Raw genomic sequence first — 140984 nt, 5'->3', positions numbered from 1 at the left:
GGTGTGCAATAGTTCAAGCTGGCCCGCTGAATGCATGGAGGTTGGTGTTTCTTGCTATAGAGGTTGAGGGAGGCAGGTTGATGATGGTGGTTATTGTGGTTCGGCACGACTGGGCTTGAGGTTTACGGTTGGATTGTGTGAGTGGTGGCAGAAGTGCAACGGCTAATAACGCTGAGATATGGCTTTTGGCTAGAGGTGTTGTGGAACTTCACCATTTACGACAGTGAAGTCGTGGTGGCTGCTTGTTTTTGGCTGGCTAGAACAGGGCTTGCCGTGTGGGGAGGGTTGATGCTTGGAGGAAGAAGCTCACGGTGTGGAGGAGAAACTGAGATGGTTGGTTGCAGACAAAGGAACAAGAGAGAGAGAGCAAACCGTTGAGAGAAATGAGGCGCACGGAGAGAGGGAAAATAGGGGAACGTGCAAAACTGACTGAGGGGAATGGGGAAGAGAGGCATCGGCCCAAGGAAAGTTTGGGTGGGGGTGACTGAACTAAGGGCTAAACGGTGCGTTTAGCACCTTTTCCCCCACCCCTCCTTGGGCCTAATAGCTTAAACAGGAGTTGGCTTCTACGGGGTTGGCCTCATGGGCTGGGTGCTACAATTTAAATGCTAAAATATGGGTTGTTCTGCATAATGAATTGATTGGGATTCAGGCGGATGTGGACATTGGGGTTTATTATGTGATTTCCAGTTAGCTTATGCTGTTTGACTGAAACGTTGTTAGGTTTTCATCTATCAACTAATTGCAACATAAATGAATTTGGACTTGGATATACTTATGTCAATTTCATTTTGATTTGATTTGTCGAATACAATGTGATAAAGGAGGATTGTTCTTTTCCTTCAGTTCTTAATTCACTCTGGCCTGTTTAACCATACTTATTCTGATCTCACCCGAGATATGTTAAAACTTTGATTTTTAAATGTTGAGGTTGAGTTGGCTTGATGGACCTTTTTTTTAGCGTATACATAAAGCAGCATCAGTTGGAGTTAGTTCATTCCTTTGTTTTTCTGTTGATGTGTATGGCATGCTATCGTTGGTTTAAAATTCAGCATCTAAAGTGGCCCTAGAGTTTACCACGACTTGTTTTTATTTTCCTGTTTGACATACGTGGTGATTCTAAAATATATGTATTAACCGGCTCAAGTGGTAAGGCCTTGGGCTTGGAGGTGTGCTCCCCTTAGGTCTAAGGTTCAAATCCCCTTGAGTGTAAACAATCTCTTGGGGCTATCGGATTATGGGATTTTTTCCTTGAATTACCCTAGGTACATTTGCAAGAAATTCTTGCTGAGGGCCTGTGCACCTCCGGGATTAGTTGGGATGCTGTTCCTAGACGCCCGGTTCTGATAAAAAATATATATATATATATGTATTTAGTACTGAGACTTCTTTCCTTACACATATGTACTGCAAACATATGACCTTTTATGCTGGGTGGTTTTAAAAGTTCCAATATTTGTAATTATTTCTTTATAATCACACTCTAATCCCTACTAGCATTGTTGTTTTAGTATGAGGAATGTATTAAAGATTGTGACAAGGCCATTGAAAGGGGAAGAGAGCTTAGATCAGACTTTAAGATGATAGCAAAAGCTTTAACTAGGAAGGGAACTGCCCTGATGAAAATGGCTAAATGCTCAAAGGACTATGAACCTGCTATTGAGGCTTTCCAGAAAGCTCTTACAGAGCATCGCAATCCAGACACATTGAAGAAACTAAATGATGCTGAAAAAGCGAAGAAAGAACTTGAGCAACAAGAGTACTTTGATCCCAAATTAGCTGATGAGGAACGTGAGAAAGGTATTCCCTTCTTTTTTGGGGGGAGGTGTTCCCATCTGGATTACTTAACCTTAACTAATGTTTAATTTGCTTAATGCATGATCAGATGATGCTGTGATTTCTTTCGTGAAGACTTGTCAATTCATTTCACTTCTATACTTTGTGCCTTGTATAATACTCATTGGACTGTAGTTGCAACCATGGACTTGCGCTGAATGGGCAGCACTCCATTTTTAAAATTATATTCTTTTTCTTTATTACATGGGTTCCATGTGCCATGCAGGCAATGAGTTCTTCAACCAGCAGAAGTATCCTGACGCAATTAAGCATTACACAGAATCCTTGAGAAGGAACCCCAAAGATGCAAGGGTAAAAAAGCTTTTTAACCATCTTCAGTTGCTAATACAAAGTCTATTTTAAATGTTCTGTCCCAGAGCGAATGCCATGGATCACCAGGTGAAATACTTGCTACCTTGCAGGCATATAGTAATAGAGCTGCATGCTACACGAAACTTGGGGCTTTGCCTGAGGGGTTGAAGGATGCTGAGAAGTGCATTGAGCTTGATCCAACCTTTTCCAAGGGTTATACTAGAAAAGGTGCGGTTCAGTTCTTCATGAAAGAATACGACAAAGCTTTAGAGACTTATCAAGAGGGGCTGAAACATGATCCTAACAACCACGAATTGCTTGATGGTGTGAGGAGGTATATTACGTAAATACATCTATATAATTTGGTTCTAAATTCCAATGTTTGTGTCTCCGTCTACACATGCATAATTGTATAGAGCCTTGATTAACAGCCCCTTCCAAATCTCTTTGCAGATGCGTAGGACAAATTAACAAGGCTAGTCGGGGGGATTTTACCCCTGATGAATTGAAAGAGAGACAGGTATGACTTATGAAACTTTTGTTAAAATTGATTCATGGACCATGGAGCCATGCTGGGATGTGGTCTTAAATATGATCCCGTCTTGCAGGCCAAGGGAATGCAGGATCCCGAGATTCAGAACATCCTCCAAGACCCCGTTATGAGACAGGCATGCTGATTTTGAATGTTCTCTCTGTTGGAGTGAAATTTTAATTTTTTAACTGATACCGATGCAATATAGACTGACTAAAAAAATTCCTGTGATAATGATGCAGGTGTTGACAGATTTTCAAGAAAATCCCAAGGCTGCTCAGGAACATGCAAAGAACCCGATGGTGATGAGCAAGATCCAGAAGTTGGTTAGTGCAGGAATTGTCCAGATGAAATGAATCTGAGATGGATGATATCACATGGAGAAATATCTTACGTATTATTCAACACGTACCTGTGTGAACTGAGTACATTATTTCATGAAAAATTGTCTTGAATCTGAAAAATTTTGAGATATTTTTCGCTTTAAATTTTGGTGGAGGTATTTAATTAGTCTCTCTCTCTCTCTCTCTCTCTGGCCTGTATTCGTTCACGGCTGGCGGTGGCTACGCTGCTGATTTTATTCTTAGATCAACTTGGACAACGCCTATTTTTTTGGGGAAATACTCTAATCACAAAGGTATTAAACAAAAGCAATTTCATAAACTGACGTGATTTAATGTGATTAATCTGATTATAAAGTTATTTTTATTATAAAGTAGATATAACAGATCAGATAAAGTCACGTCAGTTAATTTGTGAGATTGTTTTTGTATAATTTATTTGTAGATGTAGCAGTATTTTTTTATTTATTTATATTAACAAGGTTTCTATTTAAAAAAAAAAAAAACTTGACCAGGTATACATAATCCTTCATGACACGCTTGGAACATTGCAAAATAGTGAAGGCAGATTGTTCAGGAGGTATAGGTTTTTTATTGTTCGTGGAGTCTTATGTTTCAGCGGCTAATAATTATTGCTCCTGATCAAGAGAAATGCTTAATGCAACCGGCTTGGGGAACCGGTGCGTACCCGTGTCCTACGTGGTGGTTTAATGGGAACGTATCATTTCATTCGAAATAATGCTGTGATTTGTTTCAGTTTGGTCTCCCGGTAGTTTTTCCCTCCCTCCTTCCCCTTCTCCTTCTTCTTCTCCTTCTTATCTCCACGTACCCTTCCTTCTTTGATCTTCTTCATATCCATCTTCTCTGAAACTGATCTCCATCTCCGTCAGATTCATCTCCTCCGATCTTCTCAATCTCCTCTGATCTTCTGGATCACTGCGTCTCTTCTAACTCATTGTTTTTGTTTTTTAGAAACCTTGGACATGGGAAGCACAGTTCAAGTCTAGTATATATCCAGAGTATTGTTTTTCACAGCATTGTTTTTGTTTATCCAGAGCAACCCACTTTCATTGTATTTAGGCCAGATAAGAGATTCAAGATAAGTCACCTGCACCCTTCTACTGAGTATTCCTGCAAGGTTTCTTTATTTAGCAGCATGGGGGTATTGGGTGTTTTGGAAGCTAATTGGGAGACACCTGCATCAGATAGAAGCTGTTTTACAGCTTTAAAACATGGAAAGGCAGAACATACAATTATAGCGCAAGATCATCTTCAAGTGGAGTCAACCAAGTTTGGTAACATTAAATTAGCACCTCCTGCAAAGCTTCAACCGTTGGTCGACATCAACAAGAGCAAAAGTGAAATGTTTTGCTCACCGTCTCTTTTCATTGAAACTATTTCTTTTTCCACTTCTTAAGTGTAGTGGAATGCGAGCTGTTCTAGATATTTGTTGTAAAAAGCACCTAGAGGAAATTGATTATGAGCATTCCGTGCAAGTGGTCAAATGGCTAGAGCATGAAGGGCACCTGGATGAATTTTTAGAGTAAAATTTCTCACTTGGTTCAGCCTCAAAGCCACAGAGCAAGAGATAAGGGTGGTTAATGTCTTTATGGCCGTGGACAGCTTATGGATACCTTCATGGACAAGATATGTTTTGAACAAAAACCAGTTAATTCTAGGCATGGCTTTTGCTTTAGCATGTGGCATTAATGCTGAATGGTTATTTTGTTTTACATGAATATTTTAGAGAGTAACCAAAGACATGTAGGCTTTTGTTGGCAAAACAGAAAAATATATTTGACTACTTCAAGCCAAAAAAATGTGAAGCTCCTTGATTTTTATCTAAAAAAAAAAAGAGCCATTCACAGGGTCTCTCTCTCACACACACATTTTCAGATTTTAACAAGTCAGTCTAACAATGTCCTTCAAACTTGTTCCTTCTTTTTTTTTTTTTCACTAAGAAAGAAACTCAGCTCATTGAAAGCATCCCAGGCGTGCTTTTACTCCATCCATCCTCCTTCGCATTCCCCTTCAACGTGGATGGATACGCCACCCCAGAAGCATGGCAGTTCCAAGGCACTCCTCTTGCATCCCCAATTGATTTCTATGATCACCAAACAACCAGCCTTTGAAAATAACAACTTCCATGAGTAGCCTTGAAGCCCTTCTCTCCAAGCTTCCCTCAGTTGTGCTGCCAATCACGGCGCCACAGTCACACGAGTTTATATCATCATCTTAGAAGACATTAGAATTTATTGAAATGGAAAAAGTAGCGGAGGAGATTGATGAAGAGATATATAGGCCTGAACTTGAAGTGGGTGAGAGCAGCAGTTCCATGGCAGCCAATCGTCGTCAAAAGCATTTCCATCAAAACCAAGATTAGAAAGTGAAAACTGGTGCCGGACCCAACAATAATAATGGATTTTAGGACTCACTATCGGTACAACAACTTGGTTTTTATTAGATTGTATGAGAATTGAGTGCTTGATGCATGTCTAACATTGGGGGTTCCTGATCTACTAGGTTAAGCTTTAGCTTTACGCCAGTTTGAATATTCCCAGTTCCTCCGTACCAAACCCAGATGCGGATGCAATTTTCCCTCTCCTTTTGAAATCTGAAATCTGATTTTCCCTCCCTCCTTCTCGTTTATCTATTCTGTGATATTTTTTTTTTAAATATATCGGCTAACCACGTCAGCCGATTCCCCAATGGTTGCGTGCGACGGTTGCATGTAGCATTGTAACCAAATGCGTGCAGAATTCAAGACGTTTCATGGTATAAGAAAAACAACCCAAATGCGTGCAGAATTCAAGACGTTTCATGGTATAAGAAAAAAAATAAAAAGCAAAGTTACTTTCTTCATCGAGAATTACCCCTTTACCCTTGGGTGAGATGTTGTTCTTTGTTCGCCATGACGGAACATGACAGAAACATACTTTCAACTCATCAGCTGCGCAGAGACAGAAACATCATCGACAAACCGCTGCTTTAGCAGAGAGCAATATAAATTAGTATTGTTGTTGCTCACATTGCCAACTCTAATCCTCATGTTTTCCATTTAATTGTGAAGCGCAATTGTGTCGTCAGGTATGGAATCAAATTTGCGAAGATGTTTTCATCACAGCCTTTGTTTTCTTTGTCAGCTTTGGGTAACTTTCAGTCACATTGATTTATGAAATGGTACAGAAGAATCATAGGTTTACGGGAAAGGGAATGATGAAGCGAACATTCAAATTTTAATATGCCAAAAATATATTGCTCCCCTGTTCTTGAAGAGGAGAACAATTTAAGCAGCAACCTGTTGCTCCTTAGCAGCTAGCTGATCCTGGATGTATTGAGGAACGACATCAAACTTGGCTAATTGCATGGTGTAGGATGCACGGCCTTTTGTCATCCCTCGGAGTGTACTAACATATTGGAACATCTCTGCCAAAGGGACCAACGCATCAACCACCTGCAATAATCACCCAGAAATCACAGGTAAAAAGGATGTTCTTAGCCTAAAAGAAGGGAACAGAAGCAAATAAAGAAGATGGCTTATGATCAAGAGCCGATCAGCTTTCCGTTTCTTGTTTTGAGATATTCCTTTCGGGCAAAAAAGTCCAGACCACCACGGGAAAGGCCCATGGTGAGCAACCATTAACATCAACAATTCCCTTCCGTCAAATATATTTTTTATTCATTTTCCTTCTTCCATTTTTTTCTTTCCAGAGGGTGGGGTGAGGTGGAAGGGATTCTGGCTTTCAAAAGTTGGGACATTCGCTAAAGACCCAAGGTAGAAGTGTACAAGGATACACTGTTACAATCAAGAGTTGCAATGGCAATCATTCATCAAAGATGGTAATCATTATGATATGAATGACGGCATGCAACTACGACATACAGACAGAGTTTATTGAATAAGTGCCCCATTTGATATTTAGAAGATTTCTGGGAGGAGCTACAAGAATATCTGAATAGCCTGGAGTATACAGTGAATCACATCTTTCGTGAAGGTAATGACGTGGCTGACTTTCTAGCTAAGTGTGGGGCGGAAGGGTTGAACTCTGATTGGGATGACATTCACATGCTGCCTAGCCGGGTGAGGGGTCTTCTCCGCATGGACAAGCTGGGTATGCCCTACCTGAGGATATCATAAGCTTCGTGCCAGGTTTGTTGTTAGTTATTTATTTGTCTCTCGTTGTTCTCAAGTTATTTGCGTCTCTGTTTGTCTTGTGTACTGGGTTTTTTTGCAGGTGCCCCTCTTTTGGCTAGCTCGGATGTAGGTTATGTATCTTATTTAAGGCCGTGTAATCTATATGGTTATACTGATTTTGATGCCTGGGTTCTTTTTCTAGATTTAGCGCTTATGTAAATCCCAGGTGTCGTACTTGTAACCACGGTTTCCCTCCGCCACAAGTGAGGACAATCAATAAAATTGGGGTCCCGTCCTCTTTTAAAAAAAAAAAAAAAAGGAAGACAGAGTTTATTGAAAAATAAGAAATAGATTAGATGCAGTTGTAAGAGATCTTCCAAGATGCAAGTCCAAAGATTTAAGCCAGACGTGAGAGGTCATCAGGCATACCTTGAGACCACCAGGTTTGTCACCAAAGCTGTTGATCTGACCTCTCCTCGAGTTTAGATCACCAATCACATCTCCTAAATGTTCTTCAGGTGTAACAACTTCAACTTTCATTATAGGTTCAAGCATCTTTGGGCCAGCCTTCCTCATCCCTTCACGAAAAGCTCCTCTGGCTGCAAGCTGGAATGCCAGTACACTTGAATCGACATCATGGTAAGAACCATCTACTAGAGCAGCACGTACATCAACGACAGGGAAGCCTGCAAGCACACCATTACTCATACACTCCTCCAAACCTTTCATCACTCCTGGAATGTACTCTCTAGGCACTGCCCCTCCCTTGATTTCACTCTTGAATTCATATCCGCTACCTGGTTCCATGGGTTCAAACCGTACAGTAATATCAGCAAACTGACCTTGTCCACCAGACTGTTTCTTGTGAACATACTTCACTTCTGAGACTCTAGAAATGCTTTCTCGGTAGTTTACTTGGGGCGCACCAACATTAGCTTCTACCTATATGCAACAAGCAACCAAGTTATGGCAAATCAAATTATAAAAAATAAAAAACCCAAGAATTTAGTTCTTTGTAGATTCACCAACAATAATTAATGACTCAACATAAAAGCTGAGAAAAGAAATTACTAGTTCTATCAAGTAGCTTGGTAATATATAGGTGTTTGATCATGTGCATGATGGTTTGAGTATTATTGTCCCACAGAGACATGACGTCTTAGGAGGTGTACAACACCAAATTATGAACCTGAGTAAGGAAACATATGAAATTGAAAACCAAACACGTGACATGGGTTCTCAGATATAAACCTTAAACTCCCTCTTGAGCCGATCAACAATAATCTCAAGGTGCAACTCCCCCATCCCTTCAATTACTGTTTGGTTGATCTCTTCATCTCGTGAGAAGTGGAAAGAAGGGTCTTCTTGAGCAAGTTTGACCAACCCCACTCCCATCTTATCAACATCAGCTTTAGTCTTGGGTTCAATTGCAACCTTAATCACAGGATCGGGGAAGTCCATCCGTTCAAGCACAATAGGATTCTCAGGATCACACAGTGTTTCTCCTGTAACGGTATCTTTTAGACCACCAAGAGCAACAATGTCACCTGTTAAAGCTACCTTAACGTCTTCTCTACTATTTGCATGCATTTCTAGAAGCCTACCAATCCTCTCTTTTTTCCCTTTGTTTGCATTCAATACATAGGATCCTGCAGAAAGTTTCCCTGCATACACTCTCACAAATGTAAGAGATCCCACAAATGGATCACTCATGATCTTGAAAGCAAGTCCGGAGAATGGTTCATCATCACTTGCAGCCCTTTCAAGCGTCAATTCCGGGTTTTCTGGGTCAGTCCCTTTCATTGCCGGCACATCAATTGGAGAAGGCAAATAATCCACAACAGCATCAAGCAGTGGTTGAACTCCCTTATTTTTAAAAGCTGAGCCGCATAATACTGGGACAAAACTGCTTGAGATGGTTCCCTTCCTAATTAATTTCTTAATAGTTTCCTCGTCAGGTTCAACTCCTTCTAGGTAGCTCTCCATAGCTTGATCATCTAACTCAACTATGGTTTCTATCATCTGTGACCGATACTCTTGTGCCAGTTCCTGAAGATCTGCTGGTATCTCCTCATACACAAACTTAGCACCCAATTCTTCACCTGACCAAATTATAGCTTTCATCTTCACAAGATCAATGACTCCTTTAAAATTATCTTCTGAACCAATTGGTATTTGAATCACTAGTGGTTTAGCACCCAAATTTGTCACAATCATGTCTCTTGTGCGGAAAAAGTTTGCCCCAAGACGGTCCATCTTATTGACAAAGCAAATTCGGGGTACCCCATATTTATCAGCTTGCCTCCACACGGTTTCAGATTGTGGTTCTACACCAGCAACACTATCAAACAAGCATATAGCACCATCCAATACCCTGAGAGCCCGCTCCACTTCAAGAGTGAAGTCGACATGGCCAGGAGTATCAATAATGTTAATCCGGTGTTTGTTCCAGAATGTGGTAGTTGCAGCAGATGTTATAGTAATCCCTCTTTCTTGTTCTTGCTCCATCCAGTCCATTGTAGCCGTTCCTTCATGTACCTCACCTATTTTATAGTTTCTTCCTGTATAGTAAAGAATCCTTTCGGTTGTAGTGGTTTTTCCTGCATCTATGTGAGCCATAATTCCAATATTGCGATAATCATTCAACGGCACTGCACGCTTTGACTCTGCTAAAAAGACAAAAGAAATCCATCTCTGCTATGTTAGCTCATACACAGAAACTTGCGCAAACTATATTGGCTTTTGCGTGGAAGTCCATAAACTAATCAATGACATAGGCAAGAATTAATATTACTTGACCTCACAAGCACTTTTAGACTTTATTTCCAATACATAGTAAAAGGAACTTCTATGTTTTTTTCTTGATGCTCAAAATATGTGGCTCCTGGTGCAGAATATCAACATCCCAAATAGTAATAACCAAGCTTCCTGTTGACAATTTTTCACTCTATTCGAACTTCAAAAAGATGTTTTTTTATGATTGGTAAACCCCTCCAATACTTATAGGCACACTTACAGGTTGAGTATGGCATGATTATTTTGTAAAACAATATACATGAATGTTCACAATAAACTTTTTAAAGGGTCAGCCTCGTAATTTTTAATGTCACAAAAACACCACCATATGGTCCATACCCATAGAGTTCAAATTTCTATTGAAGACAACAACAATAAGGATGGGTTTCACTAACAAAACCATTTACGATGCTTTGATCCTCAAAAGTTTTATGAATTATAATCCTGCCACATAAACCACAATACTTAAAAGGGAACCACACACAAAGTTCACAACTAATTTCCCACATTTCTCAATAGTCCAAAATTGAAGCTTTTGGCAAGAATACACCAGAGAACACTCAAGATAGATACATTGCTACAAGCTACTTATGCTTAGCAGCTCTGGGAACAAAATCTATTGGGGAAAATACATTTTGCACCCTCAAAATTTTTCAATTCGCACCACAAGGGTACAAATTGATTTTTTTTTTTTTTTTTTTTTTACTTTTCAAAAACAATTTTCGATTTGTACCCCAAGTACCACTTTTTGACAATTTGCACCTCAATCACGATTTGAGTATCAAGATTCTGCCCCTTATCTGATTTTTGGTCAGGTTTTATCGATTGATAGTGAAAATGACCAAAAAAGTGGAAGTTTGGGTGCAAAATGCACTTGCTGAGAAAACCTACTGTTTTTGTATCTTGCAATTTGAAGGAGCCAAATGGTACTATTCAACACCATGTAGGGGCTAACTCACTTTAGAAAGCACATCATTTGACATATATTCAATTTTGTTTGTTTAAATTATAAATACTGTCTACACAGTAATGGATTCATTTCATCTCCACATAACATCCTAACACCTTCAATTGAGGACCTTGAAGGAGAAAGCAAAAATACTCAATCACCACTTTGCCAAATAAAATTGAAATTGACAGTAAACACTCAGTGAACTTGAAAGCAACTCCATGCCATCTTGAACTGAACTCACACTTGAAAATTCAAATCACATAAAAGAAAGAAAGACGTTTGCACACCAAAGAGAGGACTGCGTAGTACAAAAATGAAACTTATTTGATTCTGAAATGAAAAATAAACCGGATTCATTTTAAGCGGAAGCAAATGAAACCGAAAATAATTTGAACTGTGAATAATTCAAGAATATATTGCCCATCAATTTCAAAAAATATCCTAAATAATTTAACAAGCAGAATAAAAGGGCACACGAAAATCATGTTAAAAAATTGAACTTTAACCACTATACTAGCAATAGAAATTAAGAGTAAGAGGGACAGAGAGAGACCGTCAGCGGCCATGGCGAAGACAGAGAAATCTCTTCTGCTCCGCAAAGTGGAGGGCTTCGAAGATGTGGATATGAAGCGCACGGCGTTAATGAGCTGGGAAGAAGAAGATGATGAAGTGAAAGAAGAAGAGAGTGGTCGTCGAGGACGCAGACCAAGAAAGCGAGCCGGAGAGAGAGGGATTGCAGCCCTTCTCTGAGACCCATTTATACTGAAACTACACACTGAAGAAGCAGACAGTCGCACTGCTTCTGTCGCCATTTTCGTCTGCTTGAGTGAGAGTAGATGTGCGTTATGTTTTTTTAATCTTAGGCTCAGTGTTTGAATGGAGATAAAGCAAAGCTCGAGAGGCCAGGGGTGGTTTGCGAAGTTCGGCTCGGGCTTGCCTTTCGTTTTCGGTCGTTCTGAACCGAACGATTACTTGTTGTTTCTCATTTTCATTTTTCCTTGCATTTAATATTTTATTTTCATTTCTATTTTTGGCCTACTATTTGATCGTGAAATTACCAACTACCCTATCTAGCATATGGGAATGGCTACATGATGCAAATGCATTAAAAGGAAAATAATATTATTATTTTTAATCATCTTTTCATTATTACTTAATGTCTTTCATCATCACTTAATTTAATATTAAATGATTGATAGATACCTAAAAAATAATAAATATTCCTCTAATAATTTAATGTAACTTTGTAGAATGATGATATTAGAAAAATGATTTATATCCCTCGTATTAAAAATTTCATTTTTTTTCTCCTTTATTAAATAACTTAAAAAACAAAATATACTTTTCATCAAAAATAAAATAAAATACTGATTTTAGGTTTTTTAAAGTTATAAAAATCTTAAATGATACACCACCAATTATGTGTCCTAATAAATGGTTTGAGAGCTTTGTTTTTAGAGAGTTTTAAGGTTTGACTTACCACAGACTTTATATAGAGTATCTAGATTTTAAAATTTGAATCTTACAAATCAAATTATATTACGTGGGTGGATAGTGTGCGGTATAAAAGCATTTAAATAAAATTATTCTCATAAAATTTATCCTTATGATATAATTAGTTTTTAATACTTTTCAAAATATTTTTCCAATAATGAAAATTTTTATGACAGCATTAATCCACATTAATAAATAACCAAATTTTGCATAAGATGGAGGACATAGAAAACTTGGCATTCATGCCATCCATGCATGCTTGCTTGTCACTCAACATTGAAAAATTGAAAATGATATAAAAGGGGGATGGATATGTAATTTTGAAAGTTTTTATGGTCAGATGTGTAAAAGAAGACCTAGGTTTTTATTTTTATAGATAGGAAGAAAAACATCGGCTCGAAAGATGCCACATAACTCAAAATTTCATACCTATCCATTTTCCAAACCTGAGGCTTCAAACTGTTTGTTTAAACTTTAACCATAAAAGGCAAAAAATAAAACAAACAAACAAGCCAAGCAACACCCACACTTTTGCAGCAGACAAGAGCCCCATAGGTCCCACTATTCTGGTCTGTTGTGGGCTCAGGCCCAGATATTGGGCTTTTTATTCTGGGAGTTCCCCTCAAACTTCATAGCCCAATACATTAAAAGGAGGGCATCTCCTCCTAGCCCATCATCGGCCTCCAAAGTTGTTTGAAGTCTGGCCTATTAACAACTCAGATATGGGCCAGGATTAACACATATTGCACAAAGGTGTTGCAATTTATTTTGCTGGGATTCTTATTATTTAGAATAATTATTTATTTTATAATAAAACATATTTCCATCAAACATTAGTATCTATGTCACATACTTCATTGTTTGCTTGATAATATTTAAAATTTGTTACTTATTTTATGAATGGTATTGGCTCTCTCAGTCATGATATTAAATAGTAGAAATCACCAACTCAAATATAATTTATATTTAAAAATTTAATTATTAATTTTTTTTTTTTACTTTAATTCAAAATTACTGGCAACACAGTTTAGGTGTAATTTAGTTGTAATATAGAGGTAAGTATATTATTTTCCACAGCAGAAACGTCAACTAAATGAAGAAATTTTCGACGTAACATGACATGACAAACATCGTATGATCGAATCCATTGCAGAGGTAAAGTCGTAGATGAACCGTGCACGTAAACTTAATGCGGCGTGAATACCACTTGCAAATTGTCCGACTAGCTTCTATCTGCCCCTCCTTTTGGGGGACAATAGAAGTTAAAAGTGATTTGAGGTGATATCTTGACGTGAATCCGGAGGATTGGAGGAGGTGAAAGGCCAAAACGCAGCACATCATGTGCGTCAAAAGTTGGCAACATCACCTTCCATAACCAAACTATCCCAGCTATAAAACAAAACTAATTCACTCCGCAATCAAACCGGACTCGAAGGTCAGATAAATCTTGATCTGGCTCTGGATTTTCAGCTCAGAATACTGGACAAAACCGATCAATGAATTATATATTTCAGTACTGTTTTCAGTCCCCTGTTTGGTTTCCATATTATTAAGTAGCTCTTTTGAGTATTGGGTTCTACCGCATGTTTTGATATCCCACAAAAGAAAGACCTTTCGGTGAATTATTATATTCGGATCCTCTTCGAATAAATAAGAAGAAAAGTTAAGAGGTTTCTCTGATCTCTAACCTTATGGAGTTAGGGGTGGGTCCACTACTCTACTCTACCTGCTTCAAATCCCATAGCTTTCTTGGAAATTGAGCTTCAATTGGCCTCAGATTTCTTTATGGGACAGGGATGAGGGAGTATCTTTTCCTGCTCTAATCTTCAGCTTTCGGGCAGGCCTCGTGTCCCCTCCCCACCATCTCACTCTGGGTGACTACTGACTAGATTTCCATTTTGGTCATCCATTCTTTTTTAAATTTTTAATATTTTTTTAAAATTTTTTTATAAGTTTATTCTTTTTAAATTTTTTTAAATTTTTTATTCATTATTTATATAATAAATATTTAATAAAAGAAAAAAATAATAAAAATTAAAAATAATGTGGAGTGTGGAAGTTGTATAAATAGTAGGAGGTTAAGTAAATTTTTTGTTTTTTTAATCAATAATGCTGCGTACAACCGACGTGCGCAATCTTTGTGAAATCGGCTGATAAAATTGGGTCCATCATTTTTCCATTTCTATTTCCTTCCTTCTTTCTCTCATCTTTCATTTTCCCATTTCTTCAAATAGCTCTCTTTTCTTTTATACTCAATTAGAAGTATTCTATTACTCAAAAAAATTTAACAGATCAAAACAAAAAATAATGACAATAAACAAAAAATGATAATTTATAAATGATTTTTAAGATTTATACTTGCGTCGTTAAGATTTAAATATTATATAGAACTAAAAATGAAAATCAATAGATTCTTTAAACTTAAAAATCGAGAATCATATCATGCTTCAGCCAAGCCTTTGCTCTTGTGGAATAGGCAGACGAAATGCAGCAACACTACCTCTCAAACAGATCTTCAACCTCAACCTCAGACGAAACCTATTTCGGAACCCATTTATAAATGAAAGAAACACTGTCTGAAAGAACTACCGCCATTAGCTTCTTCCCACTACTTGGCCTTGTGGGGCTTTTACTTTATTGGATCAATTTGTTTTGCCCCAAGGCTACAGAACTCATTCAGAAGTTCCTGCAAGGATTGGCTTCTCGGGAAGTGGCATTCATGGAAACTGGAGTAGAGTTAACAAAAAAATAAAAAGAAAAAGAATGAAGAGGTTGAAAGTGGATGGTCAAATGAAACGGTGAGTTTCTTATCCACACTGGCGCCGATTTCCCAAGGATTCTCCCAACCGATTGCATATATCATTTTTCTTTTTTAATCTCTATAGAAAATCTCATGGCACCCACCCGGAGTTTCATATATTTTATCACGCTAATTTACCAAGTCAATTTTCCTTGAAGATTCGCCTTTAAGCTCAGTTATGTGGTTGATACGATTGAGATCTAAAGCCCAGCTTGAAAAAAAGCATGAAATTTACTGTAACTCCAGGAACAAGAATCTAGAAATACTAAGTCCAAAATTCTTTTAACAAAGCTACCAAAACACAATATAAAAAGGCGAGCGTGCGCTTGCACTTTGGAGACGTTTGGATTCGAAGATGACTTAAGATAATTTGAGATGAGCTGAGATGAGCTGAGATGGATTATGAATAGTAATGAGATGAGTTGTAAATAGTAGTGAGATTTATGAGTTAAAATTGCTGAATAGTAGTAAGATGAGTTGAGATGAGCTGAGATGAGCTGAGATGAGATGAACTGAGATCACTTACGAATCCAAACGAGTCCTTTGTCTAATGGTAAAGTGTTCAGAGATAAGACTTCTAAAACACCGTGAAAGGGTTTAGAAGATAAGCCTTTTACATAAAATATTCATCTATTTCTGTGTCCATGATGTGCAAAATCAACAATATGGGATTTGGTCGTCTTGCCAGTAGGGAAAGTCCAAAGTCGTCAAAAGGTGATAATAATAAGCATGAATGCTATATACAGTAGTAAATATATAAATGTTGTATAATTATTTTAAAAGAATATATATATAATTTATATAAAAAAAAATTTTAATATTTTAATAATTTTTTTTTTAAAATAACTATACAAAATTTATACGCATTACTATAATAATAATAACACAACAATCACACTGAGAATGACACTGGGCTTTAGAGTTTAGCTGTTTTTTTTTTTTTTTTTCCAGATTAAAGCACGCAGTTTAAGCCAGGGCTGTCCTCCTGTCGGACCTACCCTGTCTCCTCATGCCACACCATTTAAACTACAAAAAAATCTATATAATTTCTTATTATTCATACAATTTTCATCCATCACTTTTTTTTGTTTTATCAAATATTTAATATACGAATAATAAATAAAAAAATTAAATTAATTAAAAAAGAATAAACTTAAAATATTTTAAATATTTTTAAAAAAATATAATGCGTAAAAGATAGAAAGTTGTAAAGCATTGCTATGTATATGTAGTAGGTTCTGGTTATCTAGATAATTGTAATGCCTTTTCAAAGAGAGACTCTTGAAAAATTGCAAGAAATCTGTAGCTATTGTGCTCCTACCATGGTGATTGAGCCAAAAACTTATCCTCCTGCCTCCAACAAAAGTAATTAAAGGAGATCAGTTCTAGAGAACAAGAGTAATGAGTCATAGTTGAATTACTTATTCTCTTCCTCTCGTAGTGACTGATGTTTAAAATCTGAAGTTTGATCATAGATTCAATCAATCTTATATCTGCAAGAACCTTAACCTGAATTCAAGTGCCGTATCTGTTTAAAATCTAAAGCTTGACCTATATCTTCTTCCTAATTCCTCCTTTTCGCTAAAAGAAAGATTGCATGGTTTTTCAGGACTTTGAGTGCCATCTAGAGTTCATGCCTTTTATAATTTTTTATTACAAACAAAGCTTTTGATATTTTACAAGATAAACATAAGCTTGACTCAAACCCTTCGTGTCAAATTTACAGATCAAGCAGAAAACCAAGACCCCCAAGATAGCATCTAAAGCTTACTTTAGATACATCATGTTTACATACGCGTGTTAACGGACCAAAATTCCCAAGACAAAATCCAAGGCTTTTATGACAACATTTAAGGCTTTTCTACGGTTGTAGCAGCTTGGTGTCTTGAAGCAAAACGATTTACCAGTGCGAGTGCGTTACTAGTAACCTGCGCTACATGGGTGACCCTTCTCTGTATAGCAGTCTTGACACTTCCATCCATGACACGGCCAGAAAACCCATCAAGACAAGTGTTCTCGTCGGTGAGGGCAGCACTAACCCAGGTCTGGACGTTGCTCATGTGCCACACGAAGTCCTGACCCACGGCTCGACCCATATGGCCAAGCTCCTGAACCGACTGGCTAAGACGGTCGACGCCATCACCCATGTTCTCTATGCAGTCTTTCACAGCCTCATACTCTCTGGACTTGATCCCCCTAACCTTAGTCATCTTGCCCACAAACGCTGCAGCCGACCGCACCCTGGTTAAGCTCACCGACAAGGCGGTTTGAGCTAATCGTCGCTCATTTTTTCTGATTGCACTTGCATAACCTGAAAGGCATTGAACGCAAAGTGCAGGATAGCGAGTTGCCCTGCAGGAGGCCTTGATGAAATTTGTAGGGCTGGAATGTCTGGCAACGGCCGCGGATTCCGCCGTGCCAGCCACGTAAAGAACGAAGGAGAGAACCAGTACAGAGAGGCCAAGTCTTACCATTTCTCAGCAGAATATAGAGGTGGGCAGGACTATTATTTTTCTCAGCAATGAATCGAATGGATCCTGGGAAAGTGGGAAGTTATATATTGAAGGATAGAGATGTTAAGTAATATATATTATTTATTATATTTCAAAACTAGTATGATAAGAAAATAGTTGAAAAGATTTTTTCAGATTAACATGATCTCTATCCTTTCCTTTGGCTAAGAGGTGTCACGTGCCTTTCCTTTGGCCACCCTTTTTGGCTGCCTACTTGTGATGCTTCCTCTTTTTCTTTTTCACGTACGTCTCATTTGCCAAGTGGAGACTGTGGAGTCGTGACTCGTGGAGTACTCTTTGTGCCTGGTAAATAGGTGCCTATAGATTTGTAAGCTTTGATGTGCGTCCCATGTACCTTGCTACCACGGATTTGGATTTTGTTTGGCACAAAAGCATGAAACTTCCGGTCTCTCTAAATCAGTTATTATTCACATCATATATTTAATATTTTTAATTTTATATAAGATGTGAAGATATTTTTTATAATGTATAGGAATATTTTTATGTAAGGTGTAGGGCGCTAAATAATGAAAAAAAAAATTCTAATGGATTGCTGCCAACTTATCATAACAAGAAGGAAATGAGTACCAACTAGTCTCTTCCAGGCCGACGTCTTGTCAACCCAATATCTCTCGCGGATCAGCTCTCCATACGTGGTCAAAAGATGGAACTTATCTCGGAAAGAATTGGCTTCGTTTGGTTACCAAACTCCTCTCAACTCATCTCAATTCATTATTACAATTTTTTTAAATTTCAACACAAAATATAATAAACAATTCAACTTTTTTAAATTTTAAAATAATAATAATATTAAAAAATAATATTTTAATAATATTTTATCATCTCAACTCAACTCAATTCAACTCACTTCAACATCCAAACACAACCTGAAAAAAATATGTTCGAGATATTATCCTGCTTTGAATTTTATAGGAAACTATATCAGAATAACATGCAAAGCACGTTTGTAGTTTGGTAAAATAATTATTTTTAAAAAATAATATATATTTCATAAAAAAGTTTATTTCAATCAATAAATTAAGGTATATAAAAAAAAATATGAAATCTAGCAAATATTTAAGGGTAATGATAGTTAAGTAGAGTATAATAATTACATGCTTGCATAGATTAGAGTATAACATAGTCCAACACATATTTATAACATTGATAGTTTTAACAAAGTTGCCTGCGATAAGTTTAATACAAACCCAACAAAAACATTAGTTCAAAATATAACATAGTCCAACACATATTTATAACACCGATAGTTTTAGCAACAAACTCGACAAAAAAATCAGTTCAAAATATGAGTCGTTTGATGTTTTTACTATTATCCATTATTTTGTGTCATCTTGTACTGCATCAATAGAAATGACATTGAAATTCTTGTGCTGTTGTTGGTTGAGTCGATTGGGATCTACTAAAAGTTCAATCATCCACTCTTTCTATGAAACTTGTGCTACAAGATTTTCTATATATGGCAAATGTTCCTGCAAAATAAATTTTTAAATTGACATGCATGTTATAAATAAAAACAAAATTGGCATAACAGACAAGTATATAAAAATCAATTTAAATGATTTTTGTTATAATTTGCTTTTAATAGTTTTTTTTAATATAAGCCTCAATGTACTTATAGATAATGTAGTAAATATGTCAAAAATAATAAGACGGACTCTTTTACTCACAACAATAAATGTAATAGAAAATAAGAAAACATATATCACCAATATGATTCATAAGCTCAACTGCTGAACAACCGAATGCTTCCTCTACAACTTCACCAAACATAACAGCAGATAATCTTCTTGTACCATCGTCGAGTTGAACATATGTACTGAGGATGGCCTGAGAATTCTGTCTGTAAGTATATTTTATTTTGAATAATAATATCATTTCATAATATATTTCATAATATATATTATAAAATAATAATATTTTTATAAAATAATGTTAATTTTATAAGATATTTTATAAAAAAAAATTACACAATTTCTTATTATTTACACGATGTCTATATATTATAATTTTTTTAATTTTTATTATTTCTTTCTTTTATCAAATATTTAATATATGAATAATAAATAAAAAAAAATTAAATTAGTTTGAAAAAAATTAAAGAAAATTTAAAAAGAATATTAAAAAATTTAAAAATTTAAAAAAATGTAGTGTGGAGATTGAGAAAATTGTGTAGCATTGCTCTTTACAAAAATATCCCTTATTTTAAAACATTATTGTATAAAGTGTTAAAGTGTTTGTGTGTTTATCATTTTTATTTTATTTTATTTTGTATGTTATTTTTTTGTATTTTTTAAATTATTTTAAATATTTTAAAAATAATTACAAACTCATTAAAAAATAATTTTTTAAATAATAATAAAGGTAATATTATAAAGTGGTCCATGCTATTAAAAGTAATATTGTAAAACATTAAAGATGATAGCGCCTTTATCTTACAAAATATTAAAATTTTCATGATGATGGTAAAGCATATCTAGGTCAGGTAAAATGGCGCCTTAATGGAATAAAAAAAACTATTTTGTACTTTTGAGGTATTTACTATATTATCTATAAGTATATTGAGGTTTATATTAAAAGTAAAACTATAAAAAATAATTATAATAAAAATTATTTTAATTGATTTTTATATATTTGTATAGTATAGAAATAGTGTAAATAATAAGAGATTGTGTAATTTTTTTTATAAAATATCTTATAAAATTAACATTATTTTATAAAAATATTATTATTTTATAATATATATTATGAAATATATTATGAAATGATATTATTATTTTATTTTTTTATAAAATATCTTATAAAATTAACATTATTTTATAAAAATATTATTATTTTATAATATATATTATGAAATATATTATGAAATGATATTATTATTTAAAATAAAATGTACTTACAGTCAGAATTCTCAGGCCGTCCTCAATACCTCCTCCCAGCGATGTCCCATCTCCCATCACATCACTATAGACCAAATCGAACCAAATCAAGGAAATGAGATTTTGCTGGATCAATAATAATAAAAAACATAAATGGAAAAATATGAAAGTTCAAATATTTCCGACTTCTTTATTTTTCCGAGTACTCAATAACGTTTGGTTATTAAATTTATCTAAATTTATTTCAATTAATTATTATAATTTTTTTAAATTTTTATATAAAATATAATAAATAATTTAATTTTTTTAAATTTTTAAATAATAATAATATTAAAAATTAATATTTTAACAATATTTTATCATCTCAATTAACTAAACTCAACTCAGTTTAATATCTAAACATATTTTAAATGTTATAAAATACAATTGTGTTTAAAATATAAAAAAAAAATTGTACAAATGTGAGCTTTAATAGATCTTTTATATCATCTTTATTTTAGATTTTATTACAATAATTTCGCTACATGTAAAAAATATTATTCATGATCATAAACGTTTAAAATTTATGACCTTTTCTTTTTATAAAAAAATTATTTTAAATTAATTTATCTCTCTTTAATAGGTGATATTTTATATTTTTTTCAGATTTATATTTTCATTTTAAGCACATCTCTCTCTCATTTCCACGCTTTCCTACGTGTTGGTTGGCTATATATATAAAAGCACCTGCAAGATTCATACCAATAAAAAATAAAAAAGAAAAAAACTCCATGACTCCAATCATTTTGTATATCTTTATCGACGTGCAATAATTCTATTGTATATATTTTGAAAATATTTTTATTATATAATATTTTTTTAAAATTAATTTATATTTTGATATAGTTTACAAATTTAGATTAATTTAAAATAAGACGATATTATATAAAGAAGTATTGTAAATATTAAAAAATATGAAAATATTATTAATAATTAGATAATATATTTGAAATGAATAAAAAAATATTAAATAATATAATATTTAAATAATATTAAAAAATAAACTAATATATAATATATTATAAAAATTAATACGTAAAATAAAAGAAATAAAGTTTAGAATGAAGAATCATTGGAGTGCTCTTAGAAACTCTTTAACATGTATGTAACTATACTGTACGGGTAAAATGCAATTTGTATTGAAAAATAATAGAGTTACTACTCTCTTACTACTTATTTATTATTTTTTTTATATTTAATTTTTTTTATAATTTTTTATTTTACTTAATAGTTAAGGAAGTGATAATTAGTAAATTTATATATTTTTTTAATTTTTTCTTAATAATTAAAGATGTTAAAAAAAATATTTAAAATAAAATAATAAAAAAATAAAAACATTACAAATAATAGATGGGTAGTAAGCCTATCACTACCCATTTGTATTACCCAGAGAAATTATGAGTTGACCAACGGACTACAGACTGACACAATGAAATGATGATTTTTCATTACCCAGATAGACTGATGAACCGACGAACTGAGACATGCATTGATTTTTTTTATTTTTTTTTCTTGAGTAACGCTAAACCCACGTGGTTTCCGATTGGGATCCCAAGTAAGTGTTTTTTTCTTTTTAAAACAGTGATCAGTTGCCTTTCATTTTGGAGTACTTTCTCTCATCTTCAATGAGCTTCAACGGCTGGATTGTAGCTGTTAATTTCTAAGGCTTTTAATTTCTAGGGCTTTCCTCTCCAAATAATTAATAAAATGCAGGGAGCTAGCAATAGTTAAATGTTATACGCGCTTTAATTATCTATTTATTATTCTTTCACCTGTTGAGTGTCCAACACCGAAAGCAAGAATAAATTAATATGCATGCGCGTTATTCGTGTCCCTATCTAGACTGAAAAAAAAAAAAAAAAAGAAATAATGCTCTCCCCTTCCGTCCTATGTCCAGCGAAGAAGAAAAACAAACTCTCTCATGTCAAAAGCCAAATAAGCTAGGAGTTTTTATTCCTTCCAGGTTTTTCTTCTTTGTTTACGGAAATTGTCTAAAAAGTTTTGAATGGAGTCATGCATGAATGGCTTCTCCACCAAAGAAAATTTATTTTTCCTCTTCCCACTTGCGTGTCGTCTTGCCTTCCATCAAATGAAATCCCATGCGAATGCATTTCCTTTTTTTTTTTTTTTCTGCCCAGCGTGAGACATGGCTTTCTACCACCAGCCTTTTCTACCAGCAGTTTCGTCTGTAGTCCGTTTGGCTGTAGTCCCGTCTCTGTCGCCGTTTAAATAAACCAATAATTTGAAACGGGTGGAATGAGCAGCAGAAAGAATAGCTTGCAGGCAATATGAATGGCCATAGTAAGCAGCATAATGCAAGCAGGTTCTTCGATGTAGAGAATCAAACATCAGTATCTAGTAAGTTTCACACAAAACCCATGATCAATACCGATTTATTTTGATGCTCAAGTCAGAAGTTTTACCGTGAAAGTTCTCATAACTAAAATAAAAAGCAACATACATTCGCTCATGCTCGAAGACGCTTATGCACGCAATAAATCTTCCCATGCATTGCTGCCAACACCAAGGGGATCCATACTCACAGCTCACCCGAACGAAGACTGAGCAAGAAAAAACTCAAACCAAACACTACGACACATTTTTTTCGAGGCCTCACATTCAACAAATTTGAATAGATGAGAAAAACCTAAAACCGATAACCCTGCCTTCCAAACCTCTTATTGAGTGGCCAAAACATCTCCTCACTTTGAAAGAGTCACACCAACGAACGTGAGATCCATGGTGGATCTGAGTGTTGACCTGCAGTGGGTTCGAATCCTCCGCTTCTAATCCACGGTGGAGTGATTGAGAAGAGAAATGGCAGATCTGGGGTGACTCGCCGTGGTGCAGAGCTTGCCGACGGCTCTGTTGCTGACTGCGTGGTCCATACAGTTGTTGCAGAGAGGGAGATAGGGCTCGGGGTGAGCTGCAGCGCAAAGGAGAAAGGAGGGAGAAGAGAAGGAAGAAAGAAGAAAAAAAATAACTTGGTGTTTTAATCCTCAGTAGCGAAAACAAAAAACGGAAAGAAAAAATACAAACCTGAAGAGAGAAGATGCAGAGACGAATACGAAGAGGAATAAAATCTTGGATATCTACCACTGCATGCAAAGCAAAAAAGAAAAAAGAAATCAATCTATTTTGTTAAGAAATCTGGAGACCAAAACCCAACTGTAGTTCCTCATTTTGAGAGCCTCAGCCTCAATCATAGCTCTGATGTCTATGAAACTGAAGACGCCCATGAAACTGAAGACGCAATCGATCAACACAAATCGAACACTACAAACCTGAAGATGAAAACATGCACATTAGGCAAGCAAAAACCATCAACTTCAACGAAATGGAAGGAAAAAAAAAAACTCAACACTGAAAAACAAATTTGAAGAACCAAAAGAAGAGAGAAATGCACAGAAGAGAGAAGACGAAGAGAGAAAAGAGAGAGGGTCTGAATTGAGAGAGAGAACTCGGGAGGGACAGAGCTGACAATGAGAAAGGATTTGAGGGAGCTGACACAAATAAATAAAATTATTCAGATAAATATACGACTAAAGTTGCCGACACCTGACACACTGAATTAAAAGACTAAAAACACTTCGTATTAACGGACACAAAAGAAGAGAATAGAAGGTTAGAAAAGAAACACCACGCTAAATACGGACTATACATACGGAGTGTGAAAATTTACTGTTCATTCCTGTAGCAGCTCGATAGCCACTTATATAATAGAGAATAGATATCAGTGACGAATTCGGACGTTGTCTGTTGCTCAAAAAAGGGATTCGAACGCACTGTTCCTTAACTGTTAAACTGGTGGAAAACCGTTATATTGAACGCATTCCCACGTCTAAACACGTACAAGCTCATTGACTACTGAACTGATGGAAATTCGTAATATTCAACGTGGCACTTTAAATGAGCCAATTACTGGTAGTGCGTTATCCTCTTGCAGGCAAGTCATATTTGGAGTTTTACGATTTTCCGCAATGATTTTCGCTCTTTTGCCAATATTGTTTTGAGAAAGAATAATGCTAAAGTTACCGTTAAATTCTTTCGAGAGTGTCTATCGATTTGCTTTTGTAATGAACCCAATTAAATGAAGAAGAAGTAGTTTGAAGTTGCTCAAAAGAAGCTGGACGACATCGTGGAGGCCAGGGACTTGAAGAACCAAGACGCACCGTATGGGCTGGGTGTTTTTATTCGTCTTTAGATGAGTGCTATGCACCGTTTCACTTGTTTTTATTAAGGGTCTGTAAAATGCGGCGTTTGGATTTATTTCAAACGGTGCGTTCGTATATCATCTTCTCATTGTTTGTCATTTAATTTTCTGCACACTAGAGGTCAAGTTAGTTTAGCTGAATTCTGTTAGAGCAACGTCTTAAGGCATGGAAAGCAAGGAATGGAAAATCATCAAAGAATATTGTAAGTAAATTCTGTAAGGAGGCTGGGACTTGGGAGCCCTCGAAGTTACTCCCGTAGCAATCCATTATTCTAGCAATTAATCCAAACATCTGGAGTGCACAAGTTCTATTGCATCAGAAGATATCATCTCATCCCATTATGTTCCTCATCACAACAGCAACTCAATTGAATTTACACTAAATTCATAATCTCCATTCCACCATTTCAGTATTACAGTAGAGTTAACAAGGGAGTTATAACAGCTTTTTTTTTTCTTTTTTTTTTTTAACTTAAATAGTTTAAAAATATTTTTTAATGAGTATGTGAATTTTTTTTAAATGTTTAAAATGATAAATACTTGAAAAAAAATAGATTAAAAAAAAAAAAAAGTGAATTTTGCCTTATCGGTGGGAACTGTCGGTGGCCCTAACGGTTCCCTTTGAGAAAAGATCTGCATTGGCATTGCCCGTACTTGATCATATATCAATAATCAAACCAACTATTGTACAAATTCCTCTAATGTTTACAAAATTACAACTTTACAACTCCTTTATCATAATTTGGTGAATTATGTGGCAGCGTACTTAAAACACTAAAGGGATACTTGATGATTACCACGTGGGTCCTACACTGTCACGTATCTGAGAACAGCCCCGCGAAGCTTTTCCATGAATTCTGCTGCTTGTTTCTGCATGTTGGACATCAACATTGATCATAATCTCTGAGTTAGTTCACAATGAATGCAGTTAACGAACAATTTAGCTTAGTTTTGGGGAAAAAAAATGGCATGCAAATTTCTTGTTCAAAACATAAGAACACTAGAGGAAGTGTGAATCAAGTCAACATTGAAAGTGTTGAAAATCGGGACAATATATAAAGCAACCCAGTGGAGTTGGAATTAATGGACAGGTACGATAAATCAGGAGTGAGAAGACTACTCCCGCAACTGGACAGATGTTTTATTGTTCAAAGGAAACTGCTATTTGTAAATTCTGTACAACAGGTAACTATCTCAGGCAATGTTTTCTATTTATAGTTTGGTCGTACCAGGCCATATGATATGATGCCTTGCGTGTTCATTAACGGCCAGTGTGACGAGAACAAATAATTGAGCGCCATTATAATTTATTTCAATCAAACAGTTCAATGAGAGATAGTGGTCTCATACATCATCTCCCCTTTTGGCTTGCGGCTGTAACTTCACAAGAGACTTTACTACAAATTTCTTAATTGCATGAACTTGGTGCAGCTTATTGGCATAGAAAAGTAAGGTGTATACTTGTAATGGATCCTGGGATCTCCTCCCCATTCTATACATTTCAAAACAACTCAACAAAAAATTCTACTTAAACTAGACTGCGAGTTCCCTAATGGCTATTACCTGGTTACCCTTGTGTGCATTTGCTATATTTTCATCAAGAAGGGTCAGTAAGGATCTATTGAGTTCATTCCGCTCAACCATCTCCAATAACTGCACAGTAAAAGTTAACCCATTTGAGCAATATATGATAAAAAAAAATTGTAACAAACCAAGAGGCTTGATGAGCAAAAAGAGTCGCACATACAGTTGCTTTTACATCCTTTGATGTCAAGATTTTGGTTAGACTTTCTTTTGCTGCTATGAGCTCAGCTTGCATTTTATCATAGGCTTCTGTAACACAAGATGCAACCAAAGGATTGTGGGTTTGTAGTAAAAGGCAAGCATGCATACCCTCAGCACCACAGTTTGGGGGTGTAACATACCTGTTCCTTCCAGCAGGGCTTTCTGCAGCGCTTCTAGCTCAATCAATCTATCTTCCATATCCTAGATCATAATTAGCATTTGAGCGTTTTTACTCTAGCCAATCATCTGTGCAGAATATAACTGAAATATAGTTTGAAAATGGGGACCTGAGATTTTGAAACAGCAAACCGAAGCTGACCCAACTCAAATTGTAGGTGTGAAAAAAACTCCTGGTTCAATCTGACAAAATTACATGTTATAGCAGGCATTTATTGATGGCAAGGTAGAGATTTGGGCACAAGAAGAAAAATATTTAAATTCAAAGAGTAATTGGAAATACAGTAAGTGTTGATATAACCATTCATAACTTTCTGATCATTGTAGATTTTCTATTGACACCATGTCCCTTCAATGCCCAGTAAAGTACTAAAACCACATGAGACTTTTAGAAATAGAACATACTAAGGGAGCTATGATTTTTCCGCCATCGTTTTTATTTTTTATTTTTTTATTTTTGCTTAAAGAAATTCCAAATTTATAATATAGAAGAATAACGCCAGCACACCCTTTTACACCCTTAATAAGATTCTTCGAGTAATGGTCATGTGGGTATTTTTTAAATATGACAGGAAAGGATAAATTTTTGCAGCAAAGAACATAAGAGAATTTTTAGCATTAATTAATTCTAAAAAAATCAGAAATTAAAGAATCCACTTGTAGATTCTTTGACCGTACAGAATGCACAACAACTTGCACAAAAAAGGGCCCAAGAGGTCTAGAACAGTCAACTTTGCTGCTAGTTTAGAACCCCGTCCTAATATGATCTATGAATGAAGTATAAAACAAAGTATGCAAAATGAATACAATTGGAGGAATCAAAGTTGTTGGGCTTGTTTGTGTGGAACCTGGCTTTGTTTGTGTGCAGCCCGGTTTGATGATCCGACCCGACAATGTCTCGTTGTGGCTTTTTTGATGGATTTTCAATGAGGCTTGAGCCATGGAGCGTGGGGGACCGTCCAAGTTGAAGCGAAAATGGACAAGTCTCGTGGGGGTCTGGGGGCTAATTAGAAACGATCAAACCCAACCCGCTAACTAGAGTTTACCTGATAATTAGGATTATATATATATTATTTCTGTAAGGCCGTTGTGCTGCCGTACTGTATATTCAACTATCATCTGAAATAAAATCCTCTGCTACTCCGTGGGCGTAGACACGTTGCTGAATTGCGTAATCTTGTATCGTGTTTGCTTGATTCCGTTTTTGCTTTACTCCTTTTCTCTTATCATTTCTAACAAAAGTACCTCATACTAACATTATTATATATATGTATATGCATGCATGTATATGATGTTACTTATAATAGCATCAGTGTACTGCGCATGTAACACCACTGATATAGCAGACTTGCATTATCCATAAAAGAAAAGGTAGACTTCAAAAATTAAACCTTAACCTCAAAAACATGTCTGCGACATTGGTGTTACAAGTAACATTACTGTATATACATACATACATATATATAAAGGTAGATGCTTGGGTTCCGCTCCTAAACACACAGAAATGCACCTCCGCATTGGAGCAATCAAAACCACAAATAACTGGTATGCACGTGGACATTTAACATGTAACAATGTAAAAACACTAACCGGCGCCTCAACCTCGCGATCTCAAACTCAATTTCCTGAGCTTCAGTGTCCAGAAAGTACTCGATCAGCTCCTCTGGAGTTGCGGGAGCGACCCTAGACTACGACAAACAACAGAAAGAACCATATAAAAATCAGAATACAGAATAAAACGAAAGAAAACCTTCAAGACCCACTCCATTAAATAACCTGCCGAAGAGCTTGGCGACGCTGCTTTTCTTCGCGGACTTGTTGTTCGAAGGCCTCCCGGGCTTCAGCGTCTCTCTCGAGCCGCTTCTTGAACTCGCGCCTCGCTAGGTGGCCGGTCTGGGGCGGGCCCAATAAGCCTTCTGGGTCCTTCATTTGCCCAAAAATTAAGCTTAAATTCAATAAGCTATGAGAAATTAATAGATTAATGGTGTGGGAGAAAGAGTGAGAGGTACCCATCCAACGCTGCAGCAGATTCTGGGCCTGAAAGATTTAGAAGGTATTAGAGTTGCACGGGCTGTTATGGCGGTGGTGGCTATGCCGATGCTGAGAGCGGCCATTGATGGCCTTCTGAGAGATGGGAGTGCTAAACCTCTTGTTTTTGGCGCTGTTATAGGGAATTGTAACTTTGCGTTATCCGTTAGAAATTGGGTTGGATGATGCAGAAGGTGAAGATGGGGTTATTTTGGTTTTAAATGGTCGTTTTCTCGTGGCGGCAATCAGAGCCGTCCGAATTTATAGAATCTTAAAACGGATTGGAATAACAATAATAAAAGCATCAAGAAACAAGAGTCCATCCACGTCGAGGATCATTTTCATTTAGCTCCGTTTAGATTTAAAAAGTATTTTATCTCATTTTAATTTATTATTATAATTTTTTTAAATTTTTTTAAATTTTTATATAAAATATTATAAATAATTTAATTTTTTTAAATGTCAATTTAATTTTTTCAAATTCTAAAACAATAATAATATTAATAAATAATATTTTTTTCAACTTTAATATTTCATATAAAATCATCTCATCTTATCACCGAATTCAAACCAGCCCTTAATTTAAAAAGTGATGTGTTACTGAACAATTTCTACTACTAATGAATAAAAAAAAAACCTAGCGCCTCCTTCCCCCCACCCTAGCGCTCCCTTATCCATTCACCCACTTTATCTATCAATATTTATTTTACTTAGTTTTATTTTGCTTTCTTCAAAATTGAAAAAGATAGATCTACAATTTCCGACAATTACCTAGAGACACACATGGCACAAGAAGATTCACATGTCAAAAATCATTTGGAGGAAAAGTGGTGGTTTTACAAAAATCATCATGCGTGGTTCTCACGTGCTGCCCACATCCGTGCGTGGTCCTCACACATCACCATTTTGGCAACTATTCTCAACACACGCACCAGATCACCGAACTCGCCATCATCAGACCTTTCAGATCTGATGTTTGTGGATGAAAAGAGACAAGTGTGTTGCCTTCACGAGCGTCACAAATTTTGAAGTCTACCGGAATTAGTCCAAACTGTAATCCGTCATTTTTCATATCTATCTTACTACTTTCCTTTTTAGCACAAGCAGATTCACAAGTCGAAAATCATTCAGAGGAAAGTGGTGATTTTGCGAAAATCATTATGCGTGGTTCTTACGCGCCGCCCACATCTGTGCGTGGTTCTCACACGTCACCTATTTTAGCAATTCTTCTCGACATACACGCCAGATCATCGGACTCACCACCACCAGATCTTTCAGATATGACATTTGTTGATGAAATAGACAAGTATATTACCTTCATGGACCGTCACAATTTTTGAAGTCTACTGGAATTTATCCGAATTGTAATTTGTCATTTGCATATATATATATATATATATATATATATTCCTGCTTTCATTTTTTGTTTATTTGTTGTTCATTTAAAAAAAAAAAAAAGAGTTTATCTGTAGAGGTTGAGTCATTTCTTTCTATGAAGGGTGAGGTTGAATCTTGTTTAAACAGAGTGTTGTCTCTTTGGCGTTTGTCTGTAGAGAATATCAACAACAGTAAAGACCATATCAATCACAAAAGAAAATAGTATACTGGTAGAGCTCTAAATGCATTCTTTTGGTTTATAATGTCATGTTTGATATGGGGACATCCCATAATGTATTTGGTCATGGATGTAAGTTTTTCTGATGAATAAATGATGATAATTTTCCTTAAAAAAATGACCAGAAAAAAAGTGGGAAAGAGATAATGGTTCAATAAGATAGATATGTGATGCTAGTTAGATTCCAACTTTTCTCCCTCTGAAGAAACCCTTGGCGTCCCCCCCTCCTAAAAAATTAAGGGCCCCATATTTGATTTTCATCGGAAGGGGAGGATGTATTGGCTTCCTCCACCTTGTTCACCTTCCCTCCTTGCTTCATTCATCCATTTTGTCTATCAAGATTTCTTTTGCTTAGTTTTATTTTACATTTTCCAAGGCTGAAAAAGACAAAGTAGCTTTCTTGCAACCCCAAAAAACATGCACGACACAAGAAGATTTATAGGTCGAAAATCATTTAGAGGAAAATGGTAGTTTTGCGAAAATCACGTGTGGTTCTCACACACCCCTTCCGATTGCTCTTCTTGACACACACGCTAGATCACCTAACTCGCTACTACTAGACCTTCCATCTTTGTGGTTGAAAATAGACAAATGTATTATCTTCACAGGCCGTCATAGATTTCAAAATCTACTGGAGTTGGTCCAAACTGTAATTCGTCTTTTTTTGCATCTATCTTGCTATTTTCATTTTTTGTTTCCTTATTGTAGAGGTTGAGTCATCTCTTTCTATAAATAGCGAGGTTGAATATCTGTCTAGGCAAAAAATGTTGTCTCTTAGACGTTTATCTATAAAGAGTATCAGGAATAATGATTCATGAAGATCAGATTAGTCACAAAAAGAAATAGTGTACTGATGGATCTCAAAATGTAATATTTTGATTTATGATATCATATTTGATATGGAGACATCGCAATGGATAAAAATAAATATATGTAGATCATGAATAATGAAGACTTCTGAGAGTGGCTTAATTCGAAAAAAAATAATATTATCATCCGTTTCCGAAGTTCCACCTCACTTAACAACATGTTAGCCATATTTATATAAATCCCCAAAAATATTGAAGTTCTCATTTTATTTTGTATAAAATTTGATACAATTTTGTTATAATCTTATGTTGAATGAAGGGTAATTGTATAAAATTTAAACTGATTTTAATGTTGTAACATAATTACATTTGTTAATTATAAAATGAATTGTAAAATAGTTTTGGAAGAGTTATAGTTGGTTTATTTTTTATTTTATTACAACGGTATGTTATTATCTATCCATCTTTAAATTTCATCATTAAACTCACCCATTCAACTAGGCCACATGGTCAACACCCCAATACTTTCATTTTGATTTATGAGATTACGAGGGGAATGTAAGAGCACTAGCAATGACTTTTATATTATACAAAAAATATAAATTATTTGAAGAATTATTCTAAAAAGGAATTCTATATGATTATGTAAAATGAATTTTAAAATATAATTAGCTACAGTAACCCGCTACATATAGCAGATACTGTTCATCTTGTAAAATTTTGTATTTCAAAAAATCTACTCAACCTCCTACTATTCATACAACCTCCACACTCCACATTATTTTTAATTTTTATTATTTTTTTCTTTTATTAAATATTTATTATATAAATAATGAATAAATAATTTAAAATAATTTAAAAAGAATAAACTCAAAAAAAAATTTAAAAAAAATATTAAAAATTTAAAAAATTTAAAAAAAGTGTAGAGTGTGGAGTGTGGTGGAGGTTGTGTAGCAAAGCTCAAACACATATATTTCACTTTCTTCTAAAAAATATCTTGGAAATATTTTTAAACAAATTTTTTCATATTTTGATTTTATTTTTAATTTTTATTTGGCTTATATATATATTTTTTTACGTGTATAAGACTGAATTATTTTACATTGTATATAAAAACAAATTGCAATATAAAAGAATATATGGATATTGTAAATTTATTAGTAGAAATAAAATATTTTAAAAGAATAAAAAAAGAATATTTAAATAGTATAGATAAAAAATAGATAAGCTGATAGATGATATATTATAAAAGTCAGAATATAAAATAAAAAAAATAAATTTTAATAATGTATTTTAAAAAAAATGATAAATAATTCATTAGAAGTGATCTAATAATTTTATGAGATGTCCAAAGCTCCATTTTGTAATATATTCATTCGGTATAAATGAGAGTTTTTAATAAAATCAAAATACTTTCCTCTTTTAAAATAAAGGAGAAAATATAATAGATCTCACCGCTGGAGGAAGTGACAAAATAATAGATATTGTGCGGCTCTTTCTTCTAGTTCTACTACTTTTAGTACATGATTGAGATTGTGTTGAAAAATATAATTTATAATTTATAATTTAAGTAATAAATTATATTATTAAAAATTTATTTATTGTCTAATAATTACATATTTAAAATACTTTTAAACACATTATGTTTATTTAAAAACAAATTAAAAAAATATTTTTTGAAGTAGAAATGACGATTATTTGAATTTTTAAAGATTATAACCATATCTTTTAAAATTTAAAAGTTGTAATTATCTAAAAATTATATAAATATTTTTATCTATTGATAATTTTTTTTAAAATTTGAATTATGTTTTGTATTATCCAAAAAAGGTACATTTAAAAAAAATATAAAAAAATATGTAACATTCAAACATCTTAATTTTTCTATTAAAAAACTTTTAAAGTCATTTAAGAACTCTTTAAAACTTTTACCGAAGCTAGAACTTATGTATGTATTGGAGGAACAATCTTTGTAGAGAGTAAAAAATAAAATAAAATAATCGAACGTTTAATTTTGATGGGATAAATTCATGGGATTAAATATTATTTTTTTGTTTTTTTTATCATAATAAATATTTGTGAAATAACTCTGCAAGAACAAAACAAATATATTATTAGTAAAAGTTGAAGATAACTATAAGTCTATAACATATAATATAACTCGGTAATTTAAATATCCATGCACTACATATTTGTAATGATACCAAAATAATTATTACGTCATCTTGAGTAATCTAACTTTTAATTCGATTTATTGTTAGTGTGATCAATTTTAAAGTGATTTAAAATATCACTTAATAAAAATTATTTAACAGGGGTCATTAAAAATGATAATGATAATATCAAAAGAAAAAGAAAAAGAGTTCCCAATAGAAGCTACCAGATCTGGAAGAGGCTGGCTAGTGGCTAGTCCAAGTGAGGCAAGTCCCAGACTCCCAGTCTCAAGTCTTTGCCACTTCCCGCTAACGTTAGAAACGAAAGACCGAAAGAAGAAAAAAGCTCAGAACCAAAAAGGCCTTCGGAATCAAATCGAAGTGAACCAGAGAGAATGGACGAGTCGAAGCTGAACCAATTGAAGCAATTCGTCGAGCAGTGCAAGTCCGATCCCTCCATTCTCAGCGACCCTTCTTTCTCTTTCTTCCGCGACTACCTCATAAGGTAATTGCATAAATTAATTCATTCCTCATTTTCCATTTCTGCTGATTAAAGCAAAACAAACCAGAGATGACCTTTTCATTTCCTTTTTCTCTGCTTGTTTGTATCCAAACAGCCTCGGTGCCCAGCTCCCTCCTTCCGCGTACAAGCACGGCGACTCCAAATCCGTACTCTCTCGCCGCTCTTTGTAATTTTTAGGGTTTATCACATATTTTTTTTAGAACTATTTGCAACTATATGTATGTAAATATTTGTGATCGGGAGTGCAGAAGAGCTTTGTAGTGGAGGAGAGCGACGAGGACGTGGCGGACACGGATGTCGGGAAAGGGAATGCGGACGATGAAGAAGAGGAGGACGAGATAGTCGAGTCCGATATCGAGCTCGAGGGCGAGACGGTGGAGCCTGATAATGATCCTCCGCAGAAGGTCTTTTTTTTTTCCTCTTAGAATCTAAATTACATTTTAATTCCACCATGCTATTTTTTTTTTTTTTTGGGGGGGGGGGGGTTTCTGTATAACAACGATATATGGATGATATTATATGCTTGCAGATGGGAGATCCATCTGTCGAGGTCACCGAGGAGAGCCGTGATGCCGCGCAAACTGCTAAGGCCAAAGCCATGGAAGCCATTTCTGAAGGTATAGATAAGTATATATAGAACTTATGAATATTAAATGTGTATAACCGACAAGTATGTTGCGAGGCATTTTGCATTTTGTGAATGGTGTAGTTTTGTGGAAATGTAGGTAACGTGGAGGAAGCGATCGAGAATCTCACGGAGGCTATTTTGCTCAATCCAACATCAGCCATCATGTACGCGACCAGAGGTACGATTTGGGTTGGGTGGGTGTGCGTAGCGGAATATTATTCTCACTATGTTATATGTTTGGGTTTAAATTTCTGAGTTAATTTTTGGCTTATTAAACTGTTAATTTGGATTTCATGTTATGCTTTTTTACAGCTAGCGTCTATGTCAAGATGAAGAAACCAAATGCAGCTATCCGTGATGCCAATGCTGCTTTGGAGGTTGGTATTGTTTCCTTGTATGCCACGAAGCATGTTATTTTACTTCTCCATATGGTTCACACACAAGCAACAATATGCATGCTTACAAATACGTAGCATTATAGATTAAAAAGCACTGATCCTAACTTCATCAAACAACATACTTTAGAAGAAAAAAAAAAAAAAACTTGATCAAACATACATATACACAAGCATGCACATTGTATTCTTATTTTGATACAACATGACCCAAACAAATGCTTGGTGAAGCCAAGCATTGGGTCTATGGTGTTTTTGTTTGGAAGCATGTTTTATTCATTTGAGTTCATATGCTTGGTGAAGCCACATATTCAAATGTGAGTTTTAGAGCTAGTTGCAATGTGGGATGTGATATTCTGAGAAGGTGAGTTTTACTTTTCTGCAGATTAATCCAGATTCTGCTAAAGGTTACAAGACTCGTGGCATGGCGCAAGCAATGCTTGGTCAATGGGAAGATGCTGCAAAGGATCTTCATCTGGCATCAAAGTTAGACTATGATGAGGAAATCAATGCTGTTTTGAAGAAGGTTTCCTCTCTCTCTCTCTCTCTCTCTCTCTCTCTCTCTCATGCACACATGCACAGAGTTAAATGAGTATTTATATGGTTGGCTGGCTTTAGGTTTAGAATGTGTTTTACCATTATGTTGATACCATTGTGTGGTTCTTGTGCTGTGTAGTTGTATCATATAGTGTTAATGAGGTACTCTCAGAGTTTCAATGTAAGTTGTAAGAATTAGGACTACATGTGTGGAGCAAAAATTTATATATTGGCAATAATTTAATTATATATTTTGAGATGCTCATCACTATTTGTCAATGCATATAAATTGGCATATTGTTGCGTAAGTCTTGAATTGTTTACTCTCTCTCTCTCTCTCTCTCCCTCGGATTTTCCAGGTGGGACCAAATGTGCACAGGATTGAGGAACATCGTCGGAAGTATGAAAGGTTGCACAAGGAAAGAGAGGAAAGAAAGATTGAGCGTGAAAGACGTCGTCGCCGTGCTGAAGCTCAGGTAAGCTGTTTTGGGTGGCTCCTACCAAAATTATCCACTATCTTTTTGCTACAAGACTAAGAATTTGCTTGCACATTCTGTTCAAGGCTGCATACGAGAAGGCTAAGAAGCAAGAGCAGTCATCTTCCAGTAAGAAACATGAAGGGATGCCAGGCTTTCCAGGGGGGATGCCGGGAGGCTTTCCGGGGGGGATGCCGGGAGGCTTTCCAGGGGGGATGCCGGGAGGCTTCCCAGGAGGGATGCCGGGAGGTTTCCCTGGTAGCATGCCAGGAGGGGTGCCTGGAAATGTTGATTTTAGCAAAATATTGAATGTGAGTTTGATGGTACTTTGTATTTTTTTTTTTTTGTGAATGTTGCCAATGTTTCTAGTTAATTAGTATATGTAGGTCTGAATATTTGACAAGATACGGAAGGTATGCACGGGAAGATAACAAATAGAACCTCAATGTTGGACTGGATAATACACCATGATATTCTTCTTAACTAGGTGTCTCTTTTGTATCCTTCCTGTATACTCGGTCTTTTGCCAAGATTCTATTAATAAGTTCTTTCTTATAAAAAAAAAAATTGACAAGATATTACTGATGTTTGCAATTTCATTTTTGGCTTTAATACACAGGGAAAAAAAACTTAAAACACAATGAGCTATGTCCTGTATATGTTCCGTCTCTTCCTCCATAGGGTTATATTAATTCAGCATTTAAATCTGGGATGTGTATCATAGACTGTTTCTTTGATGCATTTTTGTTTTTGATTTTTATTTGATAGGACCCTGAGCTGATGACAGCATTTAGTGATCCAGAAGTCATGGCTGCTCTTCAAGATGGTACATTTTCTATTCCCATATCCTTTGATTTCTGGTATGATTATTTCACTTACCGTCTCTCCTTGAACTGCACAGATTGTAGTTTAAAAAAAATGGTTGGATTAAGTAGATCTGTCACGGTTTGTGCACATGTGAAAGCTGCTTAACTCTTTTTTTTTTTAAGAAGAGGGACGGTACTCCCAATTTTATTAATACCCTTTCTCTTATGATAGAGGAATACCTTTTACAAGCGGTGTAAGAGCTTTGGGGGTTACATAAATCCCAAAACCAAAGCTTTTGTAAAATCATGCATTCTTAGAGAAAAAACTATTACTGCATTTCCAAACTTCCAAAGTATCTATTACAAAAACAGAAATAAAGCAAAGATTCAAAAGTACTTTTTCTATCTAAAATTTGGTAAACTAGATTTAATTACTTACCGTGCTGTATCATTGACAGTATCTAGAACTCCCATCGCCCCGGAATGGTCGCAATGCCGTATACCTTGTCTGACTGTCTTTCCTGTTCTTTGTGATGATTTTGCAGTAATGAAGAACCCTGCAAATCTGGCAAAGCATCAAGCTAATCCCAAGGTGGCTCCCGTGATTGCTAAGATGATGGGCAAATTTGGAGGACCTCAGTAAGCTGTTTTAAGATCGAAATAGTGATTGTGGGAGATCTACCATCTGGAAGTTGAGGTAGGCAGGATCTTTCACTATACATTGAGGTTGTATTAACCATTCCAACATCGAAAACCATGGTGGTACGAATGATGTGTGGCTGTTTCGGATTTACCAATTTAGACCTTGTTGTAATTGAATGCTGATTTTGATAATCTATCTTGCCGATATGTGCTGGTAAGGCAGTATGTATTTTTAGTACTCTAGGAATGCGTTTGTCGGACACACTTGTACCTCTCCGATTCAGTTTTCTTCAGGTCGGTCTTTCTACATAAAAATTATTGATAGATTGGATCGCCCGTTCTTGGGCTTGGGCTTGCAGCCTATGTTCAAATCAGGTCATGACCATCGTGTGTGTGTGTCTATATATAATTCTCCTCAGCAACTCTACACAACGTACCTGCTGAGAGAGAGAGAATAAAAAATAAAATTCAGAATGTAGTGTGGGGGTAACTTTATATATATACATATATTAATTATTCATGAGAGTACTATCTAAAAGAGCATAGCAACCCATAGATAAGACTGCACCAACACCAAGTACAATGGCAGAAGCCGAGAAATAGCACTCAAAGCTGCCCAACAATGCTGATGATCAATGACATCGCTTGACGTTATAACATTAGACTCTTAACTTTTTATTTTAATTTTGATAAAACAAGTCTTCTTTCTCTTATTAGACTGTCCCTTTTTATTTTATCAAAGCTTCGTGGATGGGGTGTCTGGTCAATAATGGACTCTATGGCCTATGCCGCCCCTAACAATAAGCGTACGTTAATATTATAACACTCATGTACCAACAAAGAACAAAAATAATTATATATATATATATATATATATATATATAATAAGCTAGAGTGACGATCCCATGAAATTGTGGACGATTTTCTTCGTCGGTATGATATTTTTACGCTGAATTGTACGCTGTCGGTAAGTAGTAGCCGCCGATCGAGGGGTCGTTTTGGTCTGGTATGCACTTGATCATCAGCGTCATAATAGCGTTCTAGAGTGGTATATACTGTCAGCCTTGCCCATAAAATCCCACTCGATGACAGTTTGACACCATTTTAAGCCAAGTAATTATATTGCTCCTTAATGATGATGGCTAGCCTTGAGATGGGTTTACTTTTAATCCTAATCTGTTTTAATTGACAAGCTTGGCACCATTAATTTCCATAAATTATTTGCTTACGGATGCGTCATAATGTTGGGTAAGAAAATATTGCCTTGCTCACGACCCAACAGTCAACCCATCTCTTGGAAATTAATGCTGCTTTTCTTTTGATAGATTAATTAATAATTCTTTTTGGTTTTTCCTCTTTCTTATAGAATTATGAACACATGATCAGTCCATTCATCTTGGTACCGACATGTATCCAAATTTCTCGTTCATTCGTCCATTTCATATTGTTGTATAGTTCTGTGAACACGCAAAACTTTATAGCTAGGAGGTCCGTAGTACCAAAGCAAAGCGCCTAATGATCCTTTACCTACTGAATCAAGATTCAGTTTAAATGGCAAATCTGGTGCGGCATGATTAATGATTTTGAAGCCACTTCGTTTTCACACGGCCTGATCATCCACTTTTTATTTGACTATGATCGATCGACGTTGGCCGGCGTATAATTAATTACCTATTAAGAACAATGATACATATATATATATAACTAGTCATCTTTGAATCGAAAGAACAGCAAATTTGCTCAACCTGCATGTGCTGCTTAATTTATTGATGATTGTCATGTTTCCGATCAACCCCGGCCGTAGGCCAGGCGTGAGCTGCGTGTGTGTGTTTTTCATGATATCTCATGACCAAAAAGGAAAAAATAAAAACAAAGAAACAATATTTTTATTTAGAGCCAGCCAACCAACCAACCGAAGCAGATGAAAGGAGGCAATCCATGATCTACGTACTGTCGAAGAAATTAAAGTATACTCAAAGAGTACGTACTAGTAAAAGTTCTTGAGTCCATATATATATCAATACGGCCTGTCTATATAAGTAGCTGCTTAATTGTCATGATCTTATTTGATTAATGGGCAATATTTTTGGTCCGCAATTCAACGTCGTATATATATACAACAAACTTACTTTTCCGGCCTAGCTACCAACTTTTTTCTCCTTTTGGCATTTATAATACGACCTCTGATGCATGCGTCTTGTAGCTAGCTGGCTAGGACAAAAACCAACAAAATCTGGGTTTCATCCAAGAGATCAAGATATTCCACCCTTCACATGTCATATCCTTAGACCAGTACTTATTACAGGATTGATTTTTGCCAACCTTTCAATTTCTGAGAAAAATGGTCTCACTTCTAATTGAATGTTTCGATGTTTCAGTGGACCGATTGGTTCTCGAGTGTGTGCACGAAATTCGCTAATTAGATGCTTTTATATATACATACACATACATATTTATATATATATATATATATATATATATATCTGCTATATATTCCCATGTCTGAAGACTAATTATTAAAGACCTCCAATTAAGTCTATCATGACAAGCGTCGATCGAGCTGAATACTTTGTTTGGTTCTTTTTTTGTTATTATTTTAATTAGATCTAAACCTTAATGACGACTGCATTACTCTCTAGCTACGCAACTAGCTCCTCTAAGTAATATTATAATCCACTAATTTTCAATATTAAAGTAAGTATATAAATCAAATGCTCTGGTGCACGTTTATCTTTCATCGTTTTGGAAATTTCAATTAGGTAGCTAGTTTGTCACTTTTAGATGCAGTGCTTTGATGTTGCTGGATCCATATTCATGATGATGTGATTTTGGCTGTCTGCTCATGATCATCAGACTAAAGTGGCCGGATATATATATAGTTCATGTCTCATTGTAAGCTCAAAATTAGAACGTGTGCATGCATGGTTTATTTATGATCAGTCAGCATTATATATTTTAAAACGAGTGTGTGAGACTGGCATTAACTACAATTATAAATATCATTTTTTTTAATTGACAATATAATTTCTAAACTATGCATAGGTACGTAACCCACCATGCAGTTTGAAACATATATATATATATATATATAGAGAGAGAGAGAGAGAGAGAGAGAGAGAGAGAGAGAGCTTTTTTCTAAAATTTTGGAAGTACTGTACCTATGATCATCAGCACAATGTTTACGGTGATGATCAGCTTGATCACTAAAAAATGGATGCATGCATAATTGTATCATGCAGTGTGGCCAACCAGCAATTTGTTCGTTAAACATGCATGTACGATTTTGTTAACATATTTGAAATATTGTACATAATTAGCATCACACCAACATCCTAGTGAATCCATACAAAATTGCCACGTTTGCTGATCCCTTGCTACACGACATGTACGTGGGAAATACATGAACCTAATTCAGCTGCTCACGACATCAGAAAATCTATAGATTTAATAACTGCATGCTTGCGGCCCGCTGAGGGAACACCATTAAATTAAGGCCATCTGTCAATGCAATGTGAGATTTCGGGATTTGAGAACTTGTACGTGGTCGTGTTTGCATGACCAATACAATGGTTATAAATGGGAGAACCCAAGCAAGTCACGATGTAGTACACGTGGTTTTTATAATAGGTCATTAAGTATTGCATGTAAATAATTAAAGTAAAATAGCATATGCATGACTTCCCCACGATTCCTCATGATCTTCCTTATGGGTACGTGGTTCATATATACAAAACGTACAAAACCCAATATATATAGATATGTATAGGAAAAGAAAACATATAAAAAAATTATCTGTTACATGCAGTGGCTTGCAAGTAATTACATAATACTTTTCTATTTGATCATTTACACAAGCTGCATGCGTGGCACTGCAGAAGTGCACAAAGGCGCGCATGACGGAAAAATTGGATAAGATTCCTATTACGATCGAAGAACTTATAATATAATATAATATAATATATATGTATAGCAAGAGATAAATGGCCGGATCAGAATTGATCAGAGATCACGTACAAAGGTTAGAAGAGATGATGATCATGATCTAAACGTAACTTTTATATTAAGTGGGAAACTGATCAGTTATTGGGATGGATTGAGGGAAAAGGGTCCACATTGAACTATATATACCCACCTACCTACATCCCCTCACAAAGTCAAAAACCAACAAATTGGATTATCAACTACCCCGGCCGGCCCCCATTAATCTAGCCACAATATATTGTAAAACCTAACAAATTCATCACAATATATTGAGGAAATTAACTCACGACGACTCGTGATATATAGTACTAATTAATTAAGAGCAATTGTTCATGTTGATTCGAATTTCGAGGTGGGGTAGTACTCCCGCGCGCGGTTCTCCTGGCACGACACATGTTACAGCCAGATCATGAGATTTTACTCATCTGCATGTATATAGTACGTCTTAATCAACTATATATATGAATTGATATAAATTAAGGTTTCTCTGCAGATCAAATCATGTTATTAATTAAATGTTGGGAATTAATCTCATCTGTACGGCCAAATATAATTAATAACAATATAATTATTTGCATGATCAGGGTACGTGTATAGTATAGCTTGATTGGACTCTTGATTATTATTATTAAACTAATTATCATCATATTCTAACTTAGGTTAGAATATTATTAAGAATAATGTTAGGTACCAGATATGCATATATTTGTGGCCTCCGTCGAAGTTGCTAAAACCATTTTTGGGGGTCTTTTTTTACCAATTAGATTTGCACGCATGTATATTAGATCTATTAATAAAATTGAAGTTTATCAATAAGTTTGGAGTACCGTCTTCTTTCCAAAATATTTATATATATTAGATCTATTGAGTGGGGGCGCGCGCGGCCCTAGCATCAAGAATCATGTTCTTCAAAAATGCGTCAGCGAAGATCAGTTTAATTAATGGTTTGATTTTCTCTAATTCGATCGGTACTAATTGCATATGTGATCGATCGGATCATATTGAATATCCAATGAGAAAAGGAGAATATTGTCGAATCAATCAGTTCCACGTTAGGAGATCGATGTGATCATTCCGTTCCCCACGTTGAGCAAGAAAGAAATTGATTTTCCCACTAAATTTCTGGTTATGGAGACGTCGGGATTTATTAATTCAAACTTAGATACAATATGGCCGGATCGAGTTTAAGGCATTCGCGCGTTAAACTGTACAGGCGTCAATCTCGAAACAATTACAAGTATATTTTGTTGGCTTGCAGTTGGAAAGAACCAACAAAACTAAATGAGCGGTGCTATTTTGTCGCCGTAGATGACCGTACCGTCTAGTATAAATTATATATATATTTTTAATTTTTTAATTCAAATAATTTTTAAACATGTTTAAATATTTTTAAAGAATAAAAAGAAATATAAATATATTAATATATAGTCACTATTAAAAAAAATAAATTTAAAAAAAAAAAATGAACGGTCAAAATAAATGAATAAATTGAAAAGACAAAGTGGAGTTCTTCAAACTTATAAATTAGCACCACATGACGAATTGTTCTGAACATTGCCACGTGCTAGTAGCTAGCTAGCTGCATGCAGGGGCGGCTCAATATATTTTGTGGCCTAAGGCGACTATTAAATACATGACGCTTTAATTTAAAAATAATAATAATATTTAAATATTAAATAATAAATTTTTATTGAAAATTTATGAGATGCAAAAAAAAAATTAATATTATTTTGATTAATAATATCTATAAGTACTATAACAATTTGAAAGAAAATCTAATTTTTCTATAAATAGAATATTATCCCTTATTTATATATATACTTCTTTAAATACTTCATTTTAAAAATAAATAAGGCTATTGATATCAATATAAAAATTATATTTTATAATATATTCAAGAGTAATATATTATCATTTTGCTACTTCTATTTTAATTTCACTATTGTCTGGAAATTTTGTACATTTTGAGCAAGATGTTTTTTAGTAAAACTTCTATATTCTGTTTTTTTTTTTTTTTTACCAAATTTTACAAGGTAAGATTGATTTTATTTTAGACAAAAATATTTCCATCTTTTATGCTAATTAATATTTTTTCTATAGTTTATTTTTCAAAGTCATAATATATATATATATATTTTTTTCTTTTGGGGGGCCTTCTCAAGGTGGGGGGCCTTAGGCGGTGGCCTTAGTTGCCTACCCCTTGAGCCGGCCCTGGCTGCATGCATGCCTAAATTAACAAAATTCAACAAGATAATAATTTAGAATAATAACTACGCAAAGTAAGATCGATCGATCTCTTGACCAACGTGAATTCAATTATTAACCCATCCAAGCTAGCTAGCTAGGGCTTTAAGTGATCATCCTGATCTACACAAAGGGTTAATCAGGCGGGCGTTGTGTGTGGATGCGGAGAATAGTAGCAATCTGCAGAACGGCAGGCAGAACTATACCATATTCCACAACAAGAAGCAGGAGACGTAAACGTGGTGATGACGAAATGGGTGATGGAATGGTTGAGTAAGAGTGCAATCTGGAGTAGTGGGTTTGTGTAGGAAAATGAGAAGTACAAGTACAAATCTTTTTGGATGCTTACATGTAGCTCTGCCTTTTGAGTCTCCAATATTTCATCATCACCCATTTGTGTAGCAGCACATACGAGAGAAACCCCGTTTAATTAGTTCTCATGTCCCTTTCACAACCCCAATGGTGGTCCCCGATCCTATCTCTGTCTCTTTCTCTCTGTCTAATATATTTATGTTTTCAGTATGTTCATATTATATATATTACAACAATTTTTGCTAGGAAGGGTCGGGGTTTTTATATGAAGGTGGGTGTGGGGCTTTTGGATACTCAAGAACGAAATAATCAGCACTATTAATTGTATTAGATTAGCAATACTAGGCTAGCTACTGATATGGGGAGGCAACCTTGCTGTGACAAGCTTGGGGTAAAGAAAGGCCCATGGACGGCTGAGGAGGACAAGAAACTCATCAACTTCATTCTCACCAATGGCCACTGCTGTTGGCGTGCTGTCCCTAAGCTCGCCGGGCTCCGACGCTGCGGCAAGAGTTGCAGGCTTCGTTGGACCAACTATCTTCGCCCTGACCTAAAGAGAGGCCTCCTCAGTGAAGCTGAAGAACAACTGGTTATTGATCTTCATGCGCGTCTCGGCAATAGGTCACTCAAATTTCTTTGTTATTTACATGTTTCAATAATATCCTTCTGCATTATGTTGTGTTTGAGCACTTTTGAGCTTAAATGATTTGATTAATTAATGGTGTTTGGTGTGGAAATAATTCGTGTACATGTTCTTTTTACCTTAATGATACGTTAAAATAATAGTCTCATTGTGTGAGATACAAGCTTATATATATATATACAACTTTCTTGTCTTCAATCATAACGTTGAGAAAGATATAGATCAATAAATTCATTTTAAAATTATTTATTCAACAAGGCAACTTACAGCGGACGCATTTGACAAGAGCGCACACCCTTCGTCTGCTTAGTTTCATTCTGATGGCACGTTAACTTGAACAGGGCAAGGAAGGATTTTCGGATCATGTCATGGGTTTGAAAATGGAAGAATATCATCTAGCTAGCTTAACTGCCTATTGGTTGTTCAATTCACGGTGCATTATAATCTCCTTGTCTGATGTGCTAGCTTTCAGATGAAGCATCTATATTTTGTTTGCTTAAGATTCAAGAGCTAAATATCTTAGCAACAAAGCAAGCCATAATTAATATTGCATGTTAGTTGTTGACATTAAATTCTCTGCTATAATTGTGCTTCTGCTGATCATCATTTTTAATAATATTTTCTTCTTAGGTGGTCCAAGATTGCAGCCAGATTACCAGGAAGAACAGATAATGAGATTAAGAATCACTGGAACACCCACATCAAGAAAAAGCTTCTTAAGATGGGACTTGATCCCGTCACTCATGAACCACTTCATGATAAGCAACCTTTTTCCGAGGAAACGGCATCAACTGCTAGTCACTCGCAAGAATCGGCCGGAAACCACTGTGTGCCGGAGAACGAATACAGCATCATAAATTCAGAGAACAACTCCAGCTCACCAACCGAAAACTGTTCGAGCGATGTTCATGAGTCCCTTTTGTTAGACAATATCTGCAACAATAATGAATCTTTAGGGAACAGCTTGTGGATAGACGAAGTTCCCCTAGTCGATGGAGCATCGTGGGAAAACCAGCAGCCTACTGGGGAAGATATTTGCAGTCATAATCTGGGTTTTCCATCACTGGAGGATAATTGTTCATGGTTATTGGATTGTCAGGATTTCGGTATTCACGACTTCGGTTTCGACTCTTTCAGTACTGATATTGAATTAAACGTGTTAAACCCATGAATATTATACATGGGAGTAAAGCATTAGAACGTCGTACGTACGTAGATGCATCATGATGATACTGGAGTACTATTGATCATGATCATCATTCATGTCAAGTTGGTGTGAATTTTATCTATTGTGTTGCAGATCAAATATTCTTTGGAGGTGGAAGGTGAAGTACCTTGCCTCTTTTGAGGTCCCTCACCAACCAAAGTAAACAATAGTGCAAAAGGCAGGAATCATTAAAAATGTGATATTATTTGCTGATTCCTTATATAATTGATGTTGTAGTCTTATGTCGAAGGTAAGCCATGGACACAGTGAGCAATGTTTAGTGTTGTGTTAGTGAACTGAGTGGGCTACGTACGTCGATGTGAATATATATCCTTTTGTACATGCTGTAGTACGTGTATGTAAATATTATATCTAAGTTTCAGATAATAAAGAAAAAAAAGTTCATTTTGCTTTGTTTATAACATATTCTCTGACACGTACGTATAACGTTGATAATCAAAGACTGGGAATACCATTTTATCGAAATCAGTATCTTCAAAATCTCCTATAAAAAGCCATATTGTGTAATACTGATGATCTATCTCTTCCAAAATCTCTTTTAGAGTTATTTCATTCTTTGCATAGAGTAAACTATCCATATCATTTAAATAATAAGTGTTGAGAAATAATCTTGCATTGTTTGTAAACGAGATCTTATGCATGTTTATAAGAAATGAACAATCATCTCTTGTAGAATCGATTTTATGAGATAAGTTAGATTCATAAATTTTTCTAATAAAATCATTTGATTTGTAAAATTTAAATTAAATTTTTTTTTTCTAAATCAAATTACGTTGTTTTTTATTAAGTATGTCATTTTATTAAGTTGGAAGAATTTTAGGCAAGATAAAAGATCCGTGCACTAATTCTTTGCAGCAAATCATGGGGACAGAGCTGTTAGCCATATATAATCCTTTACTACAGGATGATCATCCCCCCGTTAATTTGGATCCATTTTAAACTAACATGCATTAAGGCGACTCTTTCAACAGTTAATAGTATTCAGCAATAATAGGACCCCACTCTTGGAATATTTTGCCTCACATTAACGACTTTCATGTTTTGTTTTTTTGTAAAATAAAAAAAAAGAAATACCCCGATTTTATTATTAATAAATACTAATTAAAAAATTACGCATCACAGTTACAAATTATCTGAAAAATTGACTTAAAACACAAAATTTGTGCATCTCTAGTCTCCACCATCATTGATCTAAAACGTCACAATGCCATAAATCTACTCAAGCTGGATCCCAACAACAACTCGACTAGTAGCTTCTTAGAGAACCACAAGCTGGGCAGCTTTTCTCAATTCTTCCACAAATTATGATATGCCACATCCGAACCCCAACTACCTGAAGATGATGATCTGGAGAATGTATGATTTGCCCGCCCCAGAACAAGCCCAAATTAATGTATATATGCAACATTAATAAAGCAGAATATTAATGCCTATAGTGAGATCATGAGATGGTTTTATATAAAAATTGAAAATTAAATAAAATATTATTAGAATATTATTTTTAATATTATTATTATTTTAAGATTTAAAAAAATCGAATTGTTTATTATATTTTATGTAAATTTTTATTTTTAAAATTATAATAATAAAATAAAACACTTTTAATTTTCGGATGATGATGGCATCACCCACGCACAATATTGCATGTGTTCTACAAAACAATATACTGGGCGGAAATAGTGTAAAAGTACTGACTCATGATCCTAGCTGTACACACGTACGTACGTACAGTTTATTCTGGCATGGGGCAGTTACCCAGCTCCTCACTGGTACAACTTATATAACAACGCCCTCATCGATCCCAACTTCCACAGCGGAAAAAACCCTAGCTAGCTAACTCGTGACAACCACATGCATGCTAATTAAGTTTACTATTAAGCGGAAAAACCCTCCCTAGCTAGCAAACTGATTACCGCACACTAAGTTAATTACTTTGTAATAGCTTACTTAACTATAATTAACTGATCATCACTTTGCTTATAAGGAAAATAAAACATTGTGCACTCTTCTGATTCTCTTTACGTACGCTAGCTAGCTAGCTAGTTTATATATGTTGGATATATATATATATATATAATATAGCCTGCAGTGCTCTATATATCTGTAACGCGTTATAACCGAATTACCCTCTGCAGATCAGGTACTACAAATATATATATTTCGTTAGTTAAGATAATTAGCCTTTATCATGTGTTTCATCATCAGTACATGACATGTTACATGCATCATTTTAAAACGAATATTAATGTGCCCAATTTTCTTATGATTTCATTCCAAATAAAGAGACTCAAATATTGGAAAATTTTGATTAAGAAATGAGGTTGAACAGTAGAGAAATCGGAGAAAATTAAAGTTCATTCAAGTTTTTATCCAATATTCTTGAGGGCCGGCCAGAGCAAAAGACACCGCGTCAAGTAGACTCTACGTACAATATAATTTATTATTGTCCTTATGAATTTTTTGTGTAACATTAATTAAATAATTCGATCGGTTAATCAACTCTGTGTCATTAATATAAAGATCGCATTATAATATTCGAAACAACGATCTACATAACCCAATATTTATATATATATATATATATATATATTCACGTTTGTGATTACTACTCAGTTTACAACTTAATCACTCATGTTAATTCACTGCATAATTATATATAGTACTGACCTAATAGTACTGTGCGTGTGTGTGTGTGTATATATACACACATACCATCTCTTGACTACAGTTTATTAAGATGATATAGTTAATTAATTAAGCGTGCTGGCCTAAGTTCTATCCTAAACGCTTCGATCTGATCATCGTGCTACACAGGCCGGCTACGCTTATTTTTTTATTAGATAATGTGTGTATATATATATATATATATATAATAATAATAATAATTAGCGGGTGACAAAGTCAAAGACTCAAAGTGGCCAGGAATTAATATACTCCATTGGGCATTGGGGATTTTTCTTTTTTTTTAGAAAAAAAAAAAAAGAAAAGAACTTGTCACATTTGTCATCATTCAAAGGACATCCGACATTCGATCGAGAACAAGTAAAAATATTAAAGAAATGAGAACAAAAAGGAAGGGAAAATAAATAAATAAAAGCTGATCATCTATTATATGATCCGCATGCACTAAATTGATTGCACTTTAAGCAACAATCACGATCGTGCAATCTCTCAACGACTGAACCCGATGTTATGGCCATTATCTTTAGTTCTAACTTTTAAAGTGTGGTTCATATTATAAGATTCAAAAGGCACTATACATTAATTAACGAGCAACTCATTCTGATTGTGAAAAAACAAGAACATCGTCGATATAAACGATGGTGATATATATATATCATTTCACGAAAGTAGCAATATTTCGCGATCGAGTTTTCTTAACCTAACCCAACTGAGAAATCATTTGTCGGGGGCAAGTGGAGGGTAGTACTAGCATACCCTTTTTTTTTTAAGATCTCAAAATACCTAGCTACGTTCTTTCTTCTATAAGCATATATGTGGTGCCATTTTTTACCAATAAAAAGAATAATAATTCTTTTAAAACGTCTTTACACCACATATCATCTACGTTGTATAATTTGATTTGAAATATAAGTTTTAAAATTTGAGTCTTACAAATCAAATCACACCATGTGGATCGTGTGGAATGTAATGCTTTTAAATAATACTACTCATAAAAAAGAATAAAATAGAAGAGTTTTACTGCTCATCATTCTTGTATACTACACACCATATTTATTTTTATTTTTTTATTTTTTATTTTGTTTTATTCTTTCTAACTAATTGAGTTTTTCTATTCATTATCCATCATATATCATACATTTAGAAAGATAAAAAAAATATAAAAATTATTTATAATATGTAGTGTAAGAATGATGAATATAATTTTTCAAAATATAAATATAAAAAGAAACATAAAATATTAGTCGTGGAATTCCAAAAACTTGACAAACAAACACAAGAAAGTATAGTTTTGTGCAAAGAAGAACAGCTAGGGCATGCATGCAGCCTGCCAGGTTAATGACAATTAATGCTAGCTAGTAGCTTTTGTTAATCTTAATAATTTGATCATGAGCGCATGCTTAGGCGCTCATCATTTACGATCCTAACGTACAATACTTTACTGCATATATATCGCCGGCATAAGTACTTGTTGGATTGGAGAAGCTAATTGGTGATCAGTCGGTGAGTACTTTGTAGATAACAACACTAATTAATTATTCTCTTACGAGAAAGTACTACTCTAATTAATTTGTCATGTTCTTGACTATATCCATCATTGCGACTTCTGATTAGACTATAAATCCCGCAAAAGATATTGTCGTTTGACGATTGTTTAATTATTGACACTATATCTAACACCTCATGCACTAAGCAGCTTTTTATATTAGTTCACGAAGAAATGCGAAGACACGTACACAGCTAGCTAGCAGCTGTTCACAATATCATTTTCACGTCACATTCGTATACGTGTTAATATATTAAATAAATAGTAAATTTTTAAAATAAATAATAATTTTATATGATATTAGAGTAGAGATCCTAAATTTAAATTCGAACTCTACACTCTATTCTATTTAATTAAATATTTTACTTGTTGAGCTACCCATTAAGAAATATTGTTAAGATATAAAATAAATAATAAAATTTAACTCTTCCCATCAACTTAAACTTTAAGTTTAATCTTTTAGTACAATTGGTAATTTAACAATATGAACATAACTTGCAAGTAATATACTGAAAATTTAAAATAAAAGTATATTAAAACGATAAAGCCGGTGTATATTTTGCATGCCTCCTATTATATAATATATATATAGTCCATAAAATAGGGCCACATAGTTAGAAAATTTAGTATGTGTTAATTAAAATATCAAATAAATAATAAAATATACTTATTTTTATTAATTTAAGTTTTTTAGATAAGTAATAATTTTATATGATACTAGAATAAATATCCTGAATCCGAACCCTCCTATGACATATATAACATTTAGTTGAATACTTACTATGTGCATATATAAATGAAGTTAAACAATTATTATTTCTTTATTTGGAAATAAAATAATTAAAGTAAGCCTAAGAAATGGGATGGGGGGACCCTGGTACCAGTCCTGCTCTATGGTAAGGTCATTTAGATCATTGTCTAAGATCTCATCCTATGCAAGGCATCCAAAAATAAAAGTGAGAATGAGGTGTTTTTTTAAAATTTGTAAAAATTAAAAATTAAAAACCATTTCATTAAATAAAACTTTAAATAATTTTTCCTTTTGTCATTATGTGTAAGGCCTCATAATATTAAATTTAATATTTAATACAATGAATTATTTATATTTTTAAATAATTTTTTTTACGATCTTATTAAATTGAGATACAAAATTTACATTGAGACATTATTTTAAATTATTTTATTAAATATAAATTAAAAAAAAAATTATTTCAAGATTTTAAATAAAATCTCATTTTATTAAAAATTTTAAAATATATTAATTTATATTTTATTATATTATAAATATAAATAACTAACTTAAATTTTGACTTAAGCCTCAATTTATATCAAGCCGCTTTTGAACCCTGCGCGGAAGATTCTCAATCCCAAGTGCTCACATATATATGCATGGTGGCCTGATGATCTGGGCTGACCTAAGAAAAGGATAAACTGCTGAGTGGAATGTTGCATCAATATAAATCATCATGTGACTCGAATGGGAGTACTGTTCTGTGAGCAATAGCTAGCGCTAGGGCTTACGTTCATCTAGTTGATGCTGCAGCTTTCAAGTGTGTTTTAGAAAAACATGAGGGACCCCAATACTCTTAAAGTCATTATCGATGGTTAATAAAGGTGCCTCCCATCTGATCCCGTGATGTGTATACACAACAGATAAAATGCGAAATTAGGAAAAAGAATAGAGGAAAATATCAATACTCCACGTACAATAATAAATACTCAGCAATACAAAAAATATATTCCGCAATTGATCTACATCATATATACATGAGTTTTTTTATTTTTATTTTTTATTTTTCTCTTAACAGATGTGTGATATAGGATTGCTTAAGTATAATAATGGTCAGTTTGGATTTCAAATCTATCTTAATTCATTTTATCTAATCGTTACAATATTTCTAAATTTTAATACAAAATTTAATAAAAAATTTAATTTTTTTAAATTTTAAATTAATAATAATATTAAAAATTAATATTCTAATAATATTTTATTTAACATTTAACTTTTATCTTAATTTAACTCAATTCAACAACTAGCTGGGGGTGTCTTTCAACTGGCCAGTTCAAAATTAGGAGGATAATGCGTGCATGTCTCTTGGCGACTGTGATTTAGGATAGGAAAAGATTACCTACTGCATGCATGTGTGGTTTAGGATAGGAAAAGATTACCTACTGCATCATGTCATGTGATGAGTGATCCTTTAAACCACCACCCCCCAAAAAAAGATCAGATGGTGATGCAAGAATAATTGGCATGCATAATTATTAGATTTCTAGTACCAATATTATCTGAATTTTGTATGATATAAACTTAGCTCGATTTCTCAATAATTACATCAGTATATACATAAAAAGAAATCTACTATTATATTTTTAATTTTCATCATTAATTTCATCGTCTACATTAATGTAGTATCAAATGATTAAGAAAATATTTTCTATTTTCTACTACTTATTTATTAATTATTTACGATATGATAAAAATATAATAATTAAAATAATTACAAACAACATTTCTCATACCTAAAATATAATAAAAAAAATGGTATCAACGAAACTTTTAATGGAATTCCGTATATAAATCATATTCTAGCGTGTTTGGATTCATGGACTTGCCCCTATATTGGGCCTTGCAATTTAGGTTTTGGCCCATTTAACTTCCACGGGTTCCACCTGCTTTCTAATGCATTGGGCTCAAGTCCACAACGCCTAATTTCGCAGGCCCAACCTAAAACTAAAAAGCTTTTGCACCTTCTAGTGTCCAGTGTGACACGGTCCACGGCCGAAAGCTCAACCCCCTAGTGCCAGAGCCGATTCCGATCGCTGCCGATTACTCCGGAGATTACTGGTTAGTTCCCTTTCTCTCTTTTTTCTGTTTTTTTTGTTTGACCAAAAACTGAAGTTTCTGAAAGGAATAATAAGGTTTTATGTCGTAATGTTATATGATTTTATCATGTTTTTTACAATTCTTATAATTCCAGAAAGCGCCGGCCTTGGTTGGTTCACGGGCTTTATGTTTTTCTGGTGTGCCCTTGTTATTTGGGAAAACCTATTTTCTTGGAATTTGCATGCCTTTTTCTCTTATTTATATTTATATTTTATAAAGGGAATAGGAAATGAGGGGTAGAAGTAAAGGAGCTTATTTTCTTGTGGGATCATTACTTTTAGTTAGGTTTAATTAACAATGAATAATCCAAATTTTACATTTTCATAGATTTGTCGATATATTTTTGTAAGAGATTTTTTTGCTGTCGAACTTGTCAATGAATTGAGGTGAGGATAATCATTTCGGTCCCGGGAGAGGTGGGGAAAGTTAATAGGTTACATGGTAGTAATTTCTTTCTTTTAGAAGATTTCGTAGAAGACGGATGTAGTTATCCGTTTGCATATCTGATGCCTATTATGTTAGATTTTGTAGCATGAATACCGATTGTTTCGACTATGGAAAAAGAGCATGTTATTTGATCTTCCAAGAAATCATAAACGGTGGATTCAACGTACATGGACGCCTAATGTTGCTAATTAAGCTCATTTTGCTAATTTTTGGAAAAGTAACTACGTAAGCTTTGGCTAGGCTTGGGGCCCAAAGGGGCTTCTTTCGATTTTCATAGGAGTTCAAGTACAAAGCTGTGTCAAGGAGTCTATATGTTGGATATTTTCACTTGGTTTGTTAAATTGGAAATGCCCAGTCCATGGTTCTCTCAATGCTATAGAACTGGACTCTTCTGAAAAAATATATATATATATATATATTTATTGTAGATAAACTTAGCACCTTAGCCTCCTCTGTCTGGCCATTATCAGCTCACCATTGCATATTGATGGTTTAAAGTTCCAATTGTGGTAAGTTTGATGTCTTCTAACATGCTAATTGGAAGTATGGGTTATCAAGTCTATCTGTGGATTGTAAGTTTTATCTGGATGGCAATTTCTCAGTTCTCTACTCTTGGCACAGTATTTTGTGTCTTTGTCAGATTACATTGAGCATCATGGCTTTAAGAATAGTGATTATTCAAAGTTTCCTTTGGTGATTTCTGAAGAAATTCATGGGCCTAACTCATCTCATAAAACCGGTTGTACAAGAGAGGATTGTTCATTGCTTATAAACATGCCCAAGACCTTGTCCACAGCCAATGTGAGATTATTCCTCAACATTCTCCCTCACCTGCTGGCCAGTATTTTTTCTGGTCCTTGTCACGGGGTAAGTAGTGTGGGCCCTCATTCGTCTTGTGGTAGGCTCTGATACCATTAAGAAATTTACGGGCCTAACTCATCTCATAAAACCGGTTGTATAAGAGAGGATTGCTCATTGCTTATAAACATGCCCAAGATCTTGTCCACAGCCAATGTGAGATTATTCCTCAACAATTTCTTTGTTTCCCGCGAGTAGCATGTAGCAACCATTTCTTGAAGGTATTATTTACTGACAAATGCAGGTTTATTCCCTCTTGTAGATATGCTGCTCTGAATGTTAGATTGTTGTGTTGGAGTAGACTGATGGTGTAACCACCTAAGTCTATGTGAGCCATGAACCACATATAGGATAGCCCACAAGCACACACACTAAGTGTGATTAAATGTCAATGAAAATCCACATTGGCGGTTAGCATTCATTTATCTGGTGAAGTTTTGGGCTGCAATAATTTTCTTTTTGGGAAACTGTGCTTTTAGTCAGTTGGATTTTAAGACTCAAGTTCTTTTTTTTTTGACATTATACTTGAGTTATGGCTTGTTTCTAATCTAATACCTGCGTTTTCAACTGATCAAAGAAAGATACATGTGTTATCATCTTCTATATTCAAATGGGAAATTGTCTTTCCCTATCTACCCTCAATTTACGTTTCTCTCTCATCTCTTCCTTCTCCCTTCTCCCTTCTCCCTTCTCCACCTACAGTGCAATGGACTTGGAGGTTGTCATGGCTCAACCTTCATGGCACAGCAACCTCCAACCTCCATGGCCATGGAGGTTCCCATAGCTCAACTTCCATTGATGTGGATGGAAAAGGGAGAGAGGAGGAAGAAAGGTTGAAGGGAGAGAGGGGAAATAGGAAGGCTTGAATGAGAAGGTTTTTTTTTCCATCACAGAACATTAGAAACTAGGGTCTTCTAACCCAAAGCACTGGGGTGTTTGACTTATTTTACCCAGTTATAGAAGTTTGTGTTTAATGAGAGCTCTCATCTCTCAGATTTACCTAACTACTGGTAATTTACCTATATTTGGTGCTTACAAAGAATCCTAGATTATTTGAAATAATGTTCAAACTGTACATTGAGCATAGGAATTAGGAAATGAGCAACCTGGCCTCCCTACTGTAATTTTTGTTCTCTAGTGGTTAAGCTTTTTCTTTCCCTAACATTAGGACTCTATCTTGAAAAAGTTACCCCCTCATTGTTAAAGTCGTTATGCATTTTTTGGACTTAAGTGATCATTTGTCACTCTATTTGTCATCGTGAGCTAGATAATTAATGAAATAATTCATTTCTGACACCCAGAGTGTAAAAAGAAAGTTTGCATTATATGTATCTAATCCAAGTTATCCAACACAATCACTTCTGTGGACATTTTCAGGTATATTGTGTGGGAATTTCTCTGTTATGGGCCATTTTTCAATTCAGATTAGCAGCGACCTTGTTAGTCGACTTGCTGATGACACTGAAAAGTTGAAGAAGAAAACTAAAAAATCTAAAGCTAAGGTGCCACGAGAGCCGAAGCCCCAAATTCATGAAAAGCAGAAGCAAATTACTGGTGATTCTGAAACATTCAAGGGGCTTTCTGCCACAGGATGGCCACAACAACCTCCGTTGTTTCTACCAGTAAACCCTCCAGCACAATCAGCGTACACAGAGTTGGATGCAGTTCGATCTGTCCTTCAAGATAGTGAGAGGGTTATTGAGACGTTGCAGAAGCAGGATGAGAACATGGTGCAGGAAGTGACACAAAGGGCTAGGGACCTCCGCGATAAGGAGTTCAAGCTTCCATACCAGAAGCCTATGCCCTGTTCCGCCGAGAATGATGCTTGGTTAGCATGCTACAAGGAGCATCCCGCAGACTTCCTGAGATGTGCCCCTCTGGTTAAAAACTTCGAAAGTTGTATTCGCAGAGCAAGGCAGCAAGTGAGTTCGGCAGAGAATTAGTGTTTTCCAGAAGAAAAATTTCTGGTGGCATACATGAGTGCAAGCTAATATCCAGTTTGAGTGACACCTAGATTTTTGCGGAAGGATTAAAAAAACACTCCTTGGTATCTCCGTTGTTGGATTGCTTGCTGTGTAGTGTCAATTCACATTTTTTGTTAAATCTTACCCTTGACATCTCTAAAATTTTACTTTTAATAACTCATACTCTCCAGTTCTGTTCATGAATGCAATGTAACATGTTTAGTGGAACTTTCACCTTCATCTACTCTAAATGATGTCGAAAAATGTCCTTCATTAGAAGGCTATCTGTTTTGACACAAGCCGTCCACGATATCACTGTTAGAAGAAACTATACACACACCAGTACCATTTCAGTAAATAGTAGGCCTGCTACCCGCATGGTGCCGGGCGGGGGGTGCCCTTCCCCGCACCCCGCCCCGCACCATGCGGGGTTGGGGATTTTCTCCCCGCCCCGGTGCGGGCGGGCGGGGGAAAAACCCCCATCCGCCCCGCCCCCCGCCATTATATTAAAAAAAAAAATTTTTTAGACCAAAATTATAATATAATTTAAATAATAAATTAAAATTTATAAATATAAAAAAATTTAAACTCATTAGAGTTAGATTTTGGATTGTTTTGGCCTCCTAGGCCAATCTTTATATAGGAGACCAATGCAATACAATAGTCATCCTAAAGCAATGTGGGACTTAGTCAATGACTTGAATATAATTTTAAGTCTTTTTATAAATTGTGTATATCTATATACAATATATTTATTTAATATATATAAATAAATTTTTTTTTTTAATGTGGGGCGGGGGCGGGGCGGGGCCCCGCTGGGGTCATCCCGCCCCCACCCCCGCTATGCCCTCTCTATGCGGGGCGGGGCGGAAGCCGGGTGGGGCAGCGGGGCCCCGCCCCCGCTGCCCACCCCTAGTAAATAGCCCTTGTTTTATTTTCGAAATAAAAAAGTGTAGAGAGAGACTGGACGAAGGCCATACACACGTCAATCGTGATGGACCCGCTCTACGAATGCGACGCAGTCACGCAGCAGTACCGTCGTTATCTATTGGGAAAAACTATTCTGCAGCCAACTTTGACCGCTAGTCAATTTTTTTTTATTGAGTGAGATTAAGAAAATAATTTTTAATATATTGATATATTATCTTTTTATTTTTTAAAAATATTTAAATATATTGAAAAAATGAAAAATTTAATTATAAGCGATTATGCACACTAATACGTGCATCCATTCAATATTATTGGTCAGAAAATAAATTTTATAAAAAATAGTACTAATTTAAATTTAAAATATGAATGTAACAACATTAGTACGTAAATTAGTACGTAAATTAGTACGTAACCTTGCTTGTACGTAACAAAACTCTTAAAAAATATGGTAAGAATGGGATGGCACAGTAGCTTATCTATTTCCACAACTACTTTTCTATCATATTGCAATGCATGCATGATGAACACGAATTATTGAAAGACTATTCCTTGAATGGATGGGAATGTGCCACCAAGTTGATGCTCTTTTCACAACCTTATCTTCATCTATGACCACAAGAATCCTTCTTGCTGTACATTATATACACTAGAAATGTAGCAAAGATCTTCTGCATAGAGCATTCAAAACATTGAGACATGGGCTTGCTCTTAGCTTCTTAACTTTCAATTCATTCACAAAGCCCAGCATGTCGAATACAGTTTCTGCTACGTCTTCGGAATTGTGGGGTGCTAGCGATGGGAAAGACAAACTTTCTAGAGCAACTCTCACTGCTTTACTGTCCACAGTTGCAGTGCTCTGGTTCCTATGGAAAGCCAAGAAATCAAGAAATGCAAGGCCACCATTGCCACCAGGTCCCCGAGGCTTGCCACTGGTGGGGTACCTGCCCTTCCTAAGGGCAAACCTTCATAGGCAATTTGAGGAACTGGCCGAAATATATGGTCCTATCTACAAGGTATGGCTTGGAAAAAAATTGTGTGTGGTGGTGAATTCACCATTGTTAGTGAAAGAAGTGGTTCGTGACCAAGACGCAATATTTGCAAATCGTGACCCTCCCATAGTTGTTCTGGCTTCCTCATTTAGGGGAGCTGATATTGCCTATTTACCGTATGGTCCTGACTGGAAGAAGTTGCGCAAGATATTTATTCAAGAGATGTTGAGTAACACCAATCTTGATCGTTCTTATGCTCTCCGCAGAGAAGAAGTTAGGAAATCTATAAAAAATGTATATGAAAAGATTGGCACCCCCATAGATTTTGGGGAACTGACGTTTCTGACGGTGATTAGCGCCATCATGAGCATGTTGTGGGGTGGGACGAAGGGAGGAGTGGAAGGTGTGCATTTTGGGGCTGAGTTGAAGACTTTATTGGCCGACCTGGTCGTGGTATTTGGAGCACCAAATGTTTCAGACTTCTTCCCAGTGCTTGCAAGGTTTGATTTACAAGGGTATGAAAAGCGAGCAAAGAGCATTTTCGAATGGATTGAGCGCATTTTTGATTCTGTCATTGAAAGAAGGAGAAATTTGGTTGGGGCCAAAGAAGAAGGGTCAGGGTCACGAATGAATGAACAGAGGAAGGACTTTTTGCAGATTCTCTTGGAGCTTACAGAGCGTGATGATGCTGCAACATCACTTAGCATCACCCAAGTCAAGGCCGTGCTTATGGTATGTCCCAACTTTCCACTCTCTGCTCCATTAATTTAGCACCAATCAGGAAGCCTAGCCTAGACACTTTCCACTGATACCATGTCCACCTAGATTTAGACATAAGATTTTAAACGGGAACAAGTCATTCAATGCAAAACATAAAGAGTACTTGAGTCATTTATCTGTTTCTAAAAAAGTATCACACTGACAAAATGAAATGATGTTTATTATTTGTCGCTTGCATTGAGTATCTTGTTCGATTTGTTTATACATAGGACGCAATGTTGGCAGCATCAGACACCACAATAACAATGGTGGAATGGGTGATGGCAGAGCTAATGGAACATCCAGAGGTAATGGAAAAAGTATTAGAAGAACTAACAGAAGTTGTTGGGTTGGACAACTTAGTCGAAGAGACTCATTTGCCCAAGTTACGCTATTTAGATGCTGTCATCAAAGAGACTTTCCGTTTGCACACACCTCTTCCTTTCATAGTACCTCGTTGTCCAAGCCAATCTAGCACTATTGGTGGGTACTGCATACCCAAAGATACTCGGGTTATGATAAATGTTTGGGCTATACACAGGGACCCAAAGATATGGGACAGTCCATTGGAATTTCAACCTGAGAGGTTCCTAAATAGCAAGTGGGATTATTCAGGCAACAACTTCCACTATCTTCCGTTTGGATCAGGGAGAAGAATATGTGCAGGGATTCCACTGGCTGAGAGGATGCTCGTATACATCATGGCTTCGTTTTTACATGCTTACGAGTGGAAATTGCCACAGGATACAGAGCAAGATTTGTCAGACATATTCGGTCTTGTTGCTAAGAAACTGAACCCAACGATTGCAATTCCAACGCCAAGGTTATCCAGATTGGAGCTCTACACTAAAAACATATGAGAAGTAGTAGAGTTGCATTTCTTTTGTCTTTACCAGTGGGTTAGTACTACATGTAACATCTGTGTACATGAACGTAAGACCTTTTTCATTTCTGCATGAACATAAAAGTTAGCCTTTCCAACCTGATGAACAAATCATAGAATCATCTTCACACACACACACATATATATATGTATGTATGTATGTATGTATGTATGTATATATTTCCTTTATATGTGAGGGAGGCACATGTACAACACCCAATTGGACTTAGAAGAAAGGGCAGTACTGCTATCTCTAACTCCAAGTTTGAAACTTGGACTGGCCCTTGTAGCAGTTTGATGCTGTGTACTGTGGTTCTCATATAACAAATAAAGTTATTTTTTGGTGAATTATGTTATTTAGGTAATATATAGTTGCTTATACCTTTCCATGGATTAGAAACTATTCATGCTAGAGATGAAGAAGAAATAATTCTTAAAAATAATTCACAAAGATTCGGTGAATTGCCTAATGAATCCACAAAGATTAGGCAATTTCACCATTAAAATAACCTATGCTTTCGAGCATCCGCATGGTATAACGCTGACGAGCAGTTGAAGAGCATCCCCGTCACTGATCGTTACCATTAAACGGGAGGATAGACGGCCCTTATCCACGTCGGGTATTTGTTCCGTCTTCTGATCTCTCCGATCCCTCGAAATATTATTCGATGATTTCGGCCAGGACAGCGAGGACAAACAAACACAGAGAATTTCAGTGATCGATCAAATTGATAATGGTTGTGTGATGTGGGAGTGTTTGGGCATCGCAATTAGCAATGAAAACTGCTTTTTCGGCGCCCGGAGATTACATCTACTTCAAGTCCCAGGTTCCTCTCCATAAGATACCCGTACGGTTTCGCTCTAACACCTTGGTTTTCTTTTTTATTTCTTTTCTTACCCTTTTCCATTTTCATCTAGTTTCTTATAATGGGTTTGCTTCGTTAGATTGATTTTGTTAGGTGGTATGTCATCGCTTTTTGCTAGTGTCTCATTTTCCTTGGTCAATTATGGGTATTGGATGATCTTGGTTTTGTAATTTATGACCATTAAATGAATCGGGTTTCAAATTGCGTACTAATTGTGCGAGTTCTGTTGCGTGTATATGGTTTCCGTTTGTTTGAATATGGGTTTAGCTTGTTTGTCTGGACTCGTCATTAGTATACATTTGTTTCAGCTAAATGTTTTTACGAAAACCCTACTTGGCATAACGAAACTGACCGCATCTGTGAATGATTCGCAGAAGTATTTTTTTCCCCTTTTTTTCAATTTTTGAATTTTATATGAATAAAAATTAGTTATAAAATGATGAAAAAGTGGAAAAAAAAAACGCTAAAAAGTGGAAATAAAAGGGTATGAATTCGGTCACTTTAGTATGCTAAGTAGCAGTACCCCCAATTTTATATTTGCTCTTACTCAATTCTGGCGAGGACGAGGATGAGAACGGATTCATATTTTACTCATTGTATTTACTGGTTTTTTTTTTTTAGTCCAAATTGTGCAAATTATCAAACTTTGGTAATGAGTTTTATATCTTGGCATCGCAATGCAGCTGGGTGTGCATTTTGTGCTGTCTAGAGTCTCCCTGTTCTCTATTAATTTTGTAGGTCTTCTATGAGTTACCTGATGGTGCTTTTATTGCCTGACAAAGTCTCTGTTGGGAACTTCTTGTTTTTGTTTTTTCATTTTCCTCGCAGATTGGGACAAAGCAATGGCGATATTATGATTTTGGTCCTAAAGTGGTACCTCCTCTTATTTGTCTTCCTGGAACAGCAGGGACAGCGGATGTATACTACAAACAAATCATGTCATTGTCCATGAAGGTAAAGCTTCATCTCAGGGGTCTTCGTCATATCCATCACATTATCCATCAACACATCAAAAATTCACGTTCCTTCCTTTTTCTTTCCGTACATGAAGTTGTATGTCATGGTTTTCTAAGTTATCATGGACCAGTGTTCATCATCGAGAGTCTAGGGCTTGTTCTTGGTCATGTAGTTGTTCTTATACCAGGAATCATTAACCACTAGAAGCTGTCATGTCTCGGAGTGCACTGAAAGTGGGTATTAACTTTTCACAATCAGCATGGCTACTTCCTTATGGTCTTCCTAGTCCGTGTCACACCAAATGGAATATGATTGGAATTTTCAGAAAGAAATTTCATAATTCTATTCATGTTTGTGGCCAGTAAAAAACCTTTCAGGCTGCTACCAAAAAACCATTACTTTTTTATGATATGTATAATTAAATTTTCAAAAATAAGAGTGCAGAATCAAATCCCATTGAAATGTGTAGGATTACCGAGTGATTTCTGTTGATATTCCCCGGGTATGGAATCATCACGAGTGGATTCAAGCATTTGAGAAGTTCTTGGATGCTATTGATGTTCATCATGTAAGAGCTTCCTTTCCTTTAAACATTTCTTCTACCAAATTTTTGTGTCATCAATGTAATAGTTTTTTCTATGTTAGCTCATTGTAGTACTTGATGTTGTGCCACCTACCACAATGCCTCCAGTGTTGCATAAACTGTGGGTCACTCTGTACGAGGAGTGCCTCATAAACTTGAGTAATCAATTAGTAGACTAATCAATATATATCTAACAGATGCATCTTTATGGTACATCCCTTGGGGGCTTCGTAGCACAACTTTTTGCTCAGCATCGTCCAAGACGGGTTTGGTCATTGATACCATCCAATTCTTTTCTGGATACATGCAGTTTCTCTGCTTCAATGCCATGGGCTCCTGTGTAAGTCATCGCATTTTGTCTTTGATGAATGATTGTAAACTGCATATGATTAGACGGCCTGATTTTTATGTACTTTATTCTATACATATATATATATATATTTATATAGGATAACTGCTGAAAGCATCTAAGTAGTAAGCCCACCCCAAGATGAGTGCTCTCCTATTCCGACTTCCCCAAATCCATGGAGATATCATGCTCATCAAGTGTTTGATAATATCTACTGCCATGATGCTAGGACTGAATTTGTCATCAAGAGACTGCTTACAACTCTAGATACGTACAGTAGGTGAATGAGAAATATATTTGGTGGTTATTGACAAAGAATTATGAAGAAATGAGAACAAGTTCTTTGTTGAACTAGTCTGTTTTCAGTTGCTGATAAAATGTTCAAAAGATTTGCAATATAGTTGGGAGGCCTATGTTTTATAATGGAATAGACTGTATATTTTCTGGCTACATAAGATTATTATGGGTGGAGCATCTGTGCTTGCACAAAGTGCCTGGGTTTTCTGATAGTTCTTTTCGGGGGTTGGGGCTGGCACTGATTGCCCCGTTTTGGAATTCCGCAAAGATTAACATGCTATATGCAGTAAGGGGCAGTTTTAAGCCACAAACAATCAAGTATGTGAAAAATAAGTGGCCTTTATATCATTTATAAAAGATATTTTTATTACTAAAAGTTGCTACTTTGTACCCCAATCCGAATTTTATATCATAGAAATTCAAGCATTATATTGAATAAGGAGCACAAGGTCAGAATTAGATGATATTTCATTTGCTGAATGGACAGTGAATAGATCACCGTCGAGCAAGCTAGTTGATTATTTTTTAGTGTTTCAGTCTGCCCACATAGCTTTCTAGAAATTGGAGTGAGTTGGTAGGGGTCCTAGGTACTCCTTGATACTTCTTGGTCAGCATGTATTTCTCTTTGCCTATGATTTTCAAAACTGATAGTGATATATTTTTCATTTTAGAAAGGACGAGGAATACTTCATTGGCTGTGAATTAGATACAAATAGTGAATTTCTTGTTAGGTACAGGGTTTTCTCAACAAGGTGACTTCCTGATTATGGTATGCCTTCTGCAGTGTCAGTTGGACCCCTTCATTTTTGCTGAAACGATACGTATTAATGGGAATTCGTGATGGCCCCCATGAACCATTCATTGTGGATTCAGTGGACTTTGTTGTTTCTCAGGTAAAAGTCTGCAAACGCATACGCTATATGCCCATGTTTTGGTTTTATCTGCGTATATGATATCTTGAAGTATCCTGCCTTCAAACTCCCTATATATTGGTTAGTAACTCAGAATAAGTTCCCCTCTTTCCGCTCTCCTTCTTCCCCCCCAAATTTTGTGACCCTAGTAAGATAAAGTTCCTTGAGCTTCATAAGAACCACATAATTGCTCAAGGTTTTGACCTTGGGCGTTAAATATAATAGTCTAAACTGAAGTGCATTTACAAAAAATTAAATTAGTATTTGCAATCAATTTGACCTTGTCAGTCAATTCATTATTTGAAATAAATTAAAATGCACTGTAATGTTTACAATAAATTTACATAAATTTTGACATTTGCTACCAATTTGACGAGAGTGCTCAACTTTATTTTCCATGGTCTTGAAAATCACCTTTTATTTTGAATCTTATTTTGCAAACATTGAGGAGGTGAGTTGCATCTCTGCTACATCTGTATGATGAATGTCATTTTTCTAGATTGTGTTCACAATTATTTTACTTTTTCTTTTTCCCTTGGCCAATAGTTTTAATTTATCGGTTCACAAAATAAATGTCTTGTGCATAAACCAATTTCCATCTGCTGTTTTGTTTTAGTTTAAATGCAAAAATGTATGTGCTATAGAAAACTACTTGTTTAGTTCTTATGGCACCATAAGATGTGATTATCATTTCAGGTTGAAACACTCTCAAAGGATGTCTTGGCCTCCAGGTTAACTTTGACAGTTGATGCTGCTTCAGTTGGACCTTTGCTGCTTTCAGATTCATTTATAACCATAATGGATGTAAGTTATCTAAACCTCTTTGGATGTGCATGTGTGTGCACATAAATCATTCTTCAAAATTCTTCTTTCCTTTTCTTCTTCATTTTCCCCCAGTGTAAACGTGCTAGTTGATGCGAAGTTCTACTTTTGGCTTCTGAAATTTACCAGAAATGCTTTTGAACTTTACTTTTACTTGTGCTGTAAAAAGCTTTTTGATGGGATGTGCACGTAACTCTTGGTGAAGTTACTTAGTGTAATTTGCTGCAAAAATAATGATAATGGACGGATATTGAGATACATTGATGCAGTTTCCGTTCCCTTTGTTGTTTCGCTGGTGAAAAAGAAAGGTCTTGACATCCAGTTGGGCTTATGCTATCTTTGAAAGATATGATGTACCGGTAATTGAAGTGGTATCTTACATGTGGATATAAACTGAAATAAATGCTGCAGTTGTAGCATAGGTTGAAAGTGAATCTCGTGGCTGTAAGCCAAGCTTTGTTGTTAAATATGTTGAACCAAAGGTCAGTAGATTACTATAACTGGATAAACTACTTAACGGTCAGGTTCTTTAAAATTATTGGAACCCTACCAACAATAATTCCATGTTGCTGCATGCTATAGAATTCTATGGCCACTAAGTCATTTGCTTTCCTGCATGGCTTTTCAAATGCTTGAATCTATCAATTCAGCATCATTAACTAGATGCGTTTTTCTTAGCTATAGTACTGGAAGAAGGAAATTAACAAATTTTTGCTGATGGCAATACTGGTTCATTTTGACATGTTTACATCTTCCCCCCTTGAAGACAAATGATTACTGTGCAATTCCTCAACAACTGAAACATGATGTACGGGAGAGGTATCCTGAACTAGATAATTAATGAAATAACTCATTTCTGACACCCAGAGTGTAAAAAGAAAGTTTGCATTATATGTTTCTAATCCAACACAATCACTTCTGTGGACATTTTCAGGTATATTGTGTGGGAATTTCTCTGTTATGGGCAATTTTTCAATTCAGATTAGCAGCGACCTTGTTAGTCGACTTGCTGATGACACTGAAAAGTTGAAGAAGAAAACTAAAAAATCTAAAGCTAAGGTGCCACGAGAGCCGAAGCTCCAAATTCATGTAAAGCAGAAGCAGATTACTGGTGATTCTGAAACATTCAAGGGGCTTGTTGCCACAGGATGGCCACTACAGCCTCCGTTGTTTCTACCAGTAAACGCTCCAGCACAATCAGGTTACACAGAGTTGGATGCAATTCGATCTGTCCTTCAAGATAGTGAGAGGGTTATTGAGACGTTGCAGAAGCAGGAGGAGAACATGGTGTAGGAAGTGACACAAAGGGCTAGGGACCTCCGCGATAAGGAGTACAAGCTTCCATACCAGAAGCCTATCCCCTGTTCTGCCGAGAATGATGCTTGGTTAGCATGCTACAAGGAGCATCCCGCAGACTTCCTGAGATGTGCCCGTCTGGTTAGAAACTTCGAAAGTAGTATTCGCAGAGCAAGGCAGCAAGTGAGTTCGGCAGAGAATTAGTGTTTTCCAGAAGAAAAATTTCTGGTGGCATACATGAGTGCAAGCTAATATCCAGTTTGAGTGACACGTAGATTTTTGCTTAAGAATTAAATAAAACACACGTTGATATCTCCGTTGTTGGATTGCTAGCTGTGTAGTGTCAATTCACATTTTTTGTTAAATCTTACTCCTGACATCTCGAAAATGTTACTTTTAATAACTCGTACTCTCCACATCTCAAAACTGTGTTCTGTTCATGAATGCAATGTAACATGTTCAGTGGAACTTTCACCTTCATCTACTCTACATGATGTAGAAAAATGTCTTTCATTAGAGGGCTATCTGTTTTGACACAAGCCGTCCACGATATCACTGCTAGAAGAAACTATACACAAAGTACCATTTCAGTAAATAGCCCTTATTTTATTTTCGAAAGAAAAAAAGTCTAGAGAGAGACTAGAAGAAGGCCATACACTTGTGAATCTGAATCGGAATGGACCCGCTCTACGAATGCGACGCAGTCACGCGGCAGTACCGTCTATTCTCTTATCTATTTCCACAACTACTTTTCTATTTTCTTTTGGGATAGTGATAGGCTTTACCCTATTACTTCCCATCTACCACTACCACTCAAATGTATTTCAAGTTTTTTAATATTTTTATTATTTTCTTTTTAAATACTTTTTTAACATTTTTAATCATTAAAAAAAATTAAAAAAATATAACTTTATTAATACACACTTCTTTAATCATTAAGTAAAATTAAAAATTAAAAAAAATTCAAATATAAAAAAAATAGTAGATGGATAATAGTAGAATAATAAGCCTATTATTATTCATTATTTTGATGTAAGAGCAACCGGCACCCTCTATAAAATCTACAACAAATCTATCATATTGCAATGCATGCGTATGAACACGAATTATTGAAAGACTATTCCTTGAATGGATGGGAATGTGCCACCAAGTTGATGATCTTTTCACAGCCTTATCTTCGTCTATGACCACAAGAATCCTTCTCGTTGTACACTATATGCACTGGAAATGTAGCAAAGATCTTCTACATAGAGCATTCAAAACATTGAGACATGGGCTTGTTCTTAGCTTCTTAACTTTCAATTCATTCACAAAGCCCAGCATGTCGAATACAATTTCTGCTACGTCTTCTGGGTTGTAGGGTGCTAGCGATGGGAAAGACAAACTTTCTAGAGCAACTCTCACTGCTTTACTGTCCACAGTTGCAGTGCTCTGGTTCCTATGGAAAGCCAAGAAATCAAGAAATGCAAGGCCACCATTGCCACCAGGTCCCCGAGGCTTGCCACTGGTGGGGTACCTGCCCTTCCTAAGGGCAGACCTTCACAGGCAATTTGAGGAACTGGCCGGAGTATATGGTCCTATCTACAAGGTATGGCTTGGAAAAAAACTATGTGTGGTGGTGAATTCACCATCGTTAGTGAAAGAAGTGGTTCGCGACCAAGACGCAATATTTGCAAATCGTGACCCTCCCATAGTTGTTCTGGCTTCCTCATTTAGGGGAGCTGACATTGCCTTTTTACCGCATGGTCCTGACTGGAAGAAGTTGCGCAAGATATTTGTGCGAGAGATGTTGAGTAACACCAATCTTGATCGTTCTTATGCTCTCCGCAGAGAGGAGGTTAGGAAATCTATCAAAAATGTGTATGGAAAGATTGGCACCCCCATAGATTTTGGGGAACTGGCGTTCCTGACGGTGATTAGCGCCGTCATGAGCATGTTGTGGGGTGGGACGCAGGGAGGAGCGGAAGGTGTGCATTTTGGGGCTGAGTTGAAGACTTTATTGGCCGACCTGATGGTGGTATTTGGAGCACCAAATGTTTCAGACTTCTTCCTAGTGCTTGCAAGGTTTGATTTACAAGGGTATGAAAAGCGAGCAAAGAGCATTTTCGAATGGATTGAGCGCATTCTTGATTCTGTCATTGAAAAAAGGAGAAATTTAGTGGAGGCCAAAGAAGAGGGGTCAGGGTCACTAATGAATGAACAGAGGAAGGACTTTTTGCAGATTCTCTTGGAGCTTACAGAGCGTGATGATGCTGCAACATCACTTAGCATCAGCCAAGTCAAGGCCGTGCTTATGGTATATCCCACCTTTCCACTCTCTGCTCCATTAATTTAGCGCCAATCAGGAAGCCTAGCCTAGACACTTTTCACTAATACCATGTCTACCTAGATTTAGACATAAGATTTTAAACGGGAACAAGTCATTTAGTGCAAAACGTAAAGAGTACTTAGAGTCATTGATTTGTTTCTAAAAAAGTGTATCACATTGACAAAATGAAATGATGTTTATTACTTGTCGCTTGCATTGAGTATCTTGTTCGATTTGTTTATACATAGGACACAATGGTGGGAGCATCCGACACCACAGTAACAATGGTGGAATGGGTGATGGCAGAGCTAATGGAACATCCAGAGGTAATGGAAAAAGTATTAGAAGAACTAACAGAAGTTGTTGGGTTGGACAACTTAGTCGAAGAGACTCATTTGCCCAAGTTACGCTATTTAGATGCTGTCATCAAAGAGACTTTCCGTTTGCACGCACCTCTTCCTTTCATAGTACCTCGTTGTCCAAGCCAATCTAGCACTATTGGTGGGTACTGCATACCCAAAGATACTCGGGTTATGATAAATGTTTGGGCTATACACAGGGACCCAAAGATATGGGACAATCCATTGGAATTTCAACCTGAGAGGTTCCTAAATAGCAAGTGGGATTATTCAGGCAACAATTTCCACTATCTTCCGTTTGGATCAGGGAGAAGAGTATGTGCAGGGCTTCCACTGGCTGAGCGGACGCTCAAATACATCATAGCTTCTTTTTTACATGCTTACGAGTGGAAATTGCCACAGGATACAGAGCAAGATTTGTCAGACATATTCGGTCTTGTTAGCAAGAAACTGAACTCAACGATTGCAATTCCAACACCAAGGTTATCCAGATTGGAGCTCTACACAAAATAACAACATATGAGAAGTAGTAGAGTTGCATTTCTTGTCTTTACCAGTGGCTCAGTACATGTAGCATCTGCGTACATTAAGTAAGACCTTTTTCATTTCTTCATGAACATAAAAGTTATAGCCTTTCCAACCAGATGAACAAATCAAAGGATCATCTTCACACACACACACACACACATATATATATACACAAACACTAGTAAAATATGTTACGTGCCTTAAATATTATAGTGATTTTAATAAGAAAAATTATTTATATAATTTTAAGTGTGTAAATTCCGCACAAAATCTTTAAAAAAATTTGGTATATTTGAGATACACTTTAAAGAATCTACTTTTTACATAATAGTGATAAATATTTTAGTGATTTTATTTTATTTTTATATATAATAGTGATAAATATTATAGTGATTTTATTATTATTTTTCTTCTTCTTCTTCTTCTTCTTCTTCTTCTTCTTCTTCTTCTTCTCTCTCTCTCTCTCTCTCTCTCTCTCTCTCTCTCTCTCTCTCTCCTTTGGCCTGATTCTTCCTCCACACCCCATCCTCTTTACGTCGGCGACCAATGCAGCCACCACCGATCTCCCACACTCGCAAACTTCTCTCTCTCCTGCGGTAACCCAATCGAAATGGGTTTCTCCAATTTCTCTCCACTTGCGCTGCCGTACGCGGCCACGTAGCCTCACCGCCACCACCGACGACTCCCCCTCACGCCTACGACCAAGCCAACCACTACCGATCTCCTCCACGCGCAGCTCTCTCTCCCATGTGGTAACCCAACCGAAAAGGGTTTCACCCATTTCTATTCAATTGCGCTGCCATATGCGGCCACCCAGGCCACCGCACTTCCACCACCTCACACCGGCGACCACCTCTCGCAGACTCAGCCACCACGAACCTCCTTTTCTCTTTTCGTCGCACACTGACATTCGCACGCACGAACCCATTCTCGGCTCATAGAGAAACACAGTGGCAAGAGACTATTCATTACTATTCACATTATTATTTATTATTGTTCACGTTTTATAGATGCTTTTGGACATTACTATTCATTATTGTTCACGTTTTATAGATGTTTTAAGTATAAGGAGATATGAATTCAAAATAAAAAAAAAAAAAAGTATAAGGAGATATGTATGTATGTATTTCCTTTATATGTGAGGGAGGCACATGTACAACACCCAATTGGACTTAGAAGAAAAGGCAGTACTGCTATCTCTAACTCCAAGTTTGAAACTTGGACCGGCCCTTGTAGCAGTTTGATGCTGTGTACTGTGGTTCTCATATAACAAATAAAGTTATTTTTTGGTGAATCATGTTATTTAGGTAATATCTAATTGCTTGTACCTTTCCATGGATTAGAAACTATTCAAGCTAGAGATGAAGAAAAAATCATTCACAAAGATTTGGTGAATTGCCTAATGAATCCACAAAGATTAGGCAATTTCACCATTAAAATAACCTAATGCTTTCGATTCATCAATGAAATTATAGAATACGGATATGTAGAATGTCTAATTATTACATAAATAACTTAATAAAATTATATCTTATGAGAATACCAAGTCATTTATATTCTTAAATATTGATGATCAGCTGATTAATTAGGTGTTATAGATTTTATGACAAATTGAAGTAATTATCATTCTCTCTCTTAGTTTTTACGTTAAAAATGTATGCAATGCGAGGGTCTTATTATTTATTTCTGAATCCTATTTACTTGCTTCAAATAATTAAATTTAGATCATAATATCAGTTTTTTTATATTATATAAAAAATTAAATTGAAATTATAATTCCAAGACTAATTTATTTGAACTTGATCAAATTGAATCATTAAGGCCTAAAAGGCCTCGTTTGGATTTAGAGATAATTTTAGATGAGTTAAATAAAATATTTTTAGAATATTATTTTTTAAAATTATTATTATTTTAAGATTTGAAAAATGTAAATTTTTTATTATATTTTGTATGAGAATTTAAAAAAATTATAATAATAAGACGAAATAAATTGAGTTGAAATAGATTTCGAATCCAAAGGGGGCCTTAGTATTTAGTATATTCTACTAAATGAGAAATAAAAAAAAATGATTTTATATTATATTGAATAACGTTGTATAATCACACTTTTATTTTATTTTTTATTATTTTGTATTGATATGGTATTAATCAAACTTATTTTTTTAATTTTTTTAGAGAGGAGATGGAGGGTTTAAACTCAGATTTTCCATTTGAACCGAGCTATATGTCACCATCAAACTCTTAGGGCTGGTTTGGGACATCAAACAAAACACAAAATTTTCATCTCATCATTACATATTTTTCAAATCTCCATACAAAATATAATAAATAATTCAACTTTTTTAAATCTCAAAACAATAATAATATTAAAATTTAATATTTTAAACTTTAAAACGGAACATAAAATTCTCAAACTAACTCTTAATCATTATATCTAACTCTTATATTTTAAAATGTCCAATTAAAAATCTAATAAACAATATTATATTAATTTAAACGAAGAAGAGTGAACCAAAGAGCATCCACATGGTATAACGCTGACGAGCAGTTGAAGAGCATCCCCGTCATTGATCGTTACCATTAAACGGGAGGATAGACGGCCCTTATCCACGTCGCGTATTTGTTCCGTCTTCTGATCTCCCCGATCCCTCGAAATATTATTCGATGATTTCGGCCAGGACAGCGAGGACAAACAAACACACAGAGAATTTCAGTGATCGATCAAATTGATAATGGTTGTGTGATGTGGGAGTGTTTGGGCATTGCAATTAGCAATGAAAACTGCTTTTTCGGCGCCCGGAGATTACATCTACTTCAAGTCCCAGGTTCCTCTCCATAAGATACCCGTACGGTTTCGCTCTAACACCTTGGTTTTCTTTTTTATTTCTTTTCTTACCCTTTTCCATTTTCATCTAGTTTCTTATAATGGGTTTGCTTCGTTAGATTGATTTTGTTATGTGGTATGTCAATGCTTTTTGCTAGTGTCTCCTTTTTCTTGGTCAATTATGGGTATTGGATGATCTTGGTTTTGTAATTTATGACCATTAAATGAATCGGGTTTCAAATTGCGTACTAATTGTGCGAGTTTCGTTGCGTGTATATGGTTTCCGTTTGTTTGAATATGGGTTTAGCTTGTTTGTCTGGACTCGTCATTAGTATACATTTGTTTCAGCTAAATTTTTTTACAAAACCCTACTTCGCATAACGAAACTGACCGCATCTGTGAATGATTCGCAGAAGTTTTTTTTTTCCCTTTTTTTCAATTTTTGAATTTTATATGAATAAAATTTAGTTATAAAATGATGAAAAAGTGAAAAAAAAAAGAGGATAAAAAGTGGAAATAAAAGTGTATGAATTCGGTCACTTTAGTATGCTAAGTAGCAGTACCCAATTTTATATTTGCTCTTACTCAATTCTGGGGAGGACGAGGGTGAGAACGGATTCATATTTTACTCATTGTATTTACTGGTTTTTTTTTTTAGTCCAAATTGTGCAAATTATCAAACTTTGGTAATGAGTTTTACATCTTGGCATCGCAATGCAGCTGGGTGTGCATTTTGTGCTGTCTAGAGTCTCCCTGTTTCTCTATTAATTTTGGAGTTCTTCTATGAGTTACTTGATGGTGCTTTTATTGCCTGACAAAGTCTCTGTTGGGAACATCTTGTTTTTGTTTTTTCATTTTCCTCGCAGATTGGCACAAAGCAATGGCGATATTATGATTTTGGTCCTAAAGTGGTACCTCCTCTTATTTGTCTTCCTGGAACAGCAGGGACAGCGGATGTATACTACAAACAAATCATGTCATTGTCCATGAAGGTAAAGCTTCATCTCAGGGGTCTTCATCATATCCATCACATTATCTATCAACACATCAAAAACTCACGTTCCTTCCTTTTTCAAAAAAAAAAAATGAATTTGTATGTCATGGTTTTCTAAGTTATCATGGACCAGTGTTCATCATCGAGAGTCTAGGGCTTGTTCTTATACCTGGAATCACTAACCACTAGAAGCTGTCATGTCTCGGAGTGCAATGAAAGTGGGTATTAACTTTTCACAATCGGCATGGCTACTTCCTTATGGTCTTCCTAGTCCGTGTCACACTAAATGGAATATGATTGGAATTTTCAGAAAAAAAATTCATAATTCTATTCAAGTTTGTGGCCAGTAAAAAACCTTCCGGACTGCTACCAAAACCATTACTTTTTTATGATATGTATAATTAAATTTTCGAAACTAAGAGTGCAGAGTCAAATCCCTTTGAAATGTGTAGGGTTACCGAGTGATTTCTGTTGATATTCCCCGGGTATGGAATCATCACGAGTGGATTCAAGCATTTGAAAAGTTCTTGGATGCTATTGATGTTCATCATGTAAGAGCTTCCTTTCCTTTAAACATTTCTTCTACCAAATTTCTGCTTTATCAATGTAATAGTTTTTTCTATGTTAGCTCATTGTAGTACTTGATGTCTTGGCACCTACCACAATGCCTGCTTGTATGCACTAACAAATTTTGACATTTTGAATGGCAAATTTCTTCAAAAGCCACCTTGTGCTGAATATATTTCTAAGCACATAGGTGGTTCGAACCAGTGTTGCATAAACTGTGGGTCACTCTGTATGGGGAGTGCCTCATAAACTTGAGTAATCAATTAGTAGACTAATCAATATATATCTAACAGATACATCTTTATGGTACATCCCTTGGGGGCTTCTTAGCACAACTTTTTGCTCAGCATCGTCCAAGACGGGTTCGGTCATTGATACTATCCAATTCTTTTCTGGATACATGCAGTTTCTCTGCTTCAATGCCATGGGCTCCTGTGTAAGTCATTCTCCTTGATGAATGATTGTAAACTGCATATGATTAGACGGCCTGATTTTTATGTACTTTATTCTATATATATATATATATATATATAGGGTGGGCTTACTACTTAGATGCTTTCAGCAGTTATCCTATATATATATATATATATAGGATAACTGCTGAAAGCATCTAAGTAGTAAGCCCACCCCAAGATGAGTGCTCTCCTATTCCAACTTCCCAAATCCATGGAGATATCATTCACATCAAGGGTTTGATAATATGTACTGCCATGATGCTAGGACTGAATTTGTCATCAAGAGACTGCTTACACTCTAAATACGTACAGTAGGTGAATGAGAAATATATTTTGTGGTTTTTGACAAAGAATTATGAAGAAATGAGAACAAGTTCTTTGTTGAACTAGTCTGTTTTCAGTTGCTGATAAAATGTTCAAAAGATTTGCGATATAGTTGGGAGGCCTACGTTGTATAATGGAATAGATGAAACTGTATATTTTCTGGTTACATAAGATTATTATGTGTGGAGCACCTGTGCTCGCACAATGCGCCTGGGTTTTCTGATAGTTCTTTTGGGGGGTTGGGGCTGGCACTGATTGCTCCGTTTTGGAATTCCGCAAAGATAACATTCTATGTGCAGGAAGGGGCAGTTTTAAGCCACAAACAATCAAGTATTTGAAAAATAAGGGGCCTTTATGTCATTTATATAAGAGATTTTTATTTCTAAAAGTTGCTACTTTGTACCCCAACCCGAATTTTATATCATACTTCTGTGTAATTTTGCATCATAGAAATTCAAGCATTATATTGAATAAGGAGCACAAGCTCAGAATTAGATGATATTTCATTTGCTGAATGGACAGTGAATAGATCACCGTCGAGCAAGTTAGTTGATTCTTTTTTAGTGTTTCATTCTGCCCACATAGCTTTCTAGAAATTGGAGTGAGTTGGTAGGGGTCCTAGGTACTCCTTGATACTTCTTGGTCAGCATGTACTTCTCTTTGCTTATGATTTTCAAAACTGATAGTGATATATTTTTCATTTTAGAAAGGACGAGGAATACTTTATTGGCTGCGAATTAGATACAAATAGTGAATTTCTTGTTAGGTACGGGGTTTTCTCAAAAAGGTGACTTCCTGATTATGGTATGCCTTCTGCAGTGTCAGTTGGACCCCTTCATTTTTGCTGAAACGATACGTATTAACGGGAATTCGTGATGGCCCCCATGAACCATTCATTGCGGATTCAGTGGACTTTGTTGTTTCTCAGGTAAAAGTCTGCAAACGCATACACTATATGCCCATGTTTTGGTTTTTTCTGTGTATATGATATCTTGAAGTATCCTGCCCTCGAACTCCCTATATATTGGTTAGTAACTCGGAATAAGTTCCCCTCTTTCCGCTCTCCGTCTTTCCGCCCAAATTTTGTGACCCCAGTAAGATAAAGTTCCTTGAGCTTCATGAGAACCTCATAATTGCTCAAGGTTTTGACCTTGGGCGTTAAATATAATAGTCTAAACTGAAGTGCATCTACGAAAAATTAAATTAGTATTTACAATCAATTTGACCTTGTCAGTCAATTCATTATTTGAAATAAATTAAAATGCATTGTAATGTTTACAATAAATTTTCATAAATTTTGACATTTGCTACCAATTTGACGAGAGTGCTCAACTTTATTTTCCATGGTCTTGAAAATCACCTTTTATTTTGAATCTTATTTTGCAAACATTGAGGAGGTGAGTTGCATCTCTGCTAAATCTGTATGATGAATGTCATTTTTCTAGATTGTGTTCACAATTATTTTACTTTTTCTTTTTCCCTTGGCCAATAGTTTTAATTTATCGGTTCACAAAATAAATGTCTTTTGCATAAACCAATTTCCATCTGCTTTCTCTGTTTTGTTTTAGTTTAAATGCAAAAAAGTATATGCTATAGAAAACTACATGTTTAGTTCTTATGGCACCATAAGATGTGATTATCATTTCAGGTTGAAACACTCTCAAAGGATGACTTGGCCTCCAGGTTAACTTTGACCGTTGATGCTGCTTCAGTTGGTCCTTTGCTGCTTTCAGATTCGGTTATAACCATAATGGATGTAAGTTATCTAAACCTCTTTGGATGTGCATGTGTGTGCACATAAATCATTCTTCAAAATTCTTCTTTCCTTTTCTTCTTCATTTTCCCCCAGTGTAAATGTGCTAGTTGATGCGAAGTTCTACTTGTAGCTTCTGAAATTTACCAGAAATGCTTTTGAACTTTACTTTTACTTGTGATGTAAAAAGCTTTTTGATGGGATGTGCACGTAACTCTTGGTGAAGTTAGTGTAATTTGCTGCAAAAATAATGATAATGGACGGATATTGAGATACACCGATGCAGTTTCCGTTCCCTTTGTTGTTTCGCTGGTGAAAAAGAAAGGTCTTGACACCCCGTTGGGCTAATGCTATCTTTGAAAGATCTGATGTACCGGTAATTGAAGTGGTATCTTACATGTGGATATAAACTGAAATAAATGCTGCAGTTGTAGCATAGGTTGAAAGTGAATCTCATGGCTGTAAGCCAAGCTTTGTTGTTAAATATGTTGAACCAAAGGTCAGTAGATTACTATAACTGGATAAACTACTTAACGGTCAGGTTCTTTAAAATTATTGGAACCCTACCAACAATAATTCCATGTTGCTGCATGCTATAGAATTCTATGGCCCGTAAGTCGTCATTTGCTTTCCTGCATGGCTTTTCAAATGCTTGAATCTATCAATTCAGCATCATTAACTAGATGCGATGTTCTTAGCTATAGTACTGGAAGAAGGAAATTAACAAATTTTTACTGCTGGCAATACTGGTTCATTTTGACGTTTTTACATCTTCCCCCCTTGAAGACAAATGATTACTGTGCAATTCCTCAACAACTGAAACATGATGTACGGGAGAGGTATCCTGAGGCGAGGCGAGCATTTTTGAAAACTGGGGGAGATTTTCCCTTTCTTTCACGTCCAGATGAAGTTAACTTGCATCTTCAGGTTGCCATCGTTACTAGATTTGCTTATAACTGTATTTTGAAGAGCCCGTTATCTAACTAGTATTTATGATGTGGCAGCTGCACATGAGACGGGTTGGTGTAGAAGCTCGAGCGGACTTGGTCCCAGGCGTCTCAAAGGGAGGTAGTGGTGGAAGTCCTGGTGAAGGTAATGATGGAAGAGAAGATCCTGATGATGCACCGAGGGATGACGGGGAACCCTCTGAAGGCCCTTCCACAGATAGTCAGCTGCATCCAAATCCAGAAAGTTCAGAGTCTCATAGTTTAGGCGACCAGCCCCTCAGCAATGCGAGAGTCTGCCACGTGGTCAATGAAGATATAATGGTGCTTTTCTTACCTCATTTACAGGACATTTTATTTCTGCATTTGTTTCCTCTTTATTTGGGGTCATTGTGCATTACTTTGAACAATTGTTGGAAAGTCAGACGAAGTATAAAATGAGATTTTTGCTGCAGTTGTTGCAAAGGCAGCAAGTCTATTTTGTGTGGTTAGTGTATCTGTATACTGTTGCACATTTGGCATTTCGGATTGTGTTTTAATTTAATGTGATTTTTGTACATTTGAGAATCATTTCTTATATATTCTTTCACCAAGTAGGATATAATCTTCTATTTAAGCATACAAACATGTCTTTTTAAAAAAAAAAAAAATCAAACGTTATTTGTTTTAGTGATCCCCTGGGGGCTGAATTGATGCTGTTCCATCGACCTTTGAGTTCGTGAATGAGGCTGCTTCATGCTTTTACAGTACAAAGCAGTTCTCAAAAGATAAGAAACACACAAAAGCGGAAGAATATGCATCATAAACCTGATTTCAGTCTTTTTTTTTTGGTTATATCCCAAGTGAAGGCATAGCTCTTGACATCTAGAAGGATTTACGGGTTTACGAATCACACCTTTAGACCCCCAGCCTTCAATTCAGGACGCCAACCTAAATATCGACATAACACTTTCTTTAGCTTCCTTTAAGCCAATATGGCATAAATAAGATCTGCAGATAATCTCAGTCACACGGATACCCACCATGAATTCTAGAACGAGTCTACAAACAACGCAACATGCCAAAAAGCAATAGATCCTTCTAGTGTTGAGAGTATGAAACACCAAGGACCAATGCAAGTCTGAAACAACCAAAACGAACCAATATAAGTGCACCACGTTTAGGACTACAGGCTTTGTCAAAGCGACTATCAATCCAAGATGTTTATCTTTTACAGCTACTTAGGATGTTGGTATGGTTTTGGATCCAAATCTTTTATCTTTTATGGTATGTGAATTCATAACTTCATGATTCAGATTACAACTTTTACCTATAAAAAACTGATGCAGATTACAACTCTACAGTATCAACTATAACACATCCATTGACAACTCCTAGTTGGTGAATACGGCCACCTCATAACTAAGACGCTTCTGACACCTCCAAGATTTTCCCGGCAACAGAAACCTCTGCTTCCCACCCAAGTAGAAACAACTGATGATCACAATGACCTAACCACGCTGATAAAACTTTTTTTTATTGGCACTGGGTGTCTGATTACAAAGTCCCTACTAATCCCTGGGGTGCACAAACCCTCAACAAGAAGATTTTCGCAAGTTCACCTTGGGTAATTCGAGAAGAAGTTCCCCCAGTCTGGTGACCCTTAGAAGTTGTTTGCACCCAAGAAGATTTGAACCTTAGATTTGGAGGGAACATACCACCAAGACCAAGGCATTTACCACTTGAGCCAACCCCTAGGGTTAACAGACTGAGAAAACTTCACTGCGTACATAAAAAGATTCACTAAGTTACAACTTTGCTGTCACTACTACCTACCTACATCCTCAAAACCGCAAACTATTATCTCAGCCTGGAAACAAATACAAAAGAGTGCAGGCATAGAATGAGAGTCACTTGTTCGCTCCCGTGATGGATATATGATACTGCCATAAATGTGGTTGGATTATATATGTATGACGAATTGTTTCATTCCTTCGATTGCTTTTTCCAACCCAAAACTCCTATTATCCTAGATGCAGCATCTTCTGCACGCATCTAGCCAATATTGCACTATTTTATCCATAATTCATCAATATGTAATATGCACGTTACCATTAAGAGCGCATGACTAAACAAACGCCCATATACATAGTCCATTCCTCACAATCATATAATACTCTCTCTCTAGCTTACAAAACACAGAGGAAAAGAAGTACCAAACAAGCAAATGGCTGTCCATCATGTTAGAAGTTCGTCAAAATAATGATACCCGACATAGGAACAAGTGCCCAGGTCTCATCCTACATTCATCACTGAATTTTCTAAAGAACGCTATAATCTCATACATACTGAGCCAAAAATCCAAAGTAAGAAAATGGCCAACTCCACATTCCTATGAAGACCATAGTTCGGATGCACATTATAAACAGAACGCAACACGCACAAATTCTCTTAAAACGAAACTAGCATTAACCAAAAGAAGAAGAAGAAGAGCACAGCATAACAAAACCCAAACAGACCCAAGCGAAAATCAAACATAGAAGATATTACTTCTAGAAAACATGTCCGTTTCACAAAACACAAACCCGATACTAGAGCAGCGTCACTTGGCGACCATTCGGGCGATAAAATCCTCGTACCGGATCCGCCCGTCGGAGCCGACCTCAACCTCACGGATCCACTCGTCGAACTCAGAGGGCTCGAGCTTCTCGCCGATGCTGGTAAGGATGTGACGGAGCTCCGAGACGGAAACGTAACCAGTGGAATCCTTGTCGAGGACCTTGAAGGCGTCGCGGAGCTGGCGATCGAAGGGCTCGGCCTTCATGTGCTTGGCCATGAGGTCGAGGAAGCGAGGGAAGTCGAAAGGTGCGGTGAGCTTCTCCTCGGCGACGATGGATTTGAGCTGGGCCTGGGTCGGGTTTCCTCCAAGCGACCGCATTAGGATCCCTAGTTCTGACGGAGCGATCCGACCATCGCCGTCGTTGTCGAAGAGCGTGAAGGCCTCCTTCATCGACGAGACTTGGTCCTCGCTCAGATCCTTGCCCATTGTTTCCGGGTCGGGTTTCTTTTTTCTCACACACACATACACACTCTCTCTATCTCTCTACAGTTTGCGCCGCTCCGCTCTATTGATTGACGCTAGGCGCTATCTGTCCCAGATGAAAAAAATGGCGTTCTCTCGTATGTGCACCCCGATGCCGCTGGTTTCGCAAAAATATTATGGACGACGTCGTTTCACAGAACTATCTTTACACGTTAATTACGACAAAAAAATGGGCCGGGCCTTCCATGTGATAAATGGGCTTTCCAAGAAATCCATATAGATACGTGCTTAAGCAGGCTACAGTCCGATTACCATGTAATTACGACAACAAAGCAAAGCTTAGACCCTAGCTTGTATGTCGTGGGCCAAGGATGAAATCATCTTAGATGAGTGTCTTTGTTAGGCAAAATTTAAATTCAAATTCAAATTCAAATCAAAATCAGAGAGATTTTACAACATTTCATGAGTTAGGTTGTTAGATATTAGTCCTTGTCATACCAGAACTTCCAGAAGGAAAATTGAATACCAAAAATAAATTTGAATATGATCTTGATCGTGTATTATTCAACCAAGTTCAATTTTTTTTCAAATTAATACATTTGTTTAATTAAAATGGTGGTTTACACGTAAACTTTAATTATGGATTTCCTGTTCAAAATTTAAAGTGGAGAGCCTACTTTATGTTTGTGGACCATGATTTATGATTCACTTGTATTAGAAAATGTCTGCTTTTAATTTAAAACATCGATCGGATCAACTTCGAGTGATGTGGCTCATAAAGTTATTGTGTAACGTGTCCAAAAGTTCATGCTGCATGCCTCTGTCTGTCGATGAAATCTTCATGTGTTTGTTCTCATAGTTTGTTTTTTTAAAATTTATTTTCATGAGTCATTATTCACTATTTTATACTTCACACCTTATGAAAAATATACACACATTCTATAAAAAACACCACACTTCATAAAAAAAAAAAAAATTATAAGTATAGAGTGTGAAAGTGAATAATAATTGATAGATAGAATTTCGCTTATTTTTTTCTTCTAGATTATCTCACAGATGATGAACTAGTGCAGAAAAATATATAACAATAGTACGTATACATAAATTTAGTACGTATAAGAGGGAGAGAGAGAAGATTACCTTTCTCATTGCATTAATAAATATAATTAAAAATGAAAAAATTAAGGATAAATATTTTTATTATTAATATTTTCCTAAGCTTATCTCATCATCAAAATTTGGAAATTAGTATGTCCCGGCCTCCTAAATCCCAGCCCAAATTATAGGGTGTGGTGTTGTTTGGTTGCTGTGATCGCATGAATGAAAGTACACATTGACAGGGACACGACAATATTATCTGTACGTCATTAATGATGATTCTGAATCTCTGATTGCTCCTCCATCCAACGATGATACCACAACTCTAAAGCCTAAACAAAATTCCACAACTTCATAGAATTCAGCATTTTTATTTTACCAGAAAAAGACAATGACGGTGTTAAAGGGAATCTAAAGAAGAGTGATATTATTGCCCTACTACCCACTACTTTGAAAAGCATAAGCAATGTTTAACAGAATTAATTAAGGCGTAATTTAAATTCTTCATAATAAATTTTATTATTTATATTTTTTTAATTTAAATTGTTTATATAAAAAAAATTACTTGAAACTCATTGTAATAACTAATACGATACAAAAAAAAAAAAAAAAATTCAGTTGTCATTTTCCTTGTAAAAATGTCGGATAGTTTTCTTTCTTAATTATACAGTACCGGTGACTTCCCCGACCAGAAGTGATCCCATGTGGCAAGTGAAGGTGGGAAAAGTCAAGGGTATCGTGTTGTCTGGAACTGGGTGCCAACTCTGCCAAACTTGTTAGGTTTCCCACCCCAACCATCGACGCAGACTATTCAGGCTATTCATCAAGAATGTCGTGAACCATAGAGGCATAGCTGCTAGCCTGTCTTCACATTCTTCCTATATATAGTTTATTAGACTGTCGTTTATATTGTTTTCATTTGGAAATTAATATATATACCAATAATTGTTGTATAAAATAAATTCATGTTTTGAGATTCCGAAGAGTTAATCATTAGCATCAATCATAATAAGTGATTGGGACGGCCTAATTTACGATAAAATATAGATTTTTATTCTTGGATTGGCACTTTCTAGCTTAAGCTTTGAGTTAATTTTCAATCTCTAAGCACGATGTAATCAATGTATCTGTACTTTCAAAAGCTTGTAAATATGGAGCAACTTTACTGAGGAGATACTTTCAAATTTAAGTTCAAAGGCTGTCGGCTGCATCAGTTTTAATTTCGATATATTTATTTGTAATTTTCAGCTCTTAACTCGAAACAAAAAATTTCTGCAATGTAATCTATTTTTATTCCAACTTCCAGTCATTTTAGGCAGGAATCCCATTTGATTGATTGATTGAATGGAGCCCATTTGTTAAGCACCGGTTTAAAATCAAGGCAGCAGCCAGCAGGTCATTGTCGAGCAGGACCTTTTGTGGCTCGTGCACCACATCATCGTCAATCTAAATGACCGATTTAAATTGCATTCTATGGCAAACATTGACAGCTTTTGTTCTTCCACTATCTCATCCCCAAACAAATCCAAATGCGAAACTGCCCGCATCCCAATAACGTAAATTAGTTGTTTTGTTTGTAGCGAATTCTACTCTTATGGGTAGAAGAGTACAGAATTTCTGGATAGAGAAATAAAGCGACGAAGAAGCACTGTCTACAGAGGGACAACAGGAAATTGGAAGATATTAGAATACCAGAACAAAGATGGATTTCTCAGGATAGGCCATAGAGAGGAAAGATTTCGGGGGGAAACCGAGAGTTTTGAGGCAAAAGCGGAATGGGTTTACTTCAATTTTTCATCTCTCTGATTCTTTTGCTCACATTTTCTACTCCACGACTTGTTCTTGGAAATGCAGAGCTGAGAGCTCTTCTTGAGTTGAAGTATTCGCTGGACCCGGAGAATAAGCTGTTGAAGTCATGGACCAGTGAGGGTGACCCATGTAGCGGTTCATTTGAAGGCGTGGCGTGCAACGAGCATCGCAAAGTGGCTAACATTTCCTTGCAGGGAAAGGGTCTCTCAGGCAAGGTCTCTGGAGCCGTGGCCGGGCTGAAATGCCTGTCGGGGTTGTACTTGCACTACAACAAATTGTCCGGAGAGATACCCACGGAGATCTCCAATCTGACTGAGCTGACTGAGCTCTATCTCGACGAGAATAATCTATCTGGTGGTATACCACCTGAGTTAGGGAACATGGATAATCTTCAAGGTTGGTGGTTTGTTTTATATGAAAAAAGTTTTAGTTATACTCAGGAATTAATGGCTTCTCTCTTTTCTGGGTGCTCTTGTCCATTTGTTGTTCTGCTATTATGCCACATTCTAAGCGATTAATTTTCTTTTTCTAACCTTTTCTTTCTCCGAGTAAGCTTTGATCTATGTTATATGGGCTTCAATTTTGCTTGCAATTCCCAAGTTCTTAGTTTTTTTAACATTAGCGCGATTTTTTCATATTTGAAGGACATTTATTGCTAAGAAAACTGGGGGATGGAGGAGACGGATGAAATTTGACTATCCGGAGTTTATTTGTGTCGTTTCCAGGAAAATGAAATGGTTTGGCGTTCTGTGTAGTTTGTTTGCTCCAGTTCCAAGTTGTACAGAAATTTGGCCATGGTGCACTGTCACCTGTTATGTGCATTTGTTGGTTATCTATGAATTAAAATTCACCGATTCTCTTTCCACCGCTTTTATTTTGGACTTTGTTCCTCTAGCCCAGATAAATTTGACACGTTTTTTTCGTAGTTTTGCAGCTATGTTGTAACCAGCTGACTGGAACCATTCCTTCTCAGATGGGTTCCTTGAAGAGGCTAAGTGTTCTTGCCCTGCAATACAACAGACTAAAGGGTGAAATCCCGGCAGCCTTAGGGAACTTGAGGATGCTAAGAAGGCTTGATTTGAGCTTTAATGGCTTCTCTGGTAGAATTCCAGCAAGACTGGCTGATATTCCACAGTTGGAAGTTCTTGATGTGCGAAACAATTCTCTCTCTGGATTTCTCCCTACCGGTATGTCTCTTCCATCCTTGATTATTTACACAAAAAGTTCTCATATTTGACATTCTTTTGGTTTCTTTTTTGGTGATTTTTGTTGTGAATTGATCTGTACTGATTATATTTTTTTATAAATGAAAACGAAGCTTTCAGAAGTTTAAATGAAGGATTCCAGTATGGGAACAATCCAAGTTTATGTGGAGCTGGGTTTCCTGCAGTGAGAGTCTGCTCAGAATTTGATAATGATAAAGTGAATGTTGATCAACTTGAACCTCCTGGATCAATCACAAATAATACTGTTCCACTAGCCAATCCACAGTCCGCAAATTTCCATGCTCACTGCAACCAAACTCATTGCTCAGAGGCAACAAGACTACCACAGGCTGCAATTATTACAGGGGTTATTGCAGTCACCGTCTCTTTGACAGGGGCTGTATTTCTCACCGTTATTTGGTACCGCCGGCGGAAACAAAAGATTGGAACTACATCTGATTCTCCTGATGATCGACTTAGCACTGAGCAGCCCAAGGAATTCTATAGAAAAAATGCCTCTCCACTTGTAAGTCTTGAGTACTCCAACGGATGGGGCCCTTTGGCTGATGGTCGAAATGGAACTGGAACTCCTCCAGATTGTCCAAGCTACTTTACGTTCAACATAGAAGAGGTTGAGTCTGCAACCCAGTATTTTTCTGAGGCAAATTTATTGGGAAAGAGCAACTTCTCGGCTGTGTACAAAGGAGTTCTAAGAGATGGTTCTCTTGTAGCTATTAGAGTCATTAATGTGACCAGCTGTAAGTCTGATGAAGCTGAATTCATGAAGGGTTTGAAGTTGTTGGCCTCACTGAGACATGAAAACCTTGCTAGGTTGAGAGGTTTCTGTTGCTCAAGGAGCAGGGGTGAATGTTTTCTCATATATGATTTTGCTCCAAATGGAAACCTGTACCGATATCTTGATTTAGATGGTGGAAGCAGCATAGAGCTCGACTGGTCCAAGAGGTTTTCTGTCATTAGTGGAATTGCAAAAGGTCAGTACTTTCTATTCATTCTTTATTTTATTTAGTGTCATTTTCTCGAATCTCTTGCAAGGATGCTGCATTGTATGGGCATGATGATGGGTGGATATGTTGTGTGGCTCGCTCTCAGCGTTCCCACGTATAGTCATGACTTGTGCATCACTCAGTGATGCTACAGCTACGAGGGTAGTGTGAGTCAAATACTCAAATAAGTTGTTTAGGAGAATTCTATCAACGCACATGCTTTAACACCATATCTTACACAGGATTACTAAAGCTTAAAGTGTAAAGTTAGTTTATTTCCATATTAATTGTGCTTTTCCAACCAGGTATTGGATATTTACACAGCAGCAGTGAAAACAAGTCAGTCGTAATTCACCAAAACATTTCGGTTGAGAAGATTCTCATTGACCAGCAGTTCAATCCATTGATTTCGGATTCCGGCCTTCCTAAACTTCTCGCTGATGATGTTGTCTTCTCAACTCTTAAGATGAGTGCTGCAATGGGATACATGGCTCCTGAGTACATTACGACTGGCCGTTTTACTGAGAAGAGTGACATATATGCATTTGGAGTAATCATCCTCCAAGTTCTATCCGGGAAGCGGAAACTCACCAACTCAATGCAATTGGCAGCTGAATCTTGTAGATATCAAGATTTCATTGACACAAGTCTGAAAGGCAAATACCCTGAATCCGAGGCAGCTAAACTGGCAGAAATTGCACTGATGTGCACCCACGAGCTTCCCAACCACAGGCCAAACATAGAGGCTGTAATTCAGGACCTAAGCCAGCTAGTCACAGTTCTTGATAGAACTACTTTCATGTCTATTTCTTGAGTGTTTCTGATGATAATGATCTAATGCTAAAGCCTCACTAGTCTGCAAACTGTTGTTGAAGATATCGATCTGCAATGTCCCTTTTGAGGAGGTCTCTGCAAATTGGTTGGGGGAGGGATGGATATTTTTGGAAATGGGTCCCCTCTGATTACTTTTAATAACATATTTCTAGCTTTGTGAAAAGCAATATCTGTGACAATCAGTCAGAAACACATTGATTATTTGTTCCATTTCTGAATATAGAGTATCATACATTCAAGAGATGCATTTGCAATCACTAGCCAACATCCACTTTAGCACTGCTAACTGCTAAATTTTTCATGCGTTAATTTACGTTAGAAGACTCTAGTAACAGCAATTCAGCAACCAGCCATGTAACTTCAAAGAGATTCATCAAGCTTTTCTGTGTGTATGTGGTTGTTTGACCAGGTTTATTGACGCACGCCGCATGGCCTTAGTTCTCTAGTTACAACAATTTGAATGACCTCATTCTATTTCTCACAAACAAAAAATTGTGAACTGAGTTTCAGCCGTTAAGGGAACATTCACTGCCAGTATAATCGCCAAGAAAGTCCTTAGGATTGATCGAGTGCAGAAGAGGTATGCTTTTCCGCTTACATTTATCAAGTTTTTAATTTAATATCTTATAATACTCTTATTATTAGAAATTTAATTCTGTTTATAATTTTGATAGCCTAAAACTGCTGCGTTTAAGAATGTGGAATCAATTCGCTCACGATGAATGCCAAGAAATTTCTAACTTTATTCTAGCAAGATCAATCATTCTGAAAACGAGAATTAGAATTTCTTCTTATGATGGTCATTCCTATTAGAATTAACATTCTTATCAATTATCCATTGTGTATTTGTATATTTATTCATACATATTTATAATGTAGGCCAATCTTTGTCATCAAGACCGACGAGTGTCTTCACCATCGAGCCTCTTCTTCCATCTGTTGTTGCATTGCGTACATGGGAAACAACTTATCTAAAAGACTTTATTCCATTTCTCATTTAAATAGAATACAAATTTCATATTGGTTTTTTATAATATACTACCATATATATCCAACATGTATTATCTCATATTTTAATACTTCACTTTAATTATTAATCCAAACTCTTAGGGCAACACAGAATAATTGATTACTCGGAGAAATAATTGGAAACAATTTCGATATGCCAAGTGGATCAGTTTCAAGCAGCTCTGTTGACCCAATATTAAATATTTCTGAAATTACAGAAACTGTGAGAAATTTTATTGTTTAAAATCATATCTCTTATTTTTGTTTAAAATTATTTTACTTCTATATTTAAATAATAATTATTTCCATAAATATTTATTTTTTATTAGTATGTGATGCATTTCACTACTCCATTTTAACGCAGCGGCCAACATTTTTGGTTGGAGGAAGATTTTCAATGGTTGATTTACTACATGTCCTGCAGAAATTGTAACAAAGCAACTAGATACGAACAGGATGAAAACTTCTTTTGTTACAATTGCAAAAATATGACGATCTCACAACCAAGGTAATCATTTCTTGTGATATTCTAAAATTACAAATTTCTACATTATAATTAAAACATATTAATTGTTAACATTAAGAAATAATAATTTGTTCACTAATTTTAGATGTTGAGCATATCTAGAAGCATATGATGATAGCGCATCAACAACAGTAGTTGCTTTTGGATCCGCAGCGAAGTAGATCATGAATTGTATAATGATGGATCTTGTAGAACATAGAGGTCAAGTAAAATCTATACTCCTAAATGTGTTTGCAAAATTTAATACATTACCTCTTTATATGTTTTCATCATTACAGGAGCACCTCCCCTATGTGGAGACTATTACAAACCAAATTCAAGAAAAATAATGGATAATACTCTTAGGCTTACAACGCACAAATCAATGAATACTTACAATTGCGCCAAAATAAACTTAATGTTTTGTCTGTTAATAACGTCCCCGAAATAATAACATAACTGTTTGAAATCTTTTCTTTAAAACTTTTGATGATTGGATAATACTCTGTATGTTTATTGTTTCGAGGATGTTATTAACAGACAAAACATTAAGTTTATTCTGGCGCAATTAGCTATATTCATTGATTTGTGCATTGTGCGCCTAAGAGTATTATCCATTCTTTTTCTCGAATTTGGTTTGCAATAGACTCCACATATGGGAGGTCATCCTGTAATGATGAAATCATATAAAGAGGTGATGTATTAGATTTTTCAAATGCATTTAGGAGTATATATTTTACTTGACCTCTATGTTCTACACAATCCATCATTGTATAATTCATGATCTACTCCGCTGTGGATCCAAAAGCAACTACTGTTGTTGATGCGCTATCATCATATGCTTCTAGATATGCTCAACATCTAAAATTAGTGAACAAATTATTATTTCTTAATGTTAACAGTTAATATGTTTTAATTATAATGTAGAAATTTGTAATTTTAGAATATCACAAGAAATGATTACCTTGGTTGTGAGATCGTCATATTTTTGCAATTGTAACAAAAGAAGTTCTCATCTTGTTACAATTTCTGCAGGACATGTAGTAGAATGTTTGATATAAATCAATCATTGAAAATCTTCTTCTAACCAAAAATGTTGGTCACTACGTTAAAATGGAACAATTAAGTGCATCACATACTAATCAAGAATAAATATTTATGGAAATAATTATCATTTAAATGTAGAAGTAAAATAATTTTAAACAAAAATAAGAGAGATGATTTTAAACAATAAAATTTTACTATCATTGGTGGTGCAAATCTGAAGATTTCTGCAATTTTAGGGATCTTTAATATTGGGTCGACATAACTGCTTGAACCTGATCCACTTGGTGTATCGAAATTGTTTCCAATTATTTCTTCGAGTAATCCATTATTCTGTGTTGCCCTAAGAGTTTGGCTTGATAATTAAATTGAAGTATTAAAACAAGAGATAATATATGTAGGACATATATGGTAGTATATTATAAAAAACCAATATAAAATTTATATTCTATTTAAATGAGAAATGGAATAAAGTTTTTTAGATAAGTTGTTTACCATGTACGCAATGCAACAACAGATGGAAGAAGAGCCTCGATGGTGAAGACACTCGTCAATCTTGATGACAAAGATAGGCCTACGTTATAAATATGTACGAATAAATATACAAATATACAATGGATAATTGATAAGAATGTTAATTCTAACAGGAACTACCATTATAAGAAGAAACTCTGATTCATGTTCCCAGAATGATTGGTTTTACCAGAATAAGGTTAGATTTTCTTGGCATTTGTCGTGGAATCGATTCCACATCATTAAACGCAGTAGTTTTAGGCTATCAAAATTATAAATATAATTAAATCTCTAATAATAAGAGTATTATAAGATATTAAATTAAAAACTTGATAAATGTAAGCAGATATATGTTCATACCTTGGTTCAATAATGTATATGTCTTGGACTAATATTTTCCCTTGGCTGTTGTTCACTTCCTCTGGCGGGTTCGTATTAATTGTAACTGTCAAAATATCTAATTTATAAAGTTTTTTTTTGGTTGTAACGAAAGATAACTATATAAAGACATCGATATATTTATATAGTAGTTACCTATTTGGCATTTGTGTCTTTATACACGTCAAATTCGTTTAAAAGGATAATATTGTATTTTGGAGGTTTGAGCATTGTTTCCTCATCTTCGATATCCTCAATGATGGTTCTCAAGTTTAATATCCATTAGTACTCATATGCTTCTCTTTGATGCCTTAGATCTACTTGCTTCATAAAGACATTGCTAATGTAGTAAGATTGATAGTGTGATTTCCCTGTAAAAAGATAAAGATAAAAGGTATTTATTTAATTTTAAATGATAAACAAGATGGTATTAGTAATAAAGAAGAATATTTAACATCCAAACGCAGCATTAAGTAAGCTTTTGATCTTCCTAATCTACCATACAATTTAAAACAATAAAACAATCATAAATTCAGCCAAAAAAAAGGACAACACTATGAATACAACAGAATTACGAAATCATCAAAAGCATTCCATTCCCAACGCAACAATTAACAAAATCTACTTGAAAAACAGCGGAAATAGCACAAGAGATTATTCGATTGAAAACTCACTTCCTGAAGGTCTCCAAGAGCTCATCCAAAACAGTAGCATCCACATTCGCGAACAGCTTGAACGACTCGTCCAAGTGAGACTCGGGTTCTAACCTGTTTCTATCGAGCTTGGCATCGGGCCTCGACGGCATGTACAAGAACAGGTTGTACAGGAACCTTCCCTGAGGGATCAAGAGCGCAGCGTACATGGGAGGAACAGACACGGTGGGCAAATTGGGCATGAGCAAGGTCGAGGTGCTCTTGCCCAGGGAGTCATCCAACCTTCGTACATCATTGGTCAGCAGGCCCTGGAGGAACTTCACTGTGTCGGGGCCTCGGAACCGGCCGGACCACGGACTGGGACTTGAGGATCGAGGCCAGGGGTCCGGGGTTTTGAGGTGAGAAAATCGGTTTGATACGAAACTGTACGCAGTGGATTTGGGGAAACGAAGAGAGGATCTAAAAAGATGCATTGTTAGTTGTTCTCTGCGTCTTGTGATGGACGAAGAAAGCTTGGGGAATGAAAATGAAGGAGCTACCGGCTACGATCGTGGTGCGTATGGCGGTGGCAAGTGAAGTTGGGTGGGCGGGAGACACGTGTGCTGAAGGTTATAAGACTTTGCCACGTGTATTATAGGAAGGTTATTATAATGGGATGGGAAGTTAGTTGGGCGGGCGGGCGGGCGGGCGGGCGGGAGACACGTGTGCTAAAGGGTTCCGAGACTTTGCCATGTGTATTATAGGAAGGTTATTATAATGGGATGGGAAGTTAGGCTCAGATTACAAGATGTTCGACGAAAGTTCTGACCGAGACTTCTGGCAATCGAACGATTCAAACTGCAACCAGAACGTTGGACCACGTCTTATATCTACTCTTCTCACTGATGGAATGTTGAAAGAGGACACCATGTTCCTCATTTTCAATTTCCCGCAAAAGGCTAAGGCTTCATTTTGATTCTAAATTCATCTTAATTCATCTCAATTCATCATTACAATTTTTTTAAATTTTAATACAAAATATAATAAATAATTTAACTTTTTCAAATTTCAAAATAATAATAATATTAAAAAATAATATTCTAACAATATTTTATCATCTCAACTCAACTCAACTCAACTCACTTCAACATCCAAACACAACCTAAGTGAGCTGGGCACAATGTCTTAATTCATGTTATTTAGCCTTGTTTGTTTTTGTCAATAAGATAAAATGAGTTTAGATGAAAATTAAAAATTAAATAAAATATTATTAAAATATATTTTTTTAATATTATTTTTGTTTTGTGATTTAAAAAAATTAATTATTTTATTTTATTTTTTGTGTTAATTTGATAAAATTATAATGATTAAATGAGATAAGATGAGTTGAAATAAGTTGTGAAAATAAACGAGACCAATTATTGTCTACGGGCCTAGTTCAGCAACAAAACAAAAAAAATTAATGATACACACAAGTATTTTTAAGACTTTTTATACAGCTATATTTTAAAATAAATGTATCTATAATATTATTTTTATAAATTATTTGATAAAGATGCCCATCATTTAAAATATAGTTATAAAAATAATTGTGTGTCTATCGTTTTCTATCGAAAGACAAATATCATATCCTACTTTTTATCATTTTCTGGATCGTTTTGATTAAGATTAACAAAAATCATGTTGGCATCAGATAACTTGTTTAATCTTCATTTTTCTTCCGATTGCTTGTGTGTATGTATATCATCCCTTGAATAGAATGGCAAACGAGGATTATTTTATTCCTGGTTGAGGATGTGTTTCGCATACTTCCAATTTAGTGTCCATCCATGACAGTAAATAATAAACAAAACAAAAAAAGAAAAGAAAAAGGAGGGAGACACACAAAGTTACGTAGTTCTACATAGAGCCTATGTCTATGGAGTGTTTGGAGGGCAAATCCACTATAATTGGTAATTTTATAATCTCTCATGGTCTCCTGTATTTCACAGTACAATAGAAATTAATAACCCTTTTAACTTAAAGAATATAATATCTCCGAAGTGAGTCCCTTGGGTTGAGGTTGAAGAAGCCATCAAAGTACTCCGGCCAAAGTTGCCCAAAAGTCTCCCTTAGATCAAATCTCATATCCCCCCCTCTTTGGGTAGGAAAGCCTCATTTACTGAGGCATTGGGAGTGATTGGTGAGAAATGTAAGTTTTATATTATCAAAAAAGCTATTTGCACTTGGGAGGGGTACTCCCGCATACACGTCTAACTACGTGTAAAAATAAAATGGCGCGTTTCGTTCAAATTCAGCTACTTCTCATCTTCTTCTTTGCATCTTCTTCGCATTTTCTTCTCACGGAATGCAATACTTCCTTTCGAATGCCCACAGAACAGATTCGGCTTTGGGAGCAAGCTTCCTACCGAAGACCACGAAGACGAAACACGAAGATAGGTTTTTCGTGGGTACTGGTTCTCATCTTCTTCGTTTTTGCTATTTTCTTACCAAGTCATGCCTCATTGGTAGTGTTTCTTCAACCAACGATTGGTGGGAAGGTTCTTCAGTGAGATTGGGAGATTGGGATGCGGTATTACTAGATCTAGAGGTACTGTTTTGTGGAGGAGAATAAAAGTTATCAACTTGCTGTTGTGTGGATGAATTGTCGAGGAAGAAGTTTGAGAAAATAGAAGAGAATTGAGGTCTGTAAGAGTCACTTGCTGAACCCGTACTATTATTGGTACTACTACCACCGAAAATGTTGATGAACCAAGGAGAGGCAGAGTTGGATGAGGGACTTAAGGCTAAAAAAACAGTGAAAGCAACAAAAGCAAACATGAACGTGTTGTAAAAATGAAATAACAAGATAACCGATTTGGGTTTTATCTGGGATGGGTTTTAGATTTGCTTCTAAGAGACTGAGACCGATTTGGGTGCTGGCTGGGATGGGGTTTGATTTACTTTGAAATCGCTTTTGGTTTTTTTTTTTAATTTTAATTTTAATTTATTTATTTAAACAATATCGGTTGACGTGACATTAACCACGACAGCCAATTTCGCAACAAGTACCCAACACCGGGTACCTGTAGCAAAATTGTTATATTATTTCTTCCCTCAACTCTTGTGTTGTCTGGTCCTCCATTTCTTTTCTCTCCCCAAATTACTGTTCGGCCTGGCATATTTACCCCCCCTAACAACAGGCATGCTCTCTGATGCAGACAGGATTGATATAACAATAACACATGGATAGCTAGCATTTCTCATGGTTTGTATGTGACTATAAGCTTGATATTTATTTACATATGTACCAATTGGGTTGCATTCATGCACCAAGTGTAATATATAATTCAATGCTTTTACGTGACACTTTTGTTTGTTTTACATTCCACCATTGTTTAATCAGTGAATGTCGACTGATTCTTGCATATATCTTTAATGTTCGATTCCATCAGCTCTTCGATTTGACATGCAATCGCAGCTGGAATATACATAGATTACTTTGAGCAGATAAGATGTGTCGTATCTGATAGCTACTAGTCATGAACCCAAAAATTGACCAGCAAAACAACTACTTAATACAGGCTGTTGTGATGTAGATATTAAGGTTGTTCAAATCTTTGTCTAGTCATGTTTAGGTTGTGCGTTTATAGGGCTTGGAAGAAAGTTGACCTTATCATCGTTTATTCCGTTGAGACCAACTTCTCTTTCAGAATATGCTGGGAAAAAAATGGCTACAAAAATGATTATACAACCTTATCCAACAGAGTGAGTGCATGGGGCGGCGCATTAGCATCGCTAACTCTGTTTCTTGATTTGTTATTTCACAAGGAAAATGATTTACACAGAGCATAAAGTCAAAGTGTCCTGTTAATTAAGTTTAATATATATGAGTTTAATTAGTCATAAACAACATGATTGGCACTTGCATATGCTACACTCAAAGATTCCTGAATTTTGGTCAATTCCTTCAGTAAACTTTGTTATCCCAAAGTATACTTTCCATCCCAACACTATCAAAATTGATATTTGCACCTTATAATAATTATTGAAAATAAATAAATAGTCTCGTTTAGTTTTTATTGTTGGTGCAATCTTAACTGTCAAATGGATGCAAATTGCAAATTTTTAAGAGAAATATTTTGACCACAAAAATAAATTCACAAATTAACGTGGTATGTCAAATTGTAAAGTTAATTTTATTATAAAATAGATCTAACGTATCATATCAATTTATAAATTTATTTTTATAAAATCTCTTTATGATTGTAACATTTTCTTGGTAATAATTTGAACGTGCACCCCGAAGAATACGTCTGATTCCGTCACTGACAAATTAATCCATAATTGTAGAACATGTGAATCTATTTATCCCATTTTGTGATAGTTCTTAACTTCTCCTCATGTTATTTGAGAAGGTATTTCAGAATTAACTGGAACACTTTCCTCAACTGAATGGATTACTTTGCGTCGTGACGCATTCTTTCTTATGGGATTTACTTGATCAGAATGTTCTTGTTCATTATCATGATAAACAATGAACATAGATGGGGGATATGACAAAGAGACTAGGATGCTCTGTCCCAGCCAAAGGGAAGTGTAAAATATCGAGGTGGTCGGCTGCCATTAGCCCAAGGATCAACGTCACACATAGAGTTGGTCAACGTGTGAGGACAATTTCACAGATCAATGGACTTATGAGCTTCATCCGACATCCGATAAGGTTGGGATCAGGACACAGTTGGCTGCTTCGATGAATTTTGGTTTGGGAAATCTACGGTCTACAATTACTTGTTCCACTTTCTTTCTTCCTTTCTTCCACAGAATTGCAAAACTGAAAACATGTCTTCAACGGCTTTCAATGCTTTTCTTCCATTTAGACAGCTGAAAACTGACCCAAGACTAAATATTTTTCCCTTGAATTTCTAGAACCCAATGAAATACACGATGCAAGATGTCCCAAAAATAAAAGGACAAAGTCGGCTAATAAACCTCAGTTTAGGGGCAAATGAGAAGTAAGAATCAAGGGAGATACATTTTAAAAAATGAAAAGAAAAAGTCGCAAGCAAACCAGGTTGATAAAACGGCCGGCGTCTCGGCACGAGCTGGGATTTTCAAGGTCCAACGTATTACATAATTCTATTTGACAATTGAAAACATCCTGGAAACCAGGTTGGTGCGCATTACTATTTGAAACGGGAATATACTAAAACCCATTGTAATCTCAATCTACACGTTGGATTTGCGAGGATGCAATGTCAACGGTCCAACACGTTGTTGTCCGTCCTCAGACCCTTTCGGTATCATATAAAACGCCGAACAGGACTCCACCCTGCAGTGCTCCCCCCACAAAACAAGTTCCTAACTAGAAAACCAAGCAAAACCCAACTTGAAAAGAAACAAGACGAAGACGAAGACGAAGAACAGAAAAAAATCAGAAGACAGATGAAGCTCGTTTGGTCACCTGAGACAGCATCAAAGGCCTATATTGATACTGTCAAATCCGTAAGCAGTGAAAATTGCAAACGCTTTTGCATTTTGTTTTGAATCTCTAATGAAATTGCTTTTCGTTTTATTATTAAAATGGGTTTTTTCTTTGCTTGTAGTGTGATCTTTATCACGAATCAGGCGTGGCAGAGCTTGTTTCCGCCATGGCTGCAGGTTGGAACGCCAACTTCATCGTTGAGACATGGTCGCAGGGCGGAGTTATGGCAACAAGTATTGGCCTGGCGGTGGCGAGCCGTCACACGGGAGGAAGACACGTGTGCATAGTCCAAAACGAACAATCAAGGACAGAGTACGCTGAAGGCATGATCAAGGCCGGGATGTCACCGGAAGTTATGGTGGGAGAGCCGGAGGAAGTGATGGATGAGATAGTGGGCATAGATTTCTTGGTGGTTGATTGCAAGCGAAAGGACTTCTCAAGAATACTGAGGCTTGCGAAACTGAGCAGCCGTGGTGCGGTTTTGGTGTGCAAGAATGCGAGTTCCAAGTCGGCTTCAAGCTTCAAATGGCGAAGCGTTCTCGATGGTGGATCTCGGCGTCTGGTGCGCTGTGTGTTTCTGCCGGTGGGGATGGGATTGGATATTGCTTATGTTGCCACCAGTGGGGGAAATTCAGGTTCTGGTACAAAAAAATGGATCAAGCATGTGGATCAACAATCCGGAGAGGAGTATGTTATCAGAAAATAAATTTTCAGGCGAATTATTTAGAGACTTTCATGGTTGTATGTATAAATTCAATTCACGAATAGTTACATCTACCAAGAGAATTTACATAAAGAAAGCCTACAAATTGATTTTAGGTTTGATTTAATTCGTTGGGTTCTCTTTGTGGATTAACATATTTCTCAATTCAATTCCAGAAAATCATTTGTACATAAGTTCGTGATCATTGATTCATTAGTAGTTCTAGCATTAAGGCCACCAAGCTGATTGTTCCGATCCCTCTGCTTGCCAAAAGATTGTTTTCATTCCATCATTCTGTCTCTGATATTAATGTCTTCATTGGTTAATTCGTGCATATACTCTTCGCATGGAAATGAACAAGTAAACCTGTATTGAACAGTGCATCTAACCAACTTGATCACCTCATTCATGAGAGTTTGAAGCCTCTCTCTATTGCAGTTTCGGAATACTATAGCAACGAAAAACAAAAAAGAAGAAAAGAAACCGCTGCGGCATTTTTTCTGTTCCTGACAGCAAGTGTGCGGAACGTCTAACAAAGTTTAAATATTGCTTGCTTTTACATGACAAATGGGGAAGGCAGAACTGTTTTTGAGTGTCAAGTACAGGAATAACTAGAATAAATGTGTCATAAATCAAATTCACAATATGTATAAATCGTATCAAAAGCATATAAAAGCACAGTCATCTTACATCAAGAGACTAATCATTTTTATATTTTTTATTGCATCAAGAGACTGCTTACTCTGGAAACAATTGATATAGTTTTGACGAGACCATGTAAAATAGCACTCTTGGCATTCTTCCTGCAAGCTGGTCTTAGAAAGTGGTCTTGGAAATGCCCACAGTTTCTCATTGCTCAACTAATGAACAACCCGCTCTTTCACATTCAAGTCAATTCCTACATAGAAAACATTTAAACTTTAGTCAATCAAATTTCATAATACATTTTCAAGAGGGATGGTGAACTTACATGTTTAAATAATCTCAGATCACTAGTTATAATAAAGCAGTAGATTAGTCCCAGCTGTCTCGGCTTCTTCTAAATGCCTTCTTTTCTGAAAGCACCTTCTTGCTTTTAAGGCGTTTCTGCTCTCCAATAGCAGCCCTACAGTATTGCATAGACATATATAAAAGACAGTCCCAAGCTCTTTACAGTCCAATAAGACTAACAAAGACACAATATTGCAGACAAAATATAATGTTGCCGATGTACTGCAGAACTTGTAAGTAAATAAAAAGAACTACGGAAAGAAAGACAGTTGAAAACACACGCTTTAGAGCTCTTACATCTTTGCAATTTTCTTCTTTTGCTCTTCTGAAGGAGGTGGTGGAACATAAGACGCAGCATCAATTATTGCCTGTTTCATTTTATATGTATTTGTGTGTATATGTGTATATATATAAGTTAGTACAAGGGAAGTGTACAAAAAGCCCTCCTCCAAAGGAGTTTGGGGGGAAAGACGGGAGGGGTGCGGGGTGGTGTTAGTAATAAAAGTTTACTACAGAAGTCAAGAACATCAAGAACCTCCATAAAGATATGCTCAAAGGTTAGATTATCGCAAGCAAAACATCTTATGAAGGACAATTATCTTCAGCTTATGAATGAAAACAGAGCACCGGCAAACTCAACACCACACAAGAAAACACCGTATCCATTATCTAGTACCTGAAGTTTTGCCAAAGCATCTTCAATGTTACCCCTGAAAAAGAAAAGTATACTCAAACCAGATGCCTTCCCAATATATCACAAGAACAGACAGCAAAAAAGAGAAGGCAGAAGTTGACTTCTGTGTTCTAGTTTTTGTTGAAGAAATCACGAGCTCCCCATCCTTGTTGATTCGATTTTTCTCCTGTTCATGACCAGGAAGATTACCAAGAGATAGTGGAAACACAACAAAGCCTATACAAGCTTTTACAATGAAAAGACAAAATCATTAATTGAACAGATAATGACATCAATAGAGCCTCCAAGTCAAAGGAAATCGCTGATGATAAAGCCCTTCTTCTTCTTGGGTGAGGAACAGGGGAGGGGGACGAAGGGAATGGAAGGGCATTCTTCTAGTGCAGGAATTTTCTGGCCAGAAATTGTATTCTAAGCATGCATCAAAAGCACAGCTCGAATATCAATATTATGATACTGTTATAATAAAAGCATGTAAAAAGAAATGCAAATTGTTGAGATGATGCATTGTAAACATCTCATGGATTATTTATCTCATCTTTTAGTGACATTTTTATTTATCTATAAACAAGTATGATAAGGAATAACAGCAACAAACCATCTGTATAATCCTCTCCCTTATTCGGTCACTTAGCCAATACGCATTTTTAACATTGAAGCGCATATCCACCTTGGTGTTCACTGCACGACAATCAGTTACAGCAAAAAACAATAAAATAAGTAGCACCACCCTCTTTAGGATGATATAGCAATAAGGAGTCAGCAATATAAATCATGAGAGCAAAAGAGAGCAGGACGTGAACTGACCTTTGTTGACATTTTGACCTCCAGGACCCCCGCTTCTTGCAAAACTGACAGTTACATGGTCTGAATGAAAAATGTGGTGATCAGAAACAAGATGTTTGCTGTAAAGAAAGAATATATAAAAAGATTTTACTGCATTTGGTCCCATAATAAAAGGTCATCGACAGAAAATGTAATTCACTGAAGGTACAGCCCCTAGGGTTCGGTCCAAGTGGTAAGAGCCTTGGTCTTGTTGGTATGCTCCCTCCAAGTCTAAAGTTCAAACCCTTGATGAGTGCAATCAATTTCTAGGGGCTATCAAATTAGGAAAAATTTCCCTTGAATTGCCCGAGGTGCACTAGCAGGAAACTCCTTGTTGATGGCCTGCTGGGGGATTTGTCGGGACTTTGTTCCACACACCCAGTGCCAATAAAAAAGATCTTATCCAGAAACGCTAAAATATATTAGCATTCAGGAATACTTCCTAAAGTTCTAGATTAATAAATGTATATAATCACATGGATTACTGCAGTTTAGAAAATGAAAACCTTTTTTTAGGTAGATTGCATAATCATCTTAGGAGAAAGAGATCCTACAATCATCATCAGGCCAATATGAAAGCCAAAAAGATGGGATATTCTCACCCACGCTTCATAATCATTAGTAATCTGACTAAATGAAGGCTGAAAACATTGCCACCTAATTAGTGTTCCATGTGATAAAATCAGCAAGAAACTGCGTACACCAAATGGCCACTAAAAATATCTCAAATAACTAGAGATAAGTCCTACATAGACAACTTCGCTCAGAGCGAAATTCTTTAATATTGGAAACTATATGCTCAACCATAATAATTTCAACCTTTTTGATCAGGAAATTATCGAAGGGATTCGAAGTCGATGTGAAATTAAGCAAAAGGGGAAAAGAATCAGTAACTATCAACCTCCCTGGCTTCTCCTTCGCAACGCCAGGCCGGACAACTAGAAAGAGATGAGTTCTACGCTCCATTTTTTTTTTGTTTTCTTTCTTTCTTTTTTCTGGACTATAAAGTGGCACATATTATAAGTTTACCACTTAGACACTTCTTTTTCTTTTTTTTTTTTTTTGTATTTCCACTTGGCTCCCAAACCGCTGGTAAAGGCAGCACAGTCGAGTCCGATTTTCATACGAGATGAATGTCGAAGACAATATCCAAATACTTCGTGTAATTCAAGTCAAATCAACATACATATAAAAAACATCTATTTTTGTGAATTTCCTTTTATGCCTTTCCAGAGCGACCAAACGGAAGGCGATTCATATATATATATATATATAGTTTCACATACCGAGGGTGATTTTAGGGGTGGGCTGGTCGTCGGCCAAGAGAGCTCGCTCCTCGGCTTCTTGCAAGAGCTGCTGAACCTGCGACAGGCGAGCTGACACCTTCCTGCCGTCGCTGGAGTCCGAGGCGGCGCATCGTATGCCGCCGAAGCTGATTCCACGCCGTGTATAGCTGAGGGTCCCAGCGACACCAGGCAGTGCACTGAATCGTGGTGATGAAAATGAAAGAGGAAAATGATGAGAAATTCCTCTGAGAAACACGTTTGCCGTCGTTCTGATAATTGCCATTCTTTTGGGCTCCAAAAAGGGGTAAAATAACCCTAAGAAAGGATAAATAGCCGACCGTTTTTATATGTTTCTCGTTTTCCCCCGAACCTCTTGCCTCTTTTTTTTTTCCGTATGCAAGTTTTCAGTTATGCGTTCTTGCAGTGGTTGATGTGGCTGCCAATTATCAGTGGACTTGGCGGAATATGTGGTGCAAGCAAATTATAATGGCTGCTAGTATGTTGCCATGTTCTATAACGGCCCCTTTTTAACCTTGAAACCATTCTGCATTGCAACTTGCCACCTCCCAAGCACCGAGAAAAATACCAACTACCAAGAAAATAAAAAAATAAAGACCAGTTCAGATGTTCTATTGTTTTTCTTATTTTCTTCTATCGCTATGGCCCAAAAACAAAATATAATATTCTAGAAATACCAAATTCTAGAAGCAAACCAGTGTAAAACATACCCCATGCCACTAACAAGACAGAACTTGAATTGCAATAAAAGTTTACACACCGGTATGAATGGTAATTTTTACACACCGGCTTATAAGTAGAAGTACAGGACTTTAAAAGCCCACTAAAAATAGTCATCTATTAGTATTAACCAATATTAATCATCCAGTACATGAAACTCAACAAGAAAAATTACTCTGCATTATCATAACTACTACAACAACCCACTGCATAAGGTCCATACTGCCCTACGCGGCTAATGGCTTTAGAGATGGCAAGAAATGTGGAAACGGGAACTCTTTTTTTTTATTTATTTAATAAAGGGGAATGCATGAAAATAAAGAGCTAGGGTGGGTCCTAAAAGTGGAAGGGGACTTGTTCAGCGGGCGCGTGATGAGCTGGTTCGAGCACACCTCAATTTCTCCCTTTCCCTCTAGAATAACTGCTACCGTCTCCGACATCAGATTTCTTCCATCCCGAACGCTCTGGGCCAGAGTATCCTGCCCTGTTCCGGCCATCTGGTATCACCGATGGCTGTGCGGGCTCTATTGAAGGAAGTGCCCAACCTCCCGTGCTGGCCTGCCCATTTTGTCCACTACCACCAGCCCCTACGACACAAAATTACACATCCCAACAAAAAATGAGCAATCTGCACGGTCCCTAGAAAACAAAATAAATGCATAATTCTCAGGCAAGCCAGTTACCCATATGTTCACGACTAATATAATTCTCGGGCAACCCAGGCATTTTCTTTCTAGCATTTCCCTTCCAAGCTTCTTCAAATCCAGTAAGCTCATCTGAAAATTCGCCAATCCAGAGATTATGGTTATTCCTCCCTTAAGTCCGACCCACGTTGAGTGCATCCTCACACACCCAAAAATATACTACACCACATACCTTCATTCAGATTGTGTAAGGTCTGCATTGTGTCCACCTTACCCTCTGAATTAAGCTTCCTTGTAACGGAATGGCCCTACAAAATATTTTTTGATAGAAGTCCAATATTAACATCCCACAAATCAATCAAACGAAGATAATGTCTAGTGAACACTAGGGAGCACATGAAAATACAGCCATTAAATACAACATTAATGCCCCACATAACTATCAAACGAATATGTCTGGTGAACCCTACAAAGGAAATGAAAACAAGGTCATTAAAGTATAGTCAATCATAAAATACCTTATTCTGAAATCCCCTAGATACCCTGTGTTTTGCTTGCCCTGTAACAGTATTCGCTTCTTTGATTTCTTCAAAGCTCAACTGCTCCACATTAAAATCTACTTGAGAAACAGAACTAAATTGTAAATAGATCCTGTTATCAAAATTGAAGTTAACTTACTCCATCACTCCCCATCCTTCTAGTCTTGGATGCAGTATAATATGCTCCATTGGGACCACCATAGTTGACACTGGAGCTCCCAAAGGTAAAACTAGTATGAGACTGTGGCATTATATCATTCAGCTTGTATTCATTCCTGTACTGAAGTTGCTTGCTCTTTTTCTCTGCAATTAATGGAGAAAAAATGGATAGAAAATTTTCAGGTTCAACAATACGGGTCAAAACATAGCATTAAAACCAGTTAAATAGATATATTTAACCTTCAACTTCATCATCGGGATCCTCAACATAATGAGCACTGCTCGACCTACCATGCTTCCTTGGATTCTCTCTCTTCTCCTTATCTGTATCTTCCTTTTCATCTTCAGAGTTCAATTCCTCAATAATTGGGCCCCTAGGCCTTTCTGGCTCTGGTGCTTGATTCTCAAGAAATCCAGGTGGGTACATATTCATAAATGGACGTCCAATTGGATCGTCAACCAGTCCAGAGGGATGCATATTCATAAAAGGATGTCCACCTGAACCAAAGAAGCTCGAATCAAACATGCCTCCAAATGGGCGTGTGAAGAAAGGGTCATTAAATGGATCCCTTCCTCCCAAAAAGCCAGACAGTAAACTCCTGTGAGCCCCAAAGCCGCCAAAGCCCCCAAAGTTAGCAAAAGGGTCACCAAAAGGATCCCTGCCACCTTGTCCTCCCTGCATTTTCTAGGTGCTATGAATCCCCAAACACTCAACCCTTACAATTCCAAGAAAAGGATATTCTGCAACATTGAAATTCATTCAGCATTAGAAGCAACTTAATGAATAAAATGTGAAACAGCAGCAACCCAAAACACGCCTGGTACTTATGTTTGCCTAATTCTCAAGAAACTTCCCATCTGTGACAGCATGACACGACAACTAAAGATCCAAAAATCAAAATAAGTTTGAACAATCACACTATAAAAATAAAATTATGCAAATCCACCCCCAGGGTGCCCCAGTAGGTCCTAAAAGCCTCCCTGTAAACTAGTTTCTAAGTCTGTAATCGATAAGCATTATATAATTCTGAGATTACAGATGATCTTCACTCACAAAAATACTTCAAACTTGACATGTTTCTCAACCAACAAGATTGCCTATGATAGAAGCGAAGCCCCGCATCATACAAGAAAATGAACATTGAAGAAAATACAAAACGGAACACCATTACCAAAAAATCAAAACATTTTACATTAATTTCCACTCAGACAACAACTAGAGAGGAACCTAAAGATTCCACGTCTTTATAGGGCATGTATCATGCAAAGCACAAGGTAAACACAAGTAAAGAATGCATGGTAAAAGATTGGATTAATTCTTCTACACGGCTGAGCAGCGACGAATACTACCCACCATCAGAGATAAGGCATTTTTTAACTTTTGCGTTTTCAAACCCAATCAAGTAGAACATCAAACATACATAACAGGGGCTAAAAAATGAGACGTGCCCATTTTATATCTTCCACCACAAGATCAATACGAAGAGCAAAGGGAAAAGAAAAAAAAAAGGGCCAACGTAGGGTATTCGGAATAAACGAAACCATAAAATCTGAAATCAAGGACTCGCAATGAGAAATTCTCATCGGAAACATCACCAAAACCGAACCCTAACATGATCGAAGAAAAAGAACCAGAAATTGCAACATATTACCATCCGATCACCATATTTACTCTGATCTATGGGTAAAATCACAATCATATTACGCATTTATTGGAATTAGGCATCGAATTCAACCAGGAAAGTAACAAAAAATAATATAGACCTGCAAAAGAAGTGTATTTTTCCACACACACAAAAAAAACAAACAAACCAACAAAGAAGCCCTAGAGGTGCGTATAAGAGGAGAAAAAAAAGAGACTAGTGCTACCTCCGAAGAAAAAGGGTACACGAATATGGGGTAGAATGAGAGGAATCGCAAACCTTCAACTACCTCACAAAGGTGGTCTTTGTATAACAAACCGAGATTGTTAAGAATCTGAAGATCAAAGCGTGGAATCACCGACTCGAACGCGAGAGAGAGAGAGAAAGATCAGAACATTGGTAGAAGTATCTAGGAAGAGAGAGGGTGATATAATTAGCGGGACGTAACGTGTCGATGAATGACTGGTTGAGTCAAAAGCCGATTCTTTAAAAAATTCTAATCGGCTTGACCAAATGAAAAAATTATCTAAAATTTAGATAATTTATATAAAAAAATTTTATATTAAATTGGTCATCTTTATAATAATTTATATCTTTTTTACAGTCATTGGCCAAATATAAAGAATTATAATTGATTTTTTAAATATTAAAATATTAATTTCTCCCTCCAAACAAACAAATTAAATTAATTAAAATATAATTAATATTTAACATTTAGAATATAATTATTATTAACATTTAATAATATTTTTTTAATATTAATTTAATCAGAATATAATTATTATTAACATTTGATAATACTTTTTTAATATTAATTTAATCAGAATATAATTATTATTAACATTTAATAATACTTTTTTTAATATTAATTTAACTAGAATATAATTATTATTAATATTTAATAATACTTTTTTTAATATTAATTTAACTAGAATATAATTATTATTAATTTAACTAGAATATAATTATTATTAACATTTAATTAGTAGAACTATAAAATGTGATAAAAATAAATTTAATTAATTAATTATTAAAATAATAATATTTTAGTATTATATAGAATGTGAATGGCTGATTCAATATAGAGATTGAATTTAAATAGAATAGGTAAATGTAAAAAAATGTGATATTGGCTAAATTTTAAAGATGCATTTACCCAAGCCAATGAGAATGCTCTAAAATGGTCAAGAGAGCACTGGGTTCAGAGATATCTAAAATAATTTAGATTTAAATAATATGTGTTAAAAATACTTGGTTCGAGATATCTAAAATAATTTAGATTTAACCAAAGATAAAAAAAAATTACTGTTGATATCAAACATTAAAATATTAATTTTTCACACCAAATAAATATTAAAATATTAGTTTATCATTGTCCAAGTAAAAATACCATTTAGTTTGTAATTAAAAAATTTAGATAGAATTTTAAATAAGTTTAATTAAATATTTTTTGTTATTAGCATTAAATGATTTTTGAAAATATGATTTTTAATATTAATTTAATTAGAATATAATTATTATTAATATTTAATTGGTACAACTACAAAATGTAATAAAAATAAATTAAATAAAAAAATTATTAAATTGATAATATTTTATTATTGTATAAAAAGTAAATAGATAATTTAATGTATGGATTTAATTTAAATAGAATAGATAAATATAAAAAAGTGTGATATTTGTTAAATTTTAAAGATAAATTAGGTCAAACCAATGAATGCTCTTAGGAATTGTTTGTATTCAAAATCCACCTTAACTCATTTCATCTCATCATTACAATTTTCTCAAATTCATACATAAAATATAATAAATAATTCAACTTTTTCAAAACTCAAAATAATTTTTTCAAAATTTCACATAAAATATAATAAATAATTCAAATTTTATTATACTATTTATAAATCATCTCAAACCATTTCAATTCATCTTTAAATCTAAATTACTCCTTAGAAGAACAAGGTTAGTACTTGTGCAGGAAATAAGAATGACCTGGGCCTAGGCTAAGCTGCTCAATATTTTAGTTTTATGCTGAAAGGTCATATACATTCTTTAATAGAAATATTTGTATAATGAGATGAGATGAAATTAAATAAGATAAAAATTAAAAATTAAATAAAATATTAAAAATAATTGAATAAAATACTATTGAAATATTATTTTTTAAAAATTTTAAAAAAATTGAATTGTTTATTATATTTTATGTAAGTATGAGAAAGTTATAGTGATTAAGGTCATATTTTGATAGTGATATGAGATGAAATGATTTTAGATGAGTTTAAAAAAATATTGTTAGAATATTATTTTTTAATATTATTATTATTTTAGAATTTGAAAAAATTAATTTTTTTATTATATTTTGTATGAAATTTTGAAAAAGTTGTAGTGATGAGATGAGATGAAACCGTTTCTGTGTCCAAATGGGACTTAAAAGAGATGAGTTGAGAGACTTTCAATCCAAACAGACCTTCATATATTTAAACAAGTGCATAATTTTAAATTTATCTTTTTTTTTAAAGAAGTACAAAATACACATGATTATACAAATTATTTCTCTTAACCTTATAAATACACAGCTTTATTTCAATAAAGGGGTTGCTAGAGACACAAAAGAATTCTATAAAGAGATCACACGTATGGGTTGAATCATCCACATACTATTGATGTCATGTTTTGCAAACTGTGCGACTCCACAATTCCTTTAGTTCAACCTGTAAAACCTGAGGAGATAAGGGCTCGAGGTAGTGTGGAATACATCCGATGACTAAAACAAAATTATCTAGTGTGGAAATGTAAGGAGAAAATATTCAGAGAGCTCTACCTAGGCCCGAGAAGTGTTTATATACAAGGTTGTGATGGTCGCCACCCTCTATTGGCAGATTGTGGAGGGGTGTACGGGGCACCACGCAAGTGGCAAGTTTTCTTCATTGACATGTCAGTCGTTGCTCTGCTGCATTGTGCATGGGTTGTTGCCGCATTGTGCATGGACTGTTAATCTATCCCTTGTAGCAGGTAAGGGGAGGGAGGCACGCGCACTACCTTGTCTACAGAGGTGACGCATGTCCCTATTGTTGCATGCTAGCTTCCCAGATCATTTAATGTGACGTGCCCGCTATCCAACGATATGGGTTGTAGTATGAGCAAATGATGTGACTAGCCACTATATCTAATGGGTCTCATTGGGCCTAGCCTAGGGGTGTAAAAAAAAAACCGTTGAACCAGTAAACCAGATTGGACCAGACCGATGGGTTGGTCCAGTACCGAGTTTGGTTCTGTCCGGTACCGGTTTTATTTTTCTTAAAACAGGTCAAAATCGGTCCAATTCTGATTTTTCTTTTTCTAAAACTGGATCAGACAGAACAGAACCAGTTCATATATATTATAATAATTTTTTATATTGTATATAATTTTTATATATAATATATAATTATATATAAAATAGTTTTGTATTATATGATAAATTACTAATTAATATAATATTAAATTTTAAAATCTTATATCGCCATAGTCTATTGTATTAATAGTTATACTAATATTATATAGTGCGTATTAATAGTTATACTAATATTATATTACTATATACTATAAATACTATAATATATCATTATATTATATATTATAATATATCACTATAGTCTATAATACAATTATAATATACTACAATATATTATCACTATAGTATTATATACTATAATATACTATTATATATATTATATAATATATATAATATAGTATATTAAAACTGAAAAATTGGGCCGAAATTGGTAAAACCGGAAATACCGGTTTAGGGGATAATCGGTGCGGAATCGATTCTTGTAAATAAAAAATCAGTGCATACGGTCTCAAATTTTGTCCAAAACCGGACCAATTACATCCCTAGTCTAACCCAATCCTCTTCCCTTTTATCAATTTTGCATTGGGTCATCTTCTGGCCTATTGGGCCCTGAGGGAGGGAGGATGGGCCAACCCCCCCCAAACCCGGCCCGATGAGGAGGTAAATCCCCTTCTCGGGATAAGCTTCAGCCATGAAAAATATTACCTTGGACATTTTCGAATGAGTGATTAAATCTGTGAACTTGGAGGGTGAATGTTTGTGGCTGTGAACTTGGGGTTTGTACAAAGGACTTACAGCCACAATACGCTAGTTGTTGTATTGTGTATGTGCTATCATAACCATTTCTTCTTTTTATCAATAATACGAGAATATTTTAAAGTACCGAATGCAAGAAATGCAAACTTCGTGACGGTGACGAGATATAAATTGATCACGTAAAATGAAACGTGGTTTTTGACATGGACGTCGTCTTGTGATGATCATCACATGCAAGTAGGGGTGCAAATCGGTTGGTCTGGTCCGGCGATGGACCGAATATTTTCGGTCCATCATTTTTTCGGACCGGACCGGACTGATAGATTCGGTCTGGCCTATTCTTCTTTTCTTTTTTTAAATTAATTAATACAAAAAATTATTTAAAATACTAAATTAAACTAAGTGACTTATTAATGTGGATTATGTAACAGATTCAATAAAAAATATTTTATATGGTCAATGATAATAAATTAGATTACATTATTAATTTATATAATTACTATATAATTAACTAATTTATATTATATATTAGTTAATTCATAGAATTTTAATAAGTGTTAATAACATATTTAAAATTTTATATTGTTAATTGTACAATTATTATATAAATAATATATATAAATTTTTTTTTTCATTCGGTCCGGTCCGGAAAATCCTGGACCGTGGACCGAACCAAAACTTTTCGGTCCTCTAAAACGTGGACCGAGACTAACTGGTCTCAGTCTCAATCTGATCCAGTTCGAACCAAAACGGTCGTCCGGACTGACCGTTTATCACCCCTACGTGTAAGGCATTACTTAAGTAATTGAGAAGTCTAACTATAAGTTAGGAATTTGGAATTCAAACTGAAGTTTAAAATTTTTGTCACTTTGTATATATTCATTTACTCTTTATTTTTATCTTGAGTTTTCTTCGTTCAAATCTATTGGAGGCAACATTTTCTCACGTGTTAAAATTTGAAAATCTCACTCCAACCAATTCTCTCAAAGTAATATTGAAAGGGAGCTGTTAGAGATACAAAAAGATCAGTGTGCCACGTGTTTATTTTTCCTAGCATCACATTCTTCCACTTTTCCTCTCTCTCCGCTTTCCCCCTCTAGCTTCCCATCAGCCGTGTACCTCACCCGACTCTCTCTCCCAGCCACAATAGCGCCACCACAGCTCGTCACCTGCCATGAACAACGGCCATTCCCCCTCACCGATGACTTCTGACCGAACCCAGCCCCCCACAGTGTAGCCCCTCTCCCTCTCCTCCTCCCGAAATCAAGCCCCTCTCACACGATTTCTCCCTTTTGCCACTGCCAGCACTATCGTCTCAGCTCAACTGCACCACTGCACCCAGCCCCTCGTCGACCGAAGCCTCTCTCTCTCTCTCTCTCTCTTCTCCCCAAACAGTGCCTCCCTCTCTCGATAACCTCCTTATTGGCACTCCAAGCTAGCGGTGCCACTTAGACCATCGACGTCTTCTGTCCACCATGAGGTAGTCACCGACCACCATAGCCGGTGTGGGGAGAGGGCAAGGGAGTGGGAACAGGGGGAGGGAGAGAAAGGAAAAGAAAAGAAAAAATAAGGGGGAGACGTGACACACTCGTATGTGGGATTCTTTTATGGGATCCTTTTGTGACTATAGTGTTTTTCTTTTTCTTAAACTAACTCATTCTTATGTTACATATCTATCCATTCCATGGCTTGAATGGTGGCCTTTAGTAGGTTAATTTGTCATGCTACTGGCCACAATCCAGCTGAAGCAAATCGATGAACATATAAAAAATGAAGAAATTTAACTTAAGGATCAAGTTATATCTCACAAGAGGTCTACGAGTAAAAGCATTCACTAAAGATAGTAAAAAGGAACGTTAAAACTTATACTGTTATGACCATGTTAATCATGGCAAGATTAGGTGATAGAAATTGCTCTTGAAGAATATTCAATCATACTTGCCATTATCATGGCTAACGTTGACAATCCAGATTGAAATCATAAACCAAACACAGCCTTAAATGCTCTTCAAATTTTATCAAGACAAAATTTCTGTATTTTCTCTCGACTTGTTTCTAACACTCGAATCCCGTAATGCTCATTACCAGATTCGATCCATAATGAAAATGTAAATGAGGTTATGGATAATGCTCATTACCAGATTCGATCCAATAGTTAATCCAATATGGGGTTATGGATAAAGAGGTTTGAATTTATGAAAAATATGTACTTTTCATCAAATTTTAAAGATGAAAATAATGAATCAAATGCTAATACTCTCTCCACACTACTCAACTCACTATTATTTATAAAAAACTAAATTCAGCTTAATATCAAAACGCAACTTTAACCTGGATTTTTTTTTTAAATTTTATAATTTATACAAAAATAAACAAAATTCTACTAAATTAAACGAACCATATAATTTATACGAATATTGTCATGTTAAATGCTCTGGAGAACGTGAATACATACTAATTTAATTTAATTTATCATAGAATAATGTTATTATTTATCTTAAATTTTATGATGTCTAATTATATTTATTATGTGACACATTTTATTAGTTGTCATTTAAATAATTAATAAAAAAATAATTTAAAATATGTCATATTAAAATATATGGTTGAAGATGACAAGGATTTCTCAAAATTTTCAATCAAATCCGCTAAGCTAACATTTTACGGGCGGTAAAAAAATACCAACCTTGAGTTCATCCTGAGTCCCTGACGTACGTGGTCAATCCTGGTCCGATAGATCAGCTGGACGAGAAATGAGTGTATAATATCCACCACCGTCTGCCACCCAACGCATGCTACCCGTACCTCTTTATACGTGATTCTTGACCATGATCAGAAGATGACGAGGATGACACCTCAGATAATGAGAGGAAGGCGAAAAGAGACAGAAGCAGAGAGGCACTGACGAAGCTTGGGACCTATTTAAAAACCGGCGTATTTTAGATGTGCAACAAAGGGAAAAAGGCAACCCCAAAAAATAAAAAATGCAGTAGCACTGGCACACATGACTCCAGCTTCTTCGGCTTCCTTATCTCCTTCCTCCAAATCTCCTCCTCTTCCTTCTCCCCGCCAATCCCCTCACTTCACACCTGTAAGTACATTAATATAGCCAACTTACGCCTTGTTTGCTTATCGGGAGAAAATGAGAAGAATATTGATTGTGGTTATGCTAGCTCTTTGTAATTTTTCCTTGACGGAGTTGTTAATTTGTTGTAGATTCAAGAATTTGAAAGAGAAGAGCACGAAGAAGATGCATCTAGCGAGGAGAAAATCCAGAGCAGAGGGAGACCTAACGGTTTTACGGACAAGGGAGTAATTACTCCAAAGCACCATCTGACGCCGCTGAATGAGACTCACAAAAGTGCCAAACCCAATGGAAAGAAAAGCTCCGAGTCTGATACAACAGAAAGCGGAGAGGACGATTCCATATTGTGCAACAAGTGCCGCCCACATGCGCGCGAGAAGATCTCGGTGGTTCCACTGGACAACAATGGTCCCAACAAGCATAGCTCTCTGACGTTTGCGAGTCCAAATGGCGTATTCAAGGCCATCTTTTCATCGTTAACGAGAAAGAGCCCGAGGTCAAAGGAGGCGTTAACGACGGACAGAGAGAAGCAGTGGAAGATTACGGTGGCTCAGCTCTCACACAAGCTGCTTCAGGCTACGAGAAAGCGAGACGAAGCTCTTCTTGAAGCTTCAAGGCTTAAGTGCTCCATGGCCGAGCTAGAGAAGAAACTCAACAAGCTCGAGGTCTATTGCCATAACTTGAAGTCTGGGCTCGAAGAGGGCAATACCAACTCACTCTATCAAATTGGAAAGAGCAACTGTAATCGGCTGGTGAACCATCATGGCTCACTGGGCCATAATGATAAAGTGATTGAGGATTTTCTGGTTTCGGTTTCGGAAGCTCGGTCTTCGGTTCAACTCTTATGCCGCTCGCTCACTACGCAATTTAGGCAAATGGGAAGCATAGTGTACGAAAGACTTTTGGTTCTTCTCCACCCTTATAATATAAAGGTTTCGCTCTCTAAGAACCCAAGAAGCTTGCCTTTCTGCCTTGAGGCTTTGCTGAACAAAGCTTTCTATGAGGACTTCGAATCTGTTGGGTTTCAAAAGAACGCCTCGAATCAAATATTGAACCCGATTGATCGGTGCGAGGCAAGTTTTGAGTCCTTCAACTTGCTTGAGGGGTTGACATGGGAGGAGGTATTGAACAAGGGGACAAGGCATTTCAGTGAAGAGTTTAGCAGGTTTTGTGACAGGAAAATGAGTGAAATTGTCGCAATGTTGGGATGGAACAGGGCATGGCCGGAGCCATTATTGCAGGCCTTCTTTTTTGCTTCCAAGAGTGTGTGGTTGGTGCACCTCTTGGCCACCTCGGTGCACCCGAGCTTGCCTATATTTAGGGTGGATAAAGGGGTGGGATTTGATGGGGTTTACATGGAGGACATAGGTGGAGATATGACAAGGACGTTGGTTCCGTCTGTAGTTCGGATCATGGTTGCACCTGGGTTCTATGTCTATGGCAGCGTGGTTAAATGCAAGGTGATATGCGTGTACAACAACTGCAGCAACAACAACATTCAGTAATGTTCGAGGCAAGGATTTTCTCATCAGTCATCACCTTGGGGAACTTTTAATTATATGATTTAGAATCAAACATTTTGGTTCGTTTGTAGTACTTTTGTTTGCTTGTTTATATATATTGGGATGGTCAAGATGGTAATCTTGAGTTGGTTTTTGCTGGATATCTGTTTGCGCTGCAATGGTAATCAAGTTGGTTCGTTTGTAATATTATCTTCCTACTGCAAAATAGATAATTTCACGTTAGTCTCCCGGGAAACTTGATGGAGTCTCACCACCAACATCATAAACAGATATCGACTTATGATAAAGAGAATTGTTGTGAGAATCAATAACTAGGTAGGGTTCTTCTCTGTAAGTTGCAAGGAAAATAAGAGCTTTGGGGGAGTTAAACTTCCTCTGCATCACTTTATCATTTCCATTTGTTGGAAGATGGAGATTGGATTCCTTTTTTGTTTTTTCTTTGCAATGGGATTGGATTCTGATCCATACAAACGAAATTAAGTACTTTTGATGGGTCCTAAGTATGTGGATATGATAACAAGGGACGAAGCAGAAAACGAAGTGAAATAGAAAGGTGCTGGCCATGTGAATGGGATCCTTTCTCTTGTGAATGATTTTTGGATCTTCTGGAATTTGATATGTCATTTTTATTCGAGTGTTATAAAGTTCCCGTCATGAAACAAATTAGATTCGATTGCCATCTTGAGGGCTAGCTTCAAATTCCCGACCAAAACACCACAAACAGAGTCCGGTGTTGGCCTCTTCGCTGTGTGGTTTGCGACCTCATGTGTAGCTTTTGCAAATAATAGGGTGGTCCAACTTCGAAACTCGTCTGCCTTCCTGATGAAACTATAGAACCAAAGACTTCCACACTTTATAGAACCAAAAAAAGAAGACACACGAGTCACCATTACAATATTCCATTTGAAAGATTTAGTTTAGAGATATACTTTAATGATAATTTTATAAAAATAAATTTATAAATTAACGTAAATTAATATGATACATTAGATCTATAAAATTATTCTTATTATAAAGTAGATCTAATATATTATATTATGAATTTATTTAACAGCAAGATTGTTTATTTTAAATAGTTTGGTGGTTGTGCTCCAAATTCACCTTTAGCATCATCTTCACAATAAGTATGAAGACTTCTATCTCTATTTTTTTTAATCTGAATCTCAGCCAATTAAGCCACCCTAAGAGCATTTATATAAATACACAAAATACAGATTTTTTTTTTTTTAATTTTGGAGCAAACAAAAAGAATATGTTTCTCGAACAAAAGGGGTTGGAGTTGGACGGTCTGTCTGAAGTTTTCACGTTTGCTGGGTAGGGTCTTTGTCTATGTCAACACCTGTCACCTATTACCTTTTTTTTTTTTGTCCTCTTCGAGTCAACTTGTCTTCTAGGCCCTCTCACCTATGGATATTGTACACGCCATACAGTTTCCTACGTTCCGTGATAGACAACCAATTTATTAAAAATCGACGACAGGGAATGTTTGGTAATTGGGAGTATTTTAAATATTTTTATTATTATTTTTTATCTATTTTTTTACTATTTATTATTTTTTATTTACTTTTTACTTACTTTTTATTACTATTTAATATTTTATTATTATTTTTTTATTACTATTCATAAATATTTTCAACATTTCCCACTATCCAAACGTACCCTAAAACTTAACCTTCACTATCTAGCACCTTTCACACTTTTAGAAATGATATTTATAATTACAATTGTGAAGTATGAAAGTGCGACATCATTTTTTTAAAAATAATGAATAAACGAAAGATTTAATAAAATAGTGCTGAAAAGGAATGCAACTGCTTGCTACTTTGAATATATTTGATTGATATAAATACAAGTACACACGTATTGGATTGTTTATAGTAGTTACATAAACTTATCTCTACAAATACAAATATTAGATTGATCCTAATATAAGATAAGATAACAACTAGTCTCAATCCTTATCATCAGATTTGTGTTTATCTTTATCTTTTTGTAACTGCTGGAATTGTTGTTACTAACTTAACATCCCCCTTTAAGCTGATAGGGAGTTCATGGATTGAAAGTTTATCTCAAAGATAGAGAAAGCGTGATGAAATAAGTCATTTGGTGAATATGTCGGCCAGTTGAATATAAGTGGACAAATATTGAAAAATTATATCTTTCTGAGCAACCTTCTCATAGATGAAGTGGTAATGATCTACTTCTACGTGTTTTGTCATTGCATGAAAAACTAGATTTGCTACAAGAGAGAGGGCTCCAAGGTTGTCACACCAAAGAATAGGAAAAGAGGTGAGTGAAACTTAGAGATCAGAAAGAAGCATACAAGTCTAATAGAGTTATGTTGCTACAAAGGCCATGATTCTCAGTGCCCTTAGAATCAAATAGAAACTCGAGAGGACAAGATTCAGATCCATCAACAATTCTAAACAAATCAAGGTTGCAAAGTACGAGTGTGAGTTGTGATACCTAGAGAAGATAATTTGTGTGTTCTAGCTTTTATGGAGATGAGTGTGGCTAAAATTTGTGCAATGAATGGAATAGTGATGGGGATTGCATATGAGGAAGACATGGTTGGATCCAAATAGGTGTTAACCCAAGAAGATTTCTGATACCATAAAAGATTTAATTAAACAATGTTGAAAAGGAATGAAGCTGCTTGCTGCTTTGAGCATATTTGATTTATATAAGGAGAAGTACACACGTATTGGATTGTTTATAGTGGTTACATAAATCTTATATCTACATATACAAATATTAGATTGATCCTAATATAAGATAAGATAACAACTAGCCTATATCCTTATCACTAAATTTATGCTCATATTTATCTTTATCTTTTGTAACTGTTGTAATTGTTGTTCCTGAGTTAACAATAAATACATAGTTCATATAAAAAAAATTAATTTTTTAATAGTAAATTCTATTTTTTTTCAAAACGATTACATGACGCTTACGTACTCCACGATTATACATAACATTAATATTAACTTTTTGACATTTTTTTTCCACATTCTTCTAGAGATATTTGGCTCTTAAATGTTTTTGCCAAGACATTATTACATTCACATTGATAAATGGTCACATTGATATTTGGCTCTTAATAATTATTTGACAATTTATTTTAAAATAATTAATGTAATCATGCCATTTTAGTAAAAATAAATTTTAATATTATAAAATTATCTTCTATTTTATATAAAATTATAAAATAATTGTAAGGTTATTATTTTTTATATAAATTATAATCTGCAAATTTCATATTATAATACGAGAAAAGGCCAACTTTTCGTGAGGAACGGGAATTGGTACTTTGGGCGGACCATTTCGTAAGCTCTGGTCTCTCACAGCCGCGTGGAAGACACCAAACAGGACTTTTCCTTATAATCCGCCGAAATAAAACCATAACGCAGAAGTCAAAAATAAAATTCTTGCGAGTTTCCTCGCGCTGTCGTTGGACGAGCTCCGGTCACTTCCGTCAGCTCTTATAATCCTTTATTTTTTTATTTTTTGTTCTTATTATTGTTTATCATATAAATTAATATTGTACATTTTAAATAATTTTATAATTCAATCACAAAGTTGCTTAAAAATAGAAAAAATTTTAATCATAATTTTTTTTTATAAAAATAAATTTACCTAATTTAGTTAGTTTATCGATTTATTTTTCGGTAACACTTCTCTAAAATATCATAAGTAACCGAGGAAGATGTTTTTTTTTAAGAGAACCGAGAAAGACATTGTTCCAAATAAATTAGGGTCAAATGATTTAAACAGCACATGATTTGCATGATTTGTGAAGTAACGGTTATTGATTAAGAAGTCGGGTAAAAGAGGTGAAGCGTGTAGTTTTCCTTTTAAATAATATCATAATTATATATACTAATCTCTCCCCCCTACATACAAGCTTTTCTTTCCCCTGGGTTTCCCTCTCTCTAGCCCCTGACCTCGGCCAGTTCACGATCTCTCTCTCTCTCCCCGATTTCCGTTTCCGAGCGATCAATTGGGAGAAAAGGAGAAGAGAGGGAATCTGACGCTTCGAGAATCATGTCGATGTCCGATTCCGATTCCTCGTCGAATAGCGGCGAGTACAAGAATTTCAGACAAGTCAGCCGTGATCGTGAGTGCCATGTTTTCCGCTCTCTTCCATTCCGAATCAATCCATTTTCTTTCCTGTTGTTAATATGAGTCGATGTTTAATCATTTGTCTCGACTCGTAGTAGGTTTATGTGTGATTTATTTATTTGGATTTACTTATATAAAAAAAATTATTTATTTGGACTTAATTCGTAGAAAGAATAGAAAGATTGAAATTTTTATCTTGGTTAGTTCTACATTCCATGCGGTTTGTTTTTCATAGTAGATGGACTCAGTTAGGAATTAATTAGTGAGGCTATTAGTTTATTTCTTACATCGTTTTGTTAACAAATACGGATTTTGAATACTTTGTTCTGGTTGGTTACATATATTACTTGCGGTTGGGAATGTAAGCTGTCAACTACTCTATAGCTGAGTTTTTGTTTCTTTTAATTAGCCTATCTGGATTTGAATTGATTTGGTTATTATGGATTATTAACTCTCTCTCTCTCTCTCTCTCTCTCTCTCTCACACACACACACACACACACACACACACAGACCTTCCGAGTTTATAAGATATAGGCTGGGCCAAATTGTTGATTGATTGCCCAGTAATTTTTTTTTTTGATAAGTAAGATATAAACTTTATTGATGTGAATGAAATAGGCATATACCTAGTACACCGGAAGTATACATTTGAACACCTAGATACATTCTACGAGTGTTAAACTAAAGATAGGAATTCATGTATATCATCCCCATTTAATACAATAGCTGAAAACCAAAGCAATAAAGTGTGCATAAAATAATTCTTCAGCTCCAACATTGTTCGTTCCTTGTCTTCGAAGCAGCGCATATTCCGTTCCGTCCAAATACACCACATGATACACAACGGAATCATTCTCCAAACTGCTGCCACTTGATGACTGCCCTGCAATTTTCTCCAACAACCCATGAGCTCCACCACTCTCCTAGGCATTACCCAAGCCACCCCGACCCGTCGAAAAATCTCATCCCATAGCCCTCTTGCTACATCACAATGTAGTAAAAGATGATCTACCGATTCTCCATTCTTCCTACACATGTAGCACCAATCCAATACAACACATCCTCTTTTCCTCAAGTTATCCGTGGTTAAGATCTTCCCAAGGGCAGCATTCCAAACAAAAAAAGCAACTCTAGAAGGCACTCGAGACCTCCAAATGTTCCTCCATGGGAATGAGGTGTGATCCTGAGAAATCAGAATTTTATAATACGCTTTTACTGAGAATTTCTTATGATCCTGGAGCCTCCATTTCAATCTGTCTTGTTGTGCCATAGTAGACCCAAAAGAATGTAACAAGCTGAAAAAATCTGAAACCATAGATAATTCCCAATCATGAATATCTCTATTAAACAGAATATTCCACTGATGCGAGCCATGTGCAAATAATCGCACTTCCGCCACAGACACGTCCTTGTTAACTGTAATACGATATAAAGCTGGAAACACCATTTCCAATGCGTGCTCTCCACACCACACATCTCGCCAAAAACTGATTCGGTTACCCTCACCTGCGACAAAACGGATATGATTTACGAAAATAATCCACCCCTTTCTTATAAACTTCCATAGCCCCACTCCATGCCCCCCTCTCACTTCTTTAGAACACCAACCACCCCAATCAACTCCATGTTTAGCATCTATTATTTCCCTCCACAAAGAAGATTGCCCAGTAATTGCCTTGAACTTATTTATTTTTTAAATTCAAATACTATTTATGTGCAGGATTATTGCATGAAATGCTACAGTCAACCAAAACAGGGGATTCGAAATCAACTTGGAAGGTACATGCAGCTTATAGTAGTTTTAACTTTTTGGTACATTAGAGATTTTTTGGTAAGCTGTCAATTTCAGACCATTAGTGTTTTTCTCGATCGAAAAAAAATGTTATTTTACAGCATCATGAATACTCTCCATCCTTCTTATATCCCATGTGCGCCATATAAGATTGTATGAATACTAGTGAGTCGTTTTTTAATTGTCTGGCCTTTAACCTGTTTCCTCTAGGTACTTATCATGGACAAACTCACTGTCAAGGTAGTGTCTTACTCGTGCAAGATGGCTGATATCACAGACGAAGGTGTTTCATGTAAGAATCATAGGGTCATCTTCTGAATGGGTCTTTTTTTTTTTTCACTGATGTTCATTTTTGCTTTGCCCAGTCCATGCAATGTTATCATTTGCTGGGAGGAAATGATTTATCCATGTGATATTTTCTGCCACTGTTCTCATAGTCATCTGTCAAGCTACATTTTAGGTGACTGCAGAATGTGGTGCTGCATGCTACTTCATATCAATAGTCATCACATTTTCTATTTATGCTGGAGGGATTTTTTTATCAGTATACAAACTTTATTGATAGAATAGGCATAGCCCAAGTACATTGGACATATACAAGAGCAACACCTAGTCATGATTGTCTCGAATACACAGAAGTCATGCTACTTCATATCCAATTTAAGTTGGAGGGTTATGATGCTTCTAATGCAAAATCGTCCATTTCTCATTTCTTTTATTTTGTTCATATCCAATTTTGTTCAGAAGAAAATTATTTCTTTTATTTCTAGTTGTCTCAATCAAGGGGAGGGGCTTCTCGTAATTAGCAGTGGTTATATGATCAATCTTATATTCCTAGTACCCTTGTTTTATCGGTCATGGCCATCACCTTTGGTTCTTAAATGTCATAGATTACTGGAATATTTTTTTCAACAGTTACTGTATGAGGGAGGGACTGAGTCAATTTTATTCCTGTTTGAGGTGTGGCCAAGCAACATAATTCCTTTTTATTATGTTTTCTTAAGCATTATATATATATATATATTTATTCACCAATAAAATAATTGTTCTGTATATTTATACTTGTTTGTAGAAAAACAAAAGTTTATAGAGGTGAAGGATGAGCCAATTGGGAAATTACGTTCGAACATGTTTTTCATTTTATCTGATTTATTGGTTTAGTAGCCCTGAATTCATGAAGTTTTCAATTTTCCTGCAGTGGTTGAAGACATATACAGGCGGAGGCAGCCATTACCCTCTATGGATGCCATATACTTCATCCAGCCATCCAAAGAGAAGTAATTATTCTCCTTTTGGTAACTGGTTGTAGATACTCGTAGTGATAAATGAGCAGAATTACATACATTATACTTCTGGTTGGTTGGGGAACTCTTGGTTTTCATTTTTACAGTCTTTTTTTACAGTACTTTAGTCACTTTAGTTATGAAATTTTTTATTACATAAATAAAAAAGTTGTATTGTTGAATTTAACTTAAAGATTTTGTCTTTATTTCTTTACGGCTATAATGGAAAGGATTTTCCTTTATAATCCCATGTCGGTGACTGTAGTGCCTTTTGATTGCATTTGTTTTTTAGTTGATCTAGTTTCAAGCGTTGTGAAAGCCTGAATTACACTGGCTTATGCATAGCTACTTCAATATTCCATAATTTCTGCATAGAGGACCGTTATTTTACAAGACAGTTATTTTACAAAAGTTACGTCACTTTTGTGCATATGAATCATTTCATGTGCATTCAGTGAGAGAAAGCTCTTTGGTTTTTCTCTCCGTACACTTCTAGCTTTCGTTGGTTTTATTCTTTTCCTTTTTTTCTGGTTTGTTGGTACTAGTACTGGGGTGTTAATGGCAACAGATTCTTGAGACTTTTGGAGTGTTGAGTCCAGTCTACCGTAGTGGTTTGTCTTGATGGGGCTGTGTAGGGAGTTTGTTATTGATCATAAAGTTTTTGAGTTCAGAAAGGAGAATGAAAGGTGGTGGAGAATCACAAAGAGAAGTAGTCGTGTGGTGAAATACATTTCTTTGGATCATGAAACCATGGGATGGTTGGGCTCCATGGTGAAGGAATGTGCAGCTTCACTGGGTTCAGCAGAGTTTCTGAGAACTCGTAGAAAAGGAAATATGGTATTGATGGTAAGGAGGGGTAGTAATTATTATGGCAGTTTTATAGTTCTATCGGAATTTGGGCATGACAAGAGAAGAGGTATGATTGTTGTGCCGGAAGGAAGGAAGGGAGAAGGTTGGAGATATTTTGGAGATACAGTGAATGAGCTGAGTCCTCCTTTCTCTTCCACTGTCTCGCAGGGGAGAAACAGAACACTTAGTGCTTTCCAGGAAGGAAGCTTGAAGCTGGCCAGGCAAGAAGGTGGTGATTCATTGTTAATAGCAGGTGGTGCACGATCGTACAGTGAGGCGCTTAAAGCACAGAAGGTTCAGTCGAGAGAGGGGAGTGCTGTGGTGCCAGCCACGACAAGTCCAGAGATCGTGCAGAATCGTGGGGTAGTTAGCAACGTATGGATGGGGTCAAATGAGGAAAGTATACTAGGGGTGCTGAATAATAGAGTGGAAAAAATTGGGTTATTATTGGATGAAATTGTTTGGTTGAAACGCAGTGTTAAGGGGAAGGAGGTGCTGCAGAATGGGATGGGCCGTGAAGGAGACGGGTTGGGCTTGGGTGCTGGAAAGGGGAAGCCTGTGATGGGCCCGGGTATGGGCTCTGGTGTGGGCCAGGCCGTAGGCCCAAAAAAATACTGGAAGCAGAGGAATCGGGCGAGGCCCGAGATTTCGGGCCTTGGCCCGAGTCAAACTCTGGCGGCGCCGATAAGCGTCTCGCCGGCTCCCACACCGTCACAGAAAGAACCGCCGGTGACGGTCGACCACCATGGTGTGCCGTTAGGGCCATTTCGACAGGAAGAGGGGGAGGACAGTGAGGTAACAGAGGAGCGGCTCATTTCGAGGGTTGTTTTCTCGTTGCAGTTAGATGGGTTTTTTGTTGGAGAACAGTCAGTCTCAGCCGCAAGTGGTGGACGAAGGAGTAGATGGTGCTCCTGTGCAGGTACCGGCGGCAGAGGACGGGCATTTGGTGGGTTTCACGTCTTTGTCCTGTGGGTTGTCACTGGAAAATATGCAGAAAAGGCCGTGTGTGGTGGATGGAGGCCCAGTGGTGAATCCAATACATTCGGAACATGGTTTTTCAGCACTAGGTTCTCCGATGGGTCTTGCTCCTTCCAGCGGGGAGTTAGATTCAGTGTGTGGTTCAGAACTAGCTTTATTTTCTCCCGTCAGCACAGGTGAGGAGGGGGCCATCCTTACTCCGTTGTGTACACTCCCTCCCAGTTCTACTTATGGGAGTTGTTCGTCAAATTGGGTGTTTAAGAAGGTAGAGGAGATTCAAGATGTCATTGGGATTTCTTTTGGAGGTTATGAAGAACAATTCAAGGCGCTGCTTATAGCAATTGAGGCTAGTCATTCGAAGTCAGCCACAAAGCGGGGTAGGGAGCTTAAAAGGCTAACTTGTTCCATTAATTATGATGTGAAAGAAGGGAGCGGTGGAAGGGACAGATTGAAAGGGAGGGGCAATATAGTTTCTTATGAAGCCTAAGATTATATCATGGAATGTACGGGGGCTTAATGATCGCAATAAACGTCTCCGTATCAAAGCATTATTGCGGATGTGGAAGGGTGATGTGGTGTGTTTTCAAGAAACAAAGATGTGTTACATTGATAGGAAAATTGTGCAAAGTGTATGGGGGTGCTCGTATGTGGGATGGACTTATTTGGCTTCTTTGGGAGCCTCTGGTGGAGTGTTACTCGTGTGGGACAAAAGAGTTGTTGAGTCGATTGAGGAGTGTATCAGAGAATTCTCGGTCGCGATTAGATTTAAAAATGTGGTGGATGGTTGGGAATGGGCATTTGCAGGCTCATATGGCCCTAACGTGGATTTGGATAGGAGAAAGTTGTGGGAGGAGCTGGCGGGTCTATACTCATTATGGGATGTGCCGTGGTGTATGGGGGGCGACTTTAATACTATTCACTTTCCTAGTGAGCGTTCAGGGCATTGTCGGAATTCTAGGGCCATGGATGAATTTCGCGAGTTCATATTCGATCTTGATCTCATGGATCTCCCGCTGGTAGGGGTGAATATACTTGGTCAAATGGGCGGGTGTGGTCGAGATTGGATAGATTCCTTGTATCTACTGCGTGGGAAGCTCATTATCCGGAAGTTAGTCAGAAACGACTAGCTTGTGTCAGTTCTGATCATTTTCCTATTATTTTAGATTGTGGGGGTATTCATAGGGGAAGTCGGTATTTCAAGTTTGAAAACATGTGGCTAACAACGGATGGGTTCGTAGAGATGGTGCATGCGTGGTGGTATTCATATCAGTTCCTTGGTACTCCGAGTTACATTCTTGCAAGTAAGTTGAAGGCATTGAAACAAGATTTGAAGAAGTGGAACTTGGAGGTTTTTGGTCACACTGACAATCAGAAGGCTACACTGTTGGAGGAATTGCAAGAGTTGGAGGATAAAGAGTTATTGGGAGATAACTCAGAGGAGATGTTATTGAGGAAATGCATGGTTATGACAAATTTGGAGAGGGTTTTGTTGTCAGAGGAAACTTCATGGCGTCAAAAATCCAGAGCCCTTTGGTTGAAAGAAGGTGATAGGTGTACGAAATTCTTTCACAAAGTGGCTAATTCACATCGGCGTAATAATGTTATCGAGTCACTCCAATCAGGTTCTGAGGTGTTTTCTTCTTCTCCCGAGTTAGAAAACCATATAGTACATTACTATGAGACTCTCCTCACAGAATCGTTTCCTTGGAGGCCGAAGCTGGAAGCCTTGAACTTTGAGGCAATTGACTTGCAGAGTGTGAGTATTTTGGAGAGACCTTTTGTTGAAGAAGAGATTTACAAGGTCTTATCTGGAATGGCTAAAGATAAAGCGCGGGGGCCGGATGGTTTTTCAATAGGTTTTTTTCAAACCTGTTGGGACATTGTGAAAGGTGATGTTATGCAGGTCTTTAATGAATTTTATTCTCTTCAAAAGTTTGAAAAATCCCTAAATGCGACTTTTATTGTCCTCATCCCTAAGAAACACGGGGCAGTGACTATTGAAGACTTTCAGCCTATAAGCTTGGTTAGTAGTGTTTATAAGATTATCTCGAAGGTTCTTGCTAATAGGCTTAGTCCGGTGTTGGAACAAATTATCTCCAAGTCACAGAATGCCTTTATTCGTGGGAGACAAATTCTTGACTCAGTACTCATTGCAAATGAGTGTTTGGACCATAGATTACGGGAGGGAGGATCAAGTGTGCTGTGCAAGCTTGATATGGAGAAGGCATATGATCACGTGAACTGTGAGTTTCTATTATATTCACTTGAGAGATGTGGTTTTGGGGATAGGTGGATCTCATGGATGCGTCATTGTATTTCAACCACCCGATTCTCAGTTCTGGTTAATGGCACACCGGCTGGATTCTTTGACAGTTCACGGGGTCTGAGGCAGGGAGATCCTCTATCTCCTCTTCTTTTTGTTATAGTTATGGAGGCTTTAAGTAGGATGTTGCAGGCTGTTGTTGGGGAAGGGTTCTTATCGGGCTTTCAGGTGGGCAACGGTGCTAGTGGTCCTACTATCATTTCACACATTCTTTTTGCAGATGATACGTTAGTTTTTTGTGAAGCGAATAGAAGCCAGATCCAAATTCTACGAGCACTGTTACTCTGCTTTGAAGCAGTGTCAGGGCTAAAAGTGAATCTAGGCAAGTCTGAGATGGTTCATGTGGGTGTGGTCTCTAATATCTATACTTTAGCAAGTCTTCTGGATTGTAAGGTTTCTTCTCTCCCAATGAAATACTTGGGCCTTCCGTTGGGAGCAACTTTCAAGAATAGAGCTATATGGGATGGGGTAGTGGAGAAGATAGAGAATAGGTTGGCTGGCTGGAAACGAGTGTATTTGTCAAAAGGGGGACGCCTCACTCTTATCAAGAGTACTCTCACTAACCTCCCCACTTATTTTTTATCTATGTTTCCTATGCCTGTAGGGGTAGTGAACAGAATGGAGAAATTTTTTAGGGCATTCTTATGGGGGGGCATGGGGGAGGAGAAAAAATTTCATTTGGTGAGTTGGAAGACTGTATGTGGCTCAGTTGTGAATGGAGGGTTGGGTGTGTGTAACTTGAGAACCTTTAATAAAGGTTTATTAGGAAAATGGCTTTGGAGATATCATTTGGAGGGGGGATCATTGTGGAAGGATGTTATTGATGCAAGATATGGTATTGGGCTGGGTGGTTGGTGCTCTAATGAAGTGAGAGGGGGGTATGGGGTGGGATTATGGAAGTATATAAGGAAGGGGTGGCCATGCTTTGCAAATAAAATTCGTTTTCTTGTTGGTGAGGGCAATCAAATCAGATTTTGGCGAGATGTGTGGTGTGGAGAACAGGCACTGGAAAGGGTTTTTCCGGCTCTATACCGTATTGCAGCTAATAGGGAGGCCTCAGTGGCGGAGGTGAGGTTATTTTCTCATGGTACGCACCAGTGGAATATTCTATTTAATAGGGATTTCCATGATTGGGAATTGCCTAGTGTCTCAGTTTTTTTCAGTTTATTATATTCCATGGAGATTCCTATGTCACAACGAGATAGTTTGAAGTGGAGGTCTAAGAATCACAAGATATGTACAGTCAAGGCGTATTATAGCATCTTGACTACACACCTTGACAATACCCCGTTCCCTTGGAAGAATATTTGGAGAGCTCGTGTGCCTTCTAAAGTAGATTTTTTTGTTTGGAATGCTGCTCTTGGAAAGATATTGACTACGGACAACTTGAGGAAGAGAGGTTGTGTATTGGTGGATTGGTGCTATATGTGTAAAAAGAATGGAGAATCCATGGACCATCTCTTATTACATTGTGAGGTAACAAGAGTGTTGTGGGATGAGATTTTTCAAAGGGTTGATGTTGCTTGGGTTATGCCTTTGAGGGTTGTGGATTTGTTGGGTTGTTGGACAAAGTTGCAAGGCAGTCAACAAGTGGCAGCAGTGTGGAAGATGATTCCGTTGTGCATTATGTGGTGTATTTGGACGGAAAGGAATGCGAGGTGCTTTGAAGATACGGAACGGACAATGACCGAGTTGAAGAATTTTTTTCTCCACACATTAATGTGTTGGTTTTTCACTATTGTTTTGCATGGGGACAATATTCATGATTTCTTGTCTTTAATTTATCGTTCTTAGAATGTATTTAGGAGCACTCATGTATACTTCCTGTGTACAAGGGTTATACCTTTTTCATTCATATATATAATATCTATCTTTTATTGATCAAAATTTTTTTTACAATAAATGGAGTATTGAAGTTTTTCATCCCATGTGACTGGATCAAAAACTTCTGCTGCATTTCAGTAATGGTACCAGTAATACTGCAACTTACTTTTTGATATTTGCTATATCGTGCCTATGCTATCATTAATACTTCTCTATGTCTCTGTGTGTCTGGGTCACATGCATATGGGTTCACAGCATATTTGTGTTTGGCGTGCAAGTACTGGAATTCTTTTTGTGGAGTACCCTGCCACTCTCTGTCGTGTGAATTTAAACAGGCTGTTGTGTTTCATAGCACAGGAGCATAGATAGGACCTTTCTTACTCTCTCTCTCTTTTGAATTTTGCAGTGTTATAATGTTCTTGTCAGATATGTCTGGAAGAACGCCATTGTACAGGAAGTATGCGAAGGATCTTTAATTTTCCTATTTTTGTATGTACAGAAGTTTGATTTTGTTGTGGTTTTCTAAGATATTTCCTTTGTATTTGTGAAGGGCATTTGTTTTCTTCAGTTCTCCTATTTCAAGAGAACTGGTTAATCACATCAAGAAGGATACAACTGTTTTACCTCGTATAGTGGCATTGAAAGAGGTAATAGTTCTATTTGTTTGGAAAATAATTCTTCCTTGAAGTGATATTTGTGCTGAAATGCTTTCATATTTCAGCTTTTTACTTCCTTTCCATTTTCCTCCATTGTTGATCATAATCTTAATAGTTGGATATTGATATATTTCTCCTGTGGGTGAGAAATGCAGATGAATTTGGAGTACTTTGCCATAGACAGCCAGGTATCTGATGCTACTTCGGTCAACAAGTTGAATACCATACCAATAATATATATATATATATTTTCAATTAATTTTACTGATTAAAAAAACAATAATATAGATAGTGTGAATTTGGTGTAGATTATATGCTTTATCTTCTTATAGATTCAGTATAGCTGATGCTCCTATCTTTTTGGTGATATTTACCAACTATTGTTGCTGGCAACGCTTGTTGTATTAATGTGCTTGTATTTGTTGGCCGCATATTTGAATATGCTTTGTGTGCTAAATGTATCTGTAGTTTGCTGCACTCCAATTTTAAACTGTCTAGATACCAATTATAAAAGGGGTAAATTCTTGTGACAGTGATGCGAGTAATGAGGATTATTGTTAAATGACTTCAAATAAAGGCCTTGATGGGATTTGAGAGTTCTCTGCAATTTCAGAATAGGGGTAAATTGTTGTGAGGGGATAAGGACATTGCTGAAGTCTTAATAGAAGGGTTGGATAGTTGAATTCGTAACAGGAGTTAGTTTTCTAGTATAAAAGGGTGTGCAAACTGATGATAACATGTTATTATTGTCATGATCTTTCTTTGTTGTCATCTTCACAGGGTTTTATCACCAATAACGAGAAGGCTTTAGAGGAACTTTTTGGAGATGAAGAGAATACTCGGAAAGGTGTTGTGTGTTTGAATGTGATGGCTAACCGCATTGCTACAGTTTTTGCTTCATTAAGGGTATTTACGTATTCTTATGTCTGAATTTAATTTGAACGTATTGAAAATTTTCTGAAGCATGCTTTTATCTTTAATTCTGTCAGGAATTTCCTAACGTGCGTTATCGTGCTGCCAAGTCACTTGATGCAACTACAATGACAACCTTCCACGATCTAATTCCTACCAAGCTTGCTGCTGGTGTTTGGGACTGTCTTATGAAATATAAATCACTTCCTAACTTTCCCAAAACAGAAACATGCGAGTTGCTCATTCTTGACAGATCTGTAGATCAGGTTTCTAGGTGCCTGTGTTGGTTATGAGTTTAAAATTGGCTTACAACACAGTGTCTATATTGTTCATCATTAATATTACTTATAAAAAAAATTGTTTATGATTAATATTGTTTGAATTTCTAGATTGCTCCTATCATTCATGAATGGACATATGATGCCATGTGCCATGATTTACTGAATTTGGAGGGAAATAAATATGTGCATGAGGTCAGTTCTGCCATTTTAAAATTTATTAATGTTCTAAAAATCGTCTGCTGTATCAAAAAGACACTGTACATCAATGGATTGTATTGTTTAGGTTCCTAGCAAAACCGGAGGTCCACCTGAGAAAAAAGAGGTTCTTTTGGAGGAACACGATCCTGTCTGGCTTGAGCTTCGACATGCACATATAGCAGATGTATTTCTCATGTTTACAACTTCTTTCTCTATGTATAGATAGATCTAAATTGATCTTTACGAATGTGTATTGAACCAATGATCTTCTCAGGCTAGTGAGAGGTTGCATGAGAAGATGACCAGCTTCATTTCAAAGAATAAAGCTGCACAGATCCAGCATGGTTCAAGGTTGATTAAATTTTACCCATCAAATATGTGTTCTTGTATAATGAGTATCCAATTGTGCAATAGTTATAGCAAAAAAATTGGCTAAGTACAGGTAATTTAGCTTCCATGAGATTGCGGATTTTAACTGCATAACATCTCATGAGTCTATTCCTTGTAGTTTAATTCTGGTGTACCTGTATGCTTGAGATTGTCAACTTTGAGTTGTATTCTCCCATTCATAACGAGTGTCTTGCTTTCTTTTATGGGGTGTCTCAAATTTTTTTTTTTATGAAAAAGTTTTCCCACATTTGCTGTTTATGAAAATAGCTTCTCAATGGTGGGTTATAAAAATTATTAACCTAACAAGCGTGAGTGAAGATTGATTACTTATTATGAGCAATAAGGAGGGAAAGGTGACAGTATTATTACTCATCATTTCTGGGCAAAATTGCTACGGCTGAAAATATGTATTAACAGCTTAGAAGAAAATCTTTGAGTTACTTATCCCATAAAAAAATCTTTGAATTAATCATCTTCCTTGGTCCATATTTGTTTGTGGAGCGTATTATATGTTATTGCCTTTTGTCTGGGTATTGGGTAACCTGCAATTCCATCCATTTACAAGCAAAGTAAGAAATTTCGCATATTTTGACCAATTCAAGGTGAAAAATGGGATTGCTCACTTCACTTTTCAGGTGAAAGATACGAGCTTTTAGAAGTTTTTGTCATTCTTGGAATCTCTATGACTTTTAGTTTTTACATGTGTATAAAGTATGCTTTTTTCCTTCCTCTTTTGTCGTTTGACCATCCAGTCCTTGGGCATTAATATAAACTTTTAGCCTCATTTCCATGTTTGGACTCAAATAAAGATGTGCTAGTATGAGCTTTGTATTTTATAATTTCTAGTCAACCTTTGAGTCTTATGTCGTCTATTATAATGACTATCATGGTATTTGCTCACCTTGAAAATTGTGTTTTGTATAGGGATGGAGGTGAATTGTCTACACGGGAATTGCAAAAGATGGTTCAAGCATTACCACAGTACAGTGAACAAATTGACAAGCTCTCGCTCCATGTAGAGGTTAGTGTCTTGTCTAACATTTTTTTAATAATAGATAATTTTAACATGATGAAAAATGTCGCATCTCTTTTTATACTTGTTTGTTCTTGTCTTGAACCGTGTTCATTTCTTGTCTTCCTTGGTAGTGCTTGGGCTTCAGTTAAATCACTCCTTTGACCATTAGCAAGTACAACCATTGCAGACGCTGTTGTCATTTTTCCTTCTTATCATGCCACCTCTTAGATTACTAATGTTGCTTTCCTGTGCTAACAGTCATTTAAGTATTTTTTTCTCCCCAACTTCACCCCCCCCAAAAAAAAAAAAAAAGGAACAATAAAAAAAAACTCCCTTGAACTCTACCAAGTATTTTGTAGTCATCTTGCTTTTCCTTAAACCCTCAGGTGTCAATGTATGTTGTGGAAACTTTTCTGGATGTTGTTTAGGCAGATTATACATTTCCACCATAAAGGGCTTTGTGCCGATCCCTGAATTCTTTTGACCTTCATTTTATTTTGTTATCCACACTCCATTCATAGTCATATCCAGGGATTGAGCCTTTTTTGCTTTCTATTGAAGTTTTTATTACTTATAAAAATAAGTATGTGGTAGGTATTCGTCAACAATTTATGACATTGCAAATTCTCTCTCTTCCCCCTCACCAAGCTAAGAGCCGTCCCTGATCAATTTTTTTTCAAGCCTAATTATTTTCCTTGACCAAGGGAGGACCAAAAACTACTAGCTTAAATTTTTTTGAAGAATAAAACTTGTCTTGAATTAAGAAGATCCAATGATATCAATGTTTTTCTAGGTGTTGACTTATGAGTACAGGAGCCACAGTTTCATCTTGATTTGGTTCTATTATCTAGATTGCAGGAAAAATCAACAGAACTATCAGGGAATCTGGGCTTCGGGAACTTGGGCAGCTGGAGCAGGATCTAGTTTTTGGAGATGCGGGAATGAAAGATGTAATCAAATTCTTGACCACAAAAGAGGTATGCAAGTGTAGAGAGTAAGTGGTTGTACCATACCCTTATAAAAAAAGTTGGCGAGCCTTTCTCCTTGTCAATGTGAGTTTTAGAATCGATCTACAACTCTTTTGCAGGATACAACTCATGAAAATAAGTTGCGCTTGATGATGATTCTTGCAGCTATTTATCCTGAGAAATTTGAGGGTGAGAAGGGTCTCAATATAATGAAGGTTGGTAACTGAACTGCCATTTGTTCTTACTCTTTGTCGGTGATCTTATTGTCAGTTTTGATGATGTCTCTTACGCATGCAGTCTTAATTTTATATTTTAACTTCTTTCAGTTAGCAAAGTTACCACCTGAAGATATGAATGCCGTTCATACTCTGAGGATACTGGGTGGATCCTCTGATACCAAAAAAAGCACAACTGGAGCTTTCTCTTTGAAGTTCGATATTCACAAGGTAATTGCATTATTCTAGTTTCGTAGGTGACTTGATTGGTGATTTACGACTAAAAGAATCTATTCAACTTTCAGAAGAAACGTGCAGCTAGGAAAGAGCGTACTGGTGAAGAAGAAACATGGCAGCTATCACGCTTTTACCCAATGATTGAGGTACAGTAAAGGCAGGGTCATTTCCTTTTTGCTTCAACAGTATTATTTAATGCAGCAGAGCCTACAACCTCCAAAAGTTTTTTGCCAATATCTGTATATGTTGCATGTAATTCGGTTTTAGTTAGTGCTTCCTAGATTACATGTTTACAATGTTTCAATCCTTTTCCTGATGCTTTCTATTGTCTATCTGTTTCGGCTGATTGAAGCCAAAGTTCAATAGCTGTTGATGCTTCTCAACTTCAAATAAAAGGTTAAAAGTAATTCGATATTTAGCTCTTTGTGTTGTGTCATTCTGAAGTTTAATGTGTCTGTTTTGGAGACAATGGAAACTGAGTGAATTAGTTGTTCGAGGCCTATTTTAATGACCATGCTTCCATTATTTTGGAGCTTCATATTAAATTTAAGTTGATAGGGGCACCCGTTGATGAAGTTCAAAATCCTTAAGCTGACAGATCCGACTCAAGGATTTGAGGATATTTAAGATTGCTTTCCAGTTAGATGGCTGCAATTTATTGGTTTGCTTTGGCTTCTCTGCTTTGCCAAACTTTCAAAAATTTGAAAATTAGGTTGCACTTTTTGGGGGATTGGGGTGGTGACTGAATATGGTTTAAAGAACCAAAAGTATGCTGTTTGATATATGAGATGTTGAAGGATAGGAAAGAGTATTTGGAATCATAAACTGAAAACTCTGTATTGGGTTACACGTTTTTTCTTTCCTTTGTTAGTGTTGGCATTCATGTATGTTAATCATAGCTTGCTACTTGGGGTTTATCTCGGCATTTCAAGAAATGATGAAGGGCCTTTAGGATAAACTTTCAGTGTACCCAAGTGACTAATATCTTGTTGACCTTGTCCTTTTGCCATAGATTTAGGGCCCGTTTGAATACAAAAACCATCTCACCTTATCTCATTTCAACTAATAATCTCACTATTATTCACAAATCATCTCAACTCATCTCATCTCACTATCCAAACGGGCTCTTAATCATTCTGTACATTTGTGGCTATGGTTAAAGCTATAAGGAACTTGACTCAAATTCTTAACATCTGTCAGGAACTCATTGAAAAACTTAGCAAAGGTGAACTGTCAAAAGATGATTACCCATGTTTGAATGACCCAAGTCAAACTTTTCATGGGACGTCTCACCCTGCAACAGTAAATCAAGCTCCAGCTGCTCATTCAATTAGATCAAAACGGACACCTACATGGGCTCGGCCTCGGAACTCTGATGATGGGTATTCAAGGTGCCATCACCATTCTTTTCTGACATGGATCTGAGTAGTCTGTCCAACTCAATAATTTTCTGCGTTAGTTGAGTCCATTGGTTTTATCATGATTTTTTTATATCCGTTTTTTTTTTTTCTCATTTTGTTGCTTGTTTACCAGAAGTAATACCTTCAATGTTTGAGTAAAGCTAGTGTGCCGCTTGCAACTTACCGCTGCAAGTGACCGCTAGTGCAAAGTTAGTGTTTTTTTTAATCCAATTTTTTTATTCACATTTTTTTTTATCATTTTTAAATATTTTTAAAAAATATAAAAAATACATCAATATACTAAAAATCACTTCCTTAATCATTAAGTAAAAAAAAATATTATTATTAATTTTTTTTCACAAAGCGGTCAAATAGAGCGGTAAACTTTGTGCGGCAAAGTAGATTTTTCCTAAATGTTTATGCTATATCTCCATAGTTGCAGGACTGCCATGCACTGTTGAAATCGCCATGCACAAGCTTCTAGTCTGTTATAGTGCAATTAAAATTAGTTAGAGAAAGACCGACTTACACATGCCACCACTAATCGCGTGGCTCCCCATCCTCCACCCCTTTCTACCATCGCGGCAACCTCCCTTCCTCCTGGTATCACAACTGCATTCCCCACCCCACCCTGTATTTCTCGGCACCATTACCACCACCACTTCCCTCCCCCTCCCACCACATGTACTACCATGGCCACCACAACCATGAGTATGTACCAACTTGTAGGTTCTATTAGTTTCAACAGAGGTTTTTTGCACAACAAAAACTAGAAATTAGTTTTTAGAGTTATAAAAAAAAAAAAAAAAGTTTCAAACAAACAACAACATATAAATAAATATATAAACCAATAATTTGTTTAAAGTTTTCTATGAGAAATTTTTAAATTAGGAAAATGTTTTATGTTGAAATAAATTTTGAGAGAAGCTTTTTTTCTCTCCTCTATCGAGTTATAATTTTTCGTAAATATAATGCTTGTTTTTTTTTTGGTCCATAGTGATTCAATACTAAGACATGCATCTGGTGATTTTAAGAAGATGGGCCAACGGATATTTGTATTTATCATTGGCGGGGCTACTAGATCTGAGGTATGAAACCCTCTATCCTTTCTATACTGTTATGATTGTTGCCTTTCTGGCGTATTTGTACTCACAAACATACTCATCCTCAGCTTAGGGTTTGCCACAAGCTTACAACTAAATTGAAGAGGGAAGTTGTTTTAGGCTCATCAAGTCTTGATGATCCTCCACAATTTATTACGGTGATTAATTTTACTTCCAAATCTAACAGTTCCACCCCCATCTCCCTTGCCTTTTATCAGCCGTGCCTTAAAAAAGCTGTATTTAATTGCAGAAATTGAAGATGTTGATGACAGATGAAATCTCATTAGATGATCTTCAGATCTAAATGCGTGTAGCTTACGAGGCCTGGAATGTGCTTTGCTCTGGTCCCGAACTCAAATTGTAATCATAGAGGCATTATTTCCTTGATGTCCATTTTTTTAACAATCAATATAAACATTTGCCTTTTGATGTGGTGGAGCCATCACAGATTCACAGGTGTGTATAATACTAGATTTAAAGCAGAGTAATAATATAACCAAGTAAATTTGTGAAATCGAAAGCATATCAATCTCATCACCGTGTATTAATCTTCCACAGTTCTTTTGAGTTTTAATATGAGGAGTGGTACTTTAGGGTTCAATCTGAAGGGTTGGTTTCAAGAATATTTCTTAAGAAAGTGTAGCTTGGAGTTTTGAGGGTAAGTATTTTCTTGCTAAAAAACAATACTTTGTGATGGAAGTTCATGTTGCATGTTACAGTAATCAAATTTCTGCCAGGAAAGCCCCCATTTTTTTCCCTTGAAATATGGTTATTGGCTATGAAACCCTCTATTTTCATTACACTCTTCAGTTTCAATGTTAAGATGATTCATGGAATATGGGGAAATTGAAGAGAAGGTAAGAGGGGGAGGATGGTCTGAGCGAGGGTGGGCAAGTTAAGAGACACGTGGCATTGGTCGTTCAAATCATAACAGTTTCTGGGCCTTACTCTGTCCGATTCTTTGTGGGTCTTTTCAAATGGAATTCGGCCCAAAGTTGTGGGTCTTCTTTTAAAGTCCATGTAATGCTGTCTGTCTTTCCATTTCGGTGAATATTGTTCTCATATTTTTTCCTATTCTAACGGTAAGATTTAGACGAGGTATTATTCACCAATTTCTTGTAGCTTGAGGATGAAACGATCAGTTTTGTTAATTTAGAGTGCAAAATATAAAAACTTTGACATTTTAGGGTGAAAATGTGTACTTGACATGAGATGCAAAGACTCTCTCTCTCTCTCTCTCTCTCTCTCTCTCTATATATATATATATATATATATATCTCTAAATGTAGAAGAAAGAAGAAAGAAAGTTTTGGTAGGAGAAACACAGTAAATTTACTAAATTCATATTTAATACAAATAAACAATATATAGTCAACTTTTTTTCTTCACCATGTTCGGTAGTGGAAATGTTTATACCCTTCTTCAGCTTTCTGGTTTAGATTAATGGTAATGGCAGTAGTAGTTGTATTCAAATTGCTTTTGCCTCAATCTTGTTCATCTTATTTCTTTATTGGTTCCAGCTTTTATTTCTTTAGTTCGAAAGTGGTCATAAGCTGCCATTTGATTCAGCTATAAAAAAAATGCAAATGCCAGTGGTGAACATGAAAACTAATTTAATACTATAACCAAAAAAAATTATACTATATTCCCTGATCTGTCTTTTTTTTTTTTTTATCGCTTTGAACTGTTTCTGTCACGTTTCTCGATGCCTGTGTCTTGTCAGGTGTAATACATTAGAACACGTTTTCCTTCCAACTTGGAATAGTATTGAAAATTAAATATCATGTAATTATTAATGTGAATGCCTTAAAAAATGGTTAACTAATAATCCCACCATTTCTTGAATACTAAGCAATTCAATAAACTGGGAAATACAATCAATCACCCACCAAATCCCATCTTAATAATGTTGCTTTGCTATTCTTTTTGAGCACCTACCTGGTACCTTGAGAAGGAGATGGTAATCTTGAATTTCGAGGTATTTTGATAAAGGACATATTTTAGCTACAAATGATTACACAAAAATAATTCTACAAACTGACATAACTTGGTATGATTCGTTAGATTGTAAAATTACTTTTGTTATAAAATAGATCTAACGAATCATGAAGTCACATCAATTTATAGGATTTTTTTTTTTGTAAATGTAGCAATCATCTTTTGATAAAGAAAAAAAAAATCAAATCAAAGCACCACAGATGACTGCTTAAAAAGTTAGGGCAGAACTCTCTAAAAAAAAATGGTTAGATCAGAACATTGGTACTCGGTCAAATTAATGAATTGAATAAGGGTCATGTTACAGCCCCGCTGGGAGCTCCCACTGGGGTGTAATATTATTTTATATGTTTTTTTAAGTTATTTTTTATATAGATTTTTTAATATTTTTTAAAAATAAAATAAATTTAGAATATCATTAAGAAAACACTTTCTTAATCAGAAAGTAAAAAAAAAATTATTAAAAAATATTTCTTTAATCACGAAGTAAAATAAAAAATTATAAAAAAATATTTTTTATCGGAGCCCCCAGAGGGAGATAAAGCATTTTTCATTGAGTAAATAGGGCAAATGCCCCCGTAGAGCCAATTAAAACAACAAATCGGGGCGGGTGAGGGAGGTTTTCGATGCGAGGCAAATTCAAATCAGGGGGAAGACAAACTAATTACAAAACACACGTTTTGAGTTTAAAAAAAAGAGTAATTCTACACACAACCGTGAAGTGCGTAACCGCCGTGTAATCACTTTGAAAAAGAGTGGGGTCCACTATTAAAAAATTAATTTTTTTCATGTGGGTCCCATGTTTTATTCATTTTTTTCAAAGCGATTACGCGGCGGTTACGCAATTCACGATTGTAAGTATATTTTCTCTAAAAAAAAAAAGTACGCCACGTAAGGTGTGTGAATAGTACAATGCTACAGTAGGCTGTTGTATCGTATTACTCTTAAAACAAAAACACAATTTTTAACGGAACCCATTTTAAACAAAAATTTGCTATTCTTAAATTTTATAAACCACACACTATAATTTTTTTATTTATCTTTCTTAAAACAATTGAATTATTTTACTTATTATTCATATACCATATATTTGTTAAGAAAAAAATTAAAAAAATAACAAAAAAAATGATGTGTAGTGTATGAAATTTATTAATAGAATTTTTCTTTTAAACATACAATGAACAGTGTGGTCCTGCACAGTTTAAGGTTTAATACTTTATTATTATTATTATTATTATTTAATTTATAGTAACCAATGACCATTGGACCAGTTTCTTGAACCAATCAACTAGAGCTGCTTCCTAATAAACACAAGATAATATTATCTATCCCTCTTATTTTATTTTTCAACCTTGGATGTGTTGTCAATATATAATGCAATTATGGTCAGCAATAACATGATTAAGAAAGTTAATTTCTAAATTAATAATTGATTAAATTAAATAAGTGGAGAGAATGGTATAGCTATGATTTCGTTCGTTGTTTTGTGAAAGCTATGTTTCGCCTGAAAAACTTATTGATTAATAAATAAATTAATAATATTATAATTATGAAAGAAATAGAAAAGAGAGATATTTTTACTTTTCATGGAAATGACATGAAAAATAGAAAATGTTTGTTTATCTCGTGAGTTTGACCGTTAGTGTATTTTATTTATTTAAATAAGTAATTCTATATACAATTATAAAATATGTAATCGTCGCGTAATTATTTTGAAAAAAAATAGAATTTATTATTAAAAAATTAATTTTTTTCATGTAGATTTCATATTTTATTCACTTTTTTTAAAATAATTACGCGACAGTTATAATTTACAATTGTAAATACATTTTCTCATTGCACTACCAAGCACGCCCAGTGGTAACATAACACTGTCCAATGAAAAATGAGTTCCAGACCATCCACATTGTGCTATATATGAGTATTGTCGCGTGAGATCCCAACCATTTCTATGTAAGACGACACGTTCCAATTCTCTTTACTTAAATCTTCTCATTAATGTTCTGATTGGGCAAATTACATAGGTTGCTTAGCATAATTAAACACCATGATGACAAGTCTCTTTAACGTAGTTCATATTCATTGAGTTGCTACAAAACATCAGGTGACAGAATAATTTAAATTATAATTATTAATCCCACTGTTTATTATGAAACAAATCATAAAATTATTAGAGAAATATAATTTATCATTATCACATTACATACCAATATGCGATTTATCATCTAATATTGCATGCAGCACGTCAGGAAACCAATATTTTGTTTACTAAGAATTTTTTTAAACATACAATTTTATCATTTATGTAGACTATTGCAGACATTTTCTCACGATAACATGAAATGAAATGAGATAAAATAATTTTACTATCCAAACAAAACATAAGACTGTTGCTCAATTTACTATTAGCTCTCAACTTATCAATTTTGGCACAAAACCCATAAAACCAATAAAAATTATAATTCATCCCTCCAAAGTTGACATAAACATTGTAACGGCGCAAGAGACGAGCAAACCACACCTTGGAGTACTACCATGTACCCATATCATTCAGTACTCAAAGCCCAAGTTTCACATTTGATAAATGATAATTACAGTCGTGAGTATATAAATACTACATAATTATTTTTAAAAAAATAAATAAATACAAAATTCACATAAAAAAAATTAATTTTTTAATAATAGACCATACTCTTTTTATTCAAAATGATTGCACAATACTTTCAAACTTAACATTTGTATGTAGTATTACTCTTCACATTTATAGTTTGAATAGCCTATGATACTACCCTTTTTTTTAAAAAAACCAGAAGGTTTTTTGCTAAATCAAGTGACTTGCATCATCTCACTGTGGCAGGTTTAGGGGGTAAGATGAGAATTTTATATTTTGTTTAAGAGTTAAAAATATTGTGTTTTAATATTATTATTATTTTGAGATTTGAAAAAGTTGAATTGTTTATTATATTTTGTAAAGAGATTTAAAAAATGTGTAATGATGAAATGAGAATTTTGTATCTCATCCCACCCCCCAAACCTTCCTACTAGAATGTCTTCCAAATCATTCAAGTCTTCATGCAGCATCAGTGCATTACGAGCTAAGTAATGAGCAGTTTTATTGGCACCTCTCTTTACATGATTAGCAGACCACACAACAAAAGAATTGAGAATCTTTTTAGCATCATCAATCAGCAGACCCTCATGACTCCAATCCTCAGTAGTCTTACTAAGATTGTTAACCACTTGGAGAGCATTACCTTCCATGACAACTTCTTTAATGCCCATATGTCGACAAAAAATTGCAGCTAGCATCAGAGCATATGATTCTGCAGTGAAAGGAGTAAGCAGATAAGGAACGTGGAGCTCTTAGTGTCCCAATGACATTGCCATAAGAGTCCCTAATAATAACACCTATGCTAATTTTTCCAGCAGCTTTGTCTATGACAGCATCCCAGTTCAGCTTGTAGATGCCTTCCTGATGTTTTTTTCCACAAACAGCATGATTCTCTACCCATACTACTTTCCTTATGCTGCTTTTCTTGACTTTGCTGAAAACTTTGGATCTTCTTTATTGCTGTATTGATGAGAGAATCTGGATGAGAGAAACCTTTCCCATGAATCAAGTTGTTCCTTCTGAACCAGATCAATCAAGCAATCACAGCAGTTTCATCTAATTCATCCTGCTGTAGATTCTTAATCATATGGCTCCATACTTCTAAGAAAGAACTCATGTGGCCTGACACATATTCTGAATCCTCTTGCATCCTTGACTCCAGACATTCCTAGCAACATCACAATCCCAAAGAACATGCTCAGTTGTTTCAGGGCAAATTAATTAATATAGGCTCATGTGTAAAGCTCCAAGAGAGGTTAAGTTACACATCAACCTATATTTCAAAATAACTAATTAATTATATAATTAGTTTTTCATTGAAATATTATAAAGAGCAAAAAAAATTTTCATTCTCTTAGATCACATATACTACTGACCCTTATCATTCAATATATATCTTTGATAAATAATTCAAAACTCAAAAAATTAAATTAGTAAATGACATGAAAAACTATACAATTAAAAAATATAAGCAATAGTTTCATTCATTTTAAAAAGTTCCAATGGTCTAAAAGTAAATTAACATTCTTTTTGTATTATTTTAATTCTAAAAATACTTTAACAAAAAAAATTATAAAAAATAAACCCACACACTAATATAATTTGATACAATAGATTAAATTATAAAATTATTTTTATTAAAATAAATTTAATGAATTACATAAAAATATATAAATTTATAGATTTATTTTTATATTCTCCATTTGTGTAGGTAACACACTTCTTATTTAAATGTAACGAATATTCCATAAAAAGGACTCATTAAAATCTCAAGGAAAAAAAAAAGAAAAAGAAAAAAAATTTAGATACAGAACATGACATCAGCATAAAGAAAGTTTTGCGTCATGTGTAGCCAGTGTAGGGACATTGATATTAACAGGTGCTGACCCTGTCTTTCGTTGGTCAAAAGGATGTTGGCAGTTCCAAGGTCTACTCACTCAGCCGGCTGGACCTGCCTCTAGTTGCTTTCATCTTGCTATATTTTTTAAAAACATTTCTTTTCATATTATATCAAGAGTAGTGATACAATCATACAACCCAATTACCCTTTATTTATAATTTTTAGTAAGATAATATTTATAAATATTTATGAATATCAAATTAAAATAAAAGTCAAATTATAATTTTAAAAAATATATTATTTTAATCCATAATTATAATCAAATTATTAACAAGTTGTTAGTCTATCATTTTTATTATATAAAAGTTTGATATGTTATGTCAATCTTGATATTATATAAGTTGACTCACAAAATATATACTATTTATATTAATTAAAAAATATTTATAATAAATAATTTATACGAATGGGTCATATTGCACTACATGGTGAAGGTGTTGGATTAGAGTTTTTTTTATTATACAATTTGGACAGTGAATACAAATCTAAAAAGAAATTAAAATATGTTTAAGATGTTCAACCCATTAAATTGAATGATTCAAGTTATAATTGATTCATATAGGATAAGTTGGGATGAATTTCGATGTAATACATTCATAAAGTATTCAAGTGTCGTAAATTTTATCAAAAAATGTAGATAAATATGAAAAGTAACACTATATTATTATTCTACTATTCAATATGTGTAATGTTATAAACTATATTTGTATTTTATTAAATAAAATGTGATATATTTATCATCATTAAATAATAAAGAAGTATTAAATAAATAATTATTTAATAATAATAAATATGTCATATTTTATTTAATATAATAAAAATAAAATAATAATATAGTGCATATAACTTTTCTTTTTATATTATCTTGTGTTTTCGTATAAATAATTTATCACGATAAAAATAGAAAGAATCGGAGCAGTGGGTCAAATCATTGGAAGTCCGTTTCGCCGTAGGGCTGAAGGTAGGTCCCGCAGTGGGGTCCACACTTAGAATAATGAACAATACGTAGGCCCAGTATTGTGATTTCATATATCTGAGATTCTGACATACAATTATTTCGTTGCGGGTGGGCTTCAAATAAGGACGGATGTTTCTTTTAAAGGCTATGATTTCGACACGTGCCGCATATCTACCGGAACCAATTACTCTCCTATTGGAGAACTATTATGAATTTATGAGGTTTGCTTCAAAGTTCAAGGAGAACTGTTTACGAAACCAATCAATTACTAACTGAATTAAGTTATTATTTTTTAATTGAAGAAAATTATCGCTAATAAAAAAAAACAAATAGAAACTATAAACTACAAACACACGATACTTTATATAATTATTTTTTAAAAAATAAATAATATTTTTTTAAATATATTTTATAAAATATATATTTATTTTAAAACATAATTATAAAATGTATTGTAAAAAATATCATTATTCAAAAAAAAGAAAAATTATAAATCTGACATAAACCATAAGTCTAATATATAATAAAAAAACATTTATAATTTGATGTAACATATGAAATTAGATATTTTACAAATAAAAATAAAAATAAAAAGGAATGCTATTGGATGAGTTTGTAA

General features: G+C 35.6%; 18 protein-coding genes across 27 annotated transcripts in view; 11 read left to right on the top strand and 7 right to left on the bottom strand.

Moving 5' to 3' along the window:
* The window catches only part of LOC108984669 (hsp70-Hsp90 organizing protein 3-like), an 8424-nt gene extending 5229 nt beyond the window's left edge, over nt 1-3195 (top strand). The window contains exons 2-7 of the mRNA XM_018956696.2: nt 1512-1800; nt 2063-2148; nt 2259-2482; nt 2602-2668; nt 2757-2816; nt 2923-3195. Of these exons, the coding sequence (XP_018812241.1) occupies nt 1512-1800; nt 2063-2148; nt 2259-2482; nt 2602-2668; nt 2757-2816; nt 2923-3036 (840 nt within the window). The 3' untranslated portion in view covers nt 3037-3195. The remainder of the gene's footprint in view (nt 1-1511; nt 1801-2062; nt 2149-2258; nt 2483-2601; nt 2669-2756; nt 2817-2922) is intronic.
* Nucleotides 3196-6111: 2916 nt separating this feature from the next.
* LOC108984672 (elongation factor G-1, chloroplastic) lies at nt 6112-11840 on the bottom strand. Of its 2 annotated transcripts, none has more exons than XM_035693934.1 (4): nt 11458-11840; nt 8408-9822; nt 7586-8098; nt 6112-6475 (listed from the first exon to the last, which is right to left on the bottom strand). In XM_035693934.1, exons 1-4 carry the CDS (start codon nt 11714-11716, stop codon nt 6308-6310), a joined length of 2355 nt encoding a protein of 784 aa, XP_035549827.1. In that variant the 5' UTR covers nt 11717-11840; the 3' UTR covers nt 6112-6307. The 2 variants fall into 2 exon arrangements, with proteins under 2 accessions (XP_035549827.1, XP_035549826.1); XM_035693933.1 differs by having other exon boundaries at nt 8408-9825; nt 11458-11837.
* Nucleotides 11841-16816: 4976 nt separating this feature from the next.
* Nucleotides 16817-17762, bottom strand: LOC108984668 (21 kDa protein-like). Its single transcript, XM_018956695.2, has one exon. The coding sequence runs from the start codon at nt 17670-17672 to the stop codon at nt 17049-17051; it is 624 nt and encodes a 207-aa protein (XP_018812240.1). The 5' UTR covers nt 17673-17762; the 3' UTR covers nt 16817-17048.
* A 7718-nt stretch (nt 17763-25480) lies between these two features.
* Nucleotides 25481-29045, bottom strand: LOC108999076. Its single transcript, XM_018975876.2, has 8 exons — nt 28832-29045; nt 28599-28745; nt 28413-28510; nt 26933-27005; nt 26786-26846; nt 26608-26693; nt 26424-26513; nt 25481-25730 (listed from the first exon to the last, which is right to left on the bottom strand). The coding sequence occupies exons 1-8, from the start codon at nt 28934-28936 to the stop codon at nt 25668-25670; spliced, it is 723 nt and encodes a 240-aa protein (XP_018831421.1). The 5' UTR covers nt 28937-29045; the 3' UTR covers nt 25481-25667.
* Nucleotides 29046-33629: 4584 nt separating this feature from the next.
* LOC108999267 (FAM10 family protein At4g22670-like) lies at nt 33630-37792 on the top strand. The gene is made up of 11 exons (XM_018976133.2): nt 33630-33932; nt 34045-34096; nt 34199-34354; nt 34480-34567; nt 34676-34756; nt 34891-34955; nt 35359-35499; nt 35870-35986; nt 36073-36297; nt 36755-36812; nt 37338-37792. The coding sequence occupies exons 1-11, from the start codon at nt 33823-33825 to the stop codon at nt 37433-37435; spliced, it is 1191 nt and encodes a 396-aa protein (XP_018831678.1). The 5' UTR covers nt 33630-33822; the 3' UTR covers nt 37436-37792.
* A 6405-nt stretch (nt 37793-44197) lies between these two features.
* LOC108999101 (protein ODORANT1-like) lies at nt 44198-46192 on the top strand. Its single transcript, XM_018975899.2, has 2 exons — nt 44198-44592; nt 45245-46192. Exons 1-2 carry the CDS (start codon nt 44330-44332, stop codon nt 45783-45785), a joined length of 804 nt encoding a protein of 267 aa, XP_018831444.1. The 5' UTR covers nt 44198-44329; the 3' UTR covers nt 45786-46192.
* Nucleotides 46193-52848: 6656 nt separating this feature from the next.
* LOC108999164 lies at nt 52849-56466 on the top strand. Its single transcript, XM_018975964.2, has 2 exons — nt 52849-52918; nt 55640-56466. The coding sequence occupies exon 2, from the start codon at nt 55666-55668 to the stop codon at nt 56203-56205; it is 540 nt and encodes a 179-aa protein (XP_018831509.2). The 5' UTR covers nt 52849-52918; nt 55640-55665; the 3' UTR covers nt 56206-56466.
* A 1354-nt stretch (nt 56467-57820) lies between these two features.
* Nucleotides 57821-60135, top strand: LOC108999162 (labd-13Z-ene-9,15,16-triol synthase, chloroplastic-like). The gene is made up of 2 exons (XM_018975957.2): nt 57821-58877; nt 59135-60135. The coding sequence occupies exons 1-2, from the start codon at nt 57903-57905 to the stop codon at nt 59762-59764; spliced, it is 1605 nt and encodes a 534-aa protein (XP_018831502.1). The 5' UTR covers nt 57821-57902; the 3' UTR covers nt 59765-60135.
* Nucleotides 60136-60226: 91 nt separating this feature from the next.
* Nucleotides 60227-77494, top strand: LOC108999163 (maspardin-like). Of its 5 annotated transcripts, XM_018975959.2 has the most exons (9): nt 60230-60635; nt 61482-61607; nt 62080-62178; nt 62391-62533; nt 63624-63732; nt 64447-64554; nt 65339-65391; nt 76820-76907; nt 76985-77481. In XM_018975959.2, the coding sequence occupies exons 1-9, from the start codon at nt 60564-60566 to the stop codon at nt 77363-77365; spliced, it is 1179 nt and encodes a 392-aa protein (XP_018831504.1). In that variant the 5' UTR covers nt 60230-60563; the 3' UTR covers nt 77366-77481. The 5 variants fall into 5 exon arrangements, with proteins under 5 accessions (XP_018831507.1, XP_018831508.1, XP_018831504.1 ...); XM_018975962.2 differs by lacking the exons at nt 76820-76907; nt 76985-77481 and adding an exon at nt 65507-66348 and having other exon boundaries at nt 60227-60635; nt 65339-65380; XM_018975963.2 differs by lacking the exons at nt 76820-76907; nt 76985-77481 and adding an exon at nt 65507-66348 and having other exon boundaries at nt 60227-60635.
* Nucleotides 66995-69178, top strand: LOC118349453 (labd-13Z-ene-9,15,16-triol synthase, chloroplastic-like). The gene is made up of 2 exons (XM_035694008.1): nt 66995-68164; nt 68425-69178. Exons 1-2 carry the CDS (start codon nt 67655-67657, stop codon nt 69046-69048), a joined length of 1134 nt encoding a protein of 377 aa, XP_035549901.1. The 5' UTR covers nt 66995-67654; the 3' UTR covers nt 69049-69178.
* A 1665-nt stretch (nt 77495-79159) lies between the features above and the next one.
* On the bottom strand, nt 79160-80128 carry LOC108999282 (probable calcium-binding protein CML13). Its single transcript, XM_018976154.2, has one exon. The coding sequence runs from the start codon at nt 79947-79949 to the stop codon at nt 79506-79508; it is 444 nt and encodes a 147-aa protein (XP_018831699.1). The 5' UTR covers nt 79950-80128; the 3' UTR covers nt 79160-79505.
* Nucleotides 80129-82522: 2394 nt separating this feature from the next.
* Nucleotides 82523-86150, top strand: LOC108999233 (protein NSP-INTERACTING KINASE 2-like). Its single transcript, XM_018976079.2, has 4 exons — nt 82523-83249; nt 83780-84040; nt 84172-85050; nt 85368-86150. The coding sequence occupies exons 1-4, from the start codon at nt 82820-82822 to the stop codon at nt 85874-85876; spliced, it is 2079 nt and encodes a 692-aa protein (XP_018831624.2). The 5' UTR covers nt 82523-82819; the 3' UTR covers nt 85877-86150.
* Nucleotides 86151-88921: 2771 nt separating this feature from the next.
* On the bottom strand, nt 88922-90509 carry LOC108999237 (putative transferase At4g12130, mitochondrial). 2 transcript variants are annotated; one of them, XR_004802399.1, is made up of 3 exons: nt 90019-90509; nt 89501-89715; nt 88922-89411 (listed from the first exon to the last, which is right to left on the bottom strand). XR_004802399.1 is itself a non-coding variant. In XM_035694030.1 (2 exons), exons 1-2 carry the CDS (start codon nt 90468-90470, stop codon nt 89685-89687), a joined length of 483 nt encoding a protein of 160 aa, XP_035549923.1. In that variant the 5' UTR covers nt 90471-90509; the 3' UTR covers nt 89486-89684. The 2 variants fall into 2 exon arrangements, 1 of the variants encoding a protein (XP_035549923.1); XM_035694030.1 differs by lacking the exon at nt 88922-89411 and having other exon boundaries at nt 89486-89715.
* A 4539-nt stretch (nt 90510-95048) lies between these two features.
* Nucleotides 95049-96398, top strand: LOC108984799. The gene is made up of 2 exons (XM_018956858.2): nt 95049-95460; nt 95562-96398. Exons 1-2 carry the CDS (start codon nt 95206-95208, stop codon nt 96144-96146), a joined length of 840 nt encoding a protein of 279 aa, XP_018812403.2. The 5' UTR covers nt 95049-95205; the 3' UTR covers nt 96147-96398.
* LOC108984800 (peptidyl-tRNA hydrolase ICT1, mitochondrial) lies at nt 96000-100482 on the bottom strand. Of its 2 annotated transcripts, XR_004802398.1 has the most exons (9): nt 99936-100482; nt 98632-98691; nt 98423-98505; nt 97929-97993; nt 97810-97843; nt 97431-97501; nt 97114-97248; nt 96886-97041; nt 96000-96078 (listed from the first exon to the last, which is right to left on the bottom strand). XR_004802398.1 is itself a non-coding variant. In XM_018956859.2 (8 exons), the coding sequence occupies exons 1-7, from the start codon at nt 100216-100218 to the stop codon at nt 97158-97160; spliced, it is 687 nt and encodes a 228-aa protein (XP_018812404.1). In that variant the 5' UTR covers nt 100219-100482; the 3' UTR covers nt 96752-97041; nt 97114-97157. The 2 variants fall into 2 exon arrangements, 1 of the variants encoding a protein (XP_018812404.1); XM_018956859.2 differs by lacking the exon at nt 96000-96078 and having other exon boundaries at nt 96752-97041.
* Nucleotides 100483-100667: 185 nt separating this feature from the next.
* Nucleotides 100668-104080, bottom strand: LOC108984797. Of its 3 annotated transcripts, none has more exons than XM_018956855.2 (7): nt 103885-104080; nt 102256-102756; nt 101996-102159; nt 101836-101916; nt 101550-101625; nt 101357-101449; nt 100668-101260 (listed from the first exon to the last, which is right to left on the bottom strand). In XM_018956855.2, the coding sequence occupies exons 2-7, from the start codon at nt 102695-102697 to the stop codon at nt 101067-101069; spliced, it is 1050 nt and encodes a 349-aa protein (XP_018812400.1). In that variant the 5' UTR covers nt 102698-102756; nt 103885-104080; the 3' UTR covers nt 100668-101066. The 3 variants fall into 3 exon arrangements, with proteins under 3 accessions (XP_018812400.1, XP_018812401.1, XP_018812402.1); XM_018956856.2 differs by having other exon boundaries at nt 103938-104073; XM_018956857.2 differs by having other exon boundaries at nt 103948-104073.
* Nucleotides 104081-110655: 6575 nt separating this feature from the next.
* LOC109022080 (IRK-interacting protein-like) lies at nt 110656-112739 on the top strand. The gene is made up of 2 exons (XM_019004882.2): nt 110656-110836; nt 110962-112739. Exons 1-2 carry the CDS (start codon nt 110750-110752, stop codon nt 112333-112335), a joined length of 1461 nt encoding a protein of 486 aa, XP_018860427.1. The 5' UTR covers nt 110656-110749; the 3' UTR covers nt 112336-112739.
* A 3414-nt stretch (nt 112740-116153) lies between these two features.
* On the top strand, nt 116154-133415 carry LOC108981860 (SNARE-interacting protein KEULE-like). The gene is made up of 21 exons (XM_035693980.1): nt 116154-116470; nt 118198-118256; nt 118480-118561; nt 119468-119546; nt 125933-125983; nt 126077-126173; nt 126338-126370; nt 126963-127088; nt 127172-127360; nt 127484-127567; nt 127659-127757; nt 127848-127924; nt 128888-128984; nt 129830-129955; nt 130066-130161; nt 130273-130392; nt 130467-130544; nt 131599-131789; nt 132796-132886; nt 132970-133059; nt 133152-133415. The coding sequence occupies exons 1-21, from the start codon at nt 116398-116400 to the stop codon at nt 133203-133205; spliced, it is 1992 nt and encodes a 663-aa protein (XP_035549873.1). The 5' UTR covers nt 116154-116397; the 3' UTR covers nt 133206-133415.
* The last annotated feature ends 7569 nt before the right edge of the window (nt 133416-140984 follow it).

The sequence above is a fragment of the Juglans regia genome, chromosome 9 (assembly GCF_001411555.2).
Source record: "Juglans regia cultivar Chandler chromosome 9, Walnut 2.0, whole genome shotgun sequence".
Classification (NCBI taxonomy): Eukaryota; Viridiplantae; Streptophyta; class Magnoliopsida; order Fagales; family Juglandaceae; genus Juglans; species Juglans regia.
Note: the sequence above shows the minus strand (reverse complement) of the source record. Positions and strands in the feature narration are given on the sequence as shown.

Bases quoted from the DNA above. Each gene is read 5' to 3' on its own strand.
- LOC108981860 (XM_035693980.1), top strand. From the start codon at position 116,398: ATGTCGATGTCCGATTCCGATTCCTCGTCGAATAGCGGCGAGTACAAG. The intron at 118,257-118,479 runs GTACATGCAGCT...TGTTTCCTCTAG, and splicing joins ATTCGAAATCAACTTGGAAG to GTACTTATCATGGACAAACT. The intron at 129,956-130,065 runs GTATGCAAGTGT...ACTCTTTTGCAG, and splicing joins AATTCTTGACCACAAAAGAG to GATACAACTCATGAAAATAA.
- LOC118349453 (XM_035694008.1), top strand. From the start codon at position 67,655: ATGTTGAGTAACACCAATCTTGATCGTTCTTATGCTCTCCGCAGAGAG. The intron at 68,165-68,424 runs GTATATCCCACC...GTTTATACATAG, and splicing joins AAGTCAAGGCCGTGCTTATG to GACACAATGGTGGGAGCATC.
- LOC108999233 (XM_018976079.2), top strand. From the start codon at position 82,820: ATGGGTTTACTTCAATTTTTCATCTCTCTGATTCTTTTGCTCACATTT. The intron at 83,250-83,779 runs GTTGGTGGTTTG...TTTTTTTCGTAG, and splicing joins GAACATGGATAATCTTCAAG to TTTTGCAGCTATGTTGTAAC. The intron at 84,041-84,171 runs GTATGTCTCTTC...ATGAAAACGAAG, and splicing joins CTCTGGATTTCTCCCTACCG to CTTTCAGAAGTTTAAATGAA.
- LOC108999076 (XM_018975876.2), bottom strand. From the start codon at position 28,936: ATGGCCGCTCTCAGCATCGGCATAGCCACCACCGCCATAACAGCCCGT. The intron at 27,006-28,412 runs GTTAGTGTTTTT...TAATTTTGTCAG, and splicing joins ATCGCGAGGTTGAGGCGCCG to ATTGAACCAGGAGTTTTTTT. The intron at 25,731-26,423 runs GTAATAGCCATT...TCCAACATGCAG, and splicing joins ATGCACACAAGGGTAACCAG to AAACAAGCAGCAGAATTCAT.
- LOC108999237 (XM_035694030.1), bottom strand. From the start codon at position 90,470: ATGCATCTTTTTAGATCCTCTCTTCGTTTCCCCAAATCCACTGCGTAC. The intron at 89,716-90,018 runs GTGAGTTTTCAA...ATCTTTTTACAG, and splicing joins CTCTTGGAGACCTTCAGGAA to GGAAATCACACTATCAATCT.
- LOC108999282 (XM_018976154.2), bottom strand. From the start codon at position 79,949: ATGGGCAAGGATCTGAGCGAGGACCAAGTCTCGTCGATGAAGGAGGCC.
- LOC108984668 (XM_018956695.2), bottom strand. From the start codon at position 17,672: ATGGTAAGACTTGGCCTCTCTGTACTGGTTCTCTCCTTCGTTCTTTAC.
- LOC108984672 (XM_035693933.1), bottom strand. From the start codon at position 11,716: ATGGCGACAGAAGCAGTGCGACTGTCTGCTTCTTCAGTGTGTAGTTTC. The intron at 9,826-11,457 runs GTCTCTCTCTGT...TTGTCTTTTTAG, and splicing joins CTTCGCCATGGCCGCTGACG to CAGAGTCAAAGCGTGCAGTG. The intron at 8,099-8,407 runs GTTTATATCTGA...TGTTGCATATAG, and splicing joins GGCTCAAGAGGGAGTTTAAG to GTAGAAGCTAATGTTGGTGC.
- LOC108999101 (XM_018975899.2), top strand. From the start codon at position 44,330: ATGGGGAGGCAACCTTGCTGTGACAAGCTTGGGGTAAAGAAAGGCCCA. The intron at 44,593-45,244 runs GTCACTCAAATT...TTTTCTTCTTAG, and splicing joins CATGCGCGTCTCGGCAATAG to GTGGTCCAAGATTGCAGCCA.
- LOC108984797 (XM_018956855.2), bottom strand. From the start codon at position 102,697: ATGCAGGGAGGACAAGGTGGCAGGGATCCTTTTGGTGACCCTTTTGCT. The intron at 101,626-101,835 runs GTATTTTATGAT...AATATTTTGTAG, and splicing joins CTAGGGGATTTCAGAATAAG to GGCCATTCCGTTACAAGGAA. The intron at 101,450-101,549 runs GTATGTGGTGTA...GCGAATTTTCAG, and splicing joins CTTACACAATCTGAATGAAG to ATGAGCTTACTGGATTTGAA.
- LOC109022080 (XM_019004882.2), top strand. From the start codon at position 110,750: ATGACTCCAGCTTCTTCGGCTTCCTTATCTCCTTCCTCCAAATCTCCT. The intron at 110,837-110,961 runs GTAAGTACATTA...AATTTGTTGTAG, and splicing joins AATCCCCTCACTTCACACCT to ATTCAAGAATTTGAAAGAGA.
- LOC108999163 (XM_018975958.2), top strand. From the start codon at position 71,838: ATGAAAACTGCTTTTTCGGCGCCCGGAGATTACATCTACTTCAAGTCC. The intron at 71,910-72,753 runs GTACGGTTTCGC...TTTTCCTCGCAG, and splicing joins TTCCTCTCCATAAGATACCC to ATTGGCACAAAGCAATGGCG. The intron at 76,908-76,984 runs GTTGCCATCGTT...ATGATGTGGCAG, and splicing joins AAGTTAACTTGCATCTTCAG to CTGCACATGAGACGGGTTGG.
- LOC108984800 (XM_018956859.2), bottom strand. From the start codon at position 100,218: ATGGCAATTATCAGAACGACGGCAAACGTGTTTCTCAGAGGAATTTCT. The intron at 98,692-99,935 runs GTATGTGAAACT...TTTTTCATTCAG, and splicing joins CACCCCTAAAATCACCCTCG to ACCATGTAACTGTCAGTTTT. The intron at 97,502-97,809 runs GTACTAGATAAT...AAAATGAAACAG, and splicing joins ATGCTTTGGCAAAACTTCAG to GCAATAATTGATGCTGCGTC.
- LOC108999162 (XM_018975957.2), top strand. From the start codon at position 57,903: ATGTCGAATACAGTTTCTGCTACGTCTTCGGAATTGTGGGGTGCTAGC. The intron at 58,878-59,134 runs GTATGTCCCAAC...GTTTATACATAG, and splicing joins AAGTCAAGGCCGTGCTTATG to GACGCAATGTTGGCAGCATC.
- LOC108999164 (XM_018975964.2), top strand. From the start codon at position 55,666: ATGGGCCATTTTTCAATTCAGATTAGCAGCGACCTTGTTAGTCGACTT.
- LOC108984799 (XM_018956858.2), top strand. From the start codon at position 95,206: ATGCAATGTCAACGGTCCAACACGTTGTTGTCCGTCCTCAGACCCTTT. The intron at 95,461-95,561 runs GTAAGCAGTGAA...CTTTGCTTGTAG, and splicing joins ATATTGATACTGTCAAATCC to TGTGATCTTTATCACGAATC.
- LOC108999267 (XM_018976133.2), top strand. From the start codon at position 33,823: ATGGACGAGTCGAAGCTGAACCAATTGAAGCAATTCGTCGAGCAGTGC. The intron at 33,933-34,044 runs GTAATTGCATAA...GTATCCAAACAG, and splicing joins TTCCGCGACTACCTCATAAG to CCTCGGTGCCCAGCTCCCTC. The intron at 35,500-35,869 runs GTTTCCTCTCTC...CGGATTTTCCAG, and splicing joins TCAATGCTGTTTTGAAGAAG to GTGGGACCAAATGTGCACAG.